This window comes from Parambassis ranga, chromosome 3 (genome assembly GCF_900634625.1).
Source record: "Parambassis ranga chromosome 3, fParRan2.1, whole genome shotgun sequence".
NCBI classification, from domain to species: Eukaryota; Metazoa; Chordata; class Actinopteri; family Ambassidae; genus Parambassis; species Parambassis ranga.
In genome coordinates, this window is record NC_041024.1 from 22,340,175 (window position 1) to 22,484,353 (window position 144,179).

General features: G+C 41.0%; 1 protein-coding gene across 3 annotated transcripts; it reads right to left on the reverse strand.

The window, feature by feature from the left end:
* Positions 1–18,049: 18,049 nt before the first annotated feature.
* On the reverse strand, positions 18,050–102,354 carry cdh8 (cadherin 8). 3 transcript variants are annotated; one of them, XM_028401269.1, is made up of 12 exons: positions 102,261–102,354; positions 99,821–100,359; positions 64,434–64,728; positions 42,113–42,232; positions 37,854–38,021; positions 37,435–37,622; positions 31,525–31,772; positions 25,292–25,428; positions 23,189–23,310; positions 22,311–22,428; positions 18,714–18,965; positions 18,050–18,537 (listed from the first exon to the last, which is right to left on the reverse strand). In XM_028401269.1, exons 2-12 carry the CDS (start codon positions 100,076–100,078, stop codon positions 18,050–18,052), a joined length of 2,394 nt encoding a protein of 797 aa, XP_028257070.1. In that variant the 5' UTR covers positions 100,079–100,359; positions 102,261–102,354. The 3 variants fall into 3 exon arrangements, with proteins under 3 accessions (XP_028257070.1, XP_028257069.1, XP_028257071.1); XM_028401268.1 differs by having other exon boundaries at positions 18,050–18,543; XM_028401270.1 differs by lacking the exons at positions 18,050–18,537; positions 18,714–18,965; positions 22,311–22,428 and adding an exon at positions 22,983–23,080.
* Between the last annotated feature and the right edge of the window lie 41,825 nt (positions 102,355–144,179).

Genomic DNA, 144,179 nt, shown 5'->3' on the forward strand with positions numbered 1-144,179 from the left:
CCTCCACATGCCTGTATGACCTCCCTACAACGCCTGGGCTCCTGATGAGTCGGCGGATGTTCTGCTGCGGGATCTCCTCCAGGCCTGGATTAAAGCATCAGCTCCTGGACAGTCTGTTGTCTGGGTTCCTCCACATGTGGTTGAATTGTGTCAGAAGTTCCTGCATGATGAAGGCATTGATGCTATGGACTGGCCTGCCCGTTCCCCAGACCTGAATCAAATCAAGCACATCTGGGACATCATGTCTCGTTCCATCCACCAACGCCAACTTGTGTGGGTTGTAGACACCACCTCATGCTACCTCTAGGGGTGAGAGCACTGACAGAATGCAAAAGTGATCAAACATCAGGCAGAAAGGATGAGAGCAGAGAAATGGTCTGTGGTCAGCACCTGCAGAACCTCTACTTTATAGGGCTTGTCTTGATAACTGCCTCTCATTTCCACCTGTTGTCTGTTCCATTTGCACAACAGCAGCTGAAATTGATTCACAATTAGTGTTGATCCTAACTGGACAGGCTGATTTCACAGAAGTGTGATTGACTTGAGGTTACATTGTGTTGTTAAAGTGTTCCCTTTATGTTTTGAGCAAATCAGAAGTCCAGGGTTTAAGCCATGCAAGCTGTTTTGTTCTCACTCCTGGTCTAATTTCGATTTCACCTATGGTTAAGTTTTAACCTTGTTAAAATTGGCATTCAAAACTTCCGGTTAGGGTTAGGCATTCGCAACAGTGTAATGGGTTAGGGAAAGATCATCTTTAAACACACAAATGCATAACATTAAACACATTTCTGGCTACCACTGTGATGAGCTTTTTTTCATTTTTCTTAGTTACCATAAAAACAACTCTACACAGGAAATAACTTGTACTATTTGTTGTGTCATTTTTGTGATACAAGATAAGCTATTTTTGCATTGAGCTTGTAATCAGAGTTACATTTTTAAGGTAATAGTGAACAAATATTTCCCACCATGATAATTTCCTTTGACCTTGATATCTTAAAAGGAATAGAAAATGTGAGGTAGAACACAAATTAACCTATGCCGACGCAAGCTCATCAGAAACACTGCACCAAATGATCACTCTGTGGCAGCACTAATATCAGGGCTTGACAAAATTATACTAGACCTTTTTTTGTGTTTTTTTGAAAAGCACACAGAAATGCATTCTACACAAATGCAAACTGGTTCTGCTCTGGAAAGTAGCGCACATGAAGCACAGCACACCACAGAGACAGAAGCACTTTGCATACTTAGCCAATCAGCGGACGCTCACTTCAGTTCTGCTCTGCTGCCTCGCCGCACCAATTCATGGCACATTCTGCAGTCATCGAAGTAATCAGTTAGTACTTCCACATTCCACACTCCCAGAGCTGCATTTAGAGAAAAAAAGTGCCATTTAGACCCAGAAGAACACAATTAAAATTTAGATGTGAAGTTCAAAACTCTTTGTGCTTTTCTTGTATGTCACTTTACCCTTGTGAAGTGATGACAGTGATGAATGTTGTAATTCAGTGTGAAATCAGCATTTGTTTTCCCTTTGGACAAAAATCATGGGATTACCTGTAAAAACCAATCAAATTGCAATTATCACAGTTTCATGTCTTGTCATTGGTGTCAACATCACTTTGCATGTTGTATGTTTCTCATTCATGTATTAAAGATGAAACTGCATTTGAAAATGCACAGAGATGTTTTGCCCACTCAGTCGTAGATTCATTTCATTTTGAACTGAATGCGTGCAAATTTGTGGAAAAGGAGTAGTTATGTACTTCTGCAGAAAACAGGAACTTAGATAGAAATGCTGCTTAATGTTGTGCAGATTTTAAGCTGAGAGTAAACTGATGAAAACACTTCTCACCAAGTAGTTTTATACTCATTCAAATGCTGATCAGAGCGTACTAGCAACATTATTGCATACACATATTTTTTTAGTTTCCTCTATTTATGCTATTCATTTCTATACCTACACTAACCACTGTCAGCAGTGTCATTTCTGCTTCATGTCTCATGTCTCATTTTCCCACCAGAACACTCCTGCCTCTTCAATGAGTGGCAAAACTTCCAGCAACAGGACACTGTTAAACAGATGATTATTACAACAAAATGCTCAAAAATAAAGGTGAAATGCTCCATATTTAATAGGTAACTTGTCGTTACAGCATTTAACCAAACATTTAACCAACGTGACCTTTCAGCTGCTGGATTTTCTGAATTGCAGTAGTCTTTTTTGCTTCTTATCTCATAAAAAACTGGCAAGCTGTGAAATGTTATCTGGGACTTGACTTGATGTGAATCTACTTATACAGTCAATCATACACAGCTTTTCAGAGTGTTTACAGTGTGTGTGTGTGTGTGTGTGTGTGTTTAGCCACAGTTTGAGCTACTTCCAGTCCCAATATATCATGTGCATGTCCTCTATGCGGTACATAAGGCTAGGGGGACACAGGGGTCAGCCATCATGTGTATCCGGCACTAAAGTCTGCAAGTGCATGAAGGGAACAGACCTGACCCGACCTCAGTCACATTCATTCATTCAAACATGTTTAAATTTTTCAGGCCGAGTCTGGCTGCAGTCAGAACAAACACGGGTTGCCAACAGCCAATGAAAAAGAAGTAGTAGAAGTAGCAGGAACATCAAGATAATGATGGACTCTTCCATTACCCAAACCCCAGCTGTTGAACATACAATAAACAGTAAACCTGGGGGAAAAAAAAGACTTCACAACAAATGATTGGTTGGTTCTGTGTTGTTGGTCACAGAAATAGGCAGAAACAAAGAGAGATATCCAGGATTGGCTCATAGGATTAAGCATTGCATTTAAACTTGACAAGAAAATAGAAAAGAACAAAAGACAAAGTTGCCCTTTCATACCTGCAGCTCACAGCAGGAGGTCATCTGCTCTCGCAACTGGAAATACTGTCATTTCTTTGGGTGTTGAAAGCCATTAGGTGGCTCCAGACTATTACCTGCTGTATTCACACGCTGGCTTTCACTGGAGGGAGTGCAGTGCAAATGGATGTACAACAAACAGCTTGTTATGGTAAAGTTTAAAAGAAACAATGTAGACGGTTGAAACTAAGCTGTGGCCTTGCATGGCAACTAAATAGGCGACATGTGAGATTTGCAAGGTCACAAGGTCATAAGGCCACTGTAACAGTGCTATGGGTATGATCAGAGGCGCTCCAGTTATTTCTATGAAAAGTCATCTATCATTACACTCTGACACATTGCACTTTGTATCATAACATCTTCTCCACTGACACACATACAAATTTCCCACCAACTACTGGCATGTAAAAGTCTTTAAGTACATACTTTTTTCAAATGTATTTAAAAAAAAAGTCTTATATTTGGAACAATACGGTAAAATCCAAAATAAATAGCAATTCCTAGACATGTTTTGGGGGTAAAAATGAACTAATTTGTTTTTTAAATATATCAAATATTAAACAAATTGTCTGCATCTTGAGAGTAGAGCCAATTAAAAAATAAATAAATAAATAAAAAAGAATAAAGTACAATTTATTACCCAAAGGTTTTATAGTTATGCTTGATCATCAACATAACACTCACATTACTCATAACAGCATGCCAGACTGGCATCTGTTGAGTGGGAGCCCCACTTCTAGACAGTTAGAGGGGGTATTTTAAGCATTCATAGTGGCCTTGAACTGTAAAGCAGAGAGCATGTTTTATTCAGATTTCAGACTGAGGTGGAATCGGGTTCCCTTCACCTCCATCTGCAGCTGAGAGATAGCCAGGGATTGATGCACAATCAAGGGGAAGAAGGTTTCAGTGTAGTGGAAATCATTTCTTTCTTTCTTTCTTTCTTTCTTTCTTTCTCTCTCTCTTTTTCCCCTCTTCTTCCCTTCATGTCTGTTGCAACTAAAAATCAGTAATGTTCATGTACTTTTCTCCAACTTGTCTGCTCCTCTTACCCTGTAGACGGTTTCAGGCTGACACGGGTTACTTGAGGAAAAAGTAACATGCTGCTCATGAAAAAGGAAAGAAAAGGGAATCTACAGTATCTATTACATGAGAGAGAGGAAGAATAGAGCTGGAAGGGGTGGTGGTGGTGGTGGTGGTGGAGAGGGGGTTGAGGAGACGAAATAGAAGAAAAAAGGTTTTGAGCAGAGAGGAGTGCAGTTGTCCCCAAGGACATAATTAGGTCTGAGAAGGCTAATCATTGGACATAAAATACAACCTCCCTTCCTGTATTAACACATAACCTCTTGCCGTCACTGCCGGGGGGATGGAGGACCCCGTAATCATTTATCTGGTGTCGCACCACTTCCAAAGGGTCTGTGCAGAGTGCCAGGACAGGATGCTTTGAGGTAAAACAAAACAAAACAAAACAAAACAATAATAAAAAAAATCCTCTGCATCAAAAGCTTCCAGCATTATCAAATGCATTTCCATTGTAATGTTTAACTGAAGTGCTCTTTCCAAGCTCTGGTTACTATAGTGATTGAGAAACAAGAGATGCAGAGGGAGAAGTAAGACAGGAAGGAAGAGAAAGAAGCAGGCCAATATGTCGGACAAATTAGTAAGTCTCGTTTGTCCTATCTTTCTGTGAATGAGTTTTTATATCTGGCTGCCGGTTTTGGTTCCTGCGCTCCCCTGCTGTTCCGTTGCATGGTAGGTATGAGCCATTTGCCAGCTCACCAGGGTGTCTTTAGATCTGCCTCCTGATGGCCATATTGGAAAATACATGATCTCTGGGTGAGAACATATTTGTAATGATTAAAACATGCAGCTATGAAAGATTCAAACGGAATTTTTTTGAACTTTCAATCTGTTTCATCAAATCCTGCTTGTTTGAGGAAATTAATTGATTTTAATGATGCATGGATCTGAGATGAGTCAATACAGTGTCTGTAACAAGCTGCTGTTGAGCTGAATACTGTATGATTTCAGAGGTCAGAATGTAAGGGAAACCTGACAGAAATTCAGCTCAACCAGTATCTCCAGACAGAAACATTTGCCCTGCAGTAACCCCAGTATTCTTCTTCTTCTTTTCCCCCTCTCCCCTGTCTCCTGTCTTTGTCTCCTTCTTCAAATACTTCTCTTTCTGGCTATCCTTTCTCCGCTATCTTTACCTCCTGCTGACTCAGTGTCCCTCGGCCCCGTCGCATCTTTCTCTCTCCTTCTCATAATATACAATATTTATCTCAGTCTGTTTGAGTTCACTCACCCTTATCATTGGGTGTGCTCCCAGCGGCTCCGAGGTGGATTAGTCTAGGATTCATTGACATTACATTGCCCCATGAAATATGCATATCACGATCAAAGGTGATGGCAAAGAGAGATGGCATCTCTCTCTCTCACTCTACAAGAGCTCGCAACCTGGAGTTGATGTGCTCCTTGAAAGCGTAAGCGCCGGAGGATCACATTGTTGCAAAAGTTGCAATCTTAACAAATAAATGACTCAAATGAAACATCATTTCTAGATGTGAGAGGACTGAGACGTTTGTGTGTGTGTGTTTGGGGAGAATCTGGCACAGTCAATTTATCTATTTCCCTTACACATGAGCAAAATACTTTGATTTAGATACTTTGATTTTGATTTGAATTTAATGGTATTGATCATTCATAACGGAGCACAGCTGGAGATTAGTTGCAGTCTTTTTTTTCACTAACCTGAGGCTTTGGATAGAAAATCCTGCCAACTCTTTCATTTCCGACATCAAAACATCTCACAGGATGAATAATACATTTGGGTGGGTGGGTTGGTGGGGGGCATATTAGGTTTAAACCAACAAGTCAGAGAACGTCAATATCTATATGTAAAGCCTGTGAAAATAGTCTCAACAAACTCTGCATAAATGTTTAAATACATGAACTGTGAGGTATACAGAGATTCAGCAGAGTAGGTCATTAAATAGGAATGTACAGTCATGTTAGGCCTGGATTCCAAGGAGTGTGTTAACGTTGCTGTGCTGCATCTTTGTTATGTCATCAGCGCCATGTGAGGTCCGACCAGGAGTGTTTCAAAGGTGGAATTTTTTGTACAGACTGCCTGTTCGAGTCGTAGACCTAATGTAAAAATTATAAACATGTGCTAGACCCCAGTCACTACATTCTGTGCACACATATACTGTGTTACAATGCAGCTGAATTCCCAGTTCTCATATCATTCTGGTTCTCTCTGTTTCTACATAAAATGTGATAGTGTGGATGGACTTTACATTAAAAGGCAGTTACAATTATTTTTTTAACTAAAACTTGAACATGACGTGAAAACACACACATGAGATTATGACGGCAACTGTAAGGTGACTTTGGCTTTATATGTTGTGTACGGAAAGTATTCAGACCTCCTAAATTTTTCACTCTTTGTTATATTGCAGCCATTTGCTCAAACCATTTAGGTTCATTTTTTCCTCATTAGTGTACACACAGCACCCCATATTGACAGAAAAACACAGAATTGTTGACATTTTTGCAGATTTGTTAAAAAAGGAAAATTCAAAGATGACATGGTATCAGTCAGTATCAGTATCATCAAACACAGCTGGACTCAAATGAAGCTCTTAGCGCAAGTTCAATCAGGAAGACTATTTTCACTCTTCCCTCCAACCGCTTCTCTCTCGTCCTCCTCACTCTTGTCCCGCCTGCTCCCTCGCCCCTTTTCTCTTTCTCTGCCTCTCACCTAATCAGCTGGTTAATAGAGAGCAACTCCCTCGCTCCTCTCCTGCCCAATCACCGCTCAGCAATTCATTTAAAAATCTCTCCGTCTCCTCTCCAGCTGTCTTTCGGATCGATCTCGGCAACCCTCCTCCACCCCAAGCTCCACCAGTTCCTCATCAGGACAAGGCCTCTCATCCCCTGCTCTTCTGCTCCTTCACCACCAACACCAGGTCTAGACCCGGGGGGATTCCCGCCTAAGCGGCCTCATCTCCTGTCCTTTTCCCCTTTGGATGTCGGTCATCGCATCGGGGTCTAGAACGCCAAAGCACTTTTAATTCATTCATTCACTGTATTTCAATAAATTCTTTCCCATCTGAACATCTAGTCTCTCCTGATTGAAATGAAGGTGTAGAACCATCTGAAGGATGATCAGAAGAAATGGACACCACCTGAGTTCAATATATGAGTGTCACAGCAAAGGCTCTAAATTCTTAGGACCATGTGATTAAAAATAACTTAAATGATTTAAGCAAATGGCTGCAATATAATTTTTAATTTTAATTTTCAAAATCTAAGGGGGTCTGAAGACTTTCCGTACCCACTGGTCACAGTTAGAGCCACAATGTCTGCACAGGGAGGAGTTTTGAGTGGATCGACGGGCAAGTAAAATGCTGCAATGCTGTTCCAGGTCAGAGGCTGCATCCATAGAAGCATACAATTGCACAACAAGAAAAGTCCCATTGTGATAGTTCATTCAAGTGGCAGACAATTTTGTCCATGAAATGAAGAATGAATGCATGCATCAGGTGGATTGTTCACTGCCCAACATACCTCAGGATCCCATCATTGTGTACCACTGATGTCTGGAGTCTTTTACAAGAGAACACAGTCTCCACTAACTGAACTCCTAATGGCTAAAGACATTTTAATATTAATATGAACTGCAGGTTACTAGGCAACAGCAGCATGTCACAGTTTACAGGAAGTGTCCCATAGATTGGCCCGTCCCATTTAACAAACGTTGGTGTGACCTGTGAGGCCTATAAAGGTGATGCCTCCACTTTGGAGGACAGATCTCTGTAGCCAGCAGAATTCTGGCACATCTACTGTAACCATACTTTTATCCATGGGTCCTTGGGGTGGTACATGTCAGAAGACTAGCATGCTCATAATGCACAGCATTTTGCAATCATCACTTCAGAAGTTGCTGGGAGAGTTTATACCGACAGATGCCAAATATAACATCCATCAGAGCGCCATTGTGATCTTTTGTTGTTGTTCTTGCTTAGATATACACATTTATCCAGGCTGTCCTTTGTAGTTTTTATTGCGCTTGTTTAAATCCAATAGTGTGTCACATAAGCTACCACACAAAGGAGGCCTTTTTGATTTACTTTGCTTTGTCTAAACTTTCTCACTCTGGAAGAGTTGCCCCACATAGCAAACTGCACCCATCTGTCACATAAGTAAGATAAACTAAAAGCAAAAGGCAGTTCTAAATAGTCCTTTGGCAAAGATCTGCAGAATAAAAAAAACTACAAACACAGCACATCTGACTTTGAAACGACAATGTAGGACTAAGTCATTCTAGCCTGACCGTAATGGCTCCAACATACAGGCGATCAACTTCATTAGTTCCTTCATAACTAAACAGGAGAACAGCACGTAACTTATTATGCTAATGAACCGGTTTGTAGTGATTAGCTTTCTTTGATGTCTGTGTGTCTATGCTGACCACTGTCTTAATGGAATGTTCGTGATTACCCCTAAATCAGCTGCTAAATGGCCCTTTACCAATAACTAATCATCATTCCCCTATTATGTGCAGATTAGATGTTTTTGTGTTCCCTTAAGTAAAGTGGTGCAACATACTGAGAAGCACTGAGAATGCATCATTACTTCTTAATTTTCTTACTTTTTCATTCCACCATGTCTAACATACTTCGCCCTACTTAAACATGAATATTATGAGAAATTCTTAACAAAATACAAAGATAAAATGGATAAAAACATCCCAGCAGAGACCAGCAGTTACCAATGGTAACAAGCATTGGTGTGGGTTAGATGAAAAACAAAATAAAAGTTTTTTTATTAGCAAAATATTAGGTTTGTAAAAGCATTCTGAACATGGAAGCATAATTGAAAATTAATATTATACAGACAGATGCTGAAGAACAGGAACCAAAACCAAGATTGCCATTTTCAGTTACCATTGTGACAAGCCCTCAACCCCCATGAACACTCCGGAGAAATATGCACATGCGTACCATTTTCCAGGATGAAAATATTGACCTAAAATGACAGTTTCCTGGTTAAGGTGGGCTGACTGTTATTGGATGGATTTTTATTGTAAACACAATGACGCTATTATCTAGCCTGCCATTTGTTTACATTGTGTTGGCTTTATGTTTTCCCTGGAACAGAATGAAGAAAACCACGCCATGATGTAGCTTCATAGTTACCAGTTTTATTAACATCCAACTGAGCAGCAGCAAACAAACATAATCCAAACACAGCCCCACTCATCTGCTCATGAGACTCGCTCTGTTATCCAGCCGGGCCCCCAGGTTTCCTTTCTCCCAGTAGCAGCTGTGAGGGGACCGGTCAGCTGAGGAACCCATTTGGGTTCCAGCAGTTTTTTGGCTGAATTTGAGACAGTGGTGCAGTGCAATAAAATGGCAGGGCAGTTACGGTGCAATTCTTCTGGCTGTGCTATCCACCAGCAGAGGTGCTAATTAATGCTAATTGCAAGAGGGGGTCAATTATACACTCCATGGTGTATGATTAGGACCACCGTGTTAGCAACCAATGAATCAAAACAACATGATCCTTTTCTACGCTCGAAAACCAGAACGTGAAAACATATTGGCAATGAATTAAGGATGCAAGTGGAGTTTTTCTTTTTTCCTTCTCCTCTGACACAAAATGACCAAAATATTTCTCCACAGGAGGACGGAGTTGCAACTGAAAACCGTTAATTTAGCAATTACTTGGAGTTCTGCACATATTTCTGGCGTTCACGACGAACTTTCCACTCTGTACTCTTGTAGCATGGAACAATACATTTACACACACACACTACAATGCCAAGACATTTAGGTTTCTATTGACCCCACCTGCATTTCCACCTGCAGAATTCTGGCACGAAGACCGAATACAGATACAGGGTCTGTGGCTGCATTTCTGTGGTGTAAGCTGGCTCGCTTTCTCCTCTAACGAAAAAAAAAAAAATAGCATGACTTTGTATTAATTACCGGTTGCCACAGGTCAAGCTAAGAGAAAGAAAAAAAATGTTAAAGTGGATGTCAAAGTTTGCTGAATTAGCTTTGGCCACACACTCCTTCATGTCAACACAACTTTGAAAACTGCTAGCAAAATGAATTAGACCAGCAGTTGGGTCCATATGGTGTTTTTGTGGTTTGACGGTTCAGTGACCAATGGTGAAAACACAAGATTGGTTAGACCATTAGTGTGATTTTTTTTTTCCCGGTACAGAACATTTAATGGGCCCCTAAAGTTCTACATCCACTCCGGAGACAAACTTTGAGACATGGCTGCCTTTAATCTTGGATGACTTTCATTATCCTTTGTTTAAGACTCGTCCACATGTTTTTACTACATATAGCTGCACCTGATCACACTGTTTACTTTGATTTTCTTTTGTAGTGATGTTGCGGTACGTTTCTTGCTGCAACCTCAGAAGATCAAAGTGGACTAAATTAGACATGTAAACACTGTTTGATAGAACATAATTAAAAAGTTACAGTTAAGGTTATCTTGCTTGAATAAGTTCAATCATAATGAGGGAATAAATTCATATCATAAAGAAAATGGGTTTATTTGTGAATTCTGCCGGGACATTGTTATTGAGAGGAAAGGTAGGAAAACTATTTGTCTAAAAGAAATTGGGCTTTCTTTTTTTTCATCCCCTAATATGTATGTGTTTGTAGGGCTAATGAACTAGTTTGAACTAATACAAAGTCTTTCTGAACAATGCTCTACTGTGAATTATATTAGTGATATATAATTAATTATAATAAAAGCAGAAGAATATGTTGCAAGTACAAAAACAGGGCCCCGGGTCGCATTGTCATTGTGTTTTAGTCAGTATGAATTAATTATTATAAAAATGTCCTGAAGAGACAGTTGACACAAATTACACAAATGTACTTTGTTCTACCGATTTTGGGTTGCACACCAGACTGTAGACTGTAAGTGAACATTGACAACCCTTATTGGTGGCTGCAGGTTCCAGATGTCTCCAGCCATCTTACCAGCGTCAGACTCCACCTAACCCCCATTCAATCCACATATGAGTTAAGTGGTAAAAACTCCAGTGTAAGCAGGAAGCTTGCATTCTGAAATGGCACCCACCTGTCAATTAGTGTACTCATGCCCTAGCCTTTAGTGGTCATTGGAAGAATCATAGATTTTGGCACTTGCTCCTCTGCCTTACAGGTTTCGAGTATGGCAAGCCAGCAGGGACACAGTGTGGGCTGCGGGGTCTCTATGCCCTTAGACGACGGACACGATAGGTGTGTTTTGTGTCTGGGCTATCAGCATGCCCTACTGTCCTGTGAAACGCCCCAGACCTGCATGGATTTTTTTATTTTTCCAGCACGCGCTAGAGAGGCTTGCTGCCGTTTCTTTTCTTCTAAACTCCCAGCTCAGGCACGTCTGTATTCTTCCCCTGTCACCCAGGGAACGATTTCCTGGCCAGCGCAGTCTGTCCCTAGGGTCCCTGCATCGGCGGGATCCCACCTCAGCTCCGTACCCCCATCCTCCGAGCCTGGAGGTGGGGGTAGAGGTGGAGGATGATTATGAGGGGGGAGACAATGTTGACGTGGAAACCATCCTCTCAGAAGACTGTGAGATAGTTTCTGAGCCACCCTCGGTCAGCGGCGGGGACCTAGCTAGCCAGGGGGAGGCACCCGAGTCCGCGGGGCTACTCTTTGGTACTCCCTTTTCGAGGATGACACTGTGAGGTGAACCCCTCGCACTCAGGTGCCCCTCCTTCCGGATTTCAAGGACCTCTGTCCTGTGGCCCCCTGCCCTCAGTGGATCCTGCCCTGACCCGTTTGATCTCCCCCTCCAGCTCTGCACTCGGCAAAGCTACCTGCACCAGCAGGAATTGTCGTATTATACTACACAAGGCCGTGGCTCTGCAGACCCGCCTGGCCAATACGGCAGCTATCATGGCCTTTTACCTTCGACCACCTGTCGCATCAATTGCAGAGTGAGCCGGGGAATGGCGTCGTCACGGACGAGATCCAGTTGGCCTCTAGGTGCCTTGCATCGGTCACTAGGGAGCAGGCCGATGCTGCCGGTGGTGCGCTGGCATCCTTCTGGATTGTCAGGCGCCACCTCTGGTTGTCATAGTCCCCTATGCAGCCGAGCGACAGGGACTGCTTGCTGGAGTTACCAGTCGACCCCTCATCCATGTTTGGTCCCGAGGCTGTCGGGCGCACAGATGGTCAGGTGGCTTCTCTGGATGTGGCAGTGCTCCTAAGAGGAGGAGGGTTGGCTCCCCCGCACCACCTCCTGCTTGAGCCCCGAGCTGGGATGTGGAAGATCCTTCACCTAAGCCGGAGGCCTTTCGCCAGTGGAGTAAGGTTCAGCCTAGGCAACCCGCCAAATCAGCAGCGGGTCGGGGGCCCCCGAAGGGTCGACCCCCTCCTTCCTGACTACTCTCAGCCGCCCAGCCAGCCTCCTCCCTCGATGGCCTTCAGGGCGGCGTGGTTGGCTCTCAGGGCGGATCCAGGGGTTGTCTCCTCTATGGCCCATGGCTACCGCCTGCAGTTTCTTCACAGATTCTTCCGGCCCTCAGTCAACTCTCTGCTCACATGGTGAAGGGGGCTATCAGGGAAGTGGAATCTGATAGAGAATAGAGTGTTCTATTTACACATGCAGGCCACAACATCAGGCCACAACATCTCCTAGGAGATTAAGAAAGAGCTCATGTCAGTCATATAAACAGAACATTTACCAAATACTTTCATCAGACCTTCCACTGATCTCATCATCTCAACATTGATCTGGATCTTTAACATTGTTTACCACTCCATTATCGTTTTCATTTCTGTATTACTCCAAAGCTCCAACAGGTCTAAGGACTCTTCTTTCCCTTTTAGTGTAGAGCATGTTGATCATATGCTTACATAAGCCATAGTCGTTCTCTCATATAACTCTCCCCTTATTGAACTTCAGAAGGTCACTTTAGTATAGTCACTGCACAATGACGACTATTTGCACTGTTTACTCCATCTTGCACTACTTGCACACGAGTACCACCTCACCGATCCATGTGGTACCTGTTACATTATTACATTATTACACTGTTCCATTTGATCATATAAGGGTCTATGTTTACCATTTCATCTGCACAGTATTTTATGTTCTGTTCATTGTATGTCTGTTACGCCATGTCTGTCATGTAAATTTAGCCTTACTTTAGTTTATTTACTTAATTTTATCTTAGTTTTTATCTTATTGCATGTTAATTGTTATATGTTCTTTGTATGCACCAATCACTAAGGCAAATTCCTAGTAATGTGAACCCCCTTCACTTACATGGCAATAAACATGATTCTGATTCTGATTCTGATTCTGAACTGTCAACTTATTCATATAATTAATCCCATGGTTAACTGTACCTAATAAAACAGCTTTTGTTTCAAACTTGTTTTGTTTGATAAATCATCCTAGCACACTGGACATAATTACTGTTGAAAATGCTACTCTCACACAAATGAGTGGTTACAAATGTAACTACTAAATGCTGGATGACCCTGGAGCTCCACTAACTAAAGTTGAGGCTCTTAGTTGTACAGACATTAAGTTTTACAATCTTTGTTCATTCTGATAACAATGTGCTTACATGGTGCGTATTGTTAAAGGAATTAGTGTTTAATAAAAATTAACGCAAACTAATTGGCGCTTAGCAAACCTGAGGCCAGGAATAATTCTAGCTCAGGAGGGGCTGGTTGGTTTATGGTGCTTTAGGCAAAATACAATTAATGTTTCATGCGTTGTCCGCTGTGTGCTTGATGGGCATTTGAAGGGTAGTAGTGGACAAAGTGAAAGAGGCACAGGTACATTGTGTGTGTGTGTATATATATATATATATACATATATATACATATATACATGAACACAACACAGGGTGAGGGAGCAACACGTGATATTTATATCTCAAAATGCTGAACAGAAAGCAGCTTTCTTAATTTGTATGCAGCAAACTTTGTTTGTAATTGAGGGCATCTCTGCCAGGCAACAGTAATTACAGTTCCTACACCACGCCAGCCATAGCCACAGGCCTGCCTTATAAAAATCTGGCGCATATCAGCAGGGAACGAAAAGGGTTGTCACCCGAGGGACACTTCCATTACGTGACAAAAGTGAGAAGGTAATTTGATTTACTGTTTAGTTAGGCAACCTCTGTCAGACCTGCAGACATTCGCAGCAGTTGCGGTGCATGAAGATTGACTACAAATGAGCCTGCTGACCTCCCGGGGTCGCACATTTCGAAAAAAAAACAATTTGTGCTATCATTTAGCCAGAGATATCAGTTGCTAAAATGTGGTTGATTTTTTCACTAATAGATCAAGGTGCATAAAGATAACAGCCTCCGGGTTTCACATCTCTTCCGATCCCAGAGGGGCGATCTTTAAAAACCGACACCACTTTGGCAACTTTTGGAAAAACGTGGATGTATGCTGCATGTGGAAACACATGATAAGATGTTATTTCTGAATTCAAACGTATCTAATTTGTGTCACTGGCATCCATGTTGTTTTTTGATTGTTGTTTTTTTTTAATTGCAGCAACTGAACTGTGCATGTGCGCTCTGTACAAGCTCAAGAGTAGTCACATGTGCATGTGGATTAGCGTGATTTTACGCCTTTTAGTTCAGCGAGGCACTATTGGCGATTGATACCATCAAAAGCTTTTGTTATGAGAAATCTCAATATCAAGATGGAGCTGCACAAAAGTTTAATCTTTCAACAAGATTAACAAAGATCAGACAATGTTCAAAAATAAAAAGGGGGGATATTTTTAAGGAAACAAAATAGGAAATTGCATTATATCTAATCTGCTTTCTGCTTAAGAAAATAAATAACAGTGACAGATGAGCTTTACTGAAACACAACACCACAATTTACATCCAGACTAATTAATGTAAGGAAGGACTTTCTCATGTAAAGCTTTTATGTCCCCTGGTATGTATTTCTCTAAGATGGAAATAGCATATCAGGATTAATGCACAATAGTCTCCAAGATGTACTTTTCTCTCTTTGATAAGACACAGATAATGACAGAGAGCAGATTAGGTTGGATTAATGTAATATGGATAGTATGGAAAGAAAGAACACAGCATTGGGAGTTTTTGACTCTCTCTTTGACTCACAGTGACTATATTTTAATGTGACACAACATCATGTTCAATCCTGCCGCACGTTCTTTTAAAAGTTGAATTGTTCCCATCTTCATAATGTCAAACCGATAAAGCACTGTCCTTAAGACAGTGTATTTTCTGACCTAGTAAAATGGCAACTTTTAGGGATGAAAGGTTGCCTTTAACATCAGACACATCTTCCAGCCGAAGGGCTGCAAGGGAGGAATGATAAGCATTTTCTTTTTTCCCCCCTCTCTGTGTTCCTACCTTGTTGCTGCTTTTTTTGAGTTGCAGGTTCAGGCTGCAGCTGTAATAATAGAATGTTGAGTCAAGTGGGTTAGAAGTCCATTTTTGCTTCCCACAGCATCATTGACAGAGACAGCGAAACAGACTTTTATAGCATTCAAGCGGTGCAGGGCCAGAATATGCTAGGTGACTAAGTGAAGAACAGTCTGGGAAATCTAATGCTACAGGGCTGCTTTTGTCTTTATCATGCTGTGCAATGATGCATAATCCTGCCAGAAGCATTTTTGTAGACATCCAGCACAGCCATCCTGTTGTGTTGAGGATGAGTCCAGTTGTATTTCCTAGCTATTTGGTAGGATATTAATCTGTGCTGTTGAAGGATTTGAAGAAGCTATTTTGTGATGAAATCTTGCAATATTATTTTCTTTGTTGTGTGTAACTACACGCTGCCTTCCCTGAAGCTGTTAAAAGAGGCTTTCTTTGAGTAATTTCTTTGAGTTGTGCCCTCATTCAGTTCAGAAAATCAGAGTGAGAAAAGCAGAGGGTGAGATAATGTCATCATTAAATTCTTGGACAGAGTCAGGATTGAGGTCCTGTCCACTAGCCTTTGCACATATGCCTTAGTGCCTTTCGATTCCAATCAATGCATGGTTGGAACATGTTTGGAGCTGAGACAGGCAATTGGACAGTGCACTGAAAAATAATGCTAATATGAAATGTTATGTCTACGATTCAGGCAACCTCCGGGGCTCTGACTTAAAGCCCATGCGGAAGTGTCAAAACTTGTAATTCACGCTGCAACCACTGGGGGTTGGCTCCAGAAGTGAGTCATTTCCCATATTTCTTGGAGCCTGCCTCGAGTGGCCAATTGAGGAATTGCAGTTTTTGGCACTTGTGCATTGGCACCGTGTTTTAGCCCTGCAGGGGGCCACTTGTCACTCTATGACATAATCAGGTTTTTTTCTTACATTATGTAACCACATTCTGTATTGGTAAACCTTCATGCATGATAGTATAGTACAACCCTTCAACAGTGTTTGTGACCTCTAACCAGCCAAAGAAAATCACACCTATTCGGCCATATTTATAAAAATATATTTCACAAAGTAGGAAACAATACAGGGTATCTTAGATTACAGTACAGGGAGTAAATAATTGAACATACACATTTATAAGCATTAAAGCACAGTAGAAAATGTGATCTGCATGTAGGACTATTCCATATATATTGTTTAGTCTACCGAGAACTGCCATAATACTGTATCAGTACAAACTGAGTATGCACGCAGCTGTAGTGCCATTGAAATTCTCATTATGTGCAAGAGCTAACGTGCAGAGACAAAACCTACCACCTCATTGAAAGCTAATGATGTTAGCAGTAACTCTATGTACAGTACAAGTCTTTTATTTTTTTTATTGATATCATACAGTGTAAGCACAATATGCACATGGTCTGTACTTGTCTTTTCATTTTCGTCGGGCTAATGCAATCTGTGTTCCCTAAAATGAGATCTGATGTTTGGAGACGGGGTGGGGGGAGTCACATACTCAGGCGTCAATTGGACTATTGTGCTCGGATGCTCACTGGCTGCACCTCAAGAATACATTATGAGATATATTTTACACACAGAATTAGCAGAACAGTTTTCCATTCCTGCAGTCCCCAATTATGTATTGTTACAGTAACTTAGAGCTCTTGTTTTGCCTGCTCACATCTAGTATCTTAGATCATCAACTGCAGTAAATCCATGATATGGTTTCGCCGTTACGAAGTAGTGATCAAGTGGAGGAGGAAAAAACAGTCGAATGTGAAATAATCTAAACACACTCACTTCAAATAGCACAGAAAAAAAAAAAAGAATTAGGAACAGATATACAAAAACTCATAGAACAATAATGAAGAATCAACACATCTCTTGTCAAAAAACAGTAGATTACAATTGTATTTAATGTTGCTTCTGTAAAAAGAAGGCCTCAGAGTTTCTACATTTCTCTTTTTTTGTCTTTGCTTGAGTCTTTTATAGGCTAGTAACACTTGCGACCCACACCTGTAGCGTGTAAATACAAAGAGTTGTATAAAGCAAGCCTCACCTGGCTTTAGATAGTTTATAAATGTGGCCACCAGAGAACATATCAAATGATAACAAATTCACCTTAAAGCCAATACTGCTTTGTCTTTTTTGCGTTTTGTTTTTTTTTTGTTTCTTCTTCTTTCAATTCATACATACATTCATCGTTGTAATGTAGACCATATATTGCTTTATTCATTGTCATTTTTGTTTCACTGATCCTCTGCGTGGCTGAAACAAGTATCCCTTCTGCAGCTTCTGTAGTCCAGCTTGGTGTCCATGGAGTTAAGGTGTCCGCTCAAGCTTCAGAGAACCCAATTACTGTATATCCGCTCATCGGGCGACTACCAGCAATGCCAGGGTTTTTCTTAGCTACTGCCAGTCACAGCAAATGACTAACACCCAAAATACTGCTATAGACACTCCACAACAGAATCTAAGTTACACTCCACAAGAATCATAGATCTCCTAATAAAGACATTGTTTGAGTCAACGATTACAATGCGCTTGACGTAGTGGATGACAACTGCTATACCTCACTCAAAAAATACAAAAATGTGGCCTCCCTTGTTTGTTTTTTTTTTTCTCACCTTGTTTCTAAAAGCCAGCAACCCCCCCCCCCCCCCCCCTAGCGTTTAATACACAAGTATGTGGACAGAAAAAAAAAAGAATTTCTCAAAGGTCTTTTTTTTTCTAACAAACCAAAGGTCAGGTCTCGCGGTCACTCTCACCCACAGAATAAAGCTCCCCAAGTCTTCTAAAGCGTGGGCCCCACTCTCTGAGATAGTCATAGTTCTGGTCCGAGTCTGACGACGCAGTCTCCAGCGAGCTGAGGGAGCCGGCGATGGATCCCCGGCCCTCGTACCCATAGATCTGGATGGAGTCGTACGGTGGCGCCGTCGGATCATTGTCTGCCTCGTGAAGCCGCACATTGATGAACTCGTCCACATCCACGCCGTTCGGGCCCGAGTGTTGACCCGCCCGTGGCATAAACTGAAGGTCGGGCTTGATGTCCTTGCGAGGCAGGTATCCGTTGATGCCATCTGGGTTCTGCAGCGTGGCAATGTCGAACGCCTCGGTGTCCTCCTCGCCACCTCCTTCGTCGTCATATCGGATGATGTTTTCCCTCACGTCTTCATCATCCTTGATAATCAGAGGTTCATTCTTGTGTCTCCTCAAGGTCACAAATAGTACTACTATTACTGTCAGAAAGAAAAACGGAAAGAAAGACGAGGAAGAGAAAAAAGAGAAATCTAGGTCAAGCTTTGACAAGTGCATCTTCTGTGTGTACCAACAGATCATTTATTGAAGTCAAGCTGGTTTTCATCTATAAGCACTTGAACCACAATAATAAAAAAAAAGAAAGCCTCACCCAACAGGAGTATAATGCAGGCCAAGATGGCAATGAGAGCCCCCATGCTAAGGCCGATAGGCAAGACGTAGGCCTCCACGTTGCAGGACTGGACAATGTAGTCCTTGCTGCACCCGCAAACTTTGATGGTCAAGGTGTTGGTGCTGCTCATCGGCGGGTTCCCATTGTCCGTCACAATGATCGGCAGGAAGTACATCTCCTGTTTCTGTCGTCTGAACGTATCATGCTTGGCTAGAACACTGATTGAATTGTCTGTCAGGGAGAGAGGTAAAGCCACAGATTTTTTTCTTGCAAGGTGTGTGAAAAACCCTATTATTATTCATGGTGGTGACAGACTGAAGTTCTATTATTAAATTGTGTGAAGATCAGTGCAGCATGAGGGTAAACTAATTTCACATCAATCGTCACTAGGCTTTTTAGCATTCTCACATTCCAGCGCTGCAGATAGATTTCAGCCACCTTCCCTTTTCCTTTTTCTCGACAGCCCCCATTTGGTAAAAGGAGGGTGCGCCTCAGTTTGCCGTCCCCCGCTTTGAAAACCGAGGCAACTGAGGGGACCATGGCGGGCGACACCGGCTAAGAAGATGGCACATGTCGACCCAGAAAGGTGCCAGCTGTTCTTTGATGACACTTCTGTGAAGCTGTCTGCTCATTAGCTGGCACTCCTTACCCTGCTCGCATTATCAAACACTTGCATTTCCCACAAGAATCTACTCCTGCTGATCTTATGGAAAACGCACAAGATTTCTGATAATCTAACCTTTACCTTACTGCTGAAGAGAGAGAGAGAGAGAGAGAGAGAGAGAGATAGATAGTGAAAATAGATCTGGTGATATAGATGTGGGCCATGATGAAACATCGGCGTTGACAGAGCAAACTTAATCAAAGGATGGAACGCTTCATGATAGAATTATTTGCTTTGCTCGATCTGTAATTGATGTGAACATATGCTCAGATTTATTTTCTTACGAGTGCTGCTGTGGAGTGGTGCGCTCTGCTTTGTGCAGCACCAGCATGTCCTACTTCATTTGGATCACTCAGTGCGAGCAGAGTGAGTATGCAACGTTATTGTAATATATAATAAAGCATCGGGTCATGCTCTTATATACAGGTCATTTGCATTTCTGTGGCAACTGCTGATGATAAAAATAGAAACATCTCCTGCCCGTCAACCCATCAACAGAAGGAAGTCAGCTTTTCAAAGAGGAAGACTGTGCTGACAAAGTTGCTTTTTTTAAGGTCCTCGTATTAGGCCACATTAACAGTGTTTCATCTACTTACTGTGTACATTGAAATATTAATCCTCAACATCACAAAAGCAGAGGCTCATTTAAATTAAAATTTAGCTATAAATAACTTAATATGTGGGAGGCTGCAAATGACAGCAGTGACAGCAGAAGTGACGCTAACAGTCTGAAGACTTCCAAACTTCTTAAGTCTCCTGAGATTTAAGATGCCGCACATTTGTGGAGCATTAAATACTTTGTAACCTAACATGAAAGGATGGAAGTGAAGGAGGCCACATCTGTAGCACTGGAATGAAAGAAGTACTGCAGCAACTACAATTTCAATGCTGACATTATTATTATTTTAAATGTACAGCTGCCAGGCTAATTAGCCTGCAAAACTATGTTAGAAAGCATTTTCCAGGAAGCTAACCAGACACAAGACATGTTTTTAAGGCAGGGAGACAGAGAACAGTTTCTTTAAAGTGTCAACAAATGGGAACAATGGCACTAAACGCATCATGTTTTAGGTTAAATCAGGAATCTGAGAACTGTTGTTTCTATCGGGAGCACACATTCCCTGATTGCTAAAACCTGTCCCCCTGTGAACAACAGGTAGGAACCAAAATTCACAAATCCAAGTGATGTACACAAGCTACTTCAATGGTACACAGTTGAGTGTATACAGAATTTTCAAGTGCTGAAACACATTATATTATTATAATGAAATCAGGCATGTGCTAAATATATATAATAAGTGTCAAACCCTGTATAACCAGTAAGCCACACTAAAATAATAACTATCATCTAAAGAAATGTGCGAACAGAAAGTTTACAGAAACCATATGCATAGCAGAGTCTACTCTGCTATGAAGTATCCACTTTAGCAATAGTGCATTTTATTCCTTGTGTCTACATTTGTAAAAGGATCACTGTGTTTTTCATTTTTTCAAAAGACAAAAGTCTGAAAATAGTTTTGTTCCAAAATTATGTACGGATATGTTTTCTCAGATGCTGAGAATCTGCTCCGTAGCAACCAACCCAGCCTACTGAATAATAAGTTGTCAGAGTGCTTGATATGTGGTGTACAGCTGGTCAAAACCTTTGCCATTTCCCCCATGGCAGGCAACCCCTAACCTCTTCACTGTGCAATCCCTACAATTAGACTCATCACCACAAACAAAAGCAGCGCACTGAGGCTCGCAGGAGCCCGGCACTCTTCACTGAAGTGTCTCCCACAGCTGCCGATTCAGATGGAAATAGTTGCTGAAGTGTTGGAGGGGGGATATGGGGCGAGAGGGGGGGGGGGGGGGGGTCCTCTCCTCTGTTCAGAATTAACAACGCCGCCAACGACGAGTGGCCGTGGAGGTATGGTATGTATAGAGCTGAACTGCAACACATATTTACTCAGGTGTAAGAGAGGGGAAAAATGGACGGCATTTTGTTGCAGCTGTGCTTTTGTAGTGAAGGATTTCTACTGTGGCTTTTTATCTATTTCATCATCTTTAGAAAGTTTAATCTCCTCTTAACAAAAAGGGCACAGTACAGGAACCTCTATTTTTACAACGTTTTAAAAGTTCATGCACACTTTAAGCCTTCTCAATGTCCTGACAACGTCTTTGCACGTGTGACAGGATAAATATCATGTGTTCCCTGTTAATTTTGGCACGGTGTGTCAGATGAAATATAATATACTGTATTTTGCCAAGGCTTTGTCTGAGATTATTACACAACATATCATATTCCTGTGTGCTAATGAGTCTATTTCGAAAGTAAAAGGTTGTTATTTTTGTGAAAACATATCTAGCTCCCTTCATGACCTGATTTTTATGGACTCTTTCCTCCATCAGAGAGGTTGCAGTAAGTTAGCCTGCAGCCTGTATGTAGAAACAGACGGCTAGTACCATATGAAGAATTTTTTTTTTTTTTGCCCCAAGCTGAAAACATTACACAACATCATTGTGAACACAGGCTGTTCAGAGCCAGCCATGGAAAAAAGAGGTTATGGAATAAAGACAAGAAAAAAATGGCAAATAAACCAATCAGAGTATTTAGCAAATAAATTTAGAACCATCTGCCGCACCGCAACAGCTCCTAGGAAGTCACCCTACATTGAGCTGCAAGACTACCAGGAAAAGCCATTTGGATCTCATTCATTTAGTTTCCCTCACAACGCACTGGGGAGTAAAAAAGAAGCTGGTGTCCAGACAATTTCACATCTGCTAATTGTGAGCTACACTGATCCTCCAGATTTCATCTCCAGTACGGCTAACATGCTGCAGGGTTACAGATTAGACTGGAAAGTCATTGGAGAAATTTGGAGAAGCTTCAGTCTTTCTGTCACAGAAGAGTTTATTTCTTGGTTTCTCACCTTGGTTGTTTTTGATGGTAAAATTGGGGTTGTTGAGCATCTCCGGGACCAGGCGGTAGTCGAAGTAGTGGCCCTGGATTGGGTCGTCTTTGTCCACCGCGCTGACAGTCTGGATCACCTGTGTTGAAAACACAGAGATGAAGACGATATACAGAGGAAGGCTTAGAGCCATTACGGGAGGCAGCCTATTCATTACTCTTTTTTTTTTGCCACTGCAGATTGCCTTGGTGTAATAGTGGCTGGATCACACCCGATGAAATATATGCCCTATTCATTCCTGGAGTTTGAGATTATTATCAATGAGGTCCTGTCTAGTCTGGCACACTTTCAGGCTCCTGGCTCTATCTGTTAATCTGTCATCATAGGTCTTATCACGCTGTATGTCTTTATGATTGATTAGAAATTAGAATTCAGGCCCTGCAGGACAGTTTCCCTTTTCTTTTTCTTTTTTTCCAGCTTCCCTTTTCTTTCCCTCCTCCTTTCAAGAAAGCTCCCCATTGTACGCATGCAGGTCTCCTGAATAAGGTCGATTGATGAGAAGGAGAATGCTAAGTACTTGTCCAGGATTTTTTTGGCTGGGGGATGCATTGTGCCATCTGGAGGAGGACATGAAAGACAGTCTTGAATTATGATCCACTCTGATCAATCCTGACTGCTCTCATTTCCCCTTTGCTCCGCCACACACTGTGTCAAGGGAGGACTGTTGCAGAAAAAAAGGACCATACTCCCACCTCTGTAGTTTCCCAGTGAAATAAATAGGCTATAATTCACTGTGGCCAATCATTACCGGGGTGGAAAGAGAGAGGGAGAAAGAGAAGGACAGAGAGTAAGAAAGTGATAGATTACTCCTTTGATAAATGAGTCATTTCTTTCCTTACCTGTCCAGGTTTTCCATTTTCACACAGAAAAGCCTCGTATTCGGTGGCAAATTCAGGAGCGTTGTCGTTAATGTCCATTACTCTAATGGCCACGATTGCCCTTGATATCTGACTGTGATTTCCTAATAGATAGATAGATAGATAGATAGATAGATAGATAGATAGATAGATAGATAGATAGATAGATAGATAGATAGATAGATAGAATAGAACAAAAAGAAGAAAAAAAAGAACAGTTATTCATGAAATCCCAGGTAAATTCTGTGACCTAGTTTTAATTTCCTTTATTTTCCATTTTTATTTCTCCCTTCATTTCCTGGGATGATGGGAGAACAGATGATAAGCCACATCAATCTACATTTCAGCTGGTATCAGCGATGCAAAACAGGATTCTAGGCAATAGAAAAAGAAAAAAAAATCCTATTCAAAGTGCTTTTGAAAATCCCCTGTACACTGTGATGTTTAAAACATGAGGGTTAAAACATTGCATATTAATGAGTCATTGGTAACTGAAGTCTAAAAAGACAATAAAAGGCAGTTTAATTAGATTAGATTTTGATTGGAATTATTCATCACTGGTAATTGACAGTCCCTTTCGAGAGTGCCCGTCAATGGTTGTATTTATTAATCGGCGGTGCAAATATCTAACTTTTAAAACAATTATCTATTAATGTGGCCACAAGAGGGGATGTGTCACTGTGGCCAGTGACACGAAGTGATTATTTCATTTCATTTTTATTGATTTGTTTATTCAATATTTGTGTGAGATTTTTTGACATAAAACTACAAAAGGTAGTCTCTACTCTCTATCTCTATTTTGATTAAAACCTCAAAATGAGTGGACAGAACCTCACAGACTTCTTTCAGGAGACGAGTTGAAAAAGAGGTAAAGCAGTGAGGTGAGTTGAAATTGACAGTCTGATAGACAGTGATAGGTGGATTAGAGCAGAGGAGAGGTGGAGACGCTGCTCCTCCACCTCCCCTTCCACAAGTGATTTCCCCACCACCACCACCAACACCTAGAAGCAGACAGGGAATAGAATCTGATTAGTCAGATGTCAACTGGTGCGAGGCAGCAGAACGAGCCTCCGTTTGGCTGGCAAATGGCATCGGGATAGAACCGGGAACACATCTATTCCTTTTTTCACGCCAGAGGAGACAACCAGTTTCCCCATCCCTGTTCTCTATAAAGCAAACTGCAAAAACCGCCATGTTTATTTTGGCAAAATTCCCATTAGGTGTTGCCTCAGAGAGATGCCACTATCTCAAGACACAGTTACTTTGCCAAGAGGCATGAAAAACACGCTTTCAATGTATGGGTGCACGACACCGACAAGGCTTATCAAATGAGACATGTTCAATTCCTCCAACGGGCTCTTGGTGCTATGGTGGTGAGATTCGTCTTTGCTACGCGGCCAAAACATTATGACAGCGGTCGGGACTTCATTTATTCACACAATTAATGTGTGTTTCCTTTGATTAAGGAAAGAAAGGGACAGATAGAGGATGAGACGGAAAGAGAGAGAGCATAAGCAGACAGGAAGAAAAAAAAACTTACAAGCTGTGTAAATTTCTTTCAATAGCTTAAAGGGGTACATTAAGCTTTATCACAACATACAGCCCCCCTGAAACAATCAGTATGCAAATAAAGCCTTACATATGGCTGAAGCTGTTTGTAGCTCTGCCGGCAAGATTTTCTACATAGTCAGTGAGTTTTGCGGTTCGCAGATGTTCTTTAATCTGTAATGGATACTGGCGCCGGAGCAATCCACTCTGGAGCATGTCTTTAAAACAGTTTATTTGATACGTCTTAATGTCCTTGCACTTCCACAAATTGACTACTGAGCTGTTTAATTCAATCAAAACTCAGCAAATTAACGTATTTAATGCCTCCGTGGATTCAAATGCTAATTGTTTGTGCCATACTCCCAGAGTGATTAAAAGTTCGGCTTTACTGTTAAACAGAGGATCATGTGTAGCAGGTCAGTGACTCCTTTTCGACTGAGAAACCAGGGAGGATGGAGATATTACAAAATGGGCATGCCAATGAAAAAGTGCAAGGGTGTAAAAGGGTGGCACAGCAAGTCAGGTGAGCCTACTTACTGACTTCTGTGGCAGTTACTGTGATGTTGTGCCACATGTCGGTCTCCCGGTCCAGCGGTTTGGCCAGCGTGATCTTCCCGTCGTCCACGTTGATGTTGAACTGCCTCTCCAGATCCGTGTGCCGATCAATGAAGTACCTGCAGAAATAAACAGTTATGAAAAATGTTGAGCCACAGAGTCATTTTTTTGCAAATCCTTGGGGTTGTGTTGTGGCTTCATTGTTTTTTGCACATGGAAAAAACAAACAAACAAACAAACAAAAAACATGAATTATCATCAGAGGAATAATTACAACCTTCACATGAGCAACAGAGGTATTAAACTCTTACACGGTCCAAGAACCTCCACCCCCCACCCCCACCCCACCGACACCCCCTGTCAAGTCTCTCTCCTGCACCATTAGAACATAGTATGTCAGGGTAAGAGATGTGGTGTTGTTAACCCCTGTTTGGGATCTGTCAACACTCAATGGCTCCCAAGGGCTTTGCATTAATGAGTTAGGACAGCATTGTGTCACACACACAACACTAACAACAGAGGGGGGAGGGAATAATGGATGTAATGGAGATGAACCAATGACCCACTTACGAAGTGTGACCTTGTGTGATTTTAACAAAATGATTTTAAATGTCTTTTTAACTGCTAGCTGTTTTTCTTGGTTTTTTGTTTGGGGGGTGGGGGGCTATATAAAAACACACTTTTTGTGTCATTGCACAGATTTGTCAAAACGCCTCTTCCTGTGACCCTGTCTGTGACACAGACAGATGTACAGTCTTTAAAATACAGTGGCATCACATTAAAAAAAATATGTAAAAAAAAAAAAATTCCAAAGCAGCGGGTATGAAATTGGGATGCACATAAAAGAGAATTTTCCGATGTCACTTGAAGCTGTGAAATCGGTCTTTCATGTTGCAACGTACACGGTGCCAATTCTTGGGACAAGCCCACACAGCTCTGACTAAAAAAAGAAAAAAATGTCATAATGGGTCATCTTTAGTTTCACACGTTTTCGTTCGCCACTATGTGTGACTGTCATAAACATCCTACTCAACCCAAAACACAAGGCCGCGGTGATTCACGTGAGCTAATTACACCATGTACCGTGCAAGTGTTTCCATTCCTCCAGGACAAACTGTCTCTGTTCCTTTCACTCCCGTCTCACTCTCACATCCTCCCCCTCCAACAGTAAGAAAGTTTTTTTTTTTCTTTTTCATCCAGCTGGGTCTCAAGCTCTTCCTAATCCAATCCCCCTATCCAATTCTTTGCAAAACCCTCTTCCCCACACACAGACGTTAGCACCCCCCTTCCCACCAGACGCCCTGCTCGCCCTGTCACCGCTTCCTTCCTCACCCAGGGTCTCGCATTGGAACTGCTCATCCCTATCAGTGAAGACCTGTTGTCAGAGACCCTGTAGTATTTATATTAAGAGAAAGAAGGGAAGAGAAACAAAACGGTGCCGAAGACAAAGTCACAACAACTATTTATGTGAAGGAGAGAGCTGCTTATATGAGAATGGTAGGGAATGAAATAAATAAACCACTGGCCCAGATTCCAATTGTTGGGGAGATGTACCGAGCCGTGACATTTCCATTTTTGAGATGAAATGGTGTAAAATCCTCTAGACGCCGGGCTGGGAGAGGTCCATAAGGACCCCCACCACTACCACCAATACCACCACCACCACCGCCCCCGCCCCCCTACCATCGCCACCCCCTTCTCTTTCTTTCTTGCCCTGCAGACGCAGAGCACTTTCAAGACAGGCAGACAGCAGCAAACCACCTGGGAGCAGCCTCTCTTCTGCAGACTGAGTGGATCCCAGTCAAACTCTGACAGCCTCACGTGGAAGCGAGGAGACAGACCCTGAAATGTTCTGCCACCTGTCACTCAAACTGACAACGTGATGTGAAAAGAATTAAAAGCAAATAATAAAAAAAAAATGATATCCAGCGTTATACGCGCACAGTTTTCCTGAGTGTAAAGTGAAAGATCCATGTGCGCTTCTCTGTGCGTGTGTGTGTTTGCAAGGGGTCGTTTCATCTTTGCTTCATCTTTCAGGAGCCTCTAAACAGCATTGGACTGACCTCAGTGTAACAGTTAAAACCTCAGGAGGATGTTTGTGCCAAATGTTTCACAGCAGAGTAACCCTCTGACACAGCAGACGTGCCAAAATATTCAGACTCTATATAAAACATAGTAATCTAACCCAACACATTAGCAGGAGAGAAGCAGTTCTGTGCAGAAAAAAGGATAACTATAGGCTTTAAATAAAACTGATTATCCACTAATGTGCACTGCGCTTTCTCAACCTTCGCCTGTCTGTCAAACAGTGAGGCCAGGACAGCTTCTCAGCTGGAGATACTGTAGGTGGCTGTCCTTTGTCTTTTTATCCACAGTGGCTATCACTACTCATACTAACAGCCCAGTGATGGTTATGAGTCCCACCCTAAAACTTAGGTTTACAAATCCCGCCCAATAAATACAGTCTAACATTAAGTTGTGCTGCAGTACTCTAGGGTATTATTTGGTAAATTATATGTCAATAAATGGCTAAGGTTTTTTACATTACTAAAAAAAACAGAAGTCTCTCTGAATAAAGGGACCTATGGAAATTACCCCAATGACACCAAGTGTGTCCATTTTCCTAATAAACATTGTTTAACTGTAGTTTTATTAAAGAAAAGGCTGGGGCTTGGTGATGCTAACTGGATTTGTATTCTTCCAAAAGTTATGCAGTTTCACTTTTTGAGACATTTTATATGTGTGCAATAAGAGCAGCTTCATCAGTTGACACCGACTGCCATGCTACTGTGTTATAAAAATAATACACTACACATTATCGGCCATGTGTGCTGTATGTGTAAAGGTTAAGCAGCTGTGGAAAGGCTTCTGTGTACATATGTTATTTTTTTAACACTTGTGCTCAAGTGCTAGGTGTTTGATCTGTTTGTGTGCAAGTGCCCGTGCAAGTTAGAGGAAGAAGAGGTGAAAAGATCGAGAACATGTTTTTTTTTTTTTCCTGCACGAACAAAATGCTTCTGACATTCCTGCTTGTTATTAGGTCAGTTATTCCACTGGGAGGATCACAGATGTAGAACTAATTTTTGCCGTCCCCTGGATGCTGACCACTCGTGTTTGAACATTACATTTTTTCAGGTTGGTTCCCAGGCACATTTTTTTTTCTTTTTTTACCAGGAAGGTGAGTTCCAACTAATCTATACTATAAATAACAAAGTGTCAAAAACAAAAGAAAATCAACCCTGTGGAAGAGAAGGTCTTGGTTAACTGACACTTCTGTTCATTTTCAAACCATCCTCTATCCATGACTGCTTGTATTACCATATGCATCATGTCAGCTGTCAGCTGTGCTATAACATAGCAAAGCCTGCAGAAAGAAACAAGCTTTACAGAATCCCATTATGTTTCTGCAATTTACCCCCTAAAAAGCAAAGAGACAAAGATGGAAACCAAACTTGTTCAAAATCCAAAGCAGATTTTGACAATGCTTGTCACAGTATCAGTATTTTGGAATGTAACTCGCTTGCAGCTTTTCTATGAAATCCAGCAGTTCGTGTCAGACAACCTTAGTGACTGCCAGATGTCACATTGCTTTTTATTTGTGATCAGTCAGGTAGAAAACGACACAGAGCACAGTCTCCGGCGAGAAGCAGGGAGTATTTCATGGAGTGCACCTGAAATGTTATTGGTTGGATGCATTAAGTACAGCTAAGGGCTTGTTTGTCTCCTGAGTGCAGAGGACGTGGCATCCCACCAGAGCACTCGCCCCGAGTGGTTTAGACTCAGAGACTGGTTTGGTCTGGTCCATCCAGGAGGTGGTGTGTGTGTGTGTGTTTGTGTGTTGGGGTGGGGGGTGGGGATTAAGACAGAGAGCGATTCTAATCAGAGGGGTCGACTGGAGAGCTTGTTGAGATGGTTGCAGGAGGGCGCCTGCACTAATGCTCCTATTACTGCTGCCACTCCACAACTATAGATCCACCTTCACTAACTACACCTTTCTTCTGGGGGACCCTGACACAAAGACCACAGGAAGTGTGAGAGAGAAACAAAACACAAGATGCAGATGTGAAAATTGTTATTTGTCATTTAAGTGTAAAATACCCACCCACACATATTTCTATTGTTTTCTCACTTTATGTAGGGCCATGGCCAGTAAAATAACAAAAATATGAATTTATGAAAAACAACAGTATGCAGCTATTTTGTTTATTAGTTTATGTTTTGATTCTTCAGTGTGTGTTTTTGTTGCTACTGTCAGGAAAAAAAAATATTTTGAACATGACTCCTTGGTGTTGCTTATGGCATTTTCCTCCATTTTTTAGGATGTTTTAGACCAACTATTACTTAACACTGAACAAAAATAACAAAAGCCCAAGTCTAATTATATGGCTTATTGTCTGCTAAAGGCTTTCGTCCAAGATTTTCCATTATTTAGAACATACCCCACGATCTTGTAAGAGGCATTAACTGAGGCTACAGCCTTCTGTCAGACAATATATTTGGTGGGATTAAAATCTCCCGCACTGTAATCATTTTATCAACATGGAGCTCAGCGTTAGGGGCTAATACCAGCTCTGGCTGGAAGTAAAAATCCAATGGTCTTTGGTGAAGGCGATGCATCATGTTAAACCCTCCATGACAACATTTCATCTTATCTCATGACAAAGAAAACGCTCAACATCTGTGATAGATCATCTTAAAGCTTTGCAACTGGATGGATGGAAAAAATAAAATGTACAATTGGACTTTCCAGAAAATCACATGTTGAGATAAAGCAATTTGTTGTTGACGGAGTCTGCTTGTGTGCATAACGTTTGGGCACTTTTTATTCCCGTAATGGCTTCAAAGGAGTTAGCAAGTGGTTAATATAGCATTGTATACATACTCACTGAGAACAAAATTGAAAGTTTGTGAATGAGCTTTATTAAAAAGTCCAACAGCCCTTCAAACCATTTTGAAAAAAAAAGCACAAAGCCCTTGAGCGACAATCCATTCTGAGCGACGTCTCTACAAAAATGATCAAACTGGTGATTAAAAACCTAATGAAGACTGTGTGCAGGTAAAAGATTCAAACAGGAAAGGAGGAGTGAGAAATAAACTGCATAAAAAAAGGCCAACGACCTGATGTGTGAAGATGGCAAAAGCCTGTGACTCATTTGTATCATTGTCAAAAACACTTAACAAGTGCCAGAACAGGATGTTGATATCTGGACAGTTTCATACCAGCAAATGGGCAAAGAGATCATGTCAGCAGGGTGCTGCCATCTGTGGCCACACTCATTCATTATTTAGTTTTTTTTTTTTTTTTTTTTTTTTTTAATAATGATCCACTGAAGAGACCAAACAGTCTGAGAAGCATTAAATGCTGCACCCAATTTTAGGATGAAATTACAATTAGGAGATAATTACATTTGATGATTAAGTGGACTTTTATTCACCTAACATGTTAAAAAAAGAAAATTTGAGTCTCACACAGACATCCGCTAACATCGCAACAACATGAAACAAAATAAGGACAGAGAGGCGAAAGATGTCATTATGCACGAAATATACTTCTCTTTTTTAGCAGGGGGGGGGCATCATGCAACCTGGGGGCTCAATTCCTTCTGGCAATCTCATCACTAAACATGAGGATGCCTCAGAAAAGAAGAAAAAAAAGAGAGAGAGAGAAAGTAGAATGAACCAGCTCTGCTCTATAGCCTCAGCCAATCTATGAAACCCAGCCTGTGCTCTCTGCTCGCCATGCAATTACACACAACCTGTTGAGTGTTGTCCCGGGAATGCGGTCAGCAAGTCACTGGAGAATTAATGAAATGCCAAGATGGAGGGAGAGAAATTGCCTGTATAACCTATCCTCAAGGTGCCCTTGTGGTATTTCCTAGAATAAGTCACACAAAAGGAGAATATAGCACTGCTGGTCTTACAATGAAAGAGAAAGTTGTGCTGCTTTTTGTTCTTTCCTCGTATATATCTGCGGAAATGAGAACAATCATTGAGTCACTTCCTCACTACCGCAGTCTCCAAAGGTCAGGGACATGAAGAGATTTAATTGCATGCCTCTGTGTCAGTCCTTTTATTAAAACAAGTCATTATAGTGTGAAAAGGCTCATTTGTTCACCTATTCTCTCCATCACTACTTGAAATAAAACCGAAGACCTGTGGCGTATTTTGCCGCCATATTGCTCAGGTCAGTCAATAACAGTTCTGGCGGGTCTTACCTGACGAGGCTTGTGCTAGAGTCCGGGTCCCTGGCGGTGACCGTTCCTATGACGGTGTTGATGGGGGCGTTCTCGTTCACTTCCAGCAGGTACATGGGTTTGGAGAAAACGGGAGGCTCGTCGGCATCTTCCACTGTGACCTTCACTGTTGCTGTATCCTTAAAGGGCCCGCCGCCGCTCGGCTCTGAGCGAATGTTGGTAGCTTCGACTTTAAGTGTGTAGGATCTCTTGCTCTCGTAGTCCAACGGCTGTAGAGAAGCACATACAGATGTGATCAAAAATGGTGTAAAATGCTCCCTGGCATTGATCTGCCAGTGACATCAATCAGATTAAAATGTAACACGATCACCTGCTTTATTCCAGATTATTATAGATTTTCCGGTCACTTGGCATGAGAAGTATTACTCAGCCTGTGACAACATTTTCTGGCTCTGGAGGGAGTCTGAAAATACCCCAATCGTGTCATCGGGATTACCTCAATTGGTTTAGAGAGTACAAAGTCAAAGAGGCAGCAGTTGACAGATATGGCTGTTCACCATGCTGGGGAGGGTGGGATAAAAGACACCATCCTGTTTCATTTATGGGGAACAGGAAGTCTGCGAGTCTGGCTCATATTGCAGGCTAAAAGCAGGGATTGTATTAATTAATGCATCCAACCACATACAGTATACAGAAATTAATATAACCATTGTTTGATATAGCTGCTTAGTTAAATTGGTTTTATATTTCATTTTCTTTAAAAATGCTTTCATGTTTGTGTCCAAATACATCTTCAGATTGTATTGTTTTTAATCCCACATAATGAGCCCTACTGTAATGAGATCCTTTATAGAAATGATACACTGAGAAAGCATTTATACTCCGCTGGGATTAAATGACGATGATCCTAATGTAGAAGTCCTTTGTAAGCTCTGAACATCTCTAGCATAAGTGCCTCCCAGTGGTCGAATCCTGGCAGACAGGTGCTGCTATCATTCTAACCAGAATAATTTAAGGGGGTGCAGTAATCACATACAAATTAAACACACATTTTTAAGAGATTGGAAGGATTGGTATTTGCATGCAAACAAACATTTATTAAATCAATTTATTTAATCATTATTTTTGTTTAAATCCATCCATCACTGTAATTGTAGGTTGTAGAGTTGCACAGGCAGAAAATATTTCCCAACCTTTACCAGCTCCTACTAATGCTTTCGACGACAGAAGATTATTAGCATTTTCACACCGCTATCACAACCAGCTCGCAAGACAGGTACTAATTTAAGACTATTGGTGAAAGGTATAATTTTCCAAAAGAGAAATGCAAACATTTTGTCCATTATGTTTCATTGTATGACTGACAGATCTGTTTAATACCTCATTTCAATTGATATGCAGTATTTTTTTAACAGATGGCACATCATTAATATTTAAAAGGAAGAGGAGAGTCACAATTTTACTCTCTTAGCATCTCCGAGGACACCCCGGACTGTCACAATTTCATTCTGAATCACCTCTGGTCGCTCTCATACTACTAGAATAATGGGATCAAGTCACTTCCACGCTCCATAACCAGGATTTATAGGGAAATCAAAACTGGGCCTTGCCGCTTGAGGGGACAAGAGTTGGCTTGCGGGAGCGAGGAGGACTAAGAGGAGAGATGAGCAAAACGAGAAATGTATTCAATTGGAGAAAAGAGCGAGCACGCAAGAGGAACCATCCCCGAGGTTAGACAGGGCCAGTGCTGAGCGCTTTGGGGGTAGAGGAGGGGGGCAGGTGGGTGGAAGTAGGGGAGGGGGGCATCTGGGGGTCCAGATGTGAGACTGTAGCAGTAGCCGTGGGGAGGACATTGGGGGCGACCCAGAGCTTTGACTTCCATACTCCTGAAAACTCCTGGCATCGAGACAGCAGCAGCAGTGAGACCGAAGGCCCCGAAGCCTCTCCAAGCCCCACTCCTCCACGGTCGGAGGAACTCTTTGGAACACTCTCATTATTAACTTCTTTCCTCCACACCCTCCTCCTCCTCCTCCTCCTCCTCACTTGACACCCACCCTCCTCCCGCCATCCCTCTCTCTCTTTTTGATCCTGCCGTCTGTGCTGAGAAAGAACAGAATATGGCTGGACCTTGAGCCAACAGATTAGTCTTGAATTCAGGGAGAATTAGTGGAGAGTAAAGGGCTGTGTGAGGTGTGGACAAGAGATGGGAAAGGCTCAGGTTTAAATATAAAAAAATTATATGTACATCTGAATATAAGCATTCAGTTGATTCATTGATGTGATTGAAGACTATCCCTGAATACAAACTATATAATGCATGCACATTAATTATTAAATTAAGCAGAGAAAATGACATATTTAATACCTTTATCTATTTAGAGTTGTGTTTAACATCAGTAATAATACAAATATGACATCATGGCAGCACCTGTCCTCCACCAGGCTATATAATATAATATATAACATAATTTACTTCAGACACATTATCTTTGTTTTGGTACAAGAAAGTCCATTCTTTTAGCTCAGTTTTGGACCTTTAAACCAAAACAACAAGTTAAAAGTGGCTAAAATGCATTTGGTGTTAACTCCCTGTGGGTGAGTTACCAAGAACATCCACTTTCATAGCAATTTGGTCACTAAAAATGACTGATTAGTACAGTTTTAAGAGTACTTTGTGAGCTGCTTCTTACTTTTATATAAAGCACATCAAAGAGCTCTGCATTAAATTCATTCAGTGAAATTGGCTCACATTGCTTTGCTTCTCCCTTATCAAAATATTTCAGTATTATTCCCACATGACAGCATGTAGAAACAACTCATTACATTTGTTTCCAGTGTCCTAACAGGGAACGGAAAAGGGGAGAGGAGGGGGCTTCCACTGTTGCTGGCATATTTAATTATACCAAATCCACTTTAAGGAAAACGTAGTGGTAAACAGCTTCTTTAATTAGCCCAGCTACATTGTAAGTTTAATTAAAATTATTTTCCGTATCAATTAGAAAAATCAAATAAAGCTCCGGCGTGAGCTGCTCTTTTAAACCGTATAATATCCTTACCAAGAAATGAGTATACAAGATGTATTTTGACTTATTCAAATGATTAATTCAATAAACGAACACAGTGGTTTAAGTGAATAATCCAGGGAGAGCAACTTTGATTTTTTATTAGCATACAGAGTAGCGCTGCTATTGTGTATTTAGCAATTCGTAAGTCCAGAAGGAGAAAGGTCCAGCAAAGCTACACAGTGCAAAAATAATGCTGCTTTAACTTTTCAACAAAGAATCACTCTTGTTTCTCCCATGTTAACACCACACCCCCCACCCCCCACCCCCCCACCTCCCCTTGCTGTCGGGTCTCTGCCCAACAATCCCGCTGTGTCATTCTTCCATCTTATTCAAGCGTTAGCATCAAATCAGTATGTACACAAGGGCCATTTAGAGACTTCAAAGTTCAGCATTGGCTGCAGGGGTGAAAGCTCAGCATCCTGCTAACATCCCTCGACAGGCCTGGGGGCGAGCAGATAAAAAGCTTAAAAGTCAAACAGCAAAGAATCTCTCCCCTCCTGGTTTGCGCCTCTCTCTAGTCTCAGTCAGATCAATATGTTTTAACCTTGCCGCAAAGGATCTTAAATAATTTGAATTCCACATTAGATTGCAGTCAGGTGTTGATGGGTGACAGCATGTTTTTTTTGGGGAAAAAAAAAAGTTTCATCTTTTCTTCTGTCACTCTGGTAGGAGGATAAGACCGGTGATGGCGCACAACAACAAAAGAGCGAAAGCACAACAACTGCTTCTTTCAGCTCATTTCAACTTGAGACGCGGCCGTCTGGAGGGATGAAAAAAACAGTACGTGTGCAAATGTCTTGCTACTTTTCCCAGCACATCATCATCTATCTGGCTTTAGTTATGTAGGCAGGCGGTTTAGGGGCCACGGATAGAAAGCTGAGCAGACACGGGGAAGAGTGAGGAGTCTCTCTCTCTCTCTCTCTCTCTCTCTACGGGACATGGAAGTGGAGGTTGCCTAAAAGACTAACACATTTGACATTTGCTTTGTCAACAGTTAGAGATTTTATGACTTTGTGTCAAGTTTGTTCTGTCGCACTGATGTTTTCTTTTAGCGGCACTGAATTGTAGTCCCAGCAGATTGCTTGAGCACTTAATACATTCCACCTCCCACGCAGTTCATTGTTCACACTTTGACAAAGTCACACCACATGTCCTTGGGGTAATGTCATTTTACATCACAACACCACGGCGGCAATGCGCATCTGAGTGATGTATAGCTGTTCTCGGCAGACTCTGAACCAAGCGTGACTCAAGACTTAGGAACACCCTTCCATCAATCATGTGGATGATTCAATATGCAAACATCCTTCTAACATGCTACTGTGCTTCTACAGAAACAGAATATAGAATACATGCATATTTAAATAACATGTTCTGCGCTGTCTTTGATGCCATGTATTGAAGTATCTGTTTGATTTTACGCTGATGTCCTTGACGTTCAGGTGCTTCAAGATTAGGTCGGTGCTTGATAAATGTGTTATTGTGATATCCTACTGTACATTGTACATATTAACAATATAGGATTGGGTACTCTCACAATGGCAACTTAATATTTGACAGTAATATATTCATCTTACACATTCAGAAATGCACTATATGCACTGTAGACTACCGTAAGTAGTCGTGTAAGTTGTTAGCGTAATGCTAATCCATTACACTGCATCACTCCTTTGCAGCAGTGAAGCCTAGCATTGGATATGTTCAGCTAAAGGCCCTAGTGATAACCGCTTTGCCTGTGACTGTGTTAAGCTTTTTTTTAGTTTTATTTCTTTCCATCTTCTAACATCACACTCACGTATTGTTTGGCAGCGGAATGAAGTTTGGCAGAAGAGTTGTTCAAACTCTGCTGCATTTATCACCATAAGCTCAAAGTTTGCTTCATAACCTCTTTTTAATTGCTGGTCTACTTGCCTGGTTTTAAAACAGCCCTGTCACTCCCCATCATGCACTCCCCATTTCCATGGACAGGCTGCCTCACTCCTGCCCACTCTTTTTAAAACACATTTGGAACCACCTGTTGCTGAGGGTGTATTTTGTATATTGATATGTATGTCTAGACCCTGAATATAAGACAATCACATTTTAGATGTCCAATTTCCAAGAAAGGAAGTGATCTGACAACAACACTCACTTTTCTTTTTGGAACAATCTGGTATATGGATTGGTGAAAATCGCTGTGTGTGTAGAGGTGTTTTTCCTTAGGACCAAACACCTGGGAATATGTTGATGAACACATTTAATGAGCATTATCTTTTCTTGTCTGAACTATGATGTACCCTCAAGCGAGGCAATTCAACAGCAAATGCTTCTAGTGGAGTGGCATTGGGGCCAAACTGCATCTTGTAATCGTGTTTGGGGTTTTAGGCCCCGCAACCAACAGGCAGCATTACGCTCAGTTCAGGCCATCTGGTCTTATGGTGATTGTGATGTGGGTGTCAGCAAAAATGTTAGAATGTGGGCAGAGCAAATTTGTAAATTGCCTTAAGCAAAGAGAGTTAGCGCTAAATGGGTAAGAAAATGCACCACTTAGTTTGTGCACATTTTCCATATATATGGTATATGACTCACAGGTCTGCATTTTACTCCCAGCAAAAAAACTATAAAGTGATGTTCAATCCATTGTTTTTTTTGTGTTTTTTTTTTTTAATAAAAGAAAAACAGTTTTTAGCAATGTATACCAAAAGCCCTTCAAGCTACCCAAGGGGGAGGCTCCAGTGTTTAATATTTGATGTTGTACTGCTGAGTGAAGCCTCTAAAAGCTAGAAAACAATCCAAGCAGCCTGCCCTTATGTTAGCATGGCACTCTCACTCATACATGGGTACCGAGAGTAATGTAGATAATATAAATGAGGTATTCACATCTTACCCTTTTAAGTCTGAGAATCCCTTCCTGCGTCTGCGTGTCCGTGATGATCTCAAACACGCCCTGGTCGTCTCCATCGATGATGCTGTAAGTGGATTTGGCATTCTCACCAATGTCTCGATCGTTCGCCTTTACCTTGCCGCCCATTTTCCCAATCGGTAGGTCTTCAGGGATGACAAACTCATACAAACCTGCGGAAGGAAGAAACTTTTCTGATCAAATGAAAGAAAATTACTGAAGCATATTAGAGTGCTGCATCTTCATTATAGGCACACCAGAAGTAAGCTCCTGACTGAGCCAGTTTGATGAAATTTAGAAAATAAACACTTATTTTTCCTGATTATCACCAATTACAGAAATACTCCTTTAGAGCAGCAGTAATTTGTTTTTTTTTTTCCTCTTAATTTGATTAGGGACCTTACTTTTAGAGAACTTTGGTGGATTATCGTTGATGTCCGTTAGCGTCACGGTGACAGTCGTTGTTCCAGACAGTCCTCCCATGTGACCTCCCATGTCCTTAGCCTGAATGACCACCAGATACTCCTCTCTCATTTCCCGGTCCATCCCATGGAGAGCAATTTTTATGGTCGCTGGAGGTAGAAACAGTTCATAACACATTAGTGCAATTATAAACATGACTGATAACACTCCCTGCACATCATTTTAATGATGCCAGTGTGCACAAGCAAGAAAAAAAAGGACGGCACGCAACAACCTTCATGCCCTCCTTACTCCCCGGGTGATAACATGCATTATTTCACACCGTGACTTTTACAAAACAAGGACTCCATGCCAAGCAGAGGTAAAGATATCCCTGCAGGTCTATTCTGTATGTCAGGGTAGTAAGGTGGTCATGACTGTCCCAGCTCTGAGAATCAGCTGTGTTTGTTTTTGAATGTGTTGTTCCGCCGTCTGCAGTCATCTGTATTCTGATTGAGTGTGAATTATGCTGTCTGTCTTGTATAATCTTGAATAGTGTATGCAGAATGGACCTTATTGACTCTGCCGCAGCGCTGAATATAAAAAGGGCTCAGCACCGGCATATAAGGATAATCCACTCAGGAACAGAGGCCCGCAGGATCGTCAAATGAATATAAAACCCCTCATAAAAGCCAGGCTTTGGCATGACACCCTGCCTTGGTCCTGAGCCGCCTCAGACAATGATAATATGTTTGGCTATGATGAAAAACATGGGAGGGGTTAGGATGCTGTCTCTGCCTGCATTTTTATTATTCTTCAGATAGCTTCTCCTCAGAGATGCAACACAATTTCAGGGTCAGTTTTGGAGGTCGCTCGCAGCACTGATGACCCCAAACAGCGAAAGAGAAGAAGAAGGAGAAGAAGAAGAGGAGTTGGACACCCTCATCAACAGGGCGGCAATGCACCCTTGCTGTTCAGATTTATAAATAAATATTTTTATCCTCATTTCATTGGAGTATGTTTCTTCTTTCACTGCCGGCACAGCGAAGTTGGTATCACTATTTTTTATAAATTATTCACATCTTCACACTAAAGACAGAAGCTAGCAGGTTTTTTGACAAAAAACTGTGCAACTTCTGACTGTAGGATCAACAAAAACAGACATAGGTTAAATATTTTGTGACTAAATAATATGTCTTTTAACACAATTATTGTTTATTATTGTCTGTCATCCACCAATAACCATAATAAAACAGTAGACAGTGGATATGCTACGCAACAGAAGAGCGCCAAGAGTACATAAGTACAGTAAGTATAGTGAAAACTATATTTACGTACACTTTACACTTCCATGACATGTCTAATTGCCAACCTCAAGGTAGGGCAACCTTTCCTCCAGTCACGCAAACAAACCCACAAGTGAAAAGAGCAACACAAACAAGTCAGTCAATCTCCAATGCACATACACACACACTTCAGTCATCCTGCTAGCAGCAACACTCTCATCTCTGTTGATCATCGTTAATTATTCAAATTAATTCCTAATCACTGAAAAGGGAGGATAGACAAACACTCATTTCCATAGATATTTTCCCTCAACTTTTTTTTTTTTTCCACCGACCATTAACCAAGTGATGAATTGGGGCATGATGTTTATTTATTTATTGAATGCTTTTCATTTCCAATGCCATGTTGCAAGTGTCAAACGCATCCTAATGGCTGTTTCCCCCCCTTTACCTTTTATTTTTCATTAACATTCATTAAAACATCTGGCTCACTTGAATGAGCCATCTGCATGTGCACCGGCAATCACACAAAGCGTGAATGTTAATCCCTGAATTGTCCGTTCAGCGTGTTTTCTGAAGCCGCCTGCAGATTGCTTGTGGAGATTGTGGAACTCGCCTATAGCATAGCAGCGAGGTAAAAAAAAACACATTGCTATGAGTTGAACTGACTTTTTTTTTTAATTATGTACATAAATTTAGAATCCTCCTTTTCTTGGAGCTTGTTTATTGTGTGCTGTTTTCCAAATTGTGAGCCGTCGATTTCCATCTCATTTCTTATTAATGTAATTTTGCCATTATTTAATCATATTGCTTACAGACACATGTTAAAAAGTCAACTGAAAAAGCAATTAAAGATCCAATCTGGAATCTGTTTAGAGATAACTTTATGCATGATGACGCTGCTGAAGAGTTTGCCTTGTAAAAGGAAGAAGTAATTATTATTATCATTATCATTATTATTATTTTGAATACACAACCCAATGATGTTACATTACACAGAAACAGCAGCAGCAGTATATGAGTATATCGGCCCATTTAGCATTTAGGACAAGCTGAAGGAAACACACGGCTCACTCTGCTCCATGTGAATCCTATGTTTTATCATTATAATAATGAATATTAATGCAGACCATTGCTGTACTGTTCATCAGTTTGACCTTATTTAACCAGGACAAACATAATAATAAACCATGTGACTTGATATTTCACTGATAAAATAAGGCATCATTATGTCCTCAGCTGGCTACATCAGTCCGAATGAGTAGAAGGGTATTTTATTTCACATAATATCAAAGTTCCTGATCTAAGTGAGATCAACATGTTGCTTTAGGAGCCACAATGCATGGATTATGTGTTCTGGGCTCATGTTTGTTTTCATTAAATTCATATTGATGTTTTAATTAAAACTATACACACTCCTCAGTTAAGTCACATTGCCCCCCCCCAGTAATGGTTGTGTTTGCCGGAGAGTACGGTTTATGTTATGAAGTGTGCACGAGTGAGCAGCTGCACGGGGAAGGAGGAAGGGAGTGAGCCTGGCAGCATGAGCTAACAGCAGCCTCATGCAGTGATAATCTACAAGCGTTTCAAAAAACAGATGGGCTGAGTTACCTGCAGTCCTGCGGTTGTTGTTACATACCTTCCTCTTTTTTCTTTTTTTTTTTCTTCTACAACCAACATTGTCAGATCCCCTTTTATCAGAGAGGCAGTTAACTTTGTCCCCGCCAGGCTTGCCCGGTATAGTGGTGAGGTTACATAATAATACATACGCATATGTGGTGCTCGTTAACACAGTCAGGATGCATCCCTCTGTGGCTGTATCCTCTTATAAAATGCAGTGCAACACAGTGAGATCAGCTCAGGTGGGCCAGCAGGTGGTGAAGCTGTTGCTTCTCCACCTGCTGGAACCTGTACAACCTGTAGCACCTGCAGACAGATGAACATTAAGAGGAGGCTCTCTTTTCACCGCTGTCCCCTCAGTCTCTGTTTAAAGACACAGTATTGGCATCCACATTCCAGAAAGTGTTAACACATTTGTTTGTTTTGAAAACTTTAAAGGTGTCTTAAATGACACAATCCTCATATATAGTCATATAATCAGTCCTGTTGTTGTTTGTCTGTTGTCATATTACTCATTCTACAATATACAATTTTAACACAACAGGGTTTAAAGTGGGACATCACACTGTACATCTGTATTTAATGTACAATAAGCCTCTTGTACTAAAGTTATTCCTCATGTCGGACCTACTTGCCCAGGCGACAGGCCTCCAGCTTGACCTGAGGTGACACTGTAAGCTCATTTATCTAAGTTAGAGCAGGTAATGAAAAAGGACAGTGTTTAAGTGCTAAAAGGTTCTGCCCTGATGTGAAGTAAAAGAAAATGACTTTTGAAATAGTCCTCACATAAGATGTAATCACTGTCTCACAGTAAAGCCTCATTCTTTCCTTTTTTTTCTGTCTCATTATGGGTGTGGCGTTCATTCATTACATTTTGTAATACATTATGCTCTCCATTGGTTGGAAACAGACGTGCACAGTCATATTAATAGCTCCCATTAAATTTAATGAAGCAACATTTGAAATCTCACACAGATCTTGGTCTGGCTTTGTCAGCCAAACAATGAATAACAGCACAAAGAGGTGGACCTGTTTCTCAATGGCTGTGTGAAACAAAAATAAGTTCTCAAACAGAGGTTGCTTTACTGTGTTTACTTTTAAGATGTTAGGTGAGACACATGCGGCCAATTAATTTAATTAAACAGCTTAGAATAATGGTCAATAAGGATCACTGTATTTTTCTTTGTTTTCTAGTTATTTGTATAAAAACAGGAAAAATGAGTAAAAACCAAACAACTCCATATCAATATTTGCATACTCCTATGTCACAACAAAACTTTCACCATATTTATACCCTCACAACAAAAACTGAACTTCAAGCTTTAAAGCAGAGAGCCGGATACAACTGCACTTACCAGAGTTGGGGTCAACAGAGAAATACGGCTGTCCGTCCAGTATGCTGTAGACTAGTTTAGCACTATTTCCGTACACTGGATCATCAGCATCTGTGGCCGTTACCCTGGTAACTGGGGTACCTGCGGTGCAGAAAGACCGAGAGTTATGAACTGCAATTCCATAGGCAATCATCTCTATATAGCTGTACACTGAAAAGTGGAAGTGCTGAGCCAATCAGGATGAGACTATTCAACCCTATGTGGAGTTGATTTGTTCAAAAAATCATGTTCCCAAAGATCAGTTGTAGTTGAAGAATATATATATTTAAAGAAAAAGAAAAGCCATCTGTGGGTCTGGTTTTATCAGAATTCCATTCCAAATATAGAAAAATTTTAGACATTGAACTAATTGCATTTTTACAGCCTCTATAAACCATGTTTCTCTATTTTCTACATAGCAAACTGTAGAAAGCCTGTAAATAAACCCAAATATTTGCTGAATGTTTGTGACATGCATGTGACTAATGGATGCAAGGGGTGTCAATCATGGTTTTTGGGTTGCATTAGGGAGAATTTTGTTTAATATTTATATATTTTATTTGTTCTTAAGAAGCTTGTTAGTGTTTAACTGGGCCATGTTTTAACTGACATGTGATAATTTTAAGATTTGGCTTGTTTTCTTAGACTTAATCAGACCATTGGAAAGATTCTACACATCAGGCTGATACTTTCTATGATGAACTGTTGATATTTTTTTTTCCTAGTTGTATATCCATAGGTACCATTAAACATGCTTATGCCAGGAAATATTCTAAAGCAACCATCAAGGAAATAAAACACTTCATCTGCAAAGAGTTTGGTCAAATACACAAAAAATTTTGATACATCTGTCTAAGTGTTGGCACATGAATATTAAAATGGTAATTGATATGACAAATCTTTTAAACTCTTGTGTAATTAGCCATTACCTTCACACCAAAAAAAATATTCAATATAGCAGAAATGAGATTTTCTTTTATTAAACCAGCTTTATGAGTGCAAAAAATGTATGCAAGGACCTTCATCAATATTCTAACTCCACCAAATGCTCAAGGCAAATCAGAAAATAGATTAGCGACAATTCAATCCACCATTCGCAGCTCCATTATAAGGTATTAGGGAGGTAAAAAAATGTACTGAAAATCTTAATATAAAGAGACAATTAATGCAATTAAACTCATCCATTTTAATTCACAGTGACCTAGCTCCTCATCAGTCACAGTGTGAGGTGGGTAGGAGTGTGTGTGTGTGTGGGTGTGGAAAGGAAGTTGAAAAGAGGTTGACATGCTGACAGTGAGCAACACACACTGGCAGGAAGCTACAGATGGTATGGTAATTGTTTGCTGTGAAAGATGTTTAGAGGTGTTCTAACAACAAAGGGAGGTGTCCCGCATCGCAGACGGCACAGGTCCTGCACTTAAATCTGTCCACTGCACATGAAAAGGCTTGTAAGTGTAAAAGACCTGTGAGTCCTAGCTCTGGTGTTGTGAACATGAAACTGCAATAAATAAATAAATAAACAAAAAAATGCTGCAATGGTGTGAAGGAAACGGTCATAGCCCGCACACCTCTGACATCTATATTCTATTGGTATATCATCTTCTGCTGCCCCATGTGTGCAAACCTCAGCTGGCCTGCTGACCCGTGTGCAGTGCAGTGAGGAAGCTACTACAAAACGGAACAAACACAAAAGATGATTTTTTTTCACACAGTTTACAGTTTACAGCTTATCTCCCACCTTTATACGCCGTCAGCTACACGTGTCAGCTATTGATTAATAGTCACCGCCGTGTCTGCGATCTTGTAACAGCAAAAAAACAAAAACAAAGCAAAAGCCACCTTTGCACTCTAACAGGAGTAGCGGTTTCACTTTTGCAACCCAATTATTTCACAGTGAGAGAGCCTCAAGTGGTCCTCTGAGACAGAGGTTGTTCTAGTAATTCATAGTCTTATGATGACCCATGCTGTGTATTTCAAACTGCTTGTTACGCACCATGCCTTTGTTGCAGTGTTTAGATCACAGTAGATCAATGAGCTCTTTTTCTTTTTGTGTTTCTGCTAGCTGCAAAAAAATAAAACAGCACAATATAACTTAATGTCAGCTAGACTTGGAATTTCCTCTTCACTGGATCCACTGAACTGTCAGTCAGATTACTTACTTTCACTTGACACGAGTAAAGCTGTGAATGTCATGTTTTCTTTTTATCACGTTTAAATAGTAATTAACACTTTATACGCCTAGCATTAATCACACTCAGTGGAACCTGTACACTGAAGTTAAAGGTTTTTACGTGTCACCTATTTACAGCTCAAACTGGAAACACGGCATTATGTGGATTAAATTTCCCCACAAACGTGCTGAATGAGCAAAGTAAATAGTTTGACAGAGACATAATTATATGAATTACATTCCTCAGTTGTGTGCATTATTCCAAATTGGTGCACTCATGCAGTGTTTTCAGGAAGCAAATTATAACCTGTGTGCCATAGGTGTTTGCCAATTGTCAAATGAATAAAAAATGAAAGACAGCTAAGAAAATTGCACCTCCATTTTTTGTTCAGATACAGAGCCTTATCTGCTTTAAAGTTAAATTACTACTACTACTACTACTACAGAGAGGGAGGGGTGGGGTGGCAGCCTTCTACACATCCCTAATTATGAAAAGTACCGCCGCACTCTTAAAAAGGTGTCTGACTATTGCAAACGGGCTTTATAAATTCAGTTACACTATGGATTGAAGTGGGTAAGTAGGGTAAGGAAAAAAAAATCTTCATAAAAACAGTGGAAGCAGCGAAGCATGAAATAGCTCCCTCTTTCTTTCCCCTCCCACAGGGGTAAAAATGCTCCTCACCACCCCTGATAAAAAATGAGGGATTAGAAAAGCCAGTGTTTTGGTCCTGTTTCAAATCAGTGCAGATTAGCTCGTCCTTCCCCTTGATAATGCACTGAAATTTCAGGGACACTGCAGAAATGGATGCAGCTGTAGGCCAGGCAACAGAGACGCAGAGACGCAATTGTAGGATTGGAGAATTGTCTCTGGTCTTTTATTTGAAGCCTGTAAGCATTGTGGTGATTACAATAATAGCAACATAACACCTACAGTATAAAGTTCCAGGGATGAAAAAGCTGAATGGTTGCTAAAAACAAAACCCAGCATGCAGGCAAGGCAAGGAATTATGTATGTAAAGCCCATGCAGATAAATGGAGAATCTTTGCTGGATGTCCTGTACTAGGCAAACGTTCTACACAACATCCTCGGTCAAACCTGTTAGAAATATGGAAGTAGGCGCAATCATGCTATTTCCTCTGTTTAAATGGATTTGTTTCACTTCTCTCCCGCTGTCTAGCAGATGCCCAGACACTAAAAGATTGCATATAACCTTCTCCAGGGGAAAAAGCAAATTTCCCTCTGTTGGTTTTGGGCAGTGGCCCGCAGGGTGACACGCATTAAGCATGTATGAAAATGCAGCCTGCCTTCACAGTTGTTTTCCCCACGCTAAGTGTAATCACATTAATCACGTCCTGAAGTTCACAGGATTTAATACCACAGCAGTGACTAAAACACACATCATTTTCAAAAAAGGATGTCATTCCTGCATTCAAACCATTTATATTCCATTTACAGCGGCATGGTTGAAGGGCATGCGGTTACTGTTGGAATAAAGACATTGGTGAGGGGGGGTGTAGGGGAGGGGTCTAGCCTTATGTTTTATCAAGCGACAGAAATAATAGGGCACACACACACACAAACACACACACTTCCTATTTACTCTGTACACTAGCCCAGTGATAGAAAATCAATAGGAATCTTCCTTGAACCAGAGAGGGGATAAATTGGGGGATGCAGCCCGATGTGACACAACAATGGCTGGTGGAAGGACACTGCAGCTTATTTCTGTAACACATTATCCCGCCACACAGCTTCATCCGTATAGTCTGCTTATTTCCTTAGAAGTATTGCAAGGATGATCAAACGGAGGGGGGGTGGGGAGTCATAAAGATGTAGCTGTGAGCCATCACGAGATGCTTATTTGCGGACACTTACTGTACATCGCGTGGTGGCGGGGAAAGGAAATGAATTTGGAAATTAAACTCTAGACTTATCTGCAGCTTTATCTTTAAATAATGTTATTTATTTATTTAATTTCAGACATGTAGGTACTAAGGAAGCATAATATAAATGTATTAATTTACTCACTGTTTGTTATTGGGGTGACCTGGGGTGACATATATATATATATATATATATATATATATATATATATATATATATATATATATATATATATATATGAGCAGGTGAACCACCGCATTGCAGAAAATTCTTTATTTCTATTTTCAGATTGATCTAACAAGAGCGTTTTTTTATTTTTATCCTGTCACATATACCCAGAATTCACCCTCAGCATGCTTTACCACAACTCAGCAAACCGCACAGCAGGGAAGCACTTGCTAGCCTGAGCACCATCCTACCTATAATCACTCCAAAGACTGTGTCATTACAGTTCATTTACTAGTACTGGAATGCTAGTTCTCCTCCATATCCCTTGCGTCCAACAAGCACGGCAGCTGTGCTTCATCTCTGCTCTTCTCAGCTTGGACCAGCTCAAAAAAGCATGAAGGGTAGAAGACAGGGAGGCATTTATATGTATGCGGCCACTGAGCCATAGAGAAGGAATATCACCGAGGCATGTGGAGAGCTGTAGGCTGCGTGAGGCTTGGGGCTAACAGTGTCCTGCTGTGAGCCCTACCCGGGTAAAACAATACTGTTTATGTCTGACTGGCTTTACACTGCAGGAGACCAAAAAGAAAAAGAAAAAGAGAGAGACAAAGAGACACAGGGATAAGTAGAGAGGAGGGCAGACGGGCAGTAGTGTGCATAACAGCATGGAATTTTAAGGTGGTTTGTTGCTGCACTTAGGTGCATACAAAGCAGATGTTGATATTAGAATGTTTTCTGGCAATGAAGCCTCTGGTAGCTGTTTTGCTATTGCAGCTATTGGACTACAGCATGTTGAAGATGATAAAATAAACATTAAGAGTTAAGATGAATATCATGATCCTTGTTGTTCGAATTTTCTATTGTGGTGGTGTTATCGTTGGTTTTCCATTGTATTTGAATGTGTCTTGTGTTTAGCCTTTGCTGTAAATTCTGGTTATTTTCATAGTCTTTGGTATTAGTTTGGGTACCTTTCCTCTTGTGGTTGCTTTGTTTGCTTTCTATTTTTGTTCCTTGTAGGTCTTGTTTTATTTTGATGGTAGAGTCTCTGTCTGTTTCACTTCCTGTCTTTTCCCTCCACTGTGATCGCCTGCTCCACCCTCATTGCTTCCACCTGTGTCTCGTTCCCTTTTCCCAGCATCTTGGTCCAAGCACCTGTTTTCCTGCTGCTCTTGTGTTTCACAGGGGTCTTTATAGTCTTCCTCACTGGTTAGCTGCAGTTTGAATTTTGCTTTTTGATCTTTCTCTTTCTATTGTGTTCAAGTTTACTCAATCTGCTTTTGTTTTTAGAATTATAGGCTTTATAGTAATAAAACTCGCCTTTTGTTTGGCAGCTTTTTTGTTGTCTGTGTCTGGGTCAGACCTCATCCACGTAAAATGGACACAATTGCATGTAGCCAATAGAAACACAAGACTTTTTGCCATGTTAAAAAAATCAGATATTGTATGTGAATTCCTAAAAACAATAACATTTGTTTTAGAAAAAGTTGAAATTTTGTTATCCAGGTAGGTGTGTAATGTGTATTTTAACTTGTGTGTGTGTTAGTGGTGAGCAAAACATGTACTACTATCAGCCTGTGTTCAAACCTTGCCTCACAGTAAAAAAAAAAAAAAAACTAATCAGAAAAGGCAGTACTATCATTTCATTACCAGCAATTGCTCTTTATATTTCAGGTTTCATTTCTAAACATTGATAAACTCATCACCTGAAGGGGTTAAATCTCTCACTGATTAGACCCATGTGTTTCATCTTACACATCATCTAATAATAAATCAGTAATAAACTCTGACCAATCAGCACTGAGTATTCGACGCAGCTGTGTCATATGATAACTATAAGTGACAGAGGTCTGTTAAAATTTTGCAGTGACTTCTGATCAGTGCAGGCAACATGCAAATAAATTTGTTTTGATGCATAAAAAGAACACACACACACACAGTTGATCCAGATTCAGTTAACGTTGAGCTATAAGTAGACTTTTGGACCAAGTCATCTTAAATACCACTCAAAATAAATGCTAAATGTGAGTGCATAATTCATCCATTATATGTTGTTGTTTTTTTACAGCCTAAAAGCTAGAACACATAATGAGCTCCTTTCCGGATGTCTATGAGCATTCTGAGCAATGCACCATTCTCCATTTACAAACCGAGATGTCTTGTTCACAAACTTTCTTCGTAAAAGATCACGTCACACTTACGAAACAAGCATGAGATCACTGCAATCGCGTCAAGCATGTAAACATATGATTATGACACATCGTACCTGTGACAAATGTGATGTTAACGCAGTAGCGTATCCTTTTCCTTACATAAATCTGTTTTAAATAAGCTGTCTGAAACGCAGAACCGATGCTGTCATTATGTCTTTTCATGGTGAATTTGACATTGTCTTGAAAAAAATACTCAGTTGCTCAGTGTTTTGATCTGATTTTTCCATTTGCTCTCAGCGCTGGTTTGATTATTATCAGCTGGCTGTGATGATTAAATGTATTATTTAGGAACTGCAGAGAGAATGCTCAGAATGCAAATTTGACAATTGTGATGTAATAAATGATATTAACTGCGTGTTTACTGTTGCTGCCTCCCTTCTGTCCTTTCAGTAAATATTTTTAGGGTCTTATAAGTGTCAAGGGCCCTCACAAACAAATGTAATGAATCCAAGCATGCTAAAAATGTAATGCTCCCATGGCAATGACTGTTTAAAATGAGTCAGCCCTCACTTAGCCAATGCTTGCCTGCACCCCCCTTCACACCTTTCTAGGTCAGAAAGATGGTGTGCCAAAACCTTTTTTTTTTTCTAAAATGGCTGGTCTGTGAGGCCGGACTGTCCCCTGACAGCGCCATTGCGGTGACAGGAAAGTGATTATGTATTGATCATGATCACATAGACACTGGTGTAGCTCTCTCTCCCGTCTGTGGGCAGAGAGGATAATAGCTCATGATCAGACGGGGGTGGGGGTAAGGGGGATGAGGAGGGTGGTGGGGGAGACTGACAGCCCATCTCTCCCCGTCAGTGCTGCCAGCACTATTTTTGGACAGTGCCACCTATGTGATTGAAATGCGTGTGCACGGATGGGGAATAACGCAAGAATTAGGAGGCGATTAGCATTGTGAGGCAGGAGTATTGTCAAACACAAAGTGGTAGTAGTGCCGTACTGTTGTGTGGCGGGCCAAAGCTCTTGATAACGTGGAAAAACAGCTGTAACGAGGTGGAGAAAACAAGCATGTTGAGGCATCCTTTTATCCATCCATCCATCCATCCCTGTCCGTCTTTTCTCTCGGAGGAGAAGATGACATACTTGAAACACTGCCAGTTGATTTTCCTACAGTACTCAGAGCCAGTTTTAGATTTCTGGGCTACAGATGGGCATTTATGGCAACAATACAGATGGGCATTAAGGAAAACCCTTAAACAAATTAAGCATGCTCATAAACAACTGGCATGTGTTAACTTTTTGCCATTAGTCAATGCAGCCTGAAACCTCCTTCAGCCCTTACATTTGTCACCATTTGCACCCTCCACAGCTCAGACAGTGACTAAAAGCAGAGAATCACTGCTTTATATTTACATCAGGGAGAAGTAAGTATTTCAGATTAGACAGAGAGGCAGAGTAAATAATTTGAAGGCAGGGTGGGGGGGGTGACATGGTCTCTTTTAGCTCCATCGGTCTTCATATCAGGAGTAATGCATACTCATGCTCTACTGGATGTTTCAGCAAGGCTGCAGAATGCAGGCCAAATGAATGAAGAAGACCCTGCGGAGGCTGAAAAGATCAGGATATATGTGTTTATATCAGGCTGTAATACACTTTTCAAAATTAGACTTGGCCAAACACAACGTGGGCCGGAGCACAGCTTCCAACAGGAATATATATATATATATCCTGAAGATAAGATATGGTTGTCAGCATCCAAGAAATTGTTCCCCAGAGCCAATGATGGATAAGGGATGCTGCACTTTTGAAGAGTAAAGGGACCGTCACACTTAAGCACTTACATTGTCATTGTTGTAGTACAATTACTAGTCTTTTATGAGACAGAGTGGGAGCCATCACAGAGAAACTGGGGACAATGTTTGCGTGGAAGTGTTTATGAGTGTGTGTCTGTACAGTACATGTCTATGTGACTACATGACACCCCCCTTTTCAAGGAGTCAGCTACTGAGTCTGCAGCCTTGACAAGCCATTTACAGGAACGGCAGGAACAAAATAATTAAGAGGGTCCTTTGTTCCCCGCTGATGGCCGTGACATATGCCACCATTTTTTAAAGGGTTGTGTCATTGATTCACTTTAATTAGTTCATAGGAAATGTGTGCAACATGCAGATAGAGTTCTGGAGACTGGAAGTCGGGGACGGAAAATTGGGCACTTCACATGTTTAATTGCTCCCAAGGCATTTTACAATGGCAAGGTAATAACAAAGAACAAGGCAAAGTATATTGTCTAATGAACAACTTTATCATGGGTAAATGAACAAAATGTTGCTTAATTTAAGAACTTTGCCACAGGGCCAGGGGTGTTTAATGTGAATTATGCTTCCTCAATGAGAAAAAAAAGAAGGAGGAGGAGGAGGAGGGGAAAAAAAACAAGTTTCAGCATAATGCAAAACTGTGCCGGGAAATAAACTTGCGGTTAATATTTTTACCACACAACATCAGCACTGGCTCCTCGTGGAGTGGAAAAACCAGAGATCAAAGTTATTACTTAATTCCAGAAACGAATTACTTATGTATATGTATACACTGTTGCCAAAATGCCCTTAACGAGGCGTGTAACCCAATACTGTTCCAGCTCAGCTGCTCAGTGGCCTATACAGAGGACAATTCCCAGTGTGTGAGTGTGTTTTCACTGGATATGAGTGTGCATGTTGTACATGTTGGCAACAGGAAAAAAATACATTGCACGATATGCACCATAATGATGGTATGATATGTTGCTGGTCACTGAAATAGCTATCAAGGAAAAACACACATTTATCCATAAAAATACTGCCCCACTACTTGAGGATTCCTTGTTTAACCCGCAAACCATGTCTTTTCCCTGCTGATCAATCCTCACAGCGAGTTAGCAGCAAATGCAGCCTCAGTCAGGATCAAATCTTCCTTCCAACCATCAGGCCACATCAGTAGGAAGAAAAAGAACAGCAGATAACCCAGCGGTCTTCCCTTGAAACCAAGACAAAAAAGAAAAATAGACAGCGCTGTGCAGACAGAGCCCTTGCCGATTGAACAGGAGGGAAGAAGACAACCAGACTGAAGGAAATCTACAAAGAGATATTTTTCCCCACAGTGGGGTTAAGTCAGTTAGTGTTAAGCTGCAGTCAGCTTGTCATTATTATTTTTTTTAAAGCCATACAATCTGCCAAAGAATGATAAGAATTTAATTTCAATCCAATTCTGATGACTGGCCACGAGGCCACACAGAGGCATCGTACAGTACTTGGCACTGGAGGTCACCAAACAGTGAGGAATGAGAGGTGGTGAGGCAGATGGTAGAACTGACCCAGATCCAGATTTAAGGCTGGGGTTTCAGTGTAGGACCAGCGTCTTTACACTTTGCTTTTGTGTTCAGGTTCCTTTTCACAACAGATTACAGGGCAAACTTCTATCATGCAACAAATATCTCCACCATTTTTGTGGCAACAAGTCAAAACCTCGACCAGAAGATTTCACTGCTTAAAACAGGTTTTGACAGAAACTTCTCTCAAGAAAGGTAAACATCTTGTTTCTGCATTATATGATCAAGAAACAAAACCAGGACTTTCTCAGCTTGTGCGTGTATTAACAGCATAATGTAGTATAAAACATGCAATCGCTACCGCTCTTATTTGGTGCTCAGATGTCCAATGGTTAGACTAAGACTACTTCCTGTTTTATTTTGAAATTGGTCATTCTCTTGCCGCATGTTAGCTCCTTCCTGTTTACTTTCCTGCAATTTCTATGTCTCACAGTCAGATTGACTTTGCCCTTAAGTCCATCTGTCCAGTTTTACCTCTATGAGATTTTTTCTGTATGATTCCCACCTGTTATTGACTATCGAGCTAGTCCACTTCCCGTGTTTGTACCTTTGCATTGAACCCTTTCTTTTGGATTCTGCCTTTTTGGCTGCTCCCTGTCTGCTTTAGTTGCCTCACTGACTGACCAACTGTGTATGAACTGGATTCGTTGACTTGCCTGATCCTAGCAACTGAGTCGTTTCCTGGTCATTATACAAAGCTTTTGTGTAACGTTACACATGCTTTTACAACAAACTGGCCCTGCTGCACAGCAACCCCCTCCAATCAGTAGGGATAACTAACATTCACTCTAAACGAGGCAGCTCAGCATCGCTATTCTCACTAGCTGGAGGTGCATGACTCCGTGTCTGTGGCAGCCTATTTGTACCATATTCCCTTTCTTGTTGTCTTCTGCTTGTATAAATAGCCCCAAATGTCTGAGTCTGGCATTCCACCATGAAAGGACTGTTTGTATTTTTTAACAATATTCTGAGTGCTGGCAAACCGGGGTGACATCATCTGGTGATCTTTTGCTGGCAAATAAATGGAGAAGTCTGGGTCTAAGCACTATTTCTTTACAGAAACTACATGTTTTTACTGAAATACTAATAAGGAAACACAATGTAATGTCAAAGAAACATGACTTTTTTGATTTTTGACCAAAATTTTAAAAAAAAGCCACAAAAAAGGAATCTTTAGACACAAATCTAGGATGAACTGCTGCAAAACTGAACAGTATAACAATCCACAGCCCTTTCCAGATCTACAATGTAGACTGGTTAGTTATGTGTAATGGAAAAAGTCACTTTACCATAGGTGCCAGAGTGAACGATCACATTCTTTCAGTGTGTTATTTTCATATTCTTGGGACAGCTGCAGCAGAGGGTGATGTGGCATTGAAAACAAAGCACAGTGTTGGAGGGAGGCATTGCAATACGCTGCCTCAGCCACAACTCCCCCAGGCTGCTGCAGAACAAGAAGACGTTCCCAGTCGATTACATATTTTCAATCCTTCCACACTGCAAAGGTGAAATAATAAAAAAAAGAAACCTTCAAGCCTCTCAGTGACAGTCTCGGCACGCAGTCTGCAGCCCACAGCCCCAGCAATTGGCCCGTCTAAAAGTAACATGTGACAGGGGTCCTCCACCTCCCACACGACTGCATTAAGACAATGAACTCGACTGAATACAGCCATGCTGAGGGGTTTTTATACCGCAAGCGCCTTCTAAGTAATACATGCTGTCATCTGACAGGAGTCCTGGAGGGAGAAGGGTTAAAGCGTTTTCCCAGAGGAATGCTGAAACGTACTATGTCTACGTGACTGGTGACTTAATGTCTCCGTCAGCCGGTGAGAGGGGTGCTATGCTGCCGCCTGACAAGCAATCCATCACAGAGAACACACAGACAGAAAGCTGCACGCTGCCACATAAAGTGTCCGCACAGCAGACATGCTAAAATACACGCCTGCAGAGCGTGCACACACGCACACACTCACACACATATGCACACACACATCCATAATGGAGATAGACACACATTCATGCGCTTGTTAACGTTGCTGACAGTCACAAATCACAGGAAGACAGACACATGTGCACGCAAGCTCCAAATACTGAGCAAACTCACATAAACTCTACAAAAAAGGAGGCAAAAAAATGACAGCATCAGAAATGCTGGAATGTGGATTTACACCCCTAGTAATCCCAAGGTTTGTTTACACTCCCAGAAGTGAAGTGAAATTTTAAAGGGCTATCTCTGTAGCGTGCTGGAGAGCAGATTCACCCAATTACACAGCAGCCCCCAGTGTGACATAGCAAACCTGCTGTAGGATTGACTGCGTGTGTATTTGTGTGTGTGTGTGTGTGCGGACACCGGACTGTGACTGTGGTAAAACCACAAACTGACTAAATCCATACTGCAGCTTTGAGAGCAATACTGCTGCCAATGCTCCAATACACAAACAGGCAGAGTACGACAAGGCAGTGTGATGCCACAAATCTGCTGCGAGACAGGAGGGTAAAAAGAAACTATAACAGGAGGGAGTGGAATGTGTAATAAAATACAAAAAAACACAAGATATAAAAAGTCAATCCTGGACAGGAAACAACAAAGAAAAAAAAACTCTGAGGCATCAATTTTGATTACTAAATAAAAGCATTTTTTTTTCTCTTTATTTCATTGTATCAGACAGCTAAGGCGTGGCAGAGACTGTATGAGCCAGGCGAGAGGCCTTTACTTAATGGGGACAGACATCAAGTGGAGGGCCTCGCCCGCGCTGGAGATTTGATCCTTTCGTCTTATCAGCTTCTTTTTCAAATGACCTTGCTGTACAGACTTTTATGCCTCTCCCCTTTATTCTCCGCCAGTGATTGGATGGGCCTCTCCAGTCTCAAATCTCTGCCACCTTGATGAATGTGTTCCACCCCCATTTATGTTACATTGACCAATCACTATCCACTACCGGCTACAGTACTTCACATGAATCTTGGCCTCTGAGTACTCACACACACACACAGGCACACACACACACCATGGTCAATAAAGATATTAGCTAAGCCTTTTATTTTTTTGTCCCTTTTTTGTGTCATTTTTGTTTTATTTCTTTCACAGTTAAATTAACTTAGCTCTTTTGTAGGAGCAAAATCTAACTTTAAAGAGTGTTATTATGGCTTTTATTGGGAGGCGATTGCTGCTTTCATTTAAGGTACTGTGCTCTGTTTGTGCCTGGAGGGTCCAAATAGCTACTATACTACTATAATTTGGACCACAGACAATTAATAATTCAGACATGGAGGGATGAAAGTATGTGGATACTGTTCTCACTTCAAAATCACCTAAAGAATGACAGCTTCCAACTCTCTCTCTCTCTCTCTCTCTCTCTCTCTCTCTCCCTTCCACACACACACACACCTATGTTGACTTTTGGCTACAAAGCAAGATGCACACAATACAAGATACAGCAGGAAATAGATGCAAAGAAGCATGGAGGGATTAATACAGAGCAGGAAAAGTGGACCAAAAGAGGCCCTACAACACTACATTAAATATCCACAACTCTCTTCTTGAATAATTAATAGGTGAGCTGTGGTTTGTGTACTGAAGGATGCGTATGAGAAAGCTTCCTGGCATCTTCACAGATATGAGTAAGCATTTGCCAAGTCTGAGGTGCGAACTAGAGCCTTCCTCAGTTTGTCTGCTATAGTGATGATGCAGAGAGGACCTCCTACTCAACAGCATGACTTCAAACAGTCCCCTGTCATGTCTGGCTGATATGTAACACACACAGAGACATGCATGAAAGTTTATATTACTTCCACCAACCTCTGAAATTGAACTTTTTATGTGCCATAGTGAAGACTTCACTGACTGAAATGTGTTTAGGAGATAAAATAGAGCTGTAACACAGACATCGAAAAGACAAATCTGTCCAATGTTATAATCATGGACACCAGTTCAGAGGTATAGCAGAGAGAGAGAGAGAGCAGCAAATGGCCCTAGCTCTCCATGTCATCTGTAGGACAAGAAGCCAATATGCAGAAGTGAGCAAATGCATGACTGAATGAGTGAGACAATGATAGTAGATCTAGTGTTGTTGTCAGTGACTTGTTGTTATGGGACTGTTATTTGCCTTCTGATTTACAGTTTTGATCTGACAGAAGTAAAATGTTTTGTTGGTTTTCTGGTCTGGCGATGAAGATAAGGGCTGATTGATAACATTATTTAGACACACCCAGCTGTTGTAAGTAGATGGCCGTCATCGCCACTTTCAAAATGGCGACCTCATTGTTCTTTTTTGGGGGGAAGCGTTAGCTGTCTGAAAGTGCCAATTCAGGTGAATAGAGTTCGGTGTTTAAATGTGCTACTCTAGAGACATTGCTGACATTGCAAGATTTCCTTCACCCGTAGTGAAAATGCCACAGGAGTTCCTGCATAATATGAATGTAACTAGTGCTATATAACTCATCTCATTTTTACCTCAGGACACAAACTTATCAATCACATCTTGTAGGTTGAATATTTCCACACAAAGCCCAGAAATTGTTAGTTTTGACCTTTTGCAGTTGTTACTTAATTGTTCGGTGCGGTTATTATGTTACACAATGTTCTACGAAAAGCTCTGTGGCTGCAAATGTTTTGTCTGTTGTTAAATAATGCAGTAATACTCTTAAGGTGATGCCACACTAGGCTATTGCACTGCAGGTCAAAGGTCACACATACGCTGACAGGCAGATGCTGTTAAATGATGTTGCAGAAAACAAATGTGTAACTGTTTTATACTACACAAAAACAAATAGTGACATAAAAAGGACAAATCTATATAAAGATGGATTAAATGCTGATGCTGATGCTCTATCAGTCTTCAATGCCTTTGCCTCCAGTGCAGCATCAGCAGAGTTGCAAAGAATCGTTTTTGTAAATAAAGGATGTAGCTAGTTGCATTATGGGAGTTGTCTTAGCTTATGGTATCTTAGCTTTTCCTGTATTGATTTTTCAGCTTCTCTCTGTAAAAGTGTGAAACTCTGGTGCTACATGGCAGCAGCAGGCTTTCATGAATACTCATCATAGTCTCATAAGACTTTTCAATCAGTTTTGACCAATCAAAAAGACAACGATGGCTCCAGTTGGGGCTTCAACTGACAATTATTATTATCACTGATTACTCTACGATGATTAATCAGTTATTTGGGCATTAAAGGGAAGTAAAATTACCACATTTTTTTAACATGTTGATGAAGATTCTCAGTCATCCAGGTCATCATACGTTTATATGTTTATATTCGTTAGACACACCTGGCCCAGTCAGCCAGAACATCACAGGTAAGTATGGAAACATTTAGTGCTATTGTTTTTAAGTTTTTTTAAGTTATACCCAGACCCACCCACATGGGTCTGTAACCACATATAAACCATGTTTTCCCACCAAACAGTTAGAACTGATGAAGCTGCTTGGATGAGCAGCGAAACGTCTTCTAGAAAACTCTACAAGTCCAGAGGCCTTGCTTCAATCTTCTCTACACATTTTTTAAGTTGAAAAAACTGTGGAATTATAAAACAGAACTATATCCTTTGGTCAGGTTTTTGCTTAATAATCTTTAGCTACACAGTGGCACGTTCATTTACAAATGTAGCATATTTGTCCACCAGTGGCAATTAGAAGGCCTCACAGTATCTTCAGATGTTAACAGTAAACTCTCCTCTTCCTGTAGCATAGTGCTGAAGTGAGGATGCTGTGTCCTTCTTTTCTCTTTCAGATTGATTAACTGACCTTGATACAATGATCAGCAGTGTGTGACAGCAGGGACAGTGAAAGATGAGACTTGCAAGCATGTCAAAGCCGCGAAAAAAAACAACAAAAAACCTTCATTACAAACACTTAATTGAGGAGAACAGGAACCAGTGTGTGATTGTGTGTGTGTGGGAGAAGGTGGGGGGGGGTTTGCCATTTTTAAACATTTCTAGCACAGGTTTATAAATATTAAAGAGCTGCATACAGCCAAACAAATTAGATTTTTAACCTCTGATTTCCTCTTGTCCTATTGTACTACTGTTGACCCTGTTGCACGAATCACATCTGACGCAGAGCTCAGCCTTCTCCTCATCATTACAAAAAGGGGCACATGCTCACATGTGCATAAACACAAACTCGCTCTCATTTACCTTCCCTTTCATGAACTTTGTTTGTTATTTATTTCTGTCCTTCTCATTTTCTATTCTGTCTACATCATGGGCAAAAAAAGTGAAAAAATTGGATGACTTTGTTTGAGAAACGACTGTGTGGCTAAGGAGAAGGCGGCTTTTTGTCCTTAGTCTCATTGAGATTCTTTTGCTATTCATTGGGGCAAGGCAGGCAGGCAGGCCAGCAAGGGAGGCAATCTTATGCAGATCACATTGAAGGGCTTCATTACATAGAAGCCAGCTACTTTTTGTTCTCCCTCAAGGGAAGAGTAAGAGAGAGCATTAGCTTAGCAAAGGGAGGCGACGGCGAGCAAAAAGGAGAGAAAGTGAAGGAAGGAGAAGTACAAGAGAAGGAGGAGTGAGTTACAAAGTGTGTGTGTATGTGTGTGTGTGTCTATGGGCTACACAGGGGAGAAGGGACAAATTACACCTGAACATCAGCATCTTTACGTCTGCACAGTGGCTTTATGCTAACACAGTGAGATGTGACTTACTGTATACACACTAGTGTATATATACATGCCTGTCTGTATGTGTGTGTAGAAAAAAAAATACCCCCAGGAGGGTTCATATTACTGTATCTGGACCAGTGACTGATGATGTTACATACATAATTCAGAGGAACATCGGATAATAAATAACATTTGATGAATTAGTAATACAGATTTGGATGTGATATTGAGCAGCTGTGTATGTGTGTATGTAATGTTTTTTTGTTTTTTCCCTACTCCTGAACACCATATGTGTTAGCTAAGGGAATATATCATTGTTCCTTTTTCTTGTATGTGCTGTAGTGGCTAAGTATGAAACAAAGAGATGCTGAATTAGCCATGGATACAGCCTGGATACAAATGCAGGCAAGTGGACGAAAGTGACCACAAAAGAAAAATAATCTATGTAATTGACAGGTGACAAATGTCAGACACAGAGGTGAATAAACACAAGCCTGCAAAGTCACACGTATGCACATACACACTGATGCACAAGTGCAGATGCTGTTTGCCAAATGAGGTGAGATAGATAGGAGTAGCAGGTTATTTACAGAGAAACTCCAGCATGTCAGTTAAATCCTTTCTGCCTCGGAGGCCTGTCCTATCCCCATTTAGCACGGCCACAGAAAAGGGCAGGCTGGCATGCACGCTTCCTGGCAGTTAGACAGGCCTGAGAGAGTCGGAGCCTTGGCCAGGTTCACCGCTCTGACCCCCTCTCACCCCAGCTCAGCCTGTGAGCCACCCACCACCATCATCACAGCCCCGGTCTGCCGCGTCCCCCTGCCCAACCCGGGAGCCTGCTCGTCAGATGTGCCCCGGCCCAGCACTGGCCCAGCTCTGGCCCAGCTGCCCACTATGTTAAAGGGCCAGGGGCCCCCTGCCACTCAGCCCATCTGCCAAGCTGCAGACCAGAGTCTAGGATCAGAGAAGAGAGAGAGACACACACAAACACCAGACACCCCCTCTTTTAGCTCATAGCTCAAAGCTCAACAGAGAAATGCCAGATAAAAGATGCACTATAAATGTGCTTCTTTCACTTATGTGGGTTGCTGTGACCCTGAAATACTGCTAAGGTTTATTCAAGTTTAAGCTGTTTTTAATGCATTCAGACAGAGAAGATCTGTTCGACATATACTGCAAGATCAGCATGGTACGATAATGTTTTTTGGTAGGAAGGAGGTTTTTATACAACAGCTGGCCCAAGTGGAGCATGAAATGGTATCTCAGCTTTCCCTCTATTGATCTGAAAGACAGGCTGTAATGTGTAGAAAAATGCAGGAGAAACAGTCACAGCTAGATTCCAGCTTTGGTGAACAATACAGCAGTATTTTAACAGTATTATCCTTCATCAGTGCATCAGTTATAAATGATCTGTGATCACAGTAAGTTTTCTCCTGCATGTTGGAAGCATGAGACTCTGATAAAGGTCTGCATCTTGCTCATTTCCATACGTCTCCCCTTGATCAAGTCTGCTCATTTATCGTCCAAATCTGTGATGACAAGCCTTTACTTATTTTCCCAGCTGCCGGTGGTGATGAGAGTGTAATCAGAAACATCATTAAGGCCCTACATAGACGGCTGTGCCTGTTAGTCCTGTTACCCGCGCCCATAATAACTCTGAAAATGCAAATCAACTCCAGGTAATCTATTAATGTCACTTCAATTTTATGTCTACACTCCAATTTAGCAGATCTTGACACATTTGGCAAGAGCACGCTTCCATTCAGGTATTCATTTTGCTGGGGTTTTTCAGGGAGCACGGCCCATGCGAAGAGGAGATGGGCCATCTGTCTACGCGACCGTTTATTAATCGCCCTGATAATGAAGCACGCTCACAAGCCCAACACTCCCGGGGAATCTCTCACACGAGTATCCTATCCTGCAAAACAACTTTCAGCAAGTTTGTTTTTGCGGTGTAGCAATTATTGTCATTTGCGCTACCACCCACCCCCCCCCCCCCCCACCCGTAGCACAGGGAGGAGGGTCTAGCGACCTCCTCCTAATTACCTGAAGCTTCACTTCCAGCAGACTTTGTAATTTCCAAGTACATCACAACCCCCTTGTTAGCTGCAGACGGGTGGCAGAGCCTCGTAATTCCAGCATATGGTCGACAGACATGCGTGGGGGAAATCTGTCAGCTTGTACTGGCCTTAAAGTCGAAGACCCCCATTAACAGGAAAACAGGATGGACTAATCCTGTGAGATCTGTGCCATCAGTGCAAAAAAGAATTGAAATTCTCATCATGGACACGCTTACACAAATAAGCAACTACCTGAAGCGAAGGTGAGACATAACAATCTAACAATTATGGAGCTATGAATATAGGATAGGTATATGTAATATTGATTTGGTGGCTTTGGTTAATTTGAGTGCTTTTATTTACCTGTGGATAAGGGACAGACAAAAAGCTTGGGATTATAAAACACATACAACAAAATCAATAAGATCATCTGAATATGTACTAAATGTGATTAGATAAGAAAACATATACAAGACTGAATATACTGTAAGTAGTATGTATTATGATGGAGAACTCCTGCTTCTTTCTGCACTTAAGTGTTTGTTCCATAAAAGGTGTGCTTTTTTGTTCTCAGGTTATAGGGATCAAGCTGATTATGCATTCTTATATAAAAATATGATCACAAGTATTACATCAGGATCTTACTATGACATTTTTATGAGTAGTTTTGATGCAAAATCAACAACTGTTGAAGCTGTTTTGAGAGTGTGTTTTGTCATTTATATACAGAGAGCTCATCTTCCTGCTTCTGACTCAGGGGGGAAAATGTTTTCTTCCAAATTTGGCGAAACCTGATGAGTAATCATGATGACAAAGTCAGATAAAATAAACAGGGTCATTAACTGTGCTGACATGTTGCCCCCGAGGAACAAACGCCGTTAGCAAACAGGTCTTTCCATGTGGTTAATTTCTGTGTTTTCTTTCCATCAGGCTTTTAAATGAAATTTTGCATCTCATCACTTTTTTTTTTTCTTAGTATGCAGAAGGGAGCACATAATATTTTTTGCCTTGATATGCACTCGTTTCTGCAAGAAGTGCAAAAGTTAGCTTGAATAACCACATGCCTGTGAAACAGTCAGGCCAAAATAAAGCAGAATTATCCTTTAATCTTTAAGGCAACTTTGATTATTGAAAGATTCTTTTCTCAGCCGCTTGCAGAGACACTATTTCGTAAGCAGTGTGCTAACAGAATTGCTACTGATAATGAATGATTGCTTGCACACCTTCTCTCTCCACACTTTCTTTGTTGCACTGTAGTTCAAATGAGGATATACTAAACAATTAAAATTGGTAGTCACCTTAGCCATTCAGGAAAATGAAAGTCAGAGAAAAGTCACGAAACGCCACACGTCTTATCTGGCTGGCCCTTTTAAAGGAAGAACAAAAGGTCTTTCTCCTTCATTTCCCATTAACCTCTATGCTCCTCCACACACAGGAAACATGGCGACCTCAGTGGCCCATGTCACATATCTCATCCGGCTGTAGGGACCACTTGCTATACTGGGAGGTGTGTGTTAGTGACATTCGACAAAGGTTTTTTTTTATTTCCTCTATCTGGCTGTGGTCCTTGGCAGATTAAAGGTGGGTGTTGATATTTGTCCCCGGTCACACTGACATGCCGTGGATCCACCCTCGATAAGCGAGGAGCTGCTAAGACATTGATGAAGTCTGAAGTGGAACTGACAAGCCCTGTAAGTGGATAACATCGTCACGAGAAGCAGGCTGTTACGCTGTGGATTAGATTTTTGATTGTTCGTCGCAGGTGCCGAGGCAGAAATGCATCAACACACTCAGCATTGTCTGAACTCAATACCGGGCCTAATGCGTGAGTCCTTTTTAACACGTACTGTAATTACATTTTAATGCTTCCAGGTTCTCGCTGAGATTTGCTCATATCCAGCAAGCTTCTCCAACACTTGTTTATTTTCTCCTCCCTCTTTCTTTTTTTCTAGTGGACTTTATTACTTATACACTGCTCGACACACTCTGAGTAATCCCACTGCGCAAATTCTCATTTCAGCGTGATAAAGATGAAACACTACTGTAAAGAAACCCGGTGATTTATGAATATGAGGAGGGAAAGAGATGAATGACTTATTGTTTGTTTGTCCAGAGCAGCACATGAAAACTTAACAAGAGGAGAACTACTTTCTGAAAGAAAAGCCTTTCAAGCAAAACAACTGAACATTCGTGAATGTTTAATTAATCAGTAGTGACAAAAGGGAACAACAATCAACAAAGAGATGCCGATTTCCATTTCTTATGCATTATTCCCACCGGCAAATCACAGAGCGCTGTCAGCTACCACTTTGCTCTCTTACCCCATCACTATGGATGTCCCCGCACTGCACTGACAAAAAAACCCTTAGAGAGCTACAGTACATTTCAACTGAGATCCAACACCGTGAGCAGCTGGGATCAAGTATGTTACTCTGTGTTTACATGGATACTTTTGCATTGTGTTTTGTTCTCTTTTTGCTTCTGCAGCTAATAAGACTCAACAATAGTCACGAGAATCCGAGGTTCAAAATCATCGTCGCCTAGAAGAAACGACGCAAAAAAAAAGAAAAGAAAAAAGGCTGATGGGATTTACCAAACAGATTCCATTACGTACCTAACACCATCTGCCCCAGCGTGTTATGTCAGCTTTTCTGACAGGTAACAAGAGAAAGCTCAATGAAGAAACACAATAACAAGCACATACCGCCCAACCACAGACCCCAGCAGAACCCTCGCTGAACCCCCCCATCCAATGTCAAAAAAAAAAAAGGCATAAAGACACACTCTGATCTCCTTCCTGCTACTGATGGAAACATTTTTCTACAAGACTCCTGCTGCTCCAGGGTCAGCGGTGAAGAAAAAAAACCTACACACACACACACACAGATCTACTCACTGCCAATCAGGAGACACGTTATCATCACACACTGGTCATTTAAATGCATGACTGGAATGAGAATATATGAATACATTAGCATACAGTGCTATGTGAAGTGTTTGCAGCGGTTTTATGTTTATGTTTGTGCAAGGCTTGAAAAATGGTACCCTGTGGCAATTAGCATCAGTCACGCTAAATGACAGACAACCACACGTGCTCCTTCTGCACCGCTTAAATCTTGCATCAAGAACCATCCAAGTGCAGACTTTTTACAATCTGTCGAGCTGTTGCTGTGTGAGGAAGGAGGGGAAAAAAAAGGTCAAACAGCTAGTTTTAAATGTCTCTGCTGCAAAGCGGAACTCACCTATAGTTCCCGTTCCCCACTACATTCAATATTCTACTCTTTCCATAAATATTTAGTACAGTGATCACATAACTGACTAGAAGCAGGAAAATGTTCAAGAATGCACTACAAATTCCACATATTCCCAAATGATTTACCTCATATGTCAGTATGGCCCCTAACCTACACAGAGTGGAGAATATTATTTTTATACTTGCCAGAAGGGCGACTACTGTATCTACATATGCTGATGCTGCTACAGTATGTCTGAAATGTGCCAATGGTGCTTTTTTTTTAAACTTCTGCAGATTTTCTGCTTTCCTGATATGGCAAGTGAAAATAAAATATTGTCTGCCTGGTGTTTTGCATATTGTAATTCCTTCACGAGGAGGCCTTTGCAAAGGCCGTCCTTAAGTGCGTGTTGACAACGATGCTGGTCGTTCAGTAAGTTATGGTTGAAGTCTCAGTAATTTGATTTGATTTATCATTCTTGCATTTTCATTTTCTGAAATACTCATAGCAGGCAAGCGTGTAAATAGGCACACTCATTTCCTCCCGTTCTTATTCACTCATTATTTTTATGCAATAGCCCATTAGAGATCAGCCGTCTCGGATATCTCGCACACTGATTAGGCTGGGAACGGAACGCAGCCTGCATGTTTGTTGTTGAACTTACCAACGGCGGACATTTCTGGAACAGATGCGCGGTAGGGCCCTTCGATGAACTGCGGCGGATTGTCGTTTATGTCCTGGACTTTGATGATGAACTCGGACGGAGGTTCCAACGCCTCGTCCGTATCTGCGTTAACGACCTGGGCTGTTAGCGTGTACTCAGCCTTCTCCTCACGGTCCAGCCTCTTCATGGCGTGGATGTCACCCGTTAACTCATTGATGGCGAAGATGGTGCCTGCCCCTTCACCTGCCAGGACATACTTGATGTTCTTGCTACCCACATCCAAGTCTGTGTGTAGCTGCAATCAAAAGAAAAGGAAAGAAAAAAAAGCGTGAGATAAAGCTCTTTTGATCTCTATTTTGATTCCACTGTGTAAATACAGACGGGGAGAGGAGGGCGGTTTAATGAATGCAAGCTGATATGCTCAGCAGATTCTAGAAGTGCTCACCATGTAAATGCAGGAGATAAGTGTACAATGCGACTATAATGTGTTGTTGTTGCAGCACTTTGCGGAAACTGGTGTAGCACACATTCTAAACGCAGATCTACAAAGCCTACACTTTGCTAAATGAGGCCCGCTGGGGACAATAACTTCACAAGTAGCACAGGAAATGGACCTTAGCCTACATTGGTCCTCGTTATACATCACAAATACATCATGCAAACGTACACTGTGGGCTGTATTGCTCCCTACAGTCTAAAAAAATTCACACAATGAAGAAGCTAGATGTGCATTCTATACCAAGGCGAGGACAGAAAAATCCATAAAAAATTAAAGAGGAAATTCCGCAAGTAATGATTCATGTTACACAAATAACTAGCCCCAAAGTTACTGGACGATACTGCATGTTCCTCATTATTTTTGTAATTACAGTTTCATTAGTTCACTAAAGCTGCATTACGTGCTAGGCTGAGTGGTTGGATCCCACTCGCTGCACGGGCTGAGTATAACTAATGAGTCTGACAATGCTGCATAAGGCTGTTCAAACATCTGTGGACAGAAGAGCGGGCGAAAACCCCTCTGCTGTTTCCACGTTAAAGAGGCAAATTAGAAGGGCAAGAGATACAGCGGCGTGGAATAAAGGAGGTCAGAAAGAGAGAGAGAGAAAAAGAGGGAGAAACAGTGGCGCAGAAGCAAAGACTTTCCTTTTACTCATATATAAAGACTTTCTTTACTGTAAGTCACCTTTCATATAAGCCTCTTGATCCCCGAGGTGAGTGACTTTCACAGGAGGGAGGTTGGGGAGGAGGGGGGGAGGCAACATTTACAAATCCAGCAGTGTTAGCTAGGGCATGGCAGGCAGCCTCCTTTCTTTCAGATCCCTTATGCCCCCTCAAAAAACACTCACACAAAACTGAACGTGAATCAAAACATCTGCATTCAGCAGCTTTCATTTCATTTCCTGCCACCTCTGTTTCAACAGAGATTCCTGTGGGAGCGTGGTTAGGGTGCAGAAATCTGTCGGTGAAATATCCTGACCTCTGAACCCCCTAAACCCCACCACACCCCCTAGCCCCTTACACCCCCACCCCCTTGCAATGTTTTCATAAGCCGGCTTTTATGCATATACTGTCTCCGAGGTGTTGTTTGCAGACACTGACAAAGCACATTCACTTAAATTGTCACACCTTGCACTTTTGTTTTCCTAATTGTGCCATCATTTCACATGAATGATGTAGCTCATTAACACAAATGCCTCGCAACATCCTGCACACTGAGAAACTCTTAAATGAGTCCAAATTAATGATGGTCTGTCACTGTTTTTCTTTTTTTATATATATCCTATAGCGATACTTCTGCATTGTAGCGTTAACGCCTGCGGCTCAGAGTATACAGTGTGACTGCTTTCTCACAAAGGAAGGCAAATTGACCGCATATTGAGTTTGTTTGATCCATATTTCATAAATATTTTTAGCTGGATTTAATCCTGGTGTGACACTACACCTCTTCACTTCGCATTAATGCTGATAGGTGAGGTCACCCATGAACCATAATGCTTAAGTCTTAAAATATGTATAAGTACGTGCCAAAACCCGCTTCCAGAAATGAGCTATTAATCCCGATGTTTAAGTCAATCATGGATGAAAAATCCTAGAGGTGCTGAGAGTGGTGCAAGGTTAGTACATTTGCAGCAATCTGCTGATGAGGACTGTGTTATATACTCACAAAGCTCCAGGAGGAGCAGAATAAATGGACCTTGAGTTAAAAATGTTCCAAAGCTTAAGACAGAGGTATATATATATATATATATATATATATATATATATATATATATATATATATATTGGCTATACAACTGAACATAACCAATGTTCAGTTGTATAGCCAGGTATCTAAGACCAGGTAGGACATCAGGTAAACACTTCATCAGTATAAGTGTAATTAATTAAAACAGGATTAGTATGGCACGGCGTGGGCGTGTGTACTATAGTAATGCTGTAGCCAGGAAAATGGCAGAGAAGTTTGTTACTGAAGAAAGAACTTTTTCACCTCATAAAATGTGATACATGTTGTAAAACAGTCTAAATGAAAACAGGATGTTTTCCTAAATCTAACCAAGTAGTTTTGGCAGCTTAACCTAAGCTCATAAAGCCCTTAGGAACAGTACGACACAAACCCTGCCTCCTGTAAAAGTCTGGCACAATAGTTGCAGCCACCATCCAACCTCATAGTTGGATGTTCACTGCAACAGACTGGTGTCCTCTTTATTAACAGCTGGATAGTTAATGTTGATAGGAATAAAAACAATTAAATATAGGAGAAGGACCCGTGTCCAAACAAGATGAGTGTGTTCACAAGGCCTCACAAGGCATCTCTGGACAATTTGCTCCGCTGTACCTATGCTTAGTTATAACCATAGACCACACGATGTACCACAAAGCTTAAAATGTATCAACATTTCTCTGCAAGCATATTGAAAGATCACAGAGAATCTTTCCTTAACATAATCTTGTTGTCAAATACTGAACATGTAGTACTTCATTATGCAGTGAAGACAACACTGACCAAAGCACATAGTTGTATTATGACTCATACAGTGTTTAGGGGCGTTTAGCACTTAAGTTTTCATTACTGTGCAGCCCATTCTGCAAAAGGCTGCATTCTGGCTGACGACTAACAAAAATTCAGTGGAAGAATACATCCTCTCTACAAAAAAAAAGAGAAAGGCACGCTGTGTTCTGGCTTTTGAAAGGTAAAAGTCACACATTCAGTCATCACTTTTGCCAGAAGCCACCACTTTAACACTAAATTCACTGAAAGTTAAGGTGATGCCGGCTGTAACCAGCTACAGTTCTCAACACACTGATGTCTCCACTAAATGCCCGTGTCGCCCACTTTGCAGACAGCCTTCACACTGGAGTGCACAAATGGTCATCAAAGAGTACAATTACAGGAAAAAAAAAAAAAAGTCTGTCACAGGTCCCTGTCATTAACCGAGTTGCCTGGGCAACTAAAAACAGCACCGACAATCAGTGACACTGACTGTGGCATTCAGGAAACAAGCACATAATGGATAACAACACACTGTGGTTGTGGAGTCACGAAATCAGCGTTCACACTGAACAAAGCCTACAACACAGAATGAAATAATAAGGAGACGAAATGAGTGACATCAGTCATGCATACTTTCATTCTGCTTGTAATCAAAGTAAGCAGGGATTGTTTGAGCATAAACAGAATCAAACAGAAGAAACAATGCTGTTAGGGAGTGCAGTGTGTCTATTCAAACTTTTTTTATGACTCTGGCTGTGGAAACGACAGACACCCATACAGTGCATTATGAAGCTGCAGTTCAGACTGATGAAGAAAGCCTTGGTTGACTGAAGAAATGTTCCTGTGGCAGTATTTTGCAGTGCATCTCTGCCAGCACACACACACACATGTGTGCACACCTCCATTTGCCAACCACAACTCCCAATCAGGGGCTGCATGGGACTGCTTATCATGTCAGCGGAGGAGGAAATATGTCAGTCCCTGCAGAAGATGAGCTTTTACGGCAATCACTTCAACAATCACTGTGTCCTAATGAGGAAGATTCTACAGACTCTTCCCCACTATCACCCCCACCCCTAGGTTCCTCCTCATGCTTAAGTGTAGCCATACTGAGAGAACTAATGATTTTGCACCTTGTCAGGGCAAGTGGTGGATAGGACGTGTGCTCCTCCTATATATGTACCAGTAGGACTGGAGAAGGGGAGCGCAGAACGAGAGGGAGGAGATGCTGTCACTGTGATGCAGCCTGTCAGCTGCTGTCTGCTACAACAGACTGCACACAGTACGTCGGACTGCTTTCTTATCCAAATTCTACCTCAGTTATACTTTTCTTTGGTGAGGGTCATACATTGCTCCTAAATGTAAGATATAACTGTGTTTACTACTTACTTATCAGTGTAAAAATATTACATGTTTTATGTTAAATTTTAGTATTTTGCCTACCTTATTTTCATTCCTGTATTTACAATGATCAGGCTTTGTTGATGTTGTTACAAAAATGCATTTTGCCTTTTTGTTTTAGGATTTTGTGAAGCTGGAAAAGAGAACATAGAATTTGCACAATACACATGCACAATTGAATATTCATTGAGCTTTATATATAACTATATGACCAAAAGTAAATGGACGGCATGGCCATTACTGACTAACAGTTGAATATAATGAGCATATAGATGTATGTTTGACCTTTTCACCCTTTATCAGACTTTACATATGCATACATATAACGGGCAGGACAGGGAACCAGCAAATGCAGGCTGGGTGTCCACATACTTTTGTCCATATAGTACTACGTACACTATATAGTATATATTTCTATCCAAACATCCAAACCAGCAAAACAACAGTAGTGCTTGCATGTGAGTAGTATTGTTAATTTTGGCAGCAATTTCGGATTTAGTTTTTATTTTAGTCTTGTGACTAAAATGTCATTTGATTTTAGTCACGTTTTAGTCATCAACATTTTTAAAGTTTTAGTCTAGTTTTAGTCGACTAAATCTGCCGTGGATTTAGTCGACTAAAATTCTATGATATATATTTTTCATGAAATATTTAAGGTTTGATTGTGCAATAAAAACAGGCACAGCTTTAACTTGTGTTATTTGAAACAAACATCTCTTTATTTTTGCTATTACCTTTTCACAAAAGCAGCAGTGAACAGTGAGCTGCTCTCCCTGAATACACTGTTCAGTCATGACCTTCCTCATGAATACTCCATAACTACAGCAAAACACTTCAGTGACAACTTAGAAACAGGTCGCATGCTGTAAAACCATCAGCAGCGGTGTCTTCATTTATAGATTTTGTCATGTGTATCTTTGAGCGGAAGTTAAGATGACTCGTCTGCAAATGTCGCTTCAGGTTTATTGTTTTTACCGCTGATAGTCGCTCCGCACGGTTTGTAAACCGTCTTGATTGTCTTGAAATTAAACGTGTCTGTGTGTCTGTTCTCCTGTGTTGTGTGACCATGCATGAGTACGCCTTCTTCCAGCATCGCGGCGCAACGTCCTTACACAGAGAGAGCACTTCTGATTGGCTCTCTGCCGCCGTCTCCTGATTCGTCCCTCCCTTTCCACAAACAAAATTTGCTCTGATTGGATCTCGTCTCCATCAATAATTTCGTCTCGTTTTTATTCGTTGACGAAAGTGTCAATCCATTTCGTCTTCGTTTTTGGCACCGTGCGTTAGTTTTTATTTAGTTATCGTCTTGTTTTTATCAGCAAAAAAAGGTCGTTAACGAAAACTATGACGAAAATGATTCGTCAACAAAATTAACACTGATGGCTACGTGCCATCCTTTGCTTGTGTGAATCTCGCGTGGCAAAAATATGTTTGTCAAGATGAGACGTGTTACCATGGCAGCGAGGAAAATAGCAAATTTACCTTGTAGCATTGTACACATTACATAATCATCCAACTTAACCTTTAAACAAGCAGCATTGAAAACAATCTTTGAGTGGTGTCCTATTTAACATTGATCCCATAATCATATTATACATTGTTTTCATTGCTAATCAGCCTATCTTGTTTTAGTAGGTGTAAACGTGTGTTGTTTTCCTTCTCGGTTGAAGTCCAGAGATGCAGAGAGTGTGAGAACTCAAGTGCTTTATAATTGTATGGTACTTCCACCATTTTTACAATGAGCATTCGCCCACAACCAACAGCTAGAAGCTCATAGAAGTAAAAAAAAAAATAAAAGCCACCGCACTGTATAATGCTTAGCTGCTTTGACGTTAAAAGTCACATTTGTGCGACCCTGATGCATGCTTGTTTAACAGAGGATTGCATGACCACACCAGGCAATCACACTGAAGGGAGAAATGTCATGTTAACCATTAAATATGGAGGAGTTTGCATGTTGTTATGTAAAATGTATGTGGACCCTTAGGCCATGTGCTGTGTGTGGACTAGTTTACATAGCACCTTTTTTTGTAATGGCCAGATGTTGACCTTTTCTCTTTTCTTTTTTTTTTTTGTTTTCAACAAAGTCCAGGTTGCTTATTTATAACCCAGTCCTCTTCAGTTGGTCAGTCTCACAGAACAAATCCAAAGAGTTCATTAAGAGGCTGCAATGAAAGATCAACAGGGGGTAATTCATTGGCAAAACCGATAAAATTAGAGCCTTTTTTGTTCCCCCCCCTCCGCCCTTAGGCAACTGTAGCCTAAATAGCTCCTCCAGATAGATTCTCCTCAAACATGTCTGGAAATTAATTGCGTCTTCCTCCCCATTTGTTGGAATTTGACTATGTTAATTACACCTACATGAATAATCTGTAATTCTAAATATTGCAATAACATTTTGAATGTACGGAACAGATGGTGCGATGCATGATATATGATACACTTAGCTATTCTTGGGAACATTTTCCCTCCAGTCTGTCTCATGGCACATAGCGGTTTATCAAATTGGACAGAAAAGTTCCCTTCTGGTGTGAACCACAACAGACTTCACTGGGAGGAAACTGTACAGTGAACATTACTGAGATCATGGAAAAGTTTCATTCAGAAATTATAGCTTGAAATATTATCAGCTGCTCAATTCTTCAAGCAGCCAAACTTACAACTCTGATAGATTCTTACAACACATCCTCATGAGAAAATGCCACATTTGGTCAATAGTTATAGTTCTGCTAACAGAACATAATGGATATGGATTTTTGGACATATTGTTTTATTTTTTGCTGAACATATGATCGTATTGCCTAACGTACCAATTAAGCTGCAATAGTCCAACTAAAGTGGTGGGTCACACAAGAGTTTGATGTTTGAGTCTGCTTCGTTCGTGAGTTTATGTTTTAATCGCTTTAAAGGTAGGGTAGGAGATTTCATTCTGATGCAATTTTTGTTAAATTGGTTAATTGGTTAAATTAATTTAGTAACTTCTCTTTACAGTCCGATAGCAACCAATTAGTTTGGCAGTTTCACATTAAAATGAATAATATTAATCATCTGTGGAAGCTATAAAACGCTAAAAACATCAGCCAATCCTCTGGGTGGACCCTGCGAGAGTATTGGCTGGTAGTTATTCTCTTCCTGCTCTGTGCGCACCAGAGAGGTACGTGCATGATGACTAAAGTCACAGACATCTTCAGCTCGTCTTCAGGCAATGCGCGTCCATGTGTTTGGGTGTCGTGGCTTCGGGGTGAGCTCCGAGAGAAAGGGGCGTGTGTTTACTTTCGAAATCTGGCTGACTCTCACTGAGTTTTTAAAATCTCCTACCCTACCTTTAAAGGAACATATGATCATATTGGCTCAACATGGGACCAATAGAGCCTGACTATGAAGGTGGGTGGTCGGACACTCTGGAGTTTAATGTTTGTGTACGGTTTTGCTTGTACTTCAGTTCTTTATTTTCAATTGTCTCCGGCTTTGGCATAAAAAAGTTTAGTTAGGGTTAGGTACTCAATACAAGGTAAAGTGTCAGGAAAGGATCACCTTAAAAGCCAATAATTTACAATTATTACAAAGAAATTTGTTTTTGCCTTTTCTGCTGTCATCCGGATGTATCCCTGCCCCCATAAACGAGTTGTAATGCGGCCGGAGAAATATGTGCATGTGCTCCATTTTTATGAAACCGAAATGTCAACCTCTTTTCAAAACCTTGTTTTCCTGGTGAGGACAGACTGGATTTTTCTTCTTTAGATTCTTAAGTGTGTTGTTATCTACTGTCACAAAGGATTCCATCCATGGGGATTTGTGGGCATCTGAGGCAATAGAACAATAATCAATATTGCTTTTCTCAGAGGTCAAAGACAGTGTTCACAGAGGTTGAAAAGAGGAAAGAGTGCCTCACATGTTTTCCTGTTCATTTATTATCACTGCAGACACTCTCGCTTTATTGAGACAATGGGAAAGAGATGGTGTCATGACCCACATCCAGGCAAAGGTGATGCTTTGTAATTGAAGCCAACTCCACTCAGAAAAGGTACAGTAATTACAATCAGCACAGAGACTCCCTGTGTTATATATATTTTTTTCTTTTATTGAACAGAGAGCTGAATCATTGGCATGCTATCACCTCCTGTTTTATTTTTCCTCTCGGAGGGCCGCAATTAATGAGACAAACCAAAAAAAATGGGACAATTTGTGCTGAATTTGTGTGCAATCTGCACCAAGGTCAATCAGGGCTAATGTGTTCCATGTCCATCCATGCACTTTGAGCGTGGCCACCTTGTGTTTTTTTTTTTGTTTTGTTTTGTTTGTTTTTTTATTGCCACTGGCGCTATTGCTTCTGGAGAATAAGTCAAAGTCAAAGCAGCTACCTTTACTACAAGAGGGTAACACAATTAGATTTAGCCACCCATGAAAAAGCCTATTGTTTGTGAGTGTGGATACATGGGAGGATGCATTTTAATCATAGGAGGGTACACACACACGCACACACACAGACTGGGAAATAAAAAAAATAAAACAACTCTGCATAATGTGTCCAAGCTGCCTGCTACACTTCAAGAATAATCTGCCGTATGCAAGTAAATCTTCAGTATAGATTTTTACTGCCTGCTCATTATGTCCTGTTGTAACAACAAGAGCGGATTGGACAATCAGTCTGTTCAGTGGCGTGTGCCTGATGCAGTCCCAAAACAAAACAACAAAAGGTAAAAAAAACAAAAAAAACATCACTTCTGATTAAATGCGTTTGTCTCCTTCATGGTGCTCCTCTCGTGAGCTCTGCAGCTACTGCTAAGCTTTGGTGAGAAAGTGATTTGAGCAAAACAAACAAATTTAAAACAAGGGGGGGGGGGATATCATGAACAATGAAGAAAGAGACAGAGCCGTGAAAAAGTGTAAATGAGCTCAGCTACAGAGGCTGCGGCGCTCCGCTGCGTGTTAAATAGAGGGAGGGATTTTTTTTTTTTAGCATTAACCTCGACTACTGTCATTACCCTACCTGTGCGCCCAAAACTCATCGTTATACACAGCGTGCGCAAAGGTGGGTGGGTGTAAGAAGGGATAGCTAAACAAAACAAGCTTAATCAAGGAGCACAACAGTTTTCTCTTTTCTTCTGTGCGGCTGACCTAATCAAATCAAGGAATGAGATTGATTTCACGAGGTGCAGATGGATCCCGTAGCAAGTCTAATTCAATGTGCCGGCTCTCCACTATGATGTGTGTTTTCTCGGTCCAGATGGTGCTGCTCGGGTTTGTAATTCATATTTCAACATTTAACTCCCTCCTTCCCTCACTCCCTCCCTCCTCTTCGTCTAACTCCACTCCTTCCATCTTCTTTCTTTCACTGTCTATTTTTTTTCTTTTGCTTTTTCTTCATAGTTTAACTGAGTAAATGAGTGTTGGGTAAGTATCGCAAACTCATCTGTCAAACATGCGATCCTGTGATCTTGTTAAATGTAGCAAGCAACACATAACAACTGTTGAGTTTCCTGGTGGAGTTGGTGCTAAGCTTTAGAGGCAGTAAATCAGGGAAACATTTGATATAGAGTAGAAATGTAGTGTTACTAAAGAAGGCAACATATACAATCTCCATTTTTCAAAATTCAAACATTTTCCAACAGACAATATCAGACATTTGAATACAGTCAAGTTATTTAATAAGGTAAATAAGTAACTGTCAACGTTTATACATTAACATTTTACAAAATTGGGTTTTATCCTTGTGCGTGCACATGTAACCAAGTTACTAATGTGTTTGTTTGTGCATGTTCACGTACACCCTTTTAGCACATTGTGCTAGAAACGAAAGAAGAAGACTAGGGACTAGTAAGACCCGGGCACGTGGAAGCAACCAACTCATTGTGCATGTCCTTGTGGGCGTGTGAGCTACACTGGCTACTCATTTATACTTGTTAAAGTTGTGCTTTATTGCATAACGTGCAATCAGTTTGTGAGACTGAGTCGCCTATTGTGCATGCACTAGCAACCATGTTGTCCTTGTGTGGGCTAAAGTGGATGTTGTTGAGTTTGTTAAAGTTACGCTTTGTTACACAATATACAACATATGCAAGGTCAATCGCTATGTGAGTCATTTCGCCGTGCATGTGAGTGACTAAGGTGTCCTTGTTCTGACAAGAGCAACTATTTTACTTATAGAAAGCCGACGGTCTATGAACGCTTTTTAATCACATCCACACCAGAAAATGGAATTCCACGCAATAAAGGGAACCTCGTGTAGGATGGAATCGTTTAGATAATGACATAAAAAGTTCGAGTTAAATGTATTATAGCTGCGTTCTGGTGCGCTATTGAAGTTTACAGTTTAAATTAGGTAACATAAGTAGTGCTCATGTCTTAACACATAATTTAACACAGAGTGAGAAGGGTGTTCAAGTTAATCAGAAGGGTACTTTGTATACATCCTACTACACAAAATAAGGAAGACAATGGACTGTATAAGTTATTGTGAATATTTTATAAATCAAAATATTAAACTTTATTAAAAATAGAAATAATAAAAAAGTGAACACACTTCCAGTGGACAAGAATCCTAATAATTTACTTTTCTCTCCTAGTCAGTTCCAATCTGCATATTATTTCAAGATGCATTTCATATATAGTATATATAGAGATGCTCATATTTCCATAATTGGAAGGCACGCAGAGTCGAAGCCGTTCTGTGGGGCTTACTCCTGCAGAAAAATGCAGATGTGCTCCACAGTGCCTGTTCGAGCTGTCAGAGTCATTGTTCTCAACCTGAGAAGTCTTGCAAATTAGCCACTTTCAATGCCAGCTGCCACTGCTTGGAACGGCATGCATTGCTGGTGTAAAAAAAAAAAATAAAAAATTCCTGCAGGTACCGTATACAATAATTTTTCTGTATGGAGGGCTGGAAAATGGGTTCTGACATATTTGGCTAAGCACTTTTGTTTTGTTTGAGAAACCCTTACAATCGCTGTTTGCTTGCTTAGAACCAACACCGCAGGCTGAAGCAGCATCATATATGCAATTGTTAGTGAGTACATGTAATCATGTATATATCCTTAAATCCCTCAAAAGGACCAACTGTTGAAAAAAACCCTGAAAACATAAATAAATAAAAAAAGTAAATAATGACCTGAGTGCATAAAACATCTAAGAACAGGGGTACTGATCTCATCTGCAGTAAGATCAATATCCCAGCTACATTATTTTGTATCTTTTTGTACATCAGTAGTTTGTGCCAGAGTCCGAACTTACAAAGAGAGACACACAAAGGCTTTGCACTTATCAGCTATGTTTTTTTTTTTTGGTTTTGTGTTTTTTTCCATATTCAAAGCCAATGTATCTCTCTGTGGAATACAGCTTTATAAAAGGCAGGTACTGGAAAGCAGCATTTGCTCAGGCCTAAGAACAAAAGGCAGTATAAATGAGGGCTTCATTGGCTATATTAATAATCATCTGTGCCTTCTCCTTTGAGAGGCCTATGATATTGAGTATCATTAGACATGCAAATAACAGCTCCATTTTCCCGTCCCTGGGATTAGGAAGGAAAGAGAGAAAAATGAAGAAGAGGCATGGCTGTGGCAGAAACAATTAAGCCATCCTCTTCGCGGAAGCACTTGGCAGCCAGCTTCAGACGGGTAAAGGGGGGAGTTGGTGGGTAGGGGACAGGAGGGGTCCTTTTGGCTAGGCAGCAACGTCAACACGCTTGTCTGAGTGAATGTGCGATTGCACAGAGCATCGCTTTAAGTTGTCAGATCACCTTGGAGTGGACGGCGGCTACAAGCACAAGCACTTCTTTCTGCATGTCATGATGCCACTATAACGTGTTTCACACTCTGTCTGGAACCCAGAGACAAAGAGAGAGCTGGAGAGGGGAAGGAGAGAACAAAAGGAAACAGGAGAGCAGAGGACAGAATAAAAAAAATAAAGTAGACAGAAAGAGAAAGCAGATAGAGTCATCTCTGTTAGCCGGTGATGACATGTTCCTTTTTATCCTTCTGTCACACCCTACACGGGAAACCACCAAGTCCAGGGACAAAATCCTCCAGCCTCCCTCTGCCATATTAGACAAATATCCAAGGCCGCTCTTAGTTACGTAATCATATCTTTTCTGGCTGAAAGGGGCCCGACTTTTGCTTTCAATTGCACTGCAGCATAAAAAAAAGAAATTATACAAAAACACTTCCTGAAGTACAGCTAAATATTTTCATACACTAAAGTAAAAGTCATTTACTCTTCCCTTTGGTGCTTAGAAAGGGGGGTGTGGGCAAGTAAATTGCCTCTCATAACCCATTTCCCTGATTCCCTTGTTACCTCTACTTCATTTCCAAGTTATCCTCATCTATCCACTTCTTGCTATCACATAGCAAAGCTACTCACTGCTGGAAAAAAATCAATCTTTGTCTGTTAAAAGGTTACCTAACACAAAAGTAAGAAAACAGGTTAGGTCTAAGGGGTATTAATGCTGTAAGATCCAGCAACTGAATTAAAGAGGCTTTTTTGTTTTTTTTTCTGTGTCAGCCTATGAAGAAAAGGCTTGAAAGATGCCAAATCACAATGTAAGATTGTGGATGAAAGCTCACTGAGTTGACTCCATCATCCCAGTGACAGTGTGTCAAAAAGTAAGAAAGTCAAACATGACTCCATGAAATGCTCACATCTCCTCACTCCCCTCTCTTTCCCTCTTTATCACTCTCCTCTTCCTCTCTCCTGCTCTCTCTCTCTCTCTCTCTCTCTGTCTTTTTCTGGAATTGCCCGTCGGTAATGTCAACAGAGATTTCACGGCACAGTGCCGGTGCATCAGCCGGGCTCACATTTCCCCTACCTGTGATTTACATCAGAGAAAAAGGCTCATGGGGAGAGAGGTTTCCATGCCAGCCAAAAGGATGGGAGCAGTGGTGCTGGTGGTGATGGTTGGAGGAGGGTGGGGTGGATAGAGCTAGTATCCTAGGGGCTTGACGCAGTAAGGCACTCTAACAATGGTGGCTTCGACCACCCGGCTGAGAGATGCTTTTACTGCAAAGGCAACCTGCATGACTGCATTCAGAGCTCTGCTCCTTAAATGTCACCATTCTCCTTATACAGCAAACAGGTCTGACTGAGTTATTTCCAGCATATTTTAGAGCAGGAGTACATTCTGTACAAACCAGCCTTATGTTTGCACCAGGAGTGTGTTTTTTGAAAGATTGAAGTGATACTTTTGAGCTTTCTAGCATTCTGGGGAGACTAAAAACTGTTAAAAATAAATTCATCTGATGAACTTTCTAAAACTTCTAAACCCAAAATAAATATCTAAAACAAGGTTTTTGTACAACCAAATCTAAAAATGTGTTCTGTGTGAAAGGCACAGAGACAGGATGGTGGAGAGGTGGACACAGGTGCACAATCGTCTGACAGTAAAACACACATTAGATCAATTAACAGCCGCGGCTGCAATGAACACACACGTATGCTCTTCCTACACGCACGCACATGCACACACTTTTTGTCACATACACAAATTCCACACACTGTTAAAGCACACGAGGACTTAATGTCAATGCAACCTATTGCAAAAGGCTCAGATGATAGGCCTATAAGTGTGAATGGAACTATCCGCTGTGCTGAATGTCAGTATAGGTGAATAAGATTGCCTTAGCATCAGTAGCAGCAACAGTGCTAACTGCAGCTCTATGCAGATTTGACTTTTCGTGAGTTTGAAATTTCTCCAGGTCTTTGGCCCTGCTGAAAAAAAAACAGTGCTCTTTCTGTATCGCCACCGTTCGTTTCAATAAATGTGTGAATTGACAGCACGAGTGGAACGTATAATTATGCAAATTTATGTATTATGTATTAAGAAGTGAGTACAAACTGGTGAATATAAAATTTAACCCTCTCAAATGGGACGTTATCTGTAGATCTGTAAGCATGCTTTTGGCTGTATTTTATATATGCATTTACTACCATGGGCTTGTTTTCTATAATTTTTGCCTGCTTAGCAACTTTTAGAACTGGTCATAACTTTAAGACCAATATAAATGTATGAGTGAGATGTATCATCTGCATGCAGTGGGGGAGGAAGTATTGTAGCTTGGTACTTAAAAAGTACAACTGCCGAGCAAAATATGTACATACACAAAGGGAGGAGTGCTACATCAACAATCCCACTTAAGTGAAAGTGTTAAGTACTTACTGTTTGATTTACCTAACATTTTAAAAGTAAAAGTACTCACGCAATGAGTTGTCTCTTAATATAATTTTGATAAAGAATGCAGAGGTAGCCCCTGCTCCTGTACTTCTGCCTTTACAGATGTCACTACTAATAAATCCCTGCCAACAACCCTTTATCCTCCCTCTAACTTTTAAATATGCCCACTGGTGGCTCAGTTCAGTGGAGGCTGAGTCTTGATCCATGTTCAATGGTAAGGTTAGCTGCAAAGGACAGGAGGACAGTGACAGTCTCACTACTGCTGTGCTGCTGCCAAACACAAGCTCTGCTATCATTGGAGCTGATAGAGCCACCTGATTGGTTTAAACTTCAGAGATAGCAACACAATCCATATTTTTGTGTTGTTTGAGGCAACATTTTGTGAAACAAATGCAAATACCCATACACATATACTACATATAAATCAAAAAGTATGTATGACTCTTGTCAGCAACAGGTGCAGGGAAACTTCTGGAAACTGGGAGTTTTTTATCTTGTGGTTTCACTTTGGGCCCTAAATTTCTCCATCGGTCTACAAATGGCCAGTTTGTATTCAGGTTTAAAATACTTGCTCACTTGTAAAACACACACATGCACACCTATATAATCGACATTAAGTTGTGTTTAAAACCTGTCAGCCTGCATAGCTCTGATTCTATTTCCTCTGTTTTTTTAAGGATAATGTAGCACACTACGCACTGACAGCTTTCCTTTGTGCATCATGACGCATTGGAAATGTCTTTGCCCTTTGTTTAGAGCAAATTACATGGAAACAGTAGAGGGCAGCAATGTGCCGTAGATGTGTCTACTCTACCATATACCGAAGAAGAAGAAGACCTTCGGAGCACTTCCTCTAACTAGGGTTGTCCAGGTGTGGGCAATTTTTGTTTGTTAGTAAAACGAGCGCAGCAAACGACATCGATCAGGAAGTAGAGCAAGTGACGTGTGAAGCAAAGTTGCAAATACGACCAGCGAAAACTGCAGATGCTACAGAATGGACTTTAAGCAATGGTTTGTGTTATGTGGATTACTTTTACTGTGTTTATTTGGACTTTTGGATGCTTATTGATGGAATATACTCAATCGTGGACATGAAGATGGACGATATAGACCCCATCAAAGGTAAGTAAATGTCCATTGCATGTATAGCATGTCCATATTGAAAAGTTTCTTATACTTATTCTCATACAGAACACTAAGTTGTTTTTAAATTACAACACAAATAAATAAATAAATTCATTTAAAAAAATAATCCATAAATTATTATATTTATTTGAAGAAAATCACTGACATTGTCTTTTATTTGCCAAATTAAGGTAAATTAGTTTCCAACATGAAAGCAGCGGAATAAATCTTGAGGCACAGGATTAAACAGAGGATTAGACTCAGCACACTGAGTGATGAATGTTTCTTAATACAGGAGTCATGTTAAATAATATCTGGTGGGTTGTAAGAGTTATCAAAACACTAAAAAAAAAATAATCATGCTTCAGAAGTTCTGCAATGCAATTCTGAATGCTAATAATGTAACAGTTCAGTACAGACAAAAACAATATTTTCAGACAATCTGTGCCCATGTAGAAACAAATATATTCTTCTAAACACAATGCCCCATCTGGGTGTTTTGAATAATCACAAGGACACACTGTCAACAGTTTGTTACAAAGTTATTCCACTGAAACATTTTTGACAGGGTGTTCTGTCTAAGTAACAAGGGCACACTTTTTTTATATACTGTATTTATTGTATTCTTCTTGCATCTTTCTTTTTCTTTGTTTCTCAAAGCAGATACATAAGAAAACTTGAGAACGAGTTGTTGCCTGTTGTCTGTATGAATAGTACTTTGTGTGACATTTTAGTACAAATGACATGTCGACATGTATAATTTAGGCAGAGATCCCTCAAATCAGGTTCTTACATAAAGAGGATTACATGTTGTTTCCCAGCATCTGTGACCATCCTTGAGTGCTTAACCAACAGAATAGCGCGAAGGCAGTTAAGCGAAATGTGTAGTGATGGTTGTCATGTCCAGAGCTAACAAGTCGGGACGCGCCATTGGTATACGACATGCCATTTGTCTCCAGTAATAAGACATGAGAGCTCGCAGACATTTGAAGGAAGTCAGCATTGCAAAACGACTCCCTTTCCTGGAAAGACACACAGTGAAGCTTGCCAGGAAGGCCCTTTTATTTATTTATTTTTTTCATTATGTGTGTGTGTGTCTGTCTGTGTGGATGCTTGCCTCGCTTGCTGGCTTGTTTTGTGTGTGTGTTTGTGTGTGTGACAGATATGTGTGTGCATCCTTGCTTGCTAAAGTGTGTGGAAAATGCAGCCTGTAGTGTGTGTGTGTGTTTGTGTGTGTGTGTGTGTGTGTGTCCCTGTACAAATGCCCCCTCCCTATTACAGCTGACTAGTAGATGGATGCTGGCTGTCACACCTGCCTGACTTTGTTCTTGCCAGATGCGGCGGGGTCACAGGGAAAGCGCCCAAACACTCATCAATCTCAACCATTGTCCAACATTCTTACGGCACCGGCAACAGCTTCCAATATCCATTTAGTCGCTCCAGATGCTGGCAAAAATGCTTACACACACAGAAATGAGGTGGCCAAACCTATTGACCTACGCCGTGGGTACGGAGGGAAACAAAAAAAACAAAGGACGTCACAAGATCAGGGAACAGCCTCTCAGAGATTGTGACGGGTAAAAGTTTAACTTTGCATTTACTCTGCGAGGTTGTCATCGTCGTTAGGCTAGGCTGTAAAAGAAATTGAATTTGGTGTGTTTCCCCCCCAAGGCAGCCTGTCGAGCGTGATGCTGTGAGCGAGAGCCAGAGCTCTCGTTGCAACCTGAGGTCTTTTCATTTAATAACATCAAAGCCAAATGGAGGAGCTTTGGAGACACTTTTAGAAGGTGGGTTGGGTGTGGAGCGGAAAGGATGCAGACCAATGAAACTGTTCGCTTTTCGCAGATGAGTTCCAGGTAAAAGTTTAGAGGTAGGTGCAGCTAAATGTTTGGCAGCAAAAGAAAAATAAAATGTCCATCTTTTGTTTTTGTTTTTTTTCCACACAAATTTTGCCTTTGTGCATTTGAAATGCACTCCTAGTCTGAAATGATGGCCCTACAGAGAAACCAGAAAAGTAATTGCCATCATCCTGGCTGATTGCAGAGTTTAGCAGTCCCCCCCCTTGATAGAAAACAACACTTGAATAGCCAATCCTCTAATGGGAGGGATGGGAAATGGAGATAGAAAGTATAAAACCTAACAAATAAATGTCATTCTGCTGGACTTTTTTTGTTTTGTTTGGCTTCCTACTGCTTCCCCAAAATGTTTCTGATGAGCTTGTACTGTCTGAAATATTAATGGCAAAACAAGCAGCGGTGGAAAGACAGACACACACACACACACAAGAAGCCGAGTGCCACCGAGGACAAGTTGCCATGTGGTGTCTAAGAATCTGTTGTGTTTATAGTTTGTCGGTCAGCTGCTTTTTGCTGTGGGTCATACTGTTCCAGTAAGATGTTTTCATGCGTCTTCTTTTTTTTTCCCTCATCCCCTTCGTTTTGCCGTAGTGTCGATTCTCAGGGTGCTAAAATGTTCTTCAAACAGTAACGGTGTGAAAATACATCGCTCTCGCTTTGCCTGCCTCCTCTCAGCTCTGTTTCTCTTACTGTATTTTCTACATTCTCACCCCTTCTCGGCTCTTCCTCTCCCTTTTTAATTCCCCCTCTCCTCCTGTGGGCCTCCCGAGGGTTGGAGAAATAATGTACACAAACATAACAGGCAAACGGGAGAAGCGCTTGTGTTGTTTACGGTAGAGAGAGAGACAGAGAAAAAAAAGGAGAAGAAGAAAACCATCACAGCATGCATTTCCATTCCCGAACCCACTTTAATTGTGAAGAAATCAGAAAGTTGGTAGAATTCCCCTCAGTATGTAGATCCACTTTGATGCTGTCAGTCACACGGTGTGGGGCTTTTGATTAGGCCTTGTCTGTTGTGCTGAAGGCTCATGACCACACTTGGCAAGTAGGAGCCATTAAAAATTGCAGTAACTTTGGCTCCCCCCTCAGAAACGCTTTTGTCTTTTACTCAGTCCCAACTGGGTCACCCCTGTTGAAGGTAGCACCAGCGCCTCTAATGCAGGAAAGAAAGACGGGTTTGTGGGAACTGCAAAATGGATTTTAAATACGTGAAGTGGGAGAACTATTTACCCAGGACACGCATGATGATTACTAACCAGAACCAGAGCGACTTGATAAATATAGAAGCTCATTTAGCCTGAACAATAATCAGTATATTTTCTGATGATTACATTTTTGCCTTAGGGACAGCTAAAGGCTGAATAGGGGTAGGGAGAGAGGGTAAATTGCATGAACGTGGACATTTAGTGCTGGACTGTTGCTCCCCAGGCATTAGCCTTAGTTTAGAAAATGTAAGTAGTCTTATTCTGTAACAGTGCCTTATTGAATTTTCCTCAGTATGAAGAAAATATAATACAAAACAGCTGTTTTCACTACATCCAAACGTACAAAACAAAGTGTAATTATCATGAGTAAAATTTTGAATCTAAAATCTAAGAACTGCATAGAAATTGGTTGTTTTGTTTTTCCTCCAGATGCCTATAATGTCTATATTTGTAGATACATTTTGCGTGGACATACCAGTACCAGTCCTACCTGTGGTTGTATTTAGATGGTATTCATCACTATTGTAGCTAAATATGGGGGATAAACTATGTCAATCTATAGGCTAGTAGTAACAGTAATGCCTTAATCAGAGACTGTATATTGAGGCCAAAACATCTGTATGCCTCCCTGGTAGTCTGGTTTGTAGTAGCCAATGGAGAAGTGTAGCTGCTGGCTCTGCACTAAAGTAGATGAGTAGATCTGTGCAGAACAGTGATGATGTGCCTTTACTTTGACCTCTACTGCACAGAGGTTCCAAGATGGCGTCTCTTTTTCTAACATGACTGCGCTCAGATATTTTGGCCTCAATTTTGTATAAAGCCCAGAGAGCAGAATCACATTGCTTCTCTGTAGTCACATACAAACACTAATGTCCTTGGTGAGCACGTGGAGCAACATCATAGTCACTATCCACCCCCGTACCTTTCCTTTGCAGACGTTTTGTGGTCTTAAGACGCCATGTATGTCAGCAGCATGGCCAGGTTACGTCAGCCACACTGTGTCTGAAGTGTTGGTAAATAAGGTATCCTTCATTAATCTATTCATTGGATGGAATGACCCTCAGGTTTATGTAATGCTTACTGCCTTCCAAGGATCCACAGCCATTCAAAACCCCTCTCAAAGTGCTTGCTCAAGGTTCTGTTTTTGTTTGTTGAATATATAAAATGTTTACTCTTGTACCACACAATGAGGTTGAAACCCATACAAGACAGTAATATTGGATTCTGGATCAAGATTTGTTGAAATAATGTATATAGTATACATCTACAGGGTTAAATAACTGTGCACTTGTGTGGTCGGACGTTTTGTAAGCGGCAGCAAGCAGAGACACAGTGGGTACGTGCGACTGGAAGACAGTGACACTTCCACTCACTTTCGCCCACTCCTCTGCACGACCACACTTCCTCTCTGCCTTTGCCGAGTCCCGCGGACATCTTCCATGCACATGCTGGGTGTCACAGCAGACGGATGACTAGCTCCAGTAGCACCATGCCATTTCCCCTTCTCACACTAAACCATCACACCATCCCACCACCACCACCACCACCACCCCTCCTCCACGCCTCCCCAGGCCTTCACTGCTTCTTGGCCTGTACTGAAATTCACACAAACACACACACATTCATACATGCACACTCTCACAGGAACAAGCATTCATGCCTCTCTTTTTCCTGCCTGTAAATTACGCTCAGTGGGAAACTGTGTGGCTGCACACAGTCATCCCACTAACCAACTCTCGGAGGCTCTTCTCTCAGTGAGGACGGAATCACACTGCAATGCTAAAGGTCATGTTGTCACATTTTACCACACAACCCATATGGCAGAGACCAACAACAGACTTTTTTTTTTTAAATAAATTTTCAATAAATTTCAGGGTAAAACTTTTCAAAAATAACAAAACAATCTTTGGACTCAAGTGACTTTAAAAGTATAAATGATACACACACACACACACCTCTGAGCTGTATGCCCGAGCAGCTTCCAGTACCAGTAATAATTATTAGGACAGTTCCAACCACTGCCAGGAAATTAACATAAGCAGCCTATTGCTGTTTCCTCTGCATTCCAATGATTGGAGAATAAACTGGAGAAAAAAACAAAACAAAACCGGGCATAAAATGTTACCCCCAAGACAACAAACAACAAACAGAATATTCAAGAGAGGAGCAAACTTCTGTATGGAAAGGGATATAAATGTCTCGCTCTGAGAATTCAAGATTTGCCAATAGGAATGCTGCATGCTCTTAACAAATCAAAATTTGCCACCAATTTGCTCTTGTTGTTCACATTTCTGGAGGCGTTTGGTGGCTTGTTTAAAGGGGATCCCTGTCAGGAAGTCAGGGAGGGGGTTGTCTGAAATTAAGCTTGTGACAAAAACAAAAAACAGAGGAGCTCTACCAGCAACTGCAGAGCGCCATTTATTCATATCAATACTCTTGCATTAAAGTTCATTTGCAAAACCACATTAACGCCTGTGGTAAAATCTACCCCCCCACCCCCCACCCCCTCGGTCTCCACTCAAAATCTCTCATAAATCTTAGAGCGTCCCCCCCTCTTCTTTCCACCAGAGTCATCACAGAGAGCCACACTTTTCAATTTCTGGAGTGAGAAAAGGACAGGGGGTAAAAAGCCTCTTCCAGTATTACATCTTTTCTACTTTATTACCAGTCTTCTGGGAAAATGGGGGGGGCAGCTTTGCAGCCTGGCTATCTGTTTACATTTTCTTTACAAGACTATATTGGAATTATAATTGTGTTCTATGGTGCCTTCTTTTGGTGCCTCGCTCTGTTTAAAGGTCCTGTGGACCTGGGGAGATGAAGAAAAATGGCCCCCTTTTGAAGGGATTCGATTACTGAGGAAGAAAATGCAGCTGCACACTGGCCCCCTTTTCTTTCTTTTTCCCTTTTCTGTGTGTTTTTTTTTTCCTCCAGGTGCCAATCTCTCGGGATGCTTGATATTAGAGCTGGAATGGCGCTGACGCAAACAAATAATTTCTCTCTCAAGAAAGGCATGAAAAATAAATATAATTGAGATAGGTCATTATGAATCAGATGATTGCAAAAAAAATAAGTGTTTCTTGCAGTGGCTACAGATCCTGCTGGAGTGATATTAATTGCTTTATTGATGTTTTTTTTGGTCAAGGTTACTAGAGGTCACAGCGTTGCTGCTTTTAGAGGCTTTTTAGAGTTGATAAAGCACTCTGGTGAAAGCTTGTCTTAAAAAGATGTGAGAATTGAAATATTTAAATTAAAGGCATTTACACTGTTTTTCTTTTCAACTCCATCCTTTGATTTATATTTCAACGTGTGGAAAAGCTTGTCACAATTTAACTTGCACTTAAAACAGGCATTGCCGCTGCTGTTTGACAGAACTTATCATAGAATACTTTCCAACTCTTTATCATTTAAAAAAAGTAGTTTTATCACTAGTCACGACACAATGTGACATGCAGGTTACACACAGACGCAGCATAAATATTCCATCACAATATTGCTGATATTCCTGCAGCTCATCTACAACCGTGTAGTGCAGTGGAGTGAGACAGTGAATTTGTATCCTTAATAATGTTTGGAATTAATTAAAATGCAAAGCCATGAGCTCAGAGTGCAACCACAGGTGGCAGTGAAGAGAGCGCCCGAGAGAGAAAGAGAGAGAGAGAGAACAGGCACGACGACGAGCGAAGGCCTCCATAATTCATGTCCATTTAACTGATGATTTCTAATTTTATTATTGTTATTCTTATTATTATTTTTTTTCTTGCCCCTCAATTGCAATGAGATGAGTTTGCCATTTTATACAACAATTTCCTGTGTAATATCATTCTGTCAATAAGTAATTACTTGCTTGGCAAATTGCTGTGCAAAATGTTCATCGGAGGGGAGAAGATCCATATCAATTGTTCATTTGCATAATGCAAATGAATCCTCTGAGAGGAGAAGGGAAAAAAAAACAACTTTGCTGCCATTGATGACAGTTAGATACCAGCACTGTTGCTGGAAAAGCATAAGTATAGCAAAAAGGTCTACAGCCTCAGAGCAGGAAAGTAAACTAAAGTCCAAACCCTGAGCTGGTGGAAAGATTTTTTTTTCAGATACAATTTCAGCTAGCAAAGGGGAAAAAAAATGTTACCAATATCTGACAAGAGTAAGAGTTTGTGAGCAGTTGTCCATTTGCTGACACATTAGCAGAGGATGAGCTTCCCGCCACTCCATTAGGCTTTCCCCCTGATAGAGTAATACCGTTTTAGCCCCCCCTCCTCCCCGAACCCCGTTTACTTAATATGCAGGATCCGGCCCCGTCTATTTGTTTCTAATCAACTGATAAGAAGAAAGGCCTTTTCTGCAGCCCCTGGAGGATGAAAACAAACTCCTAATGGTCATTAGTAGCAATTATGCTCCGTAACCAGCACACCCCTCTCTATAGTTTTGTGTCATGCTGCTTATAGGCCCGTGTGGATCCGATGAGGACACACAGGAGAGGGGGGGATCCCTGAGCACAGCTAACGGACCGATTCAGGATACACTTTCACATGCTGAGGCTGACCACGGCTCCTATTTGATGATGGATAAATTTAGTTTCCTGTCCGATTGCCCGCTGCGATTGGGATAAGAAGCTACTTGAGTGATCACATGCATTGAGTGTGCGTGTGTTAGCTCTGTTTGAAAGCCTGGTTTCAGTGCGTCAATTGCTCTCTAGCTCAAAATATCCCTCTATTCTCCTCCACTTTTAAAGCATCATTAACACAGTGCTCTGACTTTACTGTAATTGTGGTGTTGTCAAAGGCATCTTGAGGACACCACATGTGGCTACAGTGTTAAGTCCAACCCCGGCAACACAGCAGTATTCCCCAATTAGCCAACTCAGCTTCTTTGCTACAGGATTCAAGAGACTTGTGTGATTTTTATGCAAAAAACGTCTAGATCAAACAGCCTCTGCCCTAATCCCCGGAGTCGAACCTGGGGAGTGTGATCCTTATCGACAAACGCTGCCGAGCCTCTGCAGAGCAGGAATCCATTACATATGCACGGAGACCTTTTTGACATGCATTTTCCCTCCGCGCCAGTGATGCAACACAAGACAGGAATCCCTCTTTCACTTTTGCATTGTCAAGATGTCAGCGCACATATTATGTGCCCCTGGAAATCCAGCCGGAGAAGCCTGATCCAAATCCTAACTTGATCTGATGTGGTATTTGTTGAAGTAATTCAGCACACTCAGGTATCTGCTGAGTTAAATCCCTCCATCCTATTTTCATCTGTGTGTTGGACTGGATATGATCCATTTATGAATCCCTAGAGATCATTTCCAAGAAGCTCCTGTAGATGAATAACTGGATAAGAAACAGGATATGGATATTATGACTATTGTTGAGCTAAAATGAAATATAAATAGACGCCAACCAAGCACACTTCAACCATCGTTTTTATCAGATGTGTGCGAGCAGCAGCATGAAGACTGTTAGTGTACTGTGGGATTCAGCTGTGTAAACAGGACAGCTGGATAGCCTCTCACAAGTTAAAACACACACACACACAGCAGTGACGAGGAAGGCCATTGTCAGAAAACTAATAAAGAGGCAGCATGTTGCTGCAGTGCGGTAATTACACATCCCGGGATATCAGCACGGTATTTATAAAAAAACAAAACAAAACACTGGGCATCAACAAAGAAGAAAAGGTCATCAAGACAGATAGGCCATTAGCATTTTGACTGTACACACACACACACACACACACTGAATACACACGTCACATGTGTGTGTGAGAGAGAGTGTGAGTGGGCACACGCAGGTACATAGGCGCAACCACAAAGATAATGTCTTTCTTATCTGGCCTCTCAATGAGACACATAGACAATGTGTGTTTGCATGTGCATCTGTGTTTATGTGGTACTGAGACAGACAGGTGGGGGGTGGGGGGGTGCTGATAAACATGGCACATCTTGGCAAGTGGTGGTTGAAGTGGGAGCCGGCTTCTGTAAACACCGAGAGCACCAGGGAGATTGGGGGAAATGAGGACCTTGGTGATCCATCCATCCATCCAGATGGAGGCTACAATTGTTTTGGTGTTGGACCAGGTTGTTTCAACACAACCCACCACGGCCCCCGATGACTAAACATTCAAAGATCTGTGAAGCCATTTAGAATATTGCTGCCTCACCACAGCTGCTCCTCCTCATCTTTATCAGCTAACAGCAACAGTGCGGTTTGATGATGCAGATAAAGCACAGAAAGTAACATAAAAAAGGGCACTGTGCCCATTTGGCAGAGAGTTCCTCTTCTCAGAGGCGAGGAGAGTCATCTCGTGAGACTCGGAAGGGGGTTTTCCCTCGAAGACACAGCTCCTCCATTTTTCTCAGATTTAAAGCGTCTTTACGCTTCTTGTTTTTTTTTGGGCTGCTCAGTCCTTAAAGAGAATTTCTACAAAGGAAAATAATGTTGACAGTTCTTTTGAGTTTCCTGTTCCATGCGTGGCTCAAATAGCATTATTAATCACAAAGCCAATCGGACTTTGCTTCAGCTCTCCACCCACAGGGTAAGGGGAATGGGAATCTCAATTGCCTGTAGGTGTGAATGTGAGTGTGAATGTGTTGTGTGTGTGTGCTCGACTGTGATAGATTGGCGGCCTGTGAGGGTGCCAATCTATTGCCTCCTGCCCATTGCACACTGGCAAGCTGGGCTCCTGTCACCCTGGGGGATATATACTTAGAGAACTGATAGACTGGATGAAAACATCACATCTAATCATCAACATTTGACATGCAAAATGTCACTGAGAAATCTTTTCTTTGAAAAAAAATAAATAAATAAAATTTTGAATTAGTACTGAAAAATACATTTCCTTTAATTCCAGTGACCGTGCAGACCATGCAGACCCGCTAGTGGGCTGAAGTTGTTAGCGGTTGTCAGTTCCATCTGCTATTTGACATTTGAGTACTGCATTTGACAGGCTACCATACAGACTACTGAGGTTAGACCTCTCCTCCGACATCATGTGGGCTAAACTCATGTGTTAAGCTGTTAATGAGTCAGTGGGTGTCCATGTATCATGACACAGAAGTACCATTTAGTATGAGTCATTGCCAATGCAAGAAAGGTAGGATTAAAAATGCGACCTAATTAGCGTAGCATTCACATTTCCGAGCGGAATTGATCCTAAACCATAAAGTGAACCGCCTCCCCATATTGAATCATTATTACCATTATTAAACGGCCATATTTATTATTAAATATGGCAGGTGCAAAAATTAAATAGCTCAAACCAAACTATTTAATTTGAATCAAGAAAGTTTTTATGCATCATTGCCAGACATAGATTATTGAAGAACTGCATAGATGGCAGCCTTACACCCCTTCTGTGGTTGTATAAGGCTGTGTCACAGGAAGGATTAATGTTTTTATAAACAAGCTAAATGGCTCAGTACAAGCTAAAATAATTAATAATCTCACACTTTGTACAAATGTGGCTGCAGACTGAACATATTACAAGTTCAATGTACAAATGCACAATCAATCAAACAAGACAGACAGAAAATAAGCGTTAAGGCCAGATTTGAGTGTTCAGCTGTGGATTGTGCTCTATACTGCATGCATACCAACTCAGCTTGGTATTTGATGTCCCGCATGTTCTCAGCAGGGCTGTAAACGTCACACTGTAAACACTGTTAAAGGGAAGACAACAGGCTGGACAACAACGAGCAACAACAAGACACCAGTGGTAATGTCATTTCACTACAAATAGTGAAAGCTGATATCCTGATAATGTTCAACTGCTTTTGGTTTGCTTTAGGACCAATGAAGGTAAACCAGTATGGATTAACTATGCTAGCATTTTCTAACTTTCTGACTTTTAAAACCTCCACACATCAGACACATTTGTCCACTGAAGTGTCCACTAAGGACACCAATATTTTTGATATCCATTATACAGTCTGTAGCTTACTATGGGCAGCTTGTCTGCTAGTGATATTGGCCCACAGATAAACATCTACTTCCATGGAAGCTTGGCACTCAGAAAGTGTTTCCACCATTATGTACATAAATGCGTTTTGAAAACATTAAAAAAAACTCATATGATTCTGCTGTCCTTGGTTGTAATTTCAGTAAATGGCTGAACACTAAACCTCTGCAACATTCAAAACACTGATAACTTCACTAAATGTTCACACTTGTCCAACATTACACCAGTCCAGGCTTTCATCAAAACTCATCTGTGATGATGTTACACTAATTGGATGTTCTATTATTTATCATAGCAGAAGTTTTTTTTTTCCTTCTTGGAACTCACTGCAACTCATTTCATTAAACCACAATAGAGGAAGATGGGGTGTTATAGCAAAGATTTGTTAATATTTCATAAGATAGACCACCGGTGCATGTCCACTCCACAAGCAGAACAACAAGCAAGCGAGGATGAAGGCAATTAGCTAGACTTCAATAACAGACGGTCCTTACCCCCCTAAAAGCTTTTCACATGTTTCTGGCATCCTCCATTCACCCTCCCTCAACATATCTCATTTTTGCTGCCATCGAGAGAGAGAGAGAGAGCAGAGAGCAGCTGAGAGACGAGGACGTAACACGCCGTGTCCCTCGTTGTGCACGCAGACGACACACGCGCTCACACACACACACACACGCAAGGATTCTTTCAGAACACTTTCAACATCCTCTGTGCTTGGCCCTGATTCCCATTAAGCATTCATGATTCATCTGGATTTTATATTATAACGTTTTGAATTTTTCATGCACCCCCCCGCCCCACCACAACTCCTTCCCTGCCACATCCAACCCCCCCACCCTCCCCCCTTTTCTGATCTGACAGGGGGAAAAAGAAGACTTAATCAAACATTGGACGGGGAAAGAAAAAAAAATCCGACGTGTCACTTTAACACAGGCAAGATGTATGTGTTTCCATCATCAACACCTGCTTGTTACATCCAGGATATTTCATCCTGAATTTGATTTATATGGCACGGGCTAGATGTGTCACATGCACCGTGGAGACACAAACACAGTGAAGAGTGGTTATTAGAGGGATACAGGTGTCTTCACAGGTAGAGTGTAAGTAAGGTTGAAGAATAAAGTATGGAGGGGTGTGTGTGTGCATGTGTAGGTGGGTGCTGCCCTTTTTATGTTCCCCCCGTCGCCTCCCTTGGCTATTATTTCAGCTATCTTTTTGTTCTTTCTGCAGAAGGGATCATTAAACCGAAATAATTCATTTGTTAGAAAGGTCAAAGCCACAGTCTGTTGGCACCCAGATACCAGTGTTAGGATAGAGTGCAAAGGACAGTGCCATTGATTCTGTGTGTGTAATAGTGTGTGTGTGTGTTGTTTTTTTTTTATTATTGTCAACTCAGTGATTGAGGTGAGCAACTCTTTGCGTTCCACTCGCTAGTGGTGATAATCATCATCTTTAATACCCGTTATAGGTGAAGACACCGATCTTCAAGTAAATGTCACATCCACTGTTTACTAAGGCCGCTTTGTTGTTGTTGTTATTATGTTGTGTGAGGCGAGCGAGGAAGCTAGGGAAGAAGAGAGAGGAGGGGAAAGTAAGGAAGGAGGCAGAGGAAAAGGGTTGAGGACTGTCATCTTTTAAGTGCCAGAAATAGGCACTCACCCCACCACCTCACCACCCCCACTCCCACAACTGCAACCAAAAACTCCCTCCCCATTGTCTCTTCCTGCTCCAGCCCACGTGTGCTCGCAGCAAACCGTGAAGCCAAATGCACATCCAGCCGCACAATAACAACATCCATTCTTAACAAGATTACTTCGGCAGTCCCAGTTTGGCTGATGGGACGTGTATGGGAGCAGAGGCGCGGGATAAGCTGCCTGCAGCCGCCTGCAGCATTTCACATACACTGGGATCTATCCATAGGAGAGGAGCTGCCTAGGGAGCTGAGCCAAACATCAAGCCCACAAGAACACACTGGCACAGGAAGCAAGAAGCTTCCGTTGCTGCTGCTACTGCTGCTGCTGTGGCTTGTACCCACGATAGCTATGTCAGAGGCAAGGGCCAATTAGCAGGTTTCAGATAATCATAATCTTTTGATTTGAATAATCAGATTTGAATAATTGTAACCTCATTTTCAGCTACTAATGCTCGGTCGGAGAATTCACTTCAAAACAGAGTCCATATTCATAAAGAAGTATGCCCAACATCATTCTGCCAGCTGTTTTTTATTTGTCTAAAGAAATCAACAATTGTTTAAATGTCAGCACCAGACAAAGGCCACGAGGCTTAAGTCTGTTAAATTGCAAATGCATCTCTTGATGCTTAAAAAAAAAACACAAAACAAAAAGGTATAATCCAAACAAAGCAAAATCCCCCTCCCCATTTTAAAAAGATGCGAGGCTAATTTGGACAAGACAATGAACCAGCAAGCCTTTGAGGTGAACCGCTTTAATTCCTATAAATTAGTTAGAGCAAAGTTCAAGGCAGAGTGCCAGATGATTTAGCCCACTAAGCGCTCCACCTCCGCACAGCCAACACAGGCCAAGCCCGGTGAGCCAGGAAGAGTGAGCGAGGCAGACAGAGATGAGAGGAGAGGGGAGTGGAGTTGAGGGGAGGGCACTTTAAGGCCGGGGGTAGGTGAGATTTGGATTTTAATGAGAGATCAGGGCTTCTCTGGACATCAGCTGGAAGACTTGACTGACAAATACTGACATGGGAGCCAGCTAATCACAGCGACGCAGTCTAAGGTGAAACCATAAAGGGGCCATTTGCTATGAATTAGCGCTGATGTAGAAGCTTGGGCAAAGTGGGCCCCCCGCGTGAGCTGCTCGCGGTACAACATGGATTTAATCATGCCGAGCCACAGATGTGAGTGATAGCAGCAAGCTTGTTATTTTGCTCAGGGACTCTGAAGCCGTTCGAATGGATGTGCTTTCCTGTTAAATTATTATTGCAGCTGATGCATGTACACAAGAGAGCTTCCAGGGGATCGTGGACGCGCCCGTGTGCGCCTCCTTATGATACACCGAACAGAAACATGATTTCCGCTCCCTCATGGAAACGCACAAGGAAGGAGAAAATACAGTATGTAATTTAGTGCACAGCAGCCGCTTGGCACTTGTGGGGGGACACTATGTAAGAGGACATAAAGAAAGAAGCAGAATGAGTTATATTTCCAGGTGCATCTGCTACTATGATTACTGACAGGCAGGTGAAGGTAAAATTACTTAGCAATAACATTTATGATAAAAGCAAAACAATACCAGAAAGAAAGTCATATTGCCAGTGAGGACGACATCACCTGTAAATTTGAGTCTGCAATTTCTGCACATATAGTGCAGTTTGGAGAGACATCTTTCATAAATATGACCACACTGACACAGCAGCAAATGTTTGCAAAGATACACCGGCCATAAAGCTTCATGGACAAACTGTATTTACTGTTGCACACATAACCCTCCTCTCTAAATATACTCCATCCAAGCCTGTGTCCCTGCTCATCTCATTTTGTCTGTCTCAACGCTCTCGAATGGACTACTGTACGACACACACGCACACACTCGCAGCTTGTTAATGGGAACCAGGACGACAATACAAAGCCATAGACAACCTGTCAAGCTCTTCGAGGGCAGCACTAATGTGATCCCACAGCTCTATCAGAGCCACTGCTGGGCCCAGTGTTTTATTACAGACCGGGAGGGACAGACAGAGAAAGAGAGAGGGAGAGAGAGAGATTGGAAAGGAAGAGGGAGACTGTGACCATGGCCCATTGATATAATGGCCCTGCCTGGCATTAGTGATATACTGTACAGGTGAGCCTCGGGGAAAGAGAGGAGCATAGTACCCAGAGCAGGCAGTGGTTGGAAGAAGCTGAGGACAGAGAGATGTTAGCATGTTTTTTTCTTTTTTTTTCCCCCCTAAATTACACATGAGGAGAGAATGGAGATCTAAGGGCTGAGAGACAGAGGAGCTGCTGCTAGACTGCACTTCAAGACAGATCTGTGTGGGGCTGCCTGAAGAGAGATTACAGAGCTTGTATTCCAGGAGCTGTTGTGGGTGTGAGAAAAGAAAATGGAATGAAGTCCAACAAACATTGATGGGCTTTCCTTTTCAGGAATTAATAACAGCCACTCACCATGGCACTGGAACCTGTGTCTAATTTAGGCTATATTTCAGAATTTTTATTATATCTGAGCCAATGCTTCTAATTTATGTGTCATAATGGCTATCAATCACTGGCAATAATTCGGCTAATACTCTCATTAACTCCCACTCCTCATCCATCAATCAAAGGCATAGGCCTGATATCCGCTCAACTGTTGCTGGAGCCGGAATAAAAATGCAGATAAAGGTGTGGGGGTTGGAGGATCTTTGTTAATCAGAGGCACCGATCAGCATGGCTCAGTCAAGAGGCTGGATCAACCTTTGACCTGTTTTAAAGCAGCAACTGATGAGATGGAGGGTGCAGTGGGGGGACCTCCTAAAGCAGCAGGACCAGGAGTCTCAGGCTGCTCCGGCAACTGCATTCAGGACTCAATCTCGCCTTAGCCTTGCCTCGCTGCCTCACATCGCCAAAGCCAAACACTTGGAGAAATTTTAACAATGTCATTGTACCACACCCCATCAGCCCTGGAGGCAAGCTTACTTGGGCTCAAGAGTCACTCTCTCCATAATCACCCCACCGTCACAGTAAGAAAGAGAGAGATAGAGAGGTGGAGGTAGGCAGGGGGGCAGAGACAGAGACAGAGACAGAGAGAAGCAATCCAGTCGAGCAGAAGTAGCTTGCATCAGTATTTATAGACTGATGTCCCACATCTTGTACTTGCAGTCCAAAGTGCAGAAAGCTGCAAAAGGAACAAAATGGTCTGAATTGAATTTGGGAAAACTATCCGAGATAAAGACTCAGACTGAGGCAGTAAAGAGACACAAAGATTCAACAACAACAACAACAACAAAAAGTCTCATGTCGTAGTGTGTGAAAATTATACTCAAATCATTTCAGTAAATAAACAGATCCACACAAAGGGTGTTTGTGTCCAAAGCTGTGATCTTTCATCATTTTCACCTGAATGCACCTCCATCTACAAGTTAGTATTACAGAGGGGTCCTCAATGTTTGATGGGGGAGAAACACAGCTACAGAATATCACCTTTTGCTTCCAGCAAAACACCCAGCAGACTTCCACACCATCACCAATCTGATACTGCTGTGGCTCCTCTTGTTGGGAATCCTGTCAAACAGCTTGTTTGGAAGAATAAGGCTTATGTTTCCCCTCACTTGGAACATACACCAAGAAAGACAAAGCATTTTTTTTAACTCATGGACACATCCTTCCTGAATCAGTAATCAAAGCCTTTTTTTTCTTTCTGTATGACTGTCAGTCCTTGCAATCTTCGTGCTCAGCCTGAATTGATGAATATTAATGGTTGATTATCAATTCTCTTTGTGCAAAAACACATACAATGCTGTGCTGGATAAAAGTGCTGGACAATGGGATGAGGGATCAGTCAATTTAATGCAGCTGTGCTGCAATTCAAGCTCCGGAATCTGTCATTAGCAATCCTAACATGCCACATGCTAAATGATCTGCTGGAAGTAAAGGGTGTGTGTGTGTGTGTGTATGGATGGGTGGTGAATGGGAGGGTGTAAAGTTGCATTTGAGACTTTGAGATACTCTGGCGCATAACCGCTATCAATCTGCCTCTCACTACAAAGAAAACACATTCTGATATCTCTTTGGTGCAAACACAGCAATTTGTTCACTGTTTGTCTTTTGTTCTAAAGCAGTGTTTTGCCTTTAATGGCCTGGTGTAATTGAGTTGTGGTGTTGGATGTTTGAATAATTGAAACAGCTTGGATTGAAGAGGCAAGATGGTCGGGGAAAAACATAGATGACAGTTGTAAAAAAAGCTTCACACCAAAATGACAAAGGGTCTTCAACAAGATTAAAACCTTATTCTATTGTAAAACCACAGCCGCGCTCCTCCATTGTGGTCGTTCAATCAAGAGCTACTTTTCTCTAAAATTACCCTCTGCTTGCTTCCTCGCTGGTCTACACGAGAGTAGCTCAAGTAGCATTGTTATATCCCACTCATCAACAATGAGCGAACCTTCGTTCCGTCCATATGAAGGATACGTTCATGCCTATCTACCTTCACGCTCCATTTGCCTATTTCTATTCTTAATGACGGGATATTTCTGAATCGTCCCTGGCTCATGATGAGTAATCCCTGAAATCCCTTCCAACGCTGTGTGTTCCTTTTAAGCTACAGCCGAGCAACAAGCTTTCACAGCTGTCTTCCCTGCTTCACTTTAACAGGTACTGCATGTCTGCCTTTCCCGACACCCAACAGGACTGACGGCTGGGGGTGGGATGGTGGGGTGGGGGGGAGTTGGTTGACAAACGCACCGCTCAGTGAATCACAATGTCAAGAAACGATGCGCTGAAGAAGAACAGCAAAGAGGGGATGGGGGGGAGCTGTCACGCCTTGTGGCTGTCCTTCCACACCTCCGCCTCCAACTCACCCTCCCTGCCTCCCTCCCTCCCTCCCTTCCTCCCTGCATTTATGCTAATAGTCTCTGCTGAGAGAGGATGACACACTGTTAAAAATCAATGGCACAATCTCTCTCACCAACACTACGGTTGCTGGTGCAGATGAGGTGAGTTCTGTTGTAGCAAATATAATTAAACCACAGAGTGCACCACCCATTAAAAAGACACACTTTAGGGTGGAAAAAAGTAGTATTTGGCCTGGAATTCCTTGATAATCAGCTCATGACCACAGACACAGTCGGCCTCACACACGCAGCAGAGAAAATTGCGCAAAAATACACACAGAGCTGTCTGACCCATTTGAATCAAACCTCCCACCCTTTTGATTCATTTTTTAATTAGGCGTGAGAAACACAGAGAAAAGGGGAAGAAAAGGAGAAAGAGGGGCCGAGAGGGTTGAGAGAGATTTATAGCCTTAAACCAATGCAGTGCCATCTTGGTCTAACGTAGGACTTATCTTAGCTCTGCCAGGCATACTCATGAGCACTTAACCTTGCAGTGAACGCAACCCATCATCATCGCCTCGAAAAATCCTATAGCCTCACGTTCTTCTACGCCAAAGCCCCCCCACCTCCCTCCTTTACCCCCCTGCATGCAATCCTTGCACTGTCCTTCAACAGGAAGATACTCATACCTATGACTAACCTGTCCTAGAGTCAAGTTTGCAAAGCATTAGCCAAGGCCTTGAGAGAACACATCCTTCATGACCGGGAACATAACTTGATTTTGTGCCACCAATCCTCTGTTGACAGTTTACAGAGCATTTCACACTCGGGCCAGGGGCACACAGCACTGTGTTCAAAGCAAAGAGAGAGGGTGAGCTTTGAATTGGAATCTCATATCACATCCTCATCATTTTTTTTACCTGTTATCAGTTTAAATATCTAAAATACATCACAGCTTGCCAGGTGCCCTGTCAGATCTCTGATGCTCAGCGTCTCACAGCTGCCATCTCACTATTCAATTCCAAGCTCACGTATGGTCACCGTGACCCCAGCTAGTGTTTGTTTGTTTCAGCATCCTGATGAGCAGCCATTGTCGAATCCAGCAGAGGCTGCCTAATTGACTCGCCTGAAAAATTAATGCATCACTTAACAGCATTTTTGTGTTCGTATGGTATTTAGAAAACACAGGTGCATATCCCGCATGGTGGCAAATGTTTAATTGATGCAGCCATATGACAATGCTCAGGATAGAACTGGAAAAGAAAAAAAAACAAGGGGAAGTGAAATTTCAAGTGTTTACTTAGACTTTTTTTTCTTGTGCAACAAAAATAGACCTAGCTTCTTGCTTGCCACCGTGTCTGACAGTCTGAAAAAAGATTTCACAATGTCATAAACAAGAGCAAAAAAAAAAAAGGAATTCCAGCACAATTATCAAATATTAGGCGCTGATAAACTGTTTGCAAAAGCTATTACCGGACAAGATCAAATATTATGCTTGATGGCCTGTATTCCTGCCCATGCCAGAGTGGCCTGGTGATATTTCTGAGGGGAGGGATGTGAGCGTATAGCTGCCAGGCCTACTCTCCCCAGGTGGATCCCAGCAATGAGCTGTGAACAAGCTGCTTTGGCCGGCCTGGCCAACAGCCTTCCCACTCCCCCTGAAACCTGCCTGACACTTCCACACACAGGCCAGGGAGCAGGTGGCCCTCAGCCGCAGGATTAGCCCGCAGTTGTGTTCATTACAGAGCCGCAGTGGAAAATCTAACCACAACCTAAAATAAGCCTCTCTTGCCCGCGTTGTGCATGATTCGTAACACGTCTGTGTCTTTACAGGGTGGAATGAGAGATTAAAAAGGAGACATCCTCATCATGCATTCATATTTTACTTGATGTGTGTTGTCTAACACAGTAGGCGATCTTGGATTTCAAGGACTTCCAAATGTGCAAAATGTGCCACCATTATTTGACGAGTTTAATTGTTTCCATAAACATTCTGTGACAACCCCCCCCCCCCACACACACACACACACCATTCTCTCTCTTGTCCCCATATCTCTGTTTCCCCTTGACAACTAAAACCCTCCCACTGCCCATGGGAAGAAGAAAAAAATGGAGGGAGCATTCAAATGGCCGAATTAATGTTTCCACACGATAAGCGAGCTTAATATAATGCTGACAATCACAGCACTCACCCTGCCAACTAGAATTGGATCTGGTCCAGAAAATTCCTCCAGCACAAACATTTGATTCCAAACCCATCCTCTCTTGGCGCGGCTCAGTAATCTTTGTCCTTCGCCAAGACCGCTCGCCACCACTGCGGACCCACCAGTTTGTGTACTTTTGGACTGGCCTGTGATAGGAGTCGTAGACACACAGGGAACACAAGTAATCCACACCAGCAGCAAGGACATCCACAGATCCATGAGCATCTCCTCGGACCACTTTGGCATCCTGTCGACGTCGTGTTTTGTTTGTTTGTTTGTTTGTTTGTTTTACGAGACTCCTCTCCTCTCCGTCTCTTGTCCCAATCCCCCCCCACCTTCCTCTCTTCAGATCAACAGCTCCTTCTTAGATAACAAGAAAAGGTTACTTGTGTCCTCTTTGAACGGCAGAGCTTGCATTCATGGTGTGATAAAGGTCACTTGCATGGCTTGGCATGCTTCCATAACAGTTGGTGAGGGGGTGAGGCTCTTAGCGCAGCATCCATTTGGCATTATTCCGAGGGGGGGACCTGTAAGGAAGCAACGACAGTTTGTTAGTTGTCTTTTTAGTCGCGTGAAGAGTTTGTCAGTAGCTGAAGAAGGGAAGGGAGGGATGTAGGAATTCACACATTTGCACGAGTCAGAGTGAGAAGCAGGAGGAAAAGTCTGTAATATATATATATATTTTCCTAAAGGATGGAAAGTCAATATGACACCTTATTACAAACAATCTATGCATAGTATCATGACCCTTTATTCGCATCTTGTCTTCACATTACCCTGCTACAGTTGAACAACAAACGCCTATACTCTAAGGCTATTCAGCCCACAATATCAGATTGCTTTGCTTTAATCTGTTGTTCTGGGGATTATCTTAGAAAGATTTTCAGACATTACATGTTCCTTATGATTAACTATTTGACAATACATTCCGGGTTAAATATTGTTACAGGCTACAATCAGATTCCTTAGATATCCTTGCATCCATGCATGCAGTAGTGACAGGTCCAGATAAAGAGGCTGGCTGTAGGTGAACCATGTCAACAGCACTGCTGCTGCAGCTCACTGATATCAAAATAAGCCCGATGAGATAATTGCTAGTGTTTTTTAGATGCACTTTAAGTAAAAAAAATGTTTTTTTTTTTTTTTTTTTATGCACAGTAAAGCTGCAATCAACAAAAAACAAACCAAAAATTAGACACAACAGCGGGACACTACTGAAACATATGATAGGAAGGATGCAGCCTAATGTAAATTTTGCCCTTTAATCAAAAGCAGTCTGTACCTTAACAATTGTTTCATCAGTTCAGTCTGATGTGCATGCAAAACCACAGAGAGAGAGAGAGAGAGAGAGATAGAAGGGGGAAACCAGACACAAAGGGTTGGCTTTGAGTTGTCTTCAGCTCAAACTGATGCAGGTGGACATGCTATCACAGCACAGAACGGCTTGCTTTCAGCACGGTGTCACTGTTAGTTCTGGTAACTTTTACTAACACACAGTCTGTGTGGCTACAGCACTGCATGTCCAAGGACAATCAGCTGTAACCAATTCCACCTGCAGCCAGCTGCAATATCATGAAGTGTGGAGAGATTACTGTGACCTGGAGATTTATTTTTCTCTTTTTTAAAAAAAGGCAGGTTATGGGGGGAGGGGGGCGGAGGTGAACAAGAAGAGAGAATAAATGGCAAATTGTAGCGGATATGACATTTAACTGTAAATAACTGAGGTTTTTTGTTCTATTTTGTGCTCCATTTTATTTCTTGAGCATTTTCAAGTCACTGTGGTGCGTGACTGAGCAAGCCGTTTCAGCACCACGGGGGTAAGGACAGCTCCCCGCCAGAAAGCAGCCGGTCCAGACAGCTCAGCCGTAGAGCGAGCGCCGGCAGCAGCAGCGGAGGAGCTGTCCAAGGTAGGAACTCCACGCACAGGAACAATCCATTCTTACCATTTCCTAGTCTAGGATTTAAAAGGGGAAATAAAACCCATAAACTTTAAGGCTCCTTCTTCCCTTTTACGCCCCTGCCGCACGTACCCCGATTACCCAAATTCTCCCGGTCTCTGAAGTTTTCCCCCTTTGAGAAGAGACAGTGTTTCTAATCAGTGCGTCTCGGTGCATCAAATGTGGCAGTGGAGCGCATAAGCAGTCCAATTTAAGAAAAAAATAATCACACAGGCAGCGTATTACCGCCACCAAGGCAAGTGAAATGTGAATTTGTTTTTTTTTTTTTTTTTTTTTTTTTAAGGCAGCCTAAGTTGCAGACCTTTCTGTGGACTTGCTGTGTGGCTTCATATCACCTCGTTTCCCTTAAAACGTGCCGGGTAAAAATGTAGTGTAGCCCCGCGACGCAGACAGAAGTCCTGCTCAATCTCGCCACAAAACACCAACATTAAATACCTGTTCATATGTCATGGTGCCGGGGCTGTACTTACTAGTGAGACTTGCATCCTTTTCCGTTGCTGCATTATTATTATTATTAATTTACCCTTTTCTTTTCTTCTCCCTTTTCAAAAAACGCCAAAAAACTCCCAATGCGTTTCATTCGCTGCGGAAGGAAAATAAGCAAAGACGCGGAGAGACGAGTGGATAGAAATCCTTCCTGCAGTTTGTCACTGCGGAGTGACAGTGTTGGGGGCTGTAGTTAAGAGCTCCGACAGGCTTGCTGGCCGACTGAAAAAGTGAGGAGGAGATGGAGGAGAGATGCACGGCGGCAAAGAGAGCCTCCCCTCCACTGCGCTCATTGGGTTGATGAGGAGTCGGGTCAACAGGCGCACAAATGAATGCGTGCCGCTCTGCCCAGGCACGGACGCGCAAAGGTTATCGTCTCACATTGCCGGCTACAGCTCTAGATATCACACAGGCAGGTAAATGTTCTTATTAGCTACTGCATGTTTCCGTGTTGTGTATTTCTTTTTTCTAGCTCTTGTTTCTTGTTGAGGTAACAAGACGCATGAGTTGACTCTCTTGGGTATAGTCAAATAAAATGGGACAGGCGACCAGTGAAATGAAACCGAGGCTGCTCATTTACACTGTCATTTGATAGGGTTAAGCAATGAACAGATGGACGCGCGCGCGCACACACACATAGTGTTGTTGGCATAATGAAAAGTAAAGTAGTATTCGTATAGACGTACTTCATCTCTTCCTCTCACTTATGTATTTGCATCCCTAACACTTAAAAACAATAAACTCTGTATGAAAAGTGCAGCATTAAAATACAAGGAGAATGGATATGTCACACAGATCTTATTAAGACAGTTAGTGTAAAGGTCATACTCATCATTGCATTGCTAAATATGTGTGTGTGTGTGTGCAGAAGAAGAGTGTATGAGTGACAGCAGAGGGGGCCCCTGCTGCTGTCCATAGAGAGAGCCCTCTAGTGTTTGAGCAGCTACTTGGCACCATCCATCCAGGCAGAGCGTTTTGGGTAGGTGGGAGGGGGATGGACATTTATTAGTGCACAAGAAGTATTACAAGTACACTGTCTGTCTGACATACATGGCCTTTTTTTCACCATGATAATCATTTTTTGCAAAACTCATTTGAGTGTGTGAGTGTAACACACTGCCACGGCAATCCCTTTGTTAAAATGATAATGCCACATTCCCATCACCTCAGTGTTGTTCCTCTTAGGCTTCGCCTGGCGGAGGCCTTTTGACCCATGTACAAGAGATCCCAATTAGCTAAGACATCAAGTCTACCATTATTTATTTCTGTACCATTTAATTTTCCTCCCACTCACGCTTTGATGTTGCAGCTGCATTTCAGATGGGAATTCTCCAATCATCTTTTTTAAAAGCTTCTGCTGCATAATGCATTAGACTGTAAATGTTGAGCCATGTTTCCCTTTTCGGATATGAATTAAGATTTCATTGACGGACACTTGCCGCATATTGGATATATGTGGAAAGATAAATGTATGAAAATGAGTGCTTGGAAGCAATCATTTTACATCATTAAGGATGTTAAGGTAAATAAAAGCTAAAGAAAACAGCTAATTACAGTAAGCAGAGATAGTATTTCTTTTTTATCTACCTCTCTCTCACACTAATCACCTATTATAACACAGTGTCAAACTTCAAAGCACTGATTCATGCCTGATACAAGAATAAACATGATTAAACCTGCATTATTCTTATGCATTTTTTTTATAAAAGGCACTGCAAAACCTCTATTGACATTAGGTGTATCTAAAAATCGCTAATCATTCAAAATCTCCTTCAGTGAGCAGAGTTTTGTGCAAATGAGAAGCTTTAAATTAGTGATTAATTCCACTGACATGGCCCCTGCCAGTGATCAAAATATCAGATGGCTTTGAAAAAGGCAAAGTAAGTGAAGGGGAAATGGTCTTTAGAACCCAAGCATCCTCAATCGATCATTAGTTACTGCTTTGTCAGTGGTATTAATCACAGAGCTGTGGAAGTGTGTGTGCCACAGGCTTCCACGTCTGAGTCTCACAACACAACAAGTCACCACCACAGGAACTGTTAGTGACTTGCACAGGGAGATTGATGCTTGATTGAATATTTTTTGTCCAATCATTTGCTGTTATTTGTGTAGCACAGCCCTGTAATAAAGCAGAGACATTTTTTTTTGCACACCGCAGACTGACTTAACTCTTGTTACTCATCTTTATGAGCAGTCTACCTTGAAACAGCATCCAGCCTGATAACCAGAAACTGTAAACTATGCTATAAACATAGCTCTTCCTTCCTTTACTTGGCATTTCTTGACTTCACCGTTGTTGTTGCAGTGAAATCCTCCCTTCCCTCGCTGTGTGACCACTAGCCTCATCTTGACAGCTACAATTGGCTCATGACCAGCCATGCTCATCCCTGGCAAATGCTGTGAAATATTTATCTCATTGGAAAGATGCCTTTAAGGAAAAATGTCATAACAAGAGAAAAGACAGCATGTTACGTGTTTTCTGACCAGCTGATGCCTTTGATTATGGAAAATGATGAAACATAGAGGTCATTATTGGTTCCTATTTAGAAAAAAAAAGTCAGTTCAAAGCAGTTCAAAACAACTTTGGAATCCATGGATAAAAGATCTTTGGGAAAATCTCACAGTCACCTTATCAAAATGATACATTTACATCCAATGAGTTAGGAAACAGTAACATTGTTTTACCTCTAAAAACCCATTTACTGGGACATCCAGGGTGAAAAGTACTACATCCTCATTAAGTAGGAGACAAATCTTTCATGCTTAAACAAATTCTGACACCAATTATAGATTGACACTGCTGTGTAAGCCATGAACTGATTGTGTGTAGCTTAGCCATCCACATGCTCACCCAGATGCTAATTTTATTACTGGTTTACAGTCTTGTTTTAGGTCAAAATGAAAATCTTTTTATTTGTTCCACAATTTTACTCTGCCATGGCTAATTTAATCAGCCTACTTTCATGTAGGGAAAAAGAAGAAGAAGACAAAATAGTGCTTACTGGACCTAATATTATCCAAGGGCAAAAATTAATACTCTGAAAATAGTTAAAAGATATTCAGTTTTTAATCTGAAAGAATGAACAAACCACAAACAGAACCTCTGTGCTAATAATAATTGTTGCAGGTCTATTACAAATGAAACAGCATAACAATGTTAAAGTACTGCAAAAGTGTCTTCCTAAATATACCTTGGTTTTTTCAAGTAAAACTCCGCTTTTGGTTTCTTTTAACCATTACATCAACTTTTTTCATCCGTTTTGTACTATATTGTCAGAGAAAGCTGTGTCTTATGAGTTATTGAAATGCCTACATTTTCCATAATGCATTGCCAGTCAGGTCCCTAAGACACACACAAAACCTATACTACACCACTGTATCGTGGTCATGGAAATGTTTTTGACTATTATTACCCCAATTTGTTTGTCAAACATGTTGTGTAACTATCTATAACATTACACATCCGGTTTGCTGGTTTTGCAAATTGTAATGTGAGGATTCAGAGTTGCCCTGTAGTATAAAGCAAACGCTGCCTCTTCAGATGATGGAGTTCAATACCAACCATTGCTGTTTGTTTTCAGCAGCTCAGTTTCTGAATGGTCCCCACTGGCCTTGTCCTACTTCATGCATCTGTTTTTGTCCACTTCATTTAGGCTATGTACTCTGGCTGGCAATGTAAAATGTGTTGACCAATGACTAAACAATAATCTAACACTCTCTAATACTCACAATTTCTCAAACCCATCTGGTGACATTTGATTGTTTAACAAAAAAAGAAAGAAGGAAAGAATAAAATACACTGTAGCTGAAAAGGAAGTGGGACCACTGGGACCAGTGCTCTTTCACTTCCTACTCTGTAGATTTCCTAAGAGATTTGTAGACTGAATGTACTAGTTCCCCTCTGGTCACAAACATGCCTGACTGATGTGTGGGGTATTGCCACAATCTATGGAGCAAAAGAAAAGGTGAAATTACGATATCAATGAGTTACAATACACTTCAGGAGTTTGGGTGGGGGAAAAAAAGCTCCTGTCAGACTTATCTTCTCCTTTTGCTTCATCCTCCTCTCCACTCCGTCCTGCTGCCTTGGTCAATGCAGCATTAAAATGGCATATCAGTAAAAGTGCTATATTCAACAGGCATGCTGCAGGACATGAAAGGCTTGGAAATGCTCATTGTTCTTCGTTGTCAAGTGCTGCCCTCTCCATTTGACAGTATAATATTAACAGCACAATTCGGTACCCAGGCTGGTTCCTTGTATCCAGCTCCTTCAAAATGCTGTGGCTGATTTTAGGCATATATATCCTTTCAGAAGTGACTGTGAATTGTTTAAAATGTCTAAATATGCAAATCACTTCTGACCTCTTTTGAGAAAATGTCCCTCCTGCTTAAACACTTTGAGCTTTCCGATTCAGACAATGTGCAAAGCGGCACCAATCTAACACACAATTACAACTGCTCAAAAATTTTGGTCGACGCACTCGTTGGAGCAGGCTAAAGATGTAAGTACAACATGTGGCGCATTAGCATTCCTAAAAGTCAGACTTTAATTGGTTGCAGATTAAAGTTAATTGATTTAGCTGATAGTTTTAAAGCTCCTGTAGATAATTAAGTGCAGTGTTGAGAATTCTGATATGTTGACATTTTGAGAATGAACAACCTGTAACGTGCGGGTACAACATAACATTAACTAACATCTTAATCATGCAAATTGAAAAACACGGCAGATTTAATTATCACCGGTCGAATCATTGGTCCTCATTAATTACATTGGGCTTATTTATTCATATTCACATATCTATTCCACTTACTTCCCAATTATGCAGGACAGTCCTCAGACCCCTGCTGATATAACAAACAGTAATTCCATTCCTGCTTCATTAGAGGATGCATGTAATAAGACGCAGAGGGGATGGAGCGACAAATGAGCATCCAAGGTTGAAGAACACCAACAACAAGCTTCAAGAGCTTCTGAAAATGATTGTTCTTTAATACTTCCATATTTATACATATTGTGTCTGTAGGGGTAATGAAATGTGTGATGAGAGAGCTTAGCTTACATCTTTATTAATGCATATATATATATATATATATATATATATATATATATATATATATATATATATATATGTATATATATATATATATATATATTTATATATATATATATATGTGTGTGTATGTGTATGTGTATGTAACTCCAGATCTTCTCATAATACAGCTTTTTCTGCTGCGTTAAAGCTGCGAAATGACTCAAGTGAATAGTTGCTGCTGGATATACTGATGCACACACAAACTCCAGATAACAAGGTAAGGTCAACAGATAAATTAAACTATCTGAATAAGTTTACTTTCACTGCAAATAGCTTTCTTTTATCAGACAAAGCTTTACAATTCACCCTAGACATTTTTTTTTGTATTTTTTTTTTGTATTTAACAGACATTTACAGAAAACAAAGTCAATGGATTATTTTTTTTTTCCCAAGTGGTACCCAACATAGTTTCATGATGAACTCTGAATTACATGAGCCAAATACAATGGAATTAGTCTAGTTTAGAAGTTTTTGACAACTTCTTTTGTGGTGCTTTTGCAGTTTGTTTAAGCGGTTTTTGGCCAGAAATTGACACTATGAGATACTGTGCAATATAGTGCTATTCTAATTGAGCATCTATTTTTGGTGTTTTTGTGCATGTTTGGTGTCCTTGTAGCTAGTTGGTGTGGTCAGCAGAGATTCTAGGAGATCCTTGAGGACTCCCCGGGAGTCTTATTTGAGCCTCACTGAATCACATCGCAGTGTTTGTGATGTGACAAGTTCAATGCTCGTTTAGGATACATGGCGTGCGCTGCATCAGAGGGGAGATCCTGAATGTTTTGGCACCCTGATGTGAGACTGTGCTGGGTGCTTAAAAATGCAGAGTGCTGATTTTTTGCAATAATATTTGAGGTTAACCTTTGTGACATGCTGGTCAAATCAGGTCTGCGACGGAGTGCTGGCTCCTTCTCTAACCAGTTTCCTCCTAAGAATGAATAATAATAGTAATACATCGAACTTATATAGTGCTTTTTAGAACACTCAAAGACGCTTTACAGATGCATTATTCAGATGTAGCCACAGCTCCCCAGGGGGGGACTGACGGAGACGTGGCTGCCTCTCCGACCACTGCCGATTCATTTATACACAATCATACACCAGTGAGTGCACTGGGGGCAATGTGGGTAAAGTGCCTTGCCCAAGGACACACAAACGATGACTAGGGAGGAGCTGGGATCGAACCAATATCTTCCAGTTATTGTACAACTCGGCTCTACCACTGAGCCACTGCTGCCCTGAATATCTAGCAAATGCTCAATAATAACCCTTGGCTTGCATGCATGTTAGCATATCAGGAATCTGTGCAGGGTGACACTCTGTGACTGGTGCAATTGTCTTTAGGCATAGAGGAGGGAGCAGAGCAAACATAGGTTGACAATTAAAATAGGCAATTCAATGAAAGATGGACAGACAAGACCAGCAGACCAGACATGTAGGCATTGTAAACTATTTATAAGTTAAGTTGGTAACTTGGGAATAATGAAAAGTAAGAATAGCATACTCAAATTCAAATTCTGACCTGATGATGACACAAGAGGAAGAGAGGAGCATCAAAATCAACAATTTCACAATCAACAGTATTTGTAATGGCAAAAGAAAAATCATTAAAGCTCCTGATGCATAAAAAAATGTCTCACCCCCACTAAAGGTTAACATGTACTTAGGTTGTTGTTCAAAAGAAAAATCTTCTCACATTATTTTGATTTAAGGCTAGTCTGACTAAAGTCCATTCATTTTTTAGGGCAGTTCTTTTCACACACTCAGAGAAAAGTTGCATCAGACGTTCAGGTAAACTTGCTCTATATACCACCATCATGCTGCGGCTCCATGCGATAGCTTTAATGCTTTGTGAGCACAGGAACACTATAGAAAAACTATATAGCGCATGGTAAAATGGAAGTCCTCTGACATCTAATCTTGTGCTGTGTGAGGCAGAGGTTATGGATGAAGACAAGTGCTCGCAGAAGAATTTTATGATTAGATGAAGAAAGACATCAATAGAAGCTGATGGTTGTAATGAATAGACAGAGTGCTACGGTAATGACACTTTGCTTTAATAGTGCTCATTAAGAACACTAGCCACTTGGTTAACAAGAATCAGAGATGTGATCCTCCATTTTTTGTCAAGACCTAGACAGGAAGATCATAGACAGAGGTCACATGAATTTCACCTGGGATATTAACTCAAACAAAATGACTGTACTTGGAAATGTGATATCTCAAGGACATCCTGGAAAACTTCAACACTAATACGAACATTCACTTAGACACAAACAGATTTTGGGGTCAAAGGTCTGAGTCCGCAATGATCTTACGAGACACATTTTTGTCACAATACAAGAATTAATAGACAAATTATTTTAACTTTCACTCAAAAGGGATAAAATGCAGAAGTGATGACATCAGATGTAAATTACAACTTGAGTGTTTAGTGGAGGCAAACAAAAGCAATGGTGTAATTCCTGTTTTTTAACATGATCATAATAATAGTTTATTCACCTATTGTCCAAATTGCTTAGTCCATCAGGGTCTTGGTAGCATCAGGGGTAGGAAAAAATGCTCGCACCATTCTGCCTCTGGCAGTTTTCTCCAGCTCCACCAGGTTTCTGTTGCCAAAACCAGGGACAATCTTCTTTCCAGCCACCCTTCAGGTATTGCACCTAAACCCTATGATGAACGGTTTGCAGATGATAAGCTCACAAGGCCCATCCATATTGCTGTCCGGGCTGACCCTGACTGAATCCTGTGAGCAACCTGGCCCCCTGGCACTCAGTGGTAAACTCTACCTGTAGGCCTGGGTCCAGTAGGTAGGTCCCAGTATCCCTGGATCACCAGACCACACAAGCCTTTCTGCCAAAACAAAGGCTTGGTCATAGCAGGGATACTACTAGTACTGCTATTACTAGTAGTACTAAAAATATTAATAATAATAGTAATATGTAATTCTAACACTCTGTTGCAGCTACCATAATGATTGCTATTTTGAAAAAAAGGGGTTCAGTAGGAATCATCTGAATAATGTTAGCAGAAATATTCTCTATTTTCCCAGTTAGACTTAGACACTGATTAGTATTTAGGCCAGCAGCTGCCAGCCAGTCAATCAGAGGTGCCTGCCCTGCCTCACTTCAGTGGGTGTGACGGCCCCTGACTGTGTTCAGTCTAAAAGGCTGTTCTGGACTTTGACAGGAAGTCTTGATTATGAGTCCGCCTCTGCTTAGGGTGGGGTAATGCTAACGGTTGACAGCTGTAGAAATGTGAAAAAATAACTGTTGATTGTATGTGAGCTCAGGGAGATGCAACAGCAGCACAAGGGGTTATTTTCTTATTTCAACCATTACCTGTACACACTTCTGACTATGAATCTTGGCTGTACTGTTTGCAATAAATGTGCATTAACAGCTGAATTTATTGTTCAGGAAACTGTACCAATTTTAAATTGTATTACTGGAAAACTAAGCAAGTGGTGACGAAATGATAATAGGGTGTGGAAACATCTTCCTCCTCCAGATGAGGGAGACCAACTCTTGCCTATTCTCCAAAATTCCAGCGTTACAGGTCCAGCAGCTCAGGGGTCTACCTCTAGTCACCCTATGTCACCCTAGCTTCCCTGATAACAATAATGTTCTTGTACAATGACTGCACATGTGAGCAGCACAACACTTCATAAATATTTCGCTTGAACAAAATGTTCAAGGAAATTGTTTTTGTTTTGTTTGTTGTTGTTTTTTTTTTTCATTTTTGGAGTTTTCTTAGATTAAAATGACCTTCCAAACAGAATTGCTGAGGGTGTATTATGCGGTACAATTAAGAGTCTCTATAAACTGTGAATCTGTGAATACACTGGTGCAGCGTAGCTATGTAAAAAAAGCACAACATAACATACAGTTAAAAGAAAAACCTAGAAAAACAGGTGTATACCTTAAATATTGTAACAGTATCACAGCATAAATAGGATTGCTTAGAGAAATGAAATGAAATGAAATGAAATACAGTTTTGTGGTGAATTTGACCTTATTACGGCAGCCCAGTTTTGCATGGTTGTGGTTTATTGTCATCACTCTCCTCACAGACAAAAGTAGCTGGTGAACAAAGTCATACATTTCCCTCAGGAGCTGCAAGACATCACAGAACAAACTAAAAGTAGTCTACAAATCATCTATTGTTAGATTTTTTTTGCAGGTAACATTTCAGCTGATTGCTGAAGCTAGTACCAAGATATTCACATGGTTCGAAATTGTAGAATAGGGTGGTTTGCATTATTGACTCATTTTTTTTATCAATAATCAATCAATATATTCTGACAATTCATTGATAGACCACTGGGAAGTCTCATGAAAATGTTCCTGTTTGCAGACTACCACTTCCAAACATCAATACACTGATTAATTGTTGCAGCTTTTGAGCATGAAATGAGTATTTAGATCGGCTTCCCATTACAATATGGCAGAAAAAGAATTCAAAGAAATAATCTTCCTTCCTTGCAAGGCCACCTCACACCTTACTTCATTATTCTTTATCAGACTGTAAACAATTAACAGGCTGCACAGGAAACATTTAGTAGCTGGGTGTCCACATACATTTGTAACCAGTTTGTGACACTTACAAACCTCCAGTGCAGACATTCTTGTAGCTCTTTTATGCAAATGACAGCATTCTTTAAGTTCACTACACTGGGAACACAGTGTACCCCGCTTTGAACTCGTCACTTCCGAAACCTCCAGCAGGTCTGCCGGGTTCCTGCCACAGGAGGTTAGGCACGCCCCCTTCTTCCCATAATTCTCTGAGAACTGTGGACTATTTGTTCTGCCGCCTCACTGTGTTTCTCTGCCAGATCATCTTGCGGATTTACTCTAGCGTTCCAGCACTGTCGGACTTTACTTACCAGTGAATGACTTTGCCTTGCCTTGGTTTCTGATGCTAAGCTTTGACCCTGTTGGTAGCTTGCTCCTGTAGACTGATTTTGGCTCAGACTTTGTGGATCTCCTGGTTAGGACTGGTACGGACCTGGTTTTGTGAGTTGCCTCTCTCCCTGTCTGTACCTTCGCCTCCATAGACTGTCTTCTTGTTTGACTCTGGCTCAGACACTACACCTTTTTAGGCACCTAACCCTGGACTACATTACTGCTCTGGTCAAGCTTACCTGTACTGTCATCTGCTCGGACTGCTTTCTGTGTCCCGACCCTGCTTGAACTTTGACCTACTTACCCATGCTCCATCCTGCATTATGAGTCCTTCTCCAGGCATCATGACAGTTTGTCGCCTATTGCCACAAATCTATTTGAATAATGTGCAGACAAAAAAGTATGTCAGTATTAACACAAAAGGGTATAATAAAACCCAAACTTTAGGGAGCGATTTGTCATTGTGCATAGTCATCAAAGTTTATTGGCATCCTACCTGAAACCAGCTTGTTGACAGGGACTCTGCTGCCGCTTAGAGGGCAAAAAAATCACTTGTTACAAGCTTTAAATAAAAATTCCTAACTGAAATCATGTCTGCTTTTATGCTGTAATATTTTAAATGGGGTCATTCAACCAAAACATTACATTACAAAGGTATTGAAACCAAACACGTTAACAGTGCTACTAAACGTATGCATGCACCATAATCGAAGAAGGGTTTTTTGATTTACATATCTCAATAAGGACTGAAAATGGCTTGCAGCTTGGCAACTATAGGACTACCAAGACAGGATCTCAGAGGGATTTCCAGTTTCTAATTAACAATTGGTATATGTGGCTGACGCCATGTGAGATTATTTGAAGTCATTAGAAAAACGCCCCTCTTCAACTGATTTTCTGTCTTCTCTGTCTGAGGAGACAGAAAAGGCGACCAGCAATCCTGCAGGGATCGTACAGCCGCGCCAAAAGTATTTTGTTCAGGAAATTTAATTGCGGCATCTACAAACTTGTTCCTGTGAGTATTACAAAATAATGACTCTGTTCTAACATGAAATTAAAAGCAAGAAAACGTTGCATTATTATGATTTTTTTTCTTTAGGCTGGAATAATCTTAATGGAAAAAATATTAACGCTAACACCCTAAGCCCTGTTGTTCTTTGCGCCTTACTGTTTTGTTTGATGATAAATTTGCCACTTGTCCTGACTCTCAATCAAATTCCCTCCGTGTTTGGTTTTCCATATCTTGTAGCTTTCACAGTCCAAAAAAAAAAGCTTCTCCCTTGCTGCTGCGTACAGAAAGTTCCCTTTGTTCTCTCTAAAATGAACCAAAACAGACAGCCAAGTTTGAAGTGCCGTTTGATGACAAACACCGGGAAACACTGTGAAATATTGTATCATGACAAATTAGCGTGCGACGCAATTTGCAGGCACTTTTAGATCACGCCTAACAAATAAGCTTAAAAAATAAGATGTAAAAGAACAAAGGGATGTAGATATCAAAGTTGACGTGTCGAGGGTAGCAAAAAAAAAAAAAACAAAAAGGGAAGAAAGGGTACCTCAGTACAGGAGCATATGGAAAGGGCTGGAGGACAATGGAAAGCACCGGGACAAACACATCTAGGCTATTGATTTATTGGAGGGTATAGTCTTAGAGACGGGTGCAAGATTGATCAAATGGAAGGTTATCCTTACTCACAGAGGCAAGCTGTTTGCCAATATCCATCACTGGAAACTCAAAATGGCTCAAAGGATCCTTGACATTCCCCAATACTTCAGAGCCCAGAGCAGGCCAGGTTAAAAGATTCTCTGGGCGAAGAAGGATTTCTTTAGACTCTTTAATATCCTTCACTTCATGATTATCATTTTAAGCATAAGAACAAATGCAGACTTACTGTCATCTTGTCCGGAAAGACATTGTAAATGTTTATATACATATATATATGCCTCAGTGCATTTATCTTAATCTATCATAAAATCTATCTATCTTTATCTATCATAAATCTCTGCTAGGGCCAAACTAAACTTTTTCAGTGAACTGGTTTCTTGGGTAAAGGTGCTAGGCAAATTGGTGCCAATTGTTTTTGTCACTTTTGTAATTGTAGTTGTAGTGAAGTGACTATATTGTTGGTGAACTAGCAAAAAGTGTGTGTGTGAGTGTGTGTGTGTTTTGTCCTTTTTTTGCTGGTAATAAAAAGGTGATAAAACGATTTTCACATTTGGTGCCACTTCTAGTTCAGTTGCTTTTTTTACAAATCCAAGAAAAATGGATCAATATTAGTATTAACCTGATAAATGTCCCACCGGTTCTTGAGCAGAATCACAGAAGAATCACAGAACAAATGAGCTTTAGCTGTTAGTTAGTTGATTCAACTTCTATCTAAATCAAGTTGCAGTATATGTATCTTTATCTGTATTTTGTGTAATTGAGGGAATATGTGCTTTTTTAAACTTTGAGCATTTCACTATTTAATAATCATCACATTATTTTATCCATCCTGAAATGTTACCATGAGCTAATAATTCAATCTTGAGATTTGGACAATGGACAGATGGACATGACCTGAAAACATACCTGCTTGGGCCACAGGTAGGGACGTATTTTATTAAAGTACACTTGCATTGCCTCTCTGTGTGGATAAATAGAGCCTCAATTACTGTTGATGCTTTGTTATCTTATTCGTTCACAGCGACTCTTTACATTTAAAGTTATTGTGCTTGTTAAGTTGGACCCTTTGACACATCCTCCTCTGTTCTTCTTTCTGATGTTTGATAACAACAGTAGTACTGCTAGCTTCATAATGTTGTGACCGAGTAACACTATTTGTGTGTTCCTAGGGAGCTGCCATACATCTATCCAATTGTCAGGGAATAATAATCTTTTATCTGTGTTCTTAGTAAGATAAGTCTTTATTTTGTTGTGTACCCGAGGTATTTGTCAAATATTTCAGTATATCAGAATCTAAATCACAGTTGGAGACTGCCCAGGGCTGACTGATAAGCAACACTTGAACCCTATAACCATAAGAACAGGTAAAGGAGAACAAGTTTAAGTGCTATACCACAGGTTCAAGTGTGTATCCAGAACCTGCACAGACATGCTCAGAGGAAGTTATGGCACATTGAGCACCTATTAATTTACATCTACATTCATGTTGACAAGAATCACCACCAGGTTTACTGCCCTGATTGTTTCATCTGTCGGGCCATGGGAGTAAAATGAGACACAATTAATTCCTGTGAACCCAAATCCACCCTGTCCATTAATCTTGTAATTGTAAGAGGACGCAGCAGTGGAGGAAGCAGTGGCAGCTTGTCAAGTGGGGGAAGTGAGGTGAAGGAGATTCAGTCATCTTACAGATTGACCGTAAAAGCTTCAACACACTGGGGATCTTCATGTTTTTCTAGGCTTTTATGGAGCTGAATACACACAGTGAACATCAACTGTAACATAATTATTTTGTCTGTAAAATGCCATTTAATTAGTGCACAGCAATGCTGTGGATGCATTTATAGGGAAAGCTGGAGGTTATGATGGTGATGGTGAAGTAGGCATTTTTTGACCTCTACAAAACAGACTTAACTACAACACAATACTAAAACCCTGATTTAACTGTTACGATGTAATCTAATGATCAATTATGGTGTGTCTATATGCACACTGTAATATCTGGTTCATGCACACTTAGTTTCATAGTACTGTACATCATATTACTGTTTATGCACCACATAACAGAGGCTTCTAAAATGTGCATTTATGCAAGCATAAAATTGTAGTTTTTTTGTAATCAAATAAATGGGAAATCTTTATACTGGGAACACTACGACTAAGTAAGTATACAGTGTTATTTCAGAGTTATACATTCATGTATGACATGAACAGGTAGGCCAGTCCATAGCATCAACGCCTTTATCATGCAGGAACCACTGACACACTTCAGCCACATGAGGCCTAGCATTGTCATGCATCAGAAGAAACCCAGGGCCCACTGCACCAGCATATGGTCTCACAATGGGTCTGAGGATCTCAGGTAGAGGTCTTGCTTATGGGTTGTTGCCCTCCTACGGCCCCCTCCACATCTCCTGGTGTACTGGCTTGTCTCCTTGTATCTCCTCCATGCTCTGGACACTGTGCTGAAAGACATAGCAAACCTTCTTGCCCCAGCTCTGATTGATGTGCCATCCTGGATGAGCTGCACTGCCTGAGCAACTTGTGTGGGTTGTAGACACCACCTCATGCTACCTCTAGGGGTGAGAGCACTGACAAAATGCAAAAGTGAGCAAAACATACGGCAGAAAGGGTGAGAACAGAGAAATGGTCTGTGGCAGCACCTGCAGAACCTCTCCTTTTATAGGGGTTGTCTTGATAACTGCCTCTCATTTCCACCTGTTCCATTTGCACAACATCAGCTAAAATTGATTCACCAAACCGTGACTGACTTGGAGTTACATTGTGCTGTTTAAGTGTTCCCTTTATTTTTTTTTAGCAATGTAAATTAGAAATGAGACAGTTGTACCAGTGACACTTTTAACTTGTCCTCTCCTCTGTCTCTTTTCTTCAGCTGTTACGTTCAAAAACGTCACATTCCTTGACTGTTTCTAGTCAAGTAGAGCCACCAAAGTGGTGATGAATGTGTTGGTACCAGTCCATTCATCCATCTATTTTCTGGACCCGCTTTGTTTGTAATATACAGCCTATCCCAGCTGTCAATGGGTGAGAGGTGGTGTACACCCTAGACAGGTTGCCAGTCTATAGCAGGGCTTACATGTATCAGTATTGACTCAAATGTGAATGGTACCATTAACATTTTTGTTGGGATGTTTTAATGGATAGCTGACAGTAGAGAGACATCTCCACCAACATGCATTAAAGGGATTGGAATTGGAAGAAGAGACATATAGCAAGCTAGCTAAGCTTAATTTGCTTCAATAACTGGTCATTTTGATTTTTACTTCTAAAACCTTCAGATGTATAGCTGAAGTTAGCCAGTTAATCATTAATTGATGATAAAATAAAAATGAATGCATCCTCACAAGTGTGTAACATCTTTGCATGTAGTGTGTATCTAGATGCTAGCGAAGATAAATCACTAATGCAAAACAGCTGCATATTAATGTTTTTTTTTTTTAAAGCTCAAGGGATTTCAATGGAGCTGTTTCTAGAGGAAAGCGTGTGTATCTCCTGTTCCTAGAAGGACAAACTGTCTTTTAAATGCAATTTCCCGGTGCTTTGAGCAACACAGGCAAAACCCCTCTATTGTTTTGTGGAGGAGGCATAAATCACCAAGACAAAAAATGTAGCACACAAACTCCAACATTATCTGCATGGGCAGACACTGCAAAAGGTAAGTGATACATTTTTATACGGATCTGTGTGACCCCTATCTGCTCAACTGATGCCATGCAAGAAAGCAAAACCCTCGTGATTATAGTCTTTTTATTTAAATTATAATATAATTGAAGATCTTGAAGAACTTGACACAAAGCTACACACTTGATTGCTTTGTTATCGCCATTTGTAGTCTTCTTTGAGCATTTATACTTACAGTACCTGTGTGTGTGTGTGCGGTGTTTCATTAAATTATATTTCCTCTGCCCCCGAAATCTACTTCTCAAAGAGAAGCGCCAGGTGTTTCACAGATAGCTCGATTTGTCATCTGGTACGTTCCGTCGGCGTGTAGGCTGCTATATCATAGGGAAAAAAGTCCCACGGTTTCCACTGCAGGCGCTTATGTCACGCTCATCACATTTGACAGCTGTTCAAACTTCACTGCATCTGGTTATTTGGAGTGAAAAAAAAGTCTGCTGCTATCATTAGCACATTCGCAACATTGCCATATTGCCCCTCTTTGCATCTGTTCTCAGAAGTAAACTGTAACTGATGGTATTATCTAAAGCTGTGATTCAATAATCTGGCTAATCCTTTGGGACTTCTTAGAACTGGATGTTGTAGGACTGAACACTTGCTGTGCTCTTGGAAAAAAGTAAGGAGCCTTAGAGTCAAGAGTTGAAATTATGTGTGGAGGATAGAGAAAAAAAAACTATTTTTTAGGATTAGGGAATATTTCACTTGAGAAATTAATGAACGTACTCTGCAGAAATCGAGGAAACTTTTGTGTGGCCGATGAATCGAAATTCCAAATGACAAAGGGTCGAAATAGAAAAAGAAAAAAAACAATTTAAGATTATTCCCATTAAGCGTGTGTTTGCAGTGTGGCAGCGATTAAAATGCATGTTTGTTTAGAGGAATCGGAGAGGGCTGCATTGTAAGTGGAGTGGGGCTATGTTTAGACTGGAGGAACACTAAGGTCATAAGAAGCTTTGGGGTGAAAACACACACACAGACACACACACACATACACCATACCACCGCCTACCCTCCATCCCTTATTCCTTCACACTTTCCTGCAAACCCTGCCATTTTAGAGATTTATAAATAGTATTAAGCCTGTTCTTGGCTCTCTTGTCGTTATGGGCCGCTCAGTTTGAGTGGCGGTTGTCACAGACAATTTCTATCATACTTTTATAGAAAAAAAAAGGTTGTTCACTGAGGAGGAGAAACAAAAAAACATCCCTTTGAGGAAGCAACGTCTAAGTTAAGAGAGAATTGCTCACAACAAATGTTGATCTATTTTGGCAAATAATTGTTTTTTTTAAAGCATGAATATTCAAAATTTGCCAAAGGTCCTGGAAGCTTTCAGGCAACTGTTTTGTTTCAAGGAAATGATTTCAGTGTTGAGGCAGCAAAGATTACCTGTGACTATAGTTTATATTCCATTACATCTCATGATTTATGCATTCACATGATGTCCCACCCACAAAGATGGGAAACAAGCACACAAGCATATATTCCCAGGATACTTAAATGTGACATATAGAAATCATTAGCTGCAAGTATGTGTAAATTCCTATTACTAGCTCACCTCTTATTATTATAATGCATATTCAGAGGGAGCGACATGATCCAAAGCCTTGGCTGTATCAATAAAACATTGTAGCTAGACACATCATGTACCTAATTGCCAGGCAGGTAAAACAGACGCTAAACAAAGCAGTAATGTATATTTTAGTGCTGTGTAGGCAGAAGCTTCCACGCACAATGTGACAGGCAATTGGGGAAATAGCTGCAGAAAAATCCCTTTTGGAGTCTGCACTGGGAGAAATAAATGATGTAATTGGCAGAAAATGTCTGGGTCTGAAGCTTTGTGTTTTGCAGAACTTTTCCATTCATTTTGACAGAAGAGTCAAATTTATACACATACTGCAATAACTAAGAAATCGCCCTGACTCTGGAAGAAGGCTGCACAGAGCTCTTGCTCCATCGGTGAGGCTCTTTGCCCTCAGGTCCGAGGCGATTCCCTTACATCACGCATCATGCTCCGACGACACCTATACTTTTCAACTGTTCACCCTGATAGCTCAGTGACAACACACATTATGTCACCGCTTATGTTATTCAACCTGGTTTTTAAATGAAGCTCTGTCTTAAAAAGCGCCTTGACGGGATCACACACGGGAGACATGTCATGCGGGAAAATGCACCCTGTTCTATAATTGTTTTTAATGAATTTGAAGCATGGCGTGCTGGTTCGGCGCCACAGGCTGCTTGAGTTTACCTGCTTCTGGCAGATTTGAGGAAACACCTCAGAGCTGAAAATGATCCAAGTCTTGATGCGCTGCCAGTAGAAAAGCATGTTGTGTTACTGTCATGATTTTCCCCCTCTTGTTAAACTGTATGAAAACAGAGAAGGAACCGTTCCACTGATTGTAACAAAGAGAAACAGAGAAGAAAAAGTTTAATGCTTCCCCAGTGTAAAGTTCCATCCTTCCTAACTTTGCACTGCAGTTGCCAAAATATTGTTGGATGGGAGCAGTGAGTGAGAGTGAGAGTCACAATATCTGTTGGTGTCTGAAACTTTTTACAATTGTTCCAAATAATAAAATACCCTCTGTGTGTGTGTATTGCTACCATGTCCCTAATGGTCTAAAGATAGGTTCTTTACAAATATATCAACAATTTGTTTTTAAAAGTATACTCTCCGTAGTTTGGATGGAAAGTCATGAAGAATATTTGTAAAGGCTAAGTTGGCCAAGCTGTCAAGCATTCAGAACAACCCCTCTCACTCTCTGTGCGAAACAGTGGGGACCACAAGTAGCTGCTTCAGCTGTGGACTGCAGCACCCACAGCACAAGACAGAATACTACCAGAGGTCCTTTGTCCCAGCAGCGCTCAGACTGTATAACATCAGTGTAACAGTGTAACTGTAAGACTGCTGCTGTGTTTTATCCCCCCGCTCCTACACTACTACCTGCACTTTAAACTATGTACTGTAATCATATTTTTTCTGCCCACATTAGCACTAATAGCGAGCACCATACAGTGCAGTTTAGTACAGTTCCCTTTCTTTCTTAATGTAATAATATACTCGCAAAAACTCCAATTGGAGTTAATAGCATTACATAATATTTATGACAGGACTTAATATACCACTGCATATTTGTCAACTGTGTATCTGTATATATATGTTGTTATTCCTGCATAGTCATATTAATTGTATTTTTTTTTATGCTACTCTGGTGTCTACATTAAAAAAAAGTTTTAAAATACTTATTAATATGGGTAGGTGTTTTCAAATTCTTCTTACTGCCAGTGGGCACCAGTTTAAAAACATCCACTCCTCTCAGTCCCAATTGGCCATCACTGCTGATCTGTGCTAAAACTTTGCTCTGCCACCTGTTTTTTTTTAGTTCACACAATGTTCAGTTAGAACTAAACAGAGCAGGTACAAATTGTCTGGCACATTCACAATAGTGTTGCATGGACTGTAGCTAGTTTTATGTTTGTTGATATTACATCATACTTTTCTCAAGCTCCACCACTTGGAACACAGAGTATTTTATGTAGATTGTCAGTACAGTCCTACTGTGTGCCACATGTTTCTGTCTCATTTTCCTGTGTCAAAGTTAAGCTTAACATCATTAAATCCACATGTTCATGTACTGTCTAACACCGTCTCACTTTTCAACAGATCAAGTGGAGATCTACCAACGAACGTTTTACAAAAGGTTAGTAAGAAAATTCTTCTACTGAAGAAGAATCCAACAGATGTCAAAAACGATATGCCATGATTATGATGGTCAGAATGATTAGCATTGAGTTTAGTAATCATTTCAACTTTTAAGATCTTTTAGAATTAGGAACAGAATTTGCCTTAAATATAAAAAAAACAATACAGGGGAAGGTATAAATCACTAAAACACTCAAATATTCAAATGATGTTGGGCCCCTCTCATATAGACACCGATGTGTTGCAGCAGGCAGTGACATATCAGCAGCATCGCCTCGAAAAGTATTTGCAACCATCATTGCCGGTTGTGTCAAAACAACAAGACCAAGTAAAATACTAAAAATATGTTGACAAGGGCACACTGCCCACACAGCCTCCAGACAAAAACACAAAACAACCAAAAACAGAAGAAGACGGAAAAAACTCATCTTCGCCTCCCACCAACCCGTTCGAGTATAAACCCCCCCACACCACCACCCCCTTTACCATTTAGAGCACTTGCTCCTTGTTAAAAGGATCCAGCCCTGGACGGAGCGGGGGTGGTGATACCCCTAATGAAGATGAATATTCAGCTGCTTTAGAAAGGCTCCTGGACGGCTGCCCGGCCTGCACTCGCTGTTCCAGTCAAATTGGCAGCAAGGTGGGGCGAGAGGGGGGCAGGGAGGGGCCCGGCGCACTGGGCTGATGTGGGGAAGAAGTTATGTGGATGAGGTGGGGGTGGGGGGGATGACCGGGGTGGCAGACAGGCAGGGGAGACATGCGTGCCTCCGTGCTCCTCTAGCAAATGAGCAAAAAGAAATGCATAAACAGCGTTTGTATAGACTCACAGGTGGTCACCAAGCACAGGGCGCTATCCCAGGAAGGAGGCAGGACGCTGATGGTCTGTGGACAGGGAATGGGTTCAGTGATTTTAAGTTAGAGCTTCTTTAATGTGACCCTCACAGTTTCCCATTGTCATTTTTTTTTAAAAATAGCGTCCAGTGGCCACCTGAGGAACTGCAGTTTCTGTTTTTTTCGCATTCAGTTAAAGGTTTCCACAGTGAGGTAAAAAAATAAGACTGTTGTTTCACCAGTGTGAAGCATCAGAAAAAAACAAGAAGAATTGGATCCTTTTCAAATCAGCAGTATTAAGAACAGCATTGTACAGGTGAAATATTCAAAAATATGATATTCCTTTCATCCTAAACCCTTATACACTTTAGTCCATGTGGTCGGGTTAATGTGCAATTAGGAAAAAAGCAGAGATTTAAAGAATGGCATTGAGGCTCTGTGCAAATCCTTTTCATTTTATTTTATTTTTTTTTAAGCTGGAGTTATGCTTCTCAAAGGTGATGGAGTATGGATTTATCAACAGAATAGAGGATTTTACTTATATTTTCTGAAAGCTGTGCTATGGAACTGCCAATATAATAAAAGAATAGGACAAACTACTGAAGGATGATACTAAGTCAGTGAGATTTGGAAGATGAATGTGGGGCTGTAAGACTTCCAGTTACTCACAACACCCTCAGATTAACACATTCCTGTGTCTCAACTGCAACTGTAGAAATGTAGTGTCTTTCAACAACCAAATTCGATCGAAAGAAAGGTGTTTTACATGGCTATTTGCTCTCCTGCTGTCATGTGGATGTGCATGCATGTGAAATCCCACAGTCAGGGGCAGCAGTCTGCAACAATAATAGCCAACAGAATAGAAGGTTGTTGCAGAAGGGAGACAGAATTTGCCTTGTAGCATGTGGTTAATGCCGTAACATTTCACACCCACAGCAACTTGAGCAACATGCAATACTTTGGGTCCCTGTAAACACTAGTGTTTGTGCTACTTGGAACATTTTAATTTTATTTACGTGCCATTGTGAGTTTGTGCTTGTGTTTGAAATTTGGCTGTGAATATTTGTGCATGGATGGAGAGTTTTGTTTAATTACATATATATGTATATGTATATATATATATATATATATATATATATATAAGTATAAGTATTGACCTGTAGTTTTAACCCAAACAATGCCCTTTCACTAAACCAAACAGTGCCTAACAATGAAAGTAAAGTGAAAAAGTAATTGTCAGACTCTGGATCGATTGCAGCCTCTAACCCATTTTATTTAAGTAACAAAAAAAGAAACAAAGAAATTCTACTAAAGGTTAATTTGTAGCACTTTTTGTCACTATGTCAGTGGGCAAAATATAATTATTTTCTGTTAGATTCTGTAAATACTGTATTTTTGTGAAATGAAAAACAAAATAATGATGACCCAAGATGATGAAGTGAATGTTGATCGTGCTGAGTTTGAACACTCTGTGACTGTGCCATGTGCTGTCACGGTTCAGGCTACCTTTGGCCGCAGCTGCGAGCACATTCCTGTTGCCAGGTGGAGAGGGGAGATGGAAAGAGAGAGAGCCGGCGGCCATTAGTAGTGTTGGCTATTGGAAGTGAAAAGAGAAGAAATGTGGGGCAGCATTGCCACCCGTTTGAAGTAGGGACAGCTTGTTTGTGAAGTGGAGGCAGAGCGCTCGGCTTTCATGTCCTGCTCTCATGTGACCTGGGGAGACCTCAACTTCATAAACCATATTGACTATATCGCCTGAAAAAAAAAAAAAAAAACACTGACACAAACTATTCCAGCACTTATGGGGCTCGGAAGCCTGAAGGTTTATGAAGTGAGATGAATGATGGGAGCGCTGGGAGTTTCAAGGCCGGCCCTTGACACGACTTACAAACAAACAAACATTAAAATGATCATATTGACTTCTATTTACCTGAGCAGTAAATAAGAGGTTCAAGTGAAATATTTGACAGTTAATTTCAGGCTGAATAACAATACCGACACTGTGACATTTGATCACGGCTCTTTTAACGACACTGTCACACTCCATCAGCGCTCACTCTGCGATCCCGTAAATTATTGTGTGATTAAACACGAATTAAAAGTGATACCATGAAATTGCAAAGTCCAACCACCTTCTCTAAAGTTGAAATGCAGTGCTCTTAACAGGAGTTTTTTTTTTTTTTTTTTTTTTGACACAACTGCTGATCCAGCTCTCGGGGATGAGGGCTTGAGAGAGACTTAGACGTTTTTTTGTCGTCTCTGCATTTCTTGGGAGGGAATTGGCAGATTATTTGGTCAACCTCGATCAGTTCCACCACAGCTTAGGGGGGATACATGCTCGCTGACTAATATTGCCCGGAAATCCATCAAAGTCAGAGGGCTTGTCCCCCCTTTTAAAACTCGTGTGTTCCAATCAAGAGCTCAGCACGTCAAAGCAGTCACAAACAGAGGCCAACGCTCCTCATGCCACTGACGGATCCAGATGAAAATAAATTATGCTTCAAGCATGAAAGTACCTACTCTAACGTCAGACCAAAATGACAGTTAACTTTAATCTTCAAAGTCCTCCTATACACTTCTCTCTGCCCGTTTAATATCCCTAAAATAAAAAGTTAAGATGCCTTTCATGCTCTTGAGTTTGATTTAAGGGCACAAAAAAATGGTTTCCATGGATGTTATAAGTTTCGTAAGTCATGAATCGCATCCCACGACTGTGAGTTAATTTCTGGAGAGGCAATTTAAGAAGATTAGAGAAGATGGATTGATTTAAAAAAATGGCACCCTTGCAGCTAACATCCTCTCAGGTTTCATGTTAAAGCCATCATTAGGGGTTGAGAGTAACATAAGCGCTGTATGTGCCAGCTGATTGGCTGATCATGTCACACACAAACCTGTAAGGCTTGTAAATTGTTACGACCCAGCTCTGCTAGGGAAGGGGGAAGTAACATAAACCAGATGGAATTTTTAGTAAGGTGTTTAATGGGTAAAGACAAAATAAAAACAACTAATAACCACACAACAAAAATGTCCAGTTAACAAAAAAGAACACAATAGGGTGCATGGGGATAACAGAAAACAAGTGTGGCTGTCACACAGTCCATGCAGAGCGAGAGGCAGAACGGGGGGCTGGTCAACACAACAACACAGGCCTGTGCTCGTTGGGACCTTCAAAGCAGCAGAACTTTTTCCGTATCCTTCCCTTAGATTTGTGCCTCAAGACAATCCTGTCTTGCAGGTCTATAGACGATTTCTTTGACTTCATGCTTGGTGTTTGTGCTCTGACATGCACATTCAACTGTGGGACCTTATATAGACAGTTGTGTGCCTTTCCAAATCATGTCCAATCAACTGAATTTACTGCAGGTGGGCTCCAGATGTAGAAACATCTCAAGGATGATCAGAGGAAAAAGAATTTTGAGCTTCATGGCAAAGGCTGTAAATACTTATGTAAATTTGATTTCCTAGTTTTCTACTTTTAATAAATTCAAAAAATGTAAAATAAAACATGTGTGTATATATATATATATATATATATATATATATATATATATATATATATATATATATATATATATATATATATATATATATATATATATATATATATATATATATGTATGTATGTATGTGCATTTTATTAGACATATTAGTCATCATACTGTGGTGTCTTATTGTCACACTAAGATGTGCATTTCTTACCACTGCCCTGACACTGGTATTTAGCTGTAAAACTAAATACAGCAAACACAACTGACACAAGTTGTCAATAAAACGCCGAAGCATGAAACCCCTAATAATTAATGAATTCTAAGAAGGTATTCCTGCTGTTTAAACTTACTCTATCAATGATTCATTGGGTAGTGATTGATTCATAAATATCTGTGAATCATCACATTGATCCCTGTTTTTAGTAAATCACTAAATACTTAAACATTCGCTGAGCGGCTGGCAGCTCAATACGACTTAATCAGGAAGGACCGGCGAATAAAGTGGTCAGCACGTTCATTCATGATTTATTGATACAGTATCTCACTCTCTTCTCTATTAAGCCGTCATTATCTGCTGTACCGTCTTCAGTTTCAGAGTTATTCAGATTTATCAACTATGTATTCATTACCGATTCACTCATCAATCCTTGTATATGTTTGCCATTTTGTCTTCCAGCTGTGAGAGCTTATTCATGCCCCAGTGCAGGGGGCACAGTGTCAATCAACAACATATTCTAAAAAATCTGTTGCATTTGGTAGCCTATGCATGCTGTCTGATTTTTGTCACTTTTCCAGCTTTGAGATGAGGTTTGTGCATTGCAGATTTGTCTTCTTATTTATTCTAGTTTTACATACTATGAGTAAAAACAAACATTTTCAGACCACGGGGCAAACCTCTCTCATTCATAACAAGCATTTTCACCATGTTTGGAAGATGTTTTTATATCCACTGTAACCACTGGCTGTGTCAATCACCTTGAAAGTCCAAATCCCTACTGGCATGTTCTTGACGAGGACAGGCTGGTGTGAACATTTAACAAGATGTAATTATTTCCAGCATCTGAGAATATGTTTAAACTACCTGGCTGAAGCTACTTAAAAAAATAGATATTTTTTTTTTTAAATGTGTGTATAAACGTGCATGAAACAAATTTTTTGAATCTGGTCTTCAGGGTGTTGTCCTAAATTTTCTGGCATTGCTTATATGAATAAGAATAGTCCAGTTTGAATCCATCCGGCTTCTTGACAATACACATGCATGGAGTGTCGTCATCAATGTGTACTTGTAAACAATGGAAAAAAGTAGCTCAAGAGTGCCAAAAGCAAAGGTCAAACCTCTAGCTTTTCTTCACCTTTGTGTTCTTTGGACACACAGCTTCACTGTTTGCCGTGCTCTGGAGCACTTCACCAGAAATAAACGCTCATTTCCATTTCTCTTGATATGTGCCACTTGACGAGATGATGACGAGTGCATGTGCACATGTGCAGCATTTCAGTAAGAAAGAATCATAGACACTATGTAAATATGGACAAAAAGCCCATAGGTATCATAATTTTGAGTCTTTGTGAGAGGCTACAACTGACACCATGTTGGTAGCGTCACAGTCCACAAAAACCTCGAAATACCGGGAAATAGGCAGTTGCAGAAGGCAGTTTTTAAACTGATTCTCCTGTAAAAATGTGTTTTTTTTTACATGGGATCCTATGGGGATTGACTCGCTTTTGGAGACAGCCCCTAGAGGCTGCAGGATGAACTGCACTTTTTACCACTGGAGGTTACCCCTTAGTAAGAAGTAAATTTAATATGCATACACAGAATTTGGCTTTTAATGTAAATGTCGCCAAAGTAAGAAGAAAGAAAAGTTCACTGTACTTCAATGATCATTTGACATAGCCTATGGTTAAAAACAAAGAATCCATTGTTCCTTTGTTGGGAACTGTAACAGGAAGGTTTTTTTTTTAGCTGCATACATTTCACAGAAATGATGAGTGGAGGTAAAATCCACTGTATTATAGATCTTCTCACATCTCAGATACATTAACTATTCTCTTCTTACCCCTAGCCATTACAAATGTCAATGCTCTGCTTCACTCAGCAGGCAGTACGACCCAATGCACAACTCAGACATGGTTTCACATACCTTCTGGTCCCTCCACTGCAGCTTGTGACAGGGAGGAAAAAAACAAACAAACAAATAAAAAAAAAAAAAAAAAAAAGTATTTAGCACAGGTCCCACGAGCGGGCGAGCTGTCTGCTTGTTCGTTAATGACAAGCATTTGGGGTAACCATCGATTTCCTGTGGCACTAATTAAGTGTAGACTCATTAAAATGTTTGCAATACATCCTGTGTTAAATTTGCAGGTTGTTTTTTTTTTTCTCGCTTTTCATTCTACTCTGATTGTTGGTTGTCTTTTTTTTTCTTGTTGAAGCAATCGCTTTTATTTTTTGCAGAGAGACTGATTATTTGGATTGTGGAATAACTGATGTTTCACTCTCTTCCTTCTCCTAACTCAAAGCAAAGGCAGCCCTAGTTAGACACAGAGGTAGATACATTAAAAGGCTGATAGTTGTATAATATGCTCTAAAATGCTGTGCTTTTAGGCCAACTTTGTTCATTACATGTATATTATTAGTAAAGGCTGATCATTATGTTTATTTTATCCCTAATATTCAAGCAGCTAAGGGACAGCATGATGCTATGGATTTAATATAAGTGAGAGATAATGTCAGAAAACGTGGCTCTGATTCCAACAAGGCTGACAAACACTGGGAGGCATTGGAGCAGACATTCACATCCATTTAGTGTGCAATCTGTCTTAAAAGCCCAGTACTTCTTATTCCAAGCAGCCATATTGATCCATCCAACTGTCCTCCCTGTGTGTGTGTGTGTGTGTGTGTTTACGTCTGGTGCCAGGTCAGATATCTGTTCCCAGTGCCCGCTGTTGTCTGTGTGCTGTTACTGCCTGACCACAGTTCACAAGGTGATTTGTTGTAGTCTGGTTATTTCACCTTGTTAAACACTAGCTGCACAACCACACACACTCACCTTTTGTGGCATCAACAAAACTGTTTGGGTACATTTTTTTTGCTTTTATGTAATGACATTTTCAGATGTCCAAGATGCTTAAACCACTAAAGGTGACAGCAGGACAACAGGAGTGTGTCCAATCAGAAATTGCACTCAGGCATTTCATAAACCTCAGGGGTAAGAAATAGTTCCAATGTTAAGAGGGATTTTTTTCACATTTTTCACCATGCACAACTATCTGCATAATAAAAAATATGTAGTTGTATTACTACCAAATATGGACACTAGGTGGCTGAAAGTCCCCACCTCTCCTCCCACTCCACCACTCTCAGTTGTAGCCCTGTGAGAATAAAGGGTGATCTGTAAAGTTTTACATATAATCTATCACTACAGTGCATGCAAAATTAGAATTTTAACTTACCAGTAAACATGGGAGGTGAACCTCATCTCTTTGTTTTCGTTTTTTGGAAGCTGACTTTTGGACTGTTTTTTGGAAGCTGACTGTGGTTTCTAAGCGCATCGTGACTCACAATGCCATCTAGTGCTACAAAGTGGCATTACACGAGCGTACAGGGTTTGGCTTGTTTAGCATGCACATTTCAGGGAATATCTTTGGAACACAATATAGACTTCTTTGATAGAATGGAATTTGAAATATTGATTATCCAACATTGCTTTTTGGTTGAAAATTTCTAAAACAAATATCTGAATTATTCTAAACAAATGCGTAGTTTTGGAGTATAGGCTAATGTTAGCTCACCTTTGCTAGATGTACATTGTTTTACCTTACACTACGCTGCATGTGACGTAATCTTGGGAATTAGCTTTAATCTTGTACACAATGCTACCTGCATATATTATATATTGAGTACTTACTCTAAACAAATATTCCAAACATACTGTGTATGGCACCTATAGCTAGATAGATTCTATAATAATAGATTCTTTGAGCAACTTAAACCAGAATATTAAAACAAAACAAAAAACATTCCCACTTTTTCGCAGCTCAAATGATGAACTGTTGTCTCCGTTGGCACTTTGTGAACACAACATTTGTCCCATTATAATAGCTTTCTCCAGTCGTGCTCTGCTAGTGGGCAGCTCTTGGAAATGTGTGGAATGAACAGCCTGCAACAATATCAAGTGTTAGCAGTCAACTCAACAGAAAGCTAATGAACCATAGCAAACAGCTTGTGGGGTGTAGCGGGAGAGAGAGCGAGAGCAGTTGCATCAAAAGCCCTTCATCGGCGGCTCGAGCATGCTTAAGTGAATAAACTATATCCTAAGGCTGGTGGAAAACACACATAATCCATTGACATGTATACAAGTCAAAGTAAGATAAGTAGCACGCGTCACACATAACAAAGATTCCACTTAAATTACTGTGGAAATGTATCCCGCTGACTTCTTCTATACAGTGACTTTTCTTTTCAAAGGGAGTGGTATCAGATTTTGGCGTTTTATTTCTGTCAGAGCACAGTCTGTCTTATTGTTCTAAAATAAAAAAGAACACCAACTGCTTCATAATGGCAACACCCCCTTGGATATACCAAGGTTTTTTTGCAAGCAATATACCTTTATCTAATGTTAGATTAAATGTTACAGTCATGAGTAATAAGATTACATCATTTTTGAGTCTCTTCAACCAGCCTCGTTCACCTCGCTGATCAGTTTCAGTGTCACGCTGCAACGTGTTTGTGGCTGCGTCTTTGTAAAAGTGATTTTCATGGGTAAAAAAAATAAATTTATTACACATTCAGTTCCACAGTGTGTGAAACTGTGTTTGTTCTTTGATCAGTGGCAGTTATTGGTCTGCTGCTGATAGACTTACTCATCTGTAGTTAATGAACTGATGTGATATTATGAGTCGGCAAACAGGCCCTTTAAAACTCTATACAATCCCACATAATAATATACATTTTACAAAAGATGCATAGAAACAGACTATGACTGAAAAAGAAACATTATTTTTAAAATATTAATATTAATCTGGCATTATTTGTTGACATTTATTTTAGATTAAATTAAATGGAAAAAAATAATGTTCTAATATCAAGTGGTGGCTCTTCCTATAACAGATGTCCTACATATGAGCCACATTTGTTGTGCTGACATGTTCAAACATTTAAAACTGTGGGTCTTCAGTTCCATCAGCACTGTGCCTTTCAAATGATGATTTTAATTAGAATTCATATCCTGTGACTCCTCACTCTGAACCCATCCTTCCCCACCAAAGTACTCTGCCCTAGCGTTGTGATCCTCAGCTAGTCCTCCTCAGCGCAAATCCTGCCCCTGTTTCCCATGCAGGTGTTGGACTTGCGATGTGAATGGCAGCCTGAATGCTAATAGACCGCTGTAATAAGGTCTTTGAAGTATGCAACACACTGTTGCAGAATCATAATGTGAAAATTCCCCTTTGAATTCGAAGACTCGGCCCTGCTTGACACTAGCGGGGCCCTTTCTTGCTCTCTCTCTCTCTCTCTCTCTCTCTCTCTCTCCAAGCCCTGTCTTTCTTTCCTTTTTGTTGCACTATTTCTGCACCACCTAACCACCACTCCCCCCTATCCCCCCGCCTCTCTTACATCTTTTAATATTCACTTCTGGCAGAAAGACTCGCCTTGCTCTGATAGGTCTTGGATGACAAGCAGGGTTTCCAAATACCAACATGTGGGATGTAGCGATCCGTGGGAAAAAGTGAGAAAGTGGACCCACCGGGGAGGGTGCTGGATTATTGGTTCAGGAGAGAAATAGCGGGGGTTTGAGGATCGGGTGGGGTTGGTCGGAGAGGGTTGTTGCAGCTAAGGTGCATCAAACTGGTAATGTTCCAGCAGGAGGCAGTGATTATACTGTAGTTTTTTTTGCCCTCTTTTATAATTTGTTTGTGCTATACTATGGAGAGTCAAACAATATGTGGACACAATGTTGTCCTATGAGAGGCTCTGTGTCTGTATTCATGGATTCCATATATTGACATTGATTGCAAGTGACTGTGAAATCACAAAAGATGAACCCAAAAAACAACTAAACAAAAATATCTACACTATAAAGTCATTTATCAAACTACACATCCGGCACAAGTAGAATAATGTTAGTATTAATTTTGCGTCTGACATCGTACATTCCAGTAATCACTCTGCTCTGCTCCGTCTCCGTATCCACCAACTCCAACTGGCTCTTTAGCTGCCAAATTCCCCATTATGTTCACCAGCTGCTAACTCTGTCTGCTGCTTGCTGCTAAGCAGTTTAGTTGTGAACCATAAGAACAAAAACATTGAGCTATATATTCCTGAAGAGGCTCTGCTGCTGCTGCCCTGCATATTTGTGTTGTAATTCTCTATGGCTTCATGAGTAGCCTCCATTCACAAAACTGTATGTTTGTTATGTTGAGGAATTCCTATTCAAATCACAAACTTTAAAAAAATATATATCCTTTCCTTCTTCACTTCTCTGTTAGAAAATGTTCTTTTTCAAACTTTTGCTACTCCACATGGAGCGCAAAAAAAAAAAATAGAAAACTGAAAGAAAGTGATGCCAGATACTGTGGAACTCATTTTTAATGACTGTGGAGTGGAAGGCCTTTCAATTATACTCATTTTGCATTGAACACCATGCATTGAAAACAACAGCTGTTATATCAGGTCACATCAGTTCATTTTAAACAATTGCAGCAGATTTATTCTTGTTCTAAATTTCCTAATTGGATTTAGTCCTTATGTCTAATTTATGTTAATTTTCCTTATTTACTTTGGAGGAGTTTGTGTATTTTCTCCTATCTACCACTTAGCTACCTACAGTTAGGGAAAAAAATGATTTGAACCTCTGCTGATTTTGTAAGTTTGCCCACTAACAAGAAATGATCAGTTTGAACAGTGAGCGACAGAACGATACTGAAATATATCCAGAAAAATGCATTTCAAAAAAATAAAAAAAATGAATTTCCATTTACATGAGTCAAATATGAATTTGATCTCCTCTCAATCATCAAGATTTCTGCTCCCAGGTGTATGTTATACAGGTAAGGAGCTGACACGAGGAACTTGTCAATGATCTCAAGGCACCTAGGACCATAGTCATTAAGAAAAGTAAGTAAGTAAGTAAGTCAGTAACACACTATACTGTGAAGGACTGAAATCCTTCAGTGCCCATGAAGTCCCCCTGCTCAAGAAAGCACATGTACAGACCTGTTTGAAGTTTGCCACTGAACATCTGAATGATTCAGAGGAGGACTGGTTGAAAGTGTTGTAGCATAGGCGTCGCTACCATTATATCAGAGGGGGACGTGTCCCCCCCCCCACATTTTAAAATGGCCCGTTTGGATCCCCCCCCCACATTTAGTTAGTACGAAACTCCACCTAACGCCATTTCGATGGCTCGTGGAAAAACTCTGTTCCACTTGGTTCATAAGAGAATAACCTCACCGCTGAAATCCACTCCATGTTTTCCTGGTTACCACAGCGCTGCAATACCGTTACTATAGTAACGGACCTAACAAAGCCAGTGGCTTTCTTCGAGCGAGCGTAAAACACCGTAAAGAGAACCGTCGGTGCTGGTCGAAGCTGGAGGAGGTGACGTTAGTGTCATCCCACAAAGTCCAGCTCATGCTGAAGCCTGACTGCTTTGTCACATGGCCCCAGGTGACGTTAGGTTGATGTTAAATCAACAGAAAAGTTGGGAGGAAGCTGCTGTTTAATTTCAGTTGCAGTAGACGGTATTGTGTGTCTGAAGACATGTTGTTTGCCTTTTCTGCTCCCTCCCCACACACAATGGACATGAGGAGATTCCTAACAAAGACACGGAGAGTTAGAGTTGTTTTCAGCATTAACCCATATTGTAATAAGGCCAGGTTAGCCCCTGTTAGCCTGCTAGCTTCAGCCTCGCCTAGCCAGTGCACACAGCCACCTGCTCCTATTCTTATCAGCAAGAATAAAATACATGTGATGGACCGTCATGACACAGTGGTGCATTATATGAACAGGGAAACACTGATGTAGCAGATGAGGCAGCGCATCATTATAAACACATCCACAAGGTTTGTTGTGAATTCAGCAGTTTTACAAGCAAATAAAAATAAAGACATGCATCTTTTTGTAAGTTAGTATTTTTAGTGTTTCAGTATTATCTGCATTAAGCAATTTGGATCATTTTTCTATGGGATTTGCCAGTTTTTTGTCTCTGTAAATGAGAGAAGGCCTCAGATATGGAGGCTGTTAGTGTAGTAGCACCAGTATGTTTGACAAAACTGTTGTTTCACTTGGAATTAGTTTCTCTTTGTCACCGAGTTTTTGTTGAATCTGTCTCTGAAAGTCATTAAGTGTTTACTTCTGTAGGTAAAAACCTGTTAAAATCCAAATGAAATCACAACTACTTCATATTATTATATTATATTTCATAATATACTGATGTACTTTTTTCACCACCCACCCACAGAAGGTGTCCCCCCCACATTTTTAATGCTTCCTACTCCACTGGCCTTGTTTGGAGAAATGCTGCCTATGACTACAAGAACATGTCCCATTATGCATTGGGTGAGAACCTCCTTCCCTCAGCCTGGGCATTGGAAAGTCGTGGGTGAGTATTCCAGCATGACAATGACCCAAAACACGTGACAGATGCAACAAAGGATTGGTCAAGAAGGTCTTGAAATGGTCTTGAAATGGCCTAGTCAGTCTCCAGACCTTAATCCCATAGAAAGTCTGTGAAGGGAGCTGAAGGTTCGAGTTGCCAAACATCAGCCACAAAACAAGACATTGACTTGGAGAGAATCTGCAAAGAGGAGTATGTGCAAACCTTGTGGCCAACAACAAAAAAATAAATTTCCTCCTACAGCTGGTCTAATTTGGAAAGTTCTCAGTAATGTGCAGTGGACATGTTGAACAGCAGCTCAGGTGTCCTTGCAGCAGAATCTTCTATGAATGACACATGGTGCAAACAAACGTGAACAGAGGTGGAAGATTGAAGGATGGTGACCTGGGGTTGTGTAGAGTTTGCACATTCTGCTCGTGCCTGTGTGGGTTTTCTTCGGGTACCTCTTCCCACACAAAGACATGCATGTTAGGTTAATTGGGGTCTCTTAATTGGTTTTAGGTCTCTGTGTGAGTGTGACTGGTTGTTTGCCTCTCTACATATGTTATCCCTGTCCAGGGTGTACCCTGCCTTTCGCCCAATAACAGCTTGGATAGGCTCCCTGCTCTATAGTACAAAACAAAGTGGGTTCAGAAAATGGATGGGTAGATAGGTTAGGCACTCCTACTACTTATCCAGCTATTGATTTTGGTTTATGATGCAGATGATGTTTAGCACCATCTGTAACAGGCTCCTTCACACCACGATGGATAAATGACTTTGGTTGTTTACCCCTTTTTAGTGTCCTCTGTTAACTCATCTTTTATCCACTAGCATACAAACGTTTCAGGTTTACAAGAAATGTACACTCCAGGCTGGTTGAAGAATGGTTGAAGTTGCGCCATTTCCCAGTATTAAATTGCATACTTGATATGCTATCCACTAGCAGTGTTTATGATTGAGAGTCTAACAAACAAATCAGCAGTGGCAACACTTTCTGGCTGCATGTAATTTGATGAAAGCTTTCATTGTGGTCTGCCTCTTTCATGTGTTTTTTATACCTTACCAACATTGGCAGTCTTTGGAAACTTTATCTGAGCTCTGGGAAAAAAAGTTTGCTGGTTTTCAAAAAGTAGCAGTAACTTCATGCAGCACCATCAAATGGTTGCCTCAGTGAATTACTGCTGCATTTGTGCATTTGTGTTTTCTATCTGATGCTTTGCTTTTGTTGCATCTTCTTACATCTGCTTCCTTTAAATGCAGAGTGTTGAGCTCTCGGGGCCACCGTACTGTCTGCCTATTTGCCTTCCTCTCACAATCATCTCTTCTCTTCTTCCCATCCATCTCGCCTGTCGCCTCATCACTTATGCCACTGTCAATCACCCGGTCGTGCTTATAAAGCGGCTGAGTTATGAAGTGCTTTTATTTGCCAGGAGCGCCGTTGAACTTGACCTGTGATAAAGCCTTGACAGAGAACGTGTTAATGATGAAGCCGTACTGACTGATGTGCAGCCATACAGGAGTCAGCAGGGGAAGTTCTGAGAGGTTGACCTTTGTCAACTAAATCCATCGCGGGCCTCCACTTCTCTCTCTCTGGCAGCCAGCAGAATATCGACCCCATCGGCATCATCACCAAAATAATTATAGTCGTCATCGTTGCCATCATATGTCATCCTGTCTGCGGCAGCTCCGTTTCATAACTCTAGCTTCTGAAACACCTTTCTGTATGCTTTTGTGAATAGATAACTCTCTCTTCCCCACATCTCACATTCAGTCTCTTTTAAAAGTTGTCTATTCCTTCTTTTATCTCTCCGAACAGGTGATTCACCCCGTCTCTCTGTCTGTGCTTTCCTCTCCATGCTATCTCTCAGTCGTTCTCATTACAAAAGGTGATCACCCATTGAGCTCATCAACCCACAGAGAACTCCCTTCACCCGCTGACTGATGAGTCTGAGAAGGTGGCTGTCGCCACACTGACAACTTCTTCTGAGCAGAAACATATTAATGGCTCCACTTGCCACTAAAATGCTACGCGCAGGCCCTCCCTCACCCGCCCGCTGATGCTGTGCCGCTCTTTGCTGGTATTTTTTAAATGCCAACGTCAGTCATGAATAGGTCAGGACAACAAGCACTTAAATAAGGCTTTGTCACTGATTAATGAGAGGTGGTGAGGACTGGGAAGGCCTCTGACTGCCTCGTGCAGATAAAACAATGAATGTTTTGTAAATAGCCACGGGTGTTTCTCTCTGTCTCTCTATCTCTCGCTCCCTCTCTCTCTGTTCTCCCATTCCCCCAGTGGAGAGAAACATCGCCGTCAGAAAACTGACAGCTGCTCTGGGGATCGTGGAAACACATGTTCTCAGCCGCAGGACTGGAGGAAATCCAATCAGATCCCAGCAAGCCTACAGTGGCTCAATTTGCAAAGCCAACAGGCCTTTTACCAGTATTGTTGTAATGGTATTAACAGGTTGGATTACAGCCAAGGAGCACTATGGCCGTAACATGCTGATGTTATTGACTACTTATCCATAAAAATGCATCCCCTCTCACTGCATTATACTCACGTGTGGCACAAATCGACTAATCTGGGCAGATTAAAGTCACTTAGAGGAGATTGGAGATCGTCCATGGTTTTATTAAAATGCACAAATCTAATCAGAGGCGATGTGTAAATTGGCCGACTCAAAGGCAAAGATGTTACATGGTGTAAAGCATGGAGAAGAAAAGAATGTTGTCCTGGCTATCAATCAGAAGCAGCACATCAAAGCAGTGTTTTTAATCCGAATTAAAGCACACAAATACAGAATTTCTCAGACTACAGTCTCTTTTGAAAAGAGTGTGAAGTTAGAATAGTCCACAGACAGCAGCAGACACTGAGCAGTTTGTGTGATCCATCAGTCCATAAGTGGTGCTCCCCCGGTACAGACCTGGCTCTGGCACTCTGCACAGATGCCTCAGACTTTCAGTCGTGTTAATTTTTAAGTCTCACTCTCCCTCTCTCGCTCTCTTCCAAAGTAATTAACTTGTGGAAATGATTTACCCTTGAATGGTTGTCAGATCAATTTCTCATTGGAGGTCTTTTTAAACCTGTTGTGGCACCCGCAGCCTGTCAGATCCCAGCCACTGGGCACATCAGGTGCCACTCGAGTGGTTTTAGAATGTAACACAATACTGAGAGGCTTAAAACAAAGACTGGACTCCTGTAGTATTCATATGTGTACATTTACTTCACAGTTGCTCGTACAATTTAGGGAACAGTATGCAGAAGATACATATACAATCCTGCCAGCAGACATCTTTTCTTGCTGCATTTAAAAAGTTCTAACTTTTCACTTTGACTTTTTTCAGTATCCCATAGTAACTACTTGCTATGTAATTTCCTACTGAGCGTGTGAAAATAATGGTTGTTTTTTTATATATATATAAAAAGGCACTTTGGGTATGAAGATGCACATCTATTTGAAGTATTTTCTGCATGATGTGCTTGTCACTATTGTGTGATAATTTATGTCCAAAAAAGATGTTGATCAATGTGTTAACAATGCATGGTGACATGTAGTATTAAAACGTACAGTATGTACACCAGTATACTATGTCAAAGAGAGCATGGATCAGAGAGGCCTTGGTCCTTGGCCCTGCCCACAGCCCCAAGAAGTGAAAAAGCAATGGGCAGTCTTAAATCTAGGTGGCCACAAAAAAAGGAAAAGAAATGGTTTTCAACTGGTGGCTCATTGATATTCATAAAATAAATGAAAACTCTGTTTCCCGCCTCACTTGATTTAATCGGAGTTTGCCTTTCCTGGGACATTTCTACATCTCTCACGTGCGTCTATTCTGACTTGTTGACTTCTCAGAAAGCAGCAACCTTGAGTTTCCCAGCAAACCGAATGTTCTCAAATCCCTTCTTTCACATCAAGCCAGGTATTGCATACCTTTTCTTCCATTGGGTTTTTTTGTATTTATTTTTATTTTTTTGTATTCACACTTGTGACAGGTCACAGTCGTATGGGTTGCCTTGCCACTGGAAAGACTGTTTTAGGTAGAGTCTCTATTATCTGAGGTGGAATGCAGCTATCATTAATGTACCTGTGCTTTCCCAACTGTGACTTGTCAAAAGGTCTATTGTAGCTAAGCAACTATCTAGTGTTGTCGCTGTGGGTTATTTAGTTGTTAAGTAGCCCTTTAGGAGTTGGTAGAAACAAAATAAAGGGTTAAAAGGGAGTAAAGACTGGAGTGCGTTTGATGTATTGTGTTACTTTCCACAAGAAAAACACATCTATAAAGGTAGCAACTGAACACGTTTGCCATAGAAGCTCCCAGTTTACTGTGTAGGTCAATGTGCTGGTATGAGAAGTGAAATGTGTGTTAATTGTTCATGAACATTTTGTGAGATTCAGATGCCTGTTCCATGCATGATGCCATCCATCTCCACATTGTGTCACATGAGCACCATGGCAGTGTTTTATATCTGGTATCAGTGCAAACAACCTTGGCATATAACAAAATATGTGGAATCCAAGGGGAATTCAAAAATGAAACAAAAATATTTGTTTTAATTTAGACAATATATTATATATAATATTAAGAATATTGTGGACCTCGGCTCCACTGATTCTCCACCTCTTTACCTTTTGGGAGGCTATACCGGGGCAAAGGCGTACTATCACGCTGCCAACATGGCGACAGTCAGAGCTTCCCACACGGGGCCAGAACAGCTTTTTAGAAACCTTTTGGGACGTCAAGGACATTTTGTCCACAGTCTTTATGATTACATCATAATCACAGCATAGCAAGTATTTTCATATCCTGGAGGTGACACAAACCAGGTAGTGCCTGCCTTGGTCATGGTCATATTAGCTTGCTGCCTCACACCTTCTGTATCACACACACACACAGCCTGGAAGTCTATTTCTAGAGGCACAAATGTTTCGGCTGCTTCATTTGACAATTCCATGCCTGTGGTGTGAGAAGTAATTGGTCATATTAGGTGACAGTGTCTCTGCAAGTGGATTCCTGCTTTCGGTCTTAGATTGAGCCAAGGTCTTTCTCTCATTCACATAATCTCAGCCTCTGATTCTTGACTGAATGATACACATTTTAACCTTTTGTGAATGTGTGCTTGTACCCACTTGGTCTTTTTATGTGTCTTTATTATTAACACAATGATTTAGTGCGCTATGGCGTCGAGACATTAGGATGATACTCCTTGCCCTCTCGCAGTCTTCCTGGCAGCTTCCCAAGGACAGGCGGCAGAAAGCAATTGCTATTAGTGCGCATATATAGTCCAAGCAGATAAATATAGGCTGCTTTTAGCAGATGAGCCACAGCGCCATCAATTAAGATTAGGGCAAGTGCTATCACAGTGTCATAAAGCACAACAAGACGGCATTCCCTCAATGTCAAAGGTAAGATGAACATGTACAGGCTGTTGGGAAAAATCAAAGAGAACCTGATAGCTCATATGCATAATGCTCACATTGACAAATAGCTATTGATGTTTCTTCATCAATGAGAGTGACATGGCTCAAACAGCTTGGAGAAGATCCCGACGGAGGACTGAGATAAAATTACATCAAGATTTGGCGGGGATGAATTTAATGAATTATTTTAAGGCATCAGTGTTATTTGTGCATGATGCTACAAGTGGATGTGGCATATCTTGAATTTCTTCTGGAACACTGAAGTTTGTTGGAAGGACATAAAAAAGCTCCTTTTGCGTAAAAAATGAAAAATGTGCAGGAATGTTTTGTTTTGTTGTCGATTGCACCAATTGGACAACACTGCTCCTGCTTGGTGCTTCTCCCCTTGCCTTTTTATTTCCCTACTATCCCAGAGAATATGGCAACGAGCTTCATGCCAGGCCACGGGGAACATGGACAATGTGTGTGCCTTGCGACTCTCCAGTGGTTTCCAAGTAAAGGCCATCACTCTCCCTAATTAGCTGGTCTCTTTTGGGCTGTGACTAAAATCACCTCTGTGGCTCCTTTCTCCATCGGATCACACCTAATTTTAATTAGACCCCTCGGAATATTAGCCGGGGTCTTTGTTCCGCTTCCTCTCATTAAGGAGCCAGACAAATGAGTCTTTAAAATCCTTTATACATTTCCTCTACATTCCCCCCTCAACCTTCATCCGCCGATGTCCTCATCATTTTCTAGTGCATGCTCTTCTACTGTGATATACTGTGTATAATCAGCCCCCGACCTGGCTAAGACTAGTAGCGATTGCCCATTCTGTCCAAATGTCCCAGCAAAGTCATGGTCTGACATGGACCTAAAGACCCTGAATATTACTGAAATCTTTCAGGGTTGGCAGACAGATTTATAACAAACATTCAAACTTGTAAATCAATTTCAGAGGAATGTATTTGAATATAAGAAATAGCATTAACTCGCAAAATGTATGTACATTTTGTTGGTGAGAAGAGATGTAACAAAAGAAAACACTGTCCAATACCTAAGGGAGAATTTTTAAGCCTGATATATGAATGTTGCTCACGTCTTGCATGAGCCATATTGATATTTTGGATATTGTGCATATTTTTCCATTTTCAAAAGAGAATAAAAAGCAACATCTAAGATCAAGCCCAAAGTAATCATTTCCCATGGAGGCTGATGCTTGACTGACGTCTCAGAATCCATGTATAGCCTATAGTAAGACTAGCCTTAATACAAGATATGCCCCCCCTTTTTTTTAGTAAGTCCAGACAAAATTGATCATGTATCTTGTAAAACACCTCTTGGCCAGTTAAGCTGAAGGAGTTAGTGTACTAGTGTATCAGTCACATATTCACACTCTCTGCTGTCAGGATAATCTTTTCTGACAGCCTTCTTCAGACTGTCTTCTGGAGACGCTCTTGGTTTTAGAATGCGATCAGTGATCCCAACAGAAGTGGACAGCTGAGACACATTGATACTCACACCTGTGTCTATCATGTGTCTCTGAGGTGTCCAGCTGACCATTTGTGTTACTGCCTATGCCACTTCCACAAGAAGGTCAAAGGGCCAAATGTGCAATTATTATGTCAGTTTATCGCTGGGCACCTGTGTTGCAGAGGATTGTTAAGAGAGTTACTAAGACTATTCCAATAGAAAGTACATCAGAATGCATCTCTTTACTGAAACAACCACAATGTCCAAGGATGATGTGTGTCCACAAAATATATGGCCATGTGCGTCCCAGACCACTTTTGGTATAACACGTCCTCACACCACATCTGGTTGATATCACATCCGCCACACAGTAACATTTACCCTTTTAACTCAGACATCCAAGGTTCAAGTCCCCTTGACACTGGTTGGATGAACCATCTGTTAATCACACAGGAACTTATACCAGTCAGATTTACAAATACCTGCAGAAGAAACACAACAAGCTGGTAAGGAACTATTTTAAGTAGCAGTTAGCATGCCAGTAGACAGTTAGTTTGCTGAATTTATGTGAGTTTGTAATCTCATGAATCTTGCAAATTGAAATAAGTGATGGATGAATCAAGTGCCAAATTATAACACAAGCTTTATCATGGGTGCTTTACATAACATGTTTTTTTCTTCTTCTTTTCTGGGAATTAAAACCTAGACCCTTTCTGTGTAGATGTTTAAACATCACCATTTAGTCCACACAGAGATTAAACAAGCAATAACCGAACTTCCTCTCATTAAGAAAATATGACCATCTGGAAAGTGCATGACACTGGCACTGTTCCCAGTTCAAATGACTAAAGTGCATAACATCTTTTGTTGCTGGAAGAAGTGACTGTCTCTTGTGTTCCTCCTTGTGTGACTGAGTGAAACCATCTTAGGGGTTGTTCACACTAAAAGCTGGCCGTGTGGCTCTCTAAAGCAATGAAATATTAATTTGGGATTCATCATACTTGTAGTTTTGGCCCTACTGTGATATGATTTCAATTTTTTGTTGTTCTGGATTATTACATTTAAAGAAAGGGCAAGAAAGAGTCAATAAAGAACAAAGTTTTTTCATCAATTTATTTTCTATTGTATGTATAAGTGTAAATATGGGAGCAGAGAAGCACAGCAAAATACTTACCAGTAAATAGTGTGAATTTGATCTGTGCTATCCCAGGAATACAGCAGCCTCCAGCATGTATTACTGTTCCTCTTTATGGGTGATGCTGTTAACAATGAGCATGTTGACTCCCCACCAGCTGCCAATCTTTTCTGATGGCAGCAGCACCTGTAGGGGAAAAAAATAACAGTCAAAGCACATTAGTAACTCCCAGTGGAAACCCACCAAGTTCAAGTTCATAATCTTTCTCACTCATAATATTAACATCTGCAACCATTTAGCCCAAGTGAATTTGTGGTTGTTTTTGTTGGTCGGTGCACATGTGTGATCACACACACACACACACATGTTGTGTACTATTTGTCTGTGTACAGCAAGTGCGGGGACGCACTCACGGGTGGTTGAGTAATAGATGCTGGTGCTCTGCCAATGCCGCACACCCTTGTTCATGAATTATAAAACCTAGAGCAATTATGGCTTTTACACAAATTAACCAAAGCATGCTGGATGCAAACTGTAATTGGGTCAGTGGTTATTTCCTGCAACACACCTGGGCTTGCAGTAAACGCTGAGTATCAATTATGAATGGCTCCTGTCCTACCCAGGGTGTGTAGCAGACCATGGCCCAACACAGCATATACAAGCACATTAGCATACACATGATGACTGTAATAATCTCTATGATAATACCTTAGCGTCTCCTCATCATTTTGTTTTAGTGGGTCACCGTGTGGATTCTAGGGTCAAAGGCGATGAAGTGACTACGAGTCCGTCTACTTATTTAGAGAGACTGTTAAAGTCTTCTTGGCGTGAGACTCAACAATGAAGTTCTGGTGTGTTAAACCTATTCAGGAAAACACTAGAGAGCATAAAAATATAGACTGCAAAAACACACAAGGACTAAATGTTTCTACATTATTTGTTTATCAGTGAGAACCATGTCTAATTTGTTTTTAGCCAAGTGTGAAAATTTAAATGCGTTTTTTTGTATTCCTTTCCTGAATACTTCCAGGAAGTTTGTACAATAGTCCTAACAGTAACAATAATAGGCAGACTATACTGCACTGAGTAATAACTAGCAAGTAGCACATAAGCTCTGAGAAAAGATCCCACTCTTTCTTGGTATTATAGCTTTTGTTGTGTTATGTTTGCAATAAGAAATATACCAGACAGAGATATCTCAGTGCAGAACCTCAGAGGATGGCAGGGTATACAGATCCTATGCCAATACAGGATATATTTGTATTTCTCACAAGATCATAAAAAGCCGCCCTTTTCCCTCTGAAAACGTGAAGCTCCGACACACATAACCAAAGCAGAGCTTTTACACGCTATAACCACACTAAGAGCAATATTTTTGTGCATTTCCTGTATTCCACTCTTTAGTTTAATCTCACATACTTCATCAAATTTAAGAACTCTGCCCTGGAAAAGAAATAAGACAGCGTGACTCCAGGCTCAGTTTTAAAATAAATAAATAAATAAAAAAACGTCAAATGTACTCAATAGGTGTTCATGTAGCAAGTGTAGACCCTGAGGAAAGTTGCCATATTTAAATGCATTATTCACACTTAAAACATAAAAGAGCTATTAGACTATTTAATTCTTTGCAAATCCACAGTGTAAAAAAAATAAATTAATAAATACACTGAGGTATCAAATTTCTAGCATTCAACATCTGAAAAGCCGACTTTATCAGTGTCTGCTGATACTTACTAGCTGTTGTAATCTCAAGCAGTAATAAATTAGATGTCACACTGGCAAAAACACAGCCGAGGCTGACATGTTTTTATAGCTATTAAAGGAGAGTCAAGACAGAGAAAAATAGTTCCACTTCAGGTAAGAACACAGTGAGCAGACAGGCAGACAGAGTGCCACCGAGGGGCTGGGTTTTCTGTACAGGTGCTTG

Bases quoted from the DNA above. Each gene is read 5' to 3' on its own strand.
- cdh8 (XM_028401268.1), bottom strand. From the start codon at position 100,078: ATGCCAAAGTGGTCCGAGGAGATGCTCATGGATCTGTGGATGTCCTTG. The intron at 31,773-37,434 runs GTAAGATGTGAA...GCTTCTCTACAG, and splicing joins GGATTCTCAGACTTAAAAGG to CCGTTGGACTACGAGAGCAA. The intron at 18,966-22,310 runs GTGAGAAACCAA...TCTCCCTGACAG, and splicing joins TACCATCAAAAACAACCAAG to ACAATTCAATCAGTGTTCTA.